The following is a 110,356-nucleotide window of genomic DNA, read 5'->3' on the forward strand; positions in this document are numbered from 1 at the left end:
TGACCTGCCTCCCTCTCAGCCCTCCTCCCCAGCCGCCCCTCTGACTGGCACCTGGGCCAGGCTCTCCCGGCTCTCCCGGCTGGCGATGGTGTGCAGACTGAGGTCCACAGCAGGCCCTGGGAGGAGCACTGGGTGCCAGGACCAGCCCGGGCTGGTGGCTCAGGCCTCCTCTTGCTGAAACCCGCCACCTCCCAGCCCCTGTGGACACACACTCATCTCCTTCCGCCGCTGCCACCAGGAAGCCGGCTCCAAACACCTTTACCTAGAAACCAACCCTCCCTACATACCCACTCCTGACCCATGAGGGCTCTGCCGACTTGTCCAAGGGTGTGGCCCGTGGTCTCTGCCGGGGCTCTGGCCCTCTCCGGGGAGTCTTTCTAGAACCTGTTCCCATTCTGAAGTGGGCTCCATGCCAAACGGTGGGTGAGGAAATGGACTGGCGATGGGCAAGCAGCATTTTTCAATGTTCTTCCTCCCGGGGCAGAGACTTGTGGGGACAGACAACATTCAACACAGCTCGCTCAAATACTTTCATCTCAGGCCTCTGCTTTACCTTAATCCGTATTATCACCAAGTTTGTTTTAGTATGAAAGGCAAGCTCAGGGGGCCTGCGCGGCTCAGTTGGTTAAGTGGCTGCCTTTGGCTCAGGTCATGATCCCAGGGAGCCGCTTCTCCCTCTCCCTCTGCCGCTCCCCCTGCTTGTGCTCTCGCTCTCTGCCAAATAAATAAATAAAACTTTTTTTAAGGAAAAAAAAAGGCAATCTCTAAAACATAGTCTTTTTTTAGAAAACGATTTATTTATTTGAGAGAGGGAGGGAGAAGGCACACGCAGGGGGAGGGGCAGAGGGAGAGGGAGAAGCAGACTCCCCGCTGAGCAGGGAGCCCACCTCCCGGCTCTATCCCAGGACCCTGAGACGATCACCTGAGCCAAATGCAGAGGCTTTACCAACAGAGCCACCCAGGCACCCCTTAATACATATTCTAGTTGAGTTCTTTTTTCCACTCCCTCCCTCCCCCGTCCGAAAACTTTTGGGTTAAATGCAGGTGTCAGAAAAACGCGCCATGGCTTTGGGTATCCCCCTGTGGCCAAGGGCACATCAGGGCCTCTGCTGTAAATGCTGGGGTGGGGGTGGGGGGAGAACGGATGGAGGCGATCTGGGATGGGGGGGATGGGAGCATGAACAGGGGGTCAGGGACTGCGGGGTGGGAAAGCTCTGTCGGACCATCACATCTTCCCTTCCCTTGCTAATCTCACTTTCTCTAAGACCACGCTCTCCAGCCCTGACTTCCAAGCATGCCGCTTGTCTCAGATTTTTTTCTGCACTAGGGTTTCCCTCACAGCTCACCAGTCCCAGTTCCAGCCAATCCAAACTCTTCGCTCCAACCTAGAGAAGAGCCTTTGGCAGGTCTAATTCTGGGGGGCACCAACACGGAGCCTGGCACAGCCCGACACGTTCCCACGCACCTGCGTTCTTTCCCTTCTGTCCCACTGCCTGTGTCCTCAGCTGCGGAGCCGTGGACTTGAACTTTGGTCTCTAGGGATGCCTCCCACAGCAAGAATCTTAACCTCCTTACAGAAACTGCAGGCCTTGCTAGAAAAATCAGTCTCTGCTTCAGAAGGAATATTCTTCCACTCATTCTGCCAACGCTTAACTGAACACCTATCCTATGCCCGGGTCTGTGCAGGGTTCTGGGGCTGCCGGTAAAGCATGGTTCCTGCCCACACAAAACTCAAATGTGGGGGCGCCTGGGTGGCTCTGTGGGTTAAGCAGCTGCCTTTCAGCTCAGCTCATGATCTCAGGGTCCTGGGATCGAGCCCAGTGTTGGGCTCCCCTCTCAGCGGGGAGTTTGCTTCTGCTTCTCCCTCTCCTTCTGCCCCTCCCCCCATGCTCTCTTTTTCTCTCTCTCTCCAATAAACAAAATCTTTAGAACAAGATTTTTTAAAACCCTCAAATGTGGGCATTAGTATTATGTTGGAAGTCTGCCTTTTTTTTCTTCACATACACTTAAATCCTAATGTACCAGAGCCTGTGGAGGCCCGGTGAGATGACCCAGCCCCACCCTGGCTCCTGGGCCAAGTGAAGACCTACATGACCGGGAGCAGTGGGGGGCAGGAGGGTGCTGTGATTAAGCACTAAGGCCTAAGTGGGGGTAGCCTGGTGTAGCCCAGTTTCTGCACTTAGTATTTCACTTCTCTATACCTCAGTTTCCCCGTGTAAAGTGGACTTAACAATACTGCCTTCCTCATAGACTCGTCTCCTACTGTTCTCCTCACCCCATCTGGCTTCCCGCTACCCATGCTCCCCTGAGCTCCCCCTACCCCCAACCTGCCACTGGCCTTCTTGCTGTGCAAACCCGCCAAAAGTCACGCAAGCACCCACCTCAGGGCTATTACACAGGCTGTTCCTCTTGCCTTGATTGCTAGACCCCCCAATATTCAAATGGCTGGCTCCCTCGTTTCACACGGGTCTCTGCTCCAAATCACCACCTCCAGGAAGCCTACCTCATCACTCACTGTCCCTTTATGCTGCTTCAGTTTTCTTCAGAGCGCCTATCGTGATGACCTGACATCATGCATCTGTTCTCTCACGTGTTTCTCTCCTCCTCCCCTCACCAGAATGTAAGCTCCAAGAGGACAGAGGTTTCGGCTGATGTGGTGGTTATTATTGCTAACGTATCCCCCGGTCCTGATACCCAGAATAATGCCTGGGGCATAGTAAATGCTCAATAAATACTGCCCTGAATTAGTCCTGAAGAGCAGGGATGTGGAAGCTAAGTGAGCCAGAGCCTGTCACATGCTTCGCACAGTTTCTGGCATGTGATAGGCAACAATAAACGGAGACTGTGATTATTGAGCACACATCAATGAGCCTGACTGAAAAAGATGGGAATTTCATGAGGAGAAGGACAAAATTCAGCCAAAATTAGGTATACTGCTTCATATAGTAAACATTTCTGTGGCCATTCCTGCCATCCATCTTGATTAGAAGATGGCGGACTGCACTGCATTTGCTCCAAAATTTGAGCCTGCGCCACCATTGCCAGTTCCTCCTCTTCAAGAGCTCTTCACGCAGCCTCCGAGTGAGTGATTTGGACCATCAGTGAGATGTCACTTCCCTGGCCACCTGGATCTGTGTGGGGACCCGTCCCTCAATCATTGAAGCCTCAGAAGCCGACCTCCTCCTCCTCTCTGCAGAAGCCTAAATGAAGAGAGGGGGATACAGGAAGCCCTCCTGAGGGGGTCTTCTGCCCCCCTTGGGGGTTGCTCCCCTCAATCTGAAGTCCTGTCCACCTAAAGGTCTGGGGAGAAGGATGCCATGTCCCCTCCCCACCCTCCATGCCAAGGGACGCCCACCCTCCAACACCGGGTCCCTGTCTTGCCTTTCTTTTTCTTGGCCAGTAAGGACAGGAGGAGAAACACATTCTTCTGGTGTCTATACGGACCTGTGAGGCAGAGAGGTCACTCCCTGTCCTCACCTCTCTCCCAACGTGACCAGCATGGGCACAAGCTGGAAGGCGACAGTCTCTGACCAGTTTGGAGGGAGAGACAAGTCCGGGCCCTTCTCAGCGACTCCATAAGATCATGGAACACTTATGGGCAAAGCTCAGCTAATACCCTAACGCGGCAGGTGCGGTTAACAGCTCTATTTACAGTCGGGCAAACAGCTCCAAGGGGTCAGGTGGCTTGGCTTGCCCAAGACCAGAGCACAGGCCCGGTCCCCCAGCAGCACGGTGAGCAGAAACGCGGGCTACCCACTGTGGCAGAAACGTGGGCTGCCTAAGAGAGGGGGTGCTGTGCTCGGGGGCAGGCTTCCCCGAGGAAGAGGAGGAGGCCCGGGGCTGAGCCACAGAGGCGGGGCGACTGGGGAGCAGAGAGGCAGGAGACCCGGAGACCCGGCTGGCACCCCTTCCTGCGTCCTGGGTATCCACGGCCAGCCGGCTGGGGAGTAGGCACTGCAGTGCCTGTGGGCGACCCCGACCCCACACCACAGCAGGAACTGGAGGCCCCAACGTGTCCCCGGCCACCCCCAAACCGGTGGCATGGGGAGAGAGTGGCGGGGACCTAACACCGAGATGGAAGGGCTGAGCTCCTCCCCCTCGAGCGGGGGGGGGGGGGGGGGGGGAGGTGGTCTAAGAAGAGGTCTGCCTGCAGTAGAAATCAGGCGGCAGAGCCAACCCAGAGGGGTCCCTTGGCCCGGCACCCAGGACCAGGACCGCAGGGTTGGGGCGGCGTCCAACAGGAGCCTACGGGAGGGGTGTGGGGAGGGCGGGTTGGAGGCCCGCAGGGCAGGGGCCCGGCTGCCTAATGGTTTTCCGAGGAGGCTCCTGGCGGATTAGAGGTCTGCCCTGAGCCTGAGCCAGGCGGGGCCAGCGGGGAAAGGCCTGGGCCGCAGCTCTGGGCTGTGCTGGACAAAGGGACCTGGGTCTTGCAACAGGCTGTGGACAGAGCTCTGCACGTGCCAAGTCCTGCAGCCCCCCGGAGTGACTGTTTTGTCCCCACCCGGCCCCCCACCCCCACCCGGCGCTGCGCCTTGCAGACAAATACAGGGGCTGAAGAGAGAGAAAGATCTGGAGCGAAGGTGCCGGTGGGGAGGGCATATCAAGAGGCTTGTCTTAATACTGCAACTAACCAGCACCTTCCATAAGACAGAAATGCCACCTGCAGAGCAATCCATGGGATAGGGGGTAGGGGACAGGCTAATGAAGGTGGGGAGGGCAGCTAAGATACCCCAGACCCGTAGCTGGAGCCCCGTAGGCGGTGGGAGAGAGTGCCTCCCTGCCCAGCCTCATCACCCGAGCAGAACTCCCTCCCTGTCACCGAGCTTCCCCCCCCCCCCCCCCCCCCGCCCCGCTCTGAGCCCTCTGTCTTCATCAGCCCCCTCCCTTCACTGTCCCCTCACTCAGCCTCCTTGGCCCAGCCCCTGCCAGCCCCTGCAGAGACAGATCTAAGGAGACTGCCACCTCCTCCAGGCAGGCCTAGGCCTGCCTCCCTCTCCCCACACAGGAGCTGGCCTCAGGCAAGAGGAGCTTTCTCCAGAGAGGACCCCAGTTCTTTTTAGGGAGGTGACCCAGAAGAGGAGCTAGGCCTTGAGTGCAGGTTGGATGACTTCAAAGGGCGGTGGGTGGGGTTGGCACCTGGTCACAGGTGCCACTCAGGGTGGGCCAACCTGCCCAACCGGGTCAGGGCCTGCCCCGCACCCCGCCCTCTGCCCAGAACATCACGACACAGGCCTGCAGCAGCCCCACCCACCAGGGACTCCCCCGGGCCTCACGAGAAAGACCTGAGACACAGGATGGAGGATTCGAGGCACAGAGGGCCTGGCAGGTCATCCAGGCTGTTCTCCCACCCCGGCGCCAAGAGGCTGCGTTTGCCCATTCTCCCTACAGGCTCGGCCCCAGAGCCCCGTGGCCAGGCCCACCCAAAGCTGGGGTCCACGGTTTCTGTAGGCTCCACCTAGCTTTGTCCCAAAGTTTTCCCTGCTAGCTTCCCCTCTTTGAATTCTTGGGAAACAAGCAGGGGGTAAGGCAGTCCTTGGTCTGGCTCTGTCTCCTCTGGGTTCTGAAATCCCCGGACCTAAGGGAGGAGACCTAGGCTCACCTCTCTTCATGGAGCCCTCTGCCACCCTAGCCAGATTTCGTGTCAAGTGAACACCTGCTTGTTCATTGCTAAGCACAGGGGCTTCAAAAAAGCGTACGTTTTGGGGGTTTTTTTCCCCTTCCCATAGGAAGCTGATAGCCTCAGTTTGCTCATCTGTAAAATGGGAATCACGATAGTACTTACCACATAAGGTTGTTGAGAGGATTAAATGGAAAATCATGTAAAGCTTTTTTTTTTAAAAGATTTTATTTATTTATTTGTCAGAGAGAGAGCAGAAGCATGGAGAGCTGCAGGCAGAACAGGCAGAGCAGGCAGAGGGAGAAGCAGACTCCCTGCTGAGCAAGGAGCCAGATGCGGGACTTGATGCCAGGACCCTGGGATCATGACCGATTGAGCCGAAGGCAGATGCTTAACCAACTGAGCCACCCAGGCATCCCCCATGTAAAGTTCTTAGCACAGAGCCTGGCAAAGGGTAGGTGCTCAATAAACCCCAGATGTCATTGCGATGGATATTAAGCCTGGAGACCACATGTAGAGAAACACATCGGCCATGGACCAGGCTGGATCTTTGCAAACCGAGTGGCTCCTGACCTCGTATGAATCAGTGCTTGCCTTTGCACCTGCTGTTCCCACTGTAGCTCACCCCAAAGTCACCAAGCCCCCAGGCAGAGGCAGGAATGGTCAGCGGGGGGGCGGCACACTTATGGTGAAGACTCGTTGGGGGAGAAAAGGGCTGCAGAGGAAGAGCCTCAGCCAGTGGAGTTTCAGGAAGACTTCATGGCAATAAACAGAGGGAAAAGGCTCTGGTATCCTGAGTCAGAAACAGCAGGGGGACAAGGCGGGTTTCAGGCGTAGTGGAGGATGCTGGACTGATGCGGAGGGAAGGGATAGGGGTAGGGGATGAATAGGAGGTAGGGGATGGAGTGTCCAGAGGTGCAATGGGGCCGTTGGGGGAGGGGTCTTCACTCTAGCTTTTTCCAGGCCCCACACTAGCAGGATCAGGTTGGGTACCGATGAGCCATGTCCACAGCGGTGAGCACTAACCCGTCCCCACCTGCTTCTGGCAGATATATTTGTCCGCACGCATTGAGTTTGCCAGGCCGGCAGGTAGATAGGCATATTTCCTAGGCACTGACTGTGCCAGGCCCTGCCAAAGTCAGGGTCCCTGAGCCTGGGGCACCTCTAGTCTGGAGGGAGAAGTGCCTTCCTCAACCCCAGAAGGGCCCCTAAAGGCAGATGTCAGGCTGGACAGAAAGGGAGAGGGAGCAGGGGGCCCTTGGCTGGAGAAGAAAATGTGGGAGGGCAGAGTAGGCCAACAGGAGGACCTCCCTTGACCAGGGGCAAGGAAAGGAGTGGTGGCCTGGCCAGGTTGGGTGGGCTCTCTGGCTGCACAGGGGAGGGGACTGGAGATGGGAGGGATGCCACTGGCCTAGGTTCCTGGGCTGAGTGGGAGGGGATGTCTCTCGCTGGCCCTGGACTCTGGCTACCTCCGACCTCTCAGTGCCAAAAGCCGGATCTGCCACATTCCGGGGAGGCCCAGGTTGCCATCCTACTGGGCTTGGAAGAGCCCCCAGGGGCAGGCTGGTCTCAGGGCTGGAAAAACTGGTCTTCCTGCCCCCCCCCCCCCACCATCCTGGAGTTCGAGGAGAGGGTGTCAGCAGGAACTGGTGGTTCCCTACATTCCACACGGGGTGGGAATGGGAGGGGGGTCCCAGAGGAGAGAAGGCAGGGTAAGCACAGGATGGGAAGGATAGGAACAAGGCAGGAGCCTCTTCGGCCAGTAAGTCTTGACTTGCTCTTGGACTTCAGAAGCAGGAGAATGGGAGTCAGGTGTCTTTATTCCTCTCAGTCTGAAAGGGAAGACAGCTTGCTTGTCAGCAGGAAAGCTTGTAGTCAGACATCAAGGAGAACTTCCCCAATGGATGAATTGGATGATTGTCAGGGAGGAGTGAGATATTCTCTAAGGAGAAAAGGAGAGAGTGGCTTTCAGCAGAGGATGAGCCCAGGAAGTAGGGTGTGACTGTCCCCTCGCCATCCCCTCCTTCCTTACCAGGGTGCAGGGGTGGGCGGCTGCATAGGATTGGGGTGCTGTCCTACTATCCTCAAAGATCCCTCCTGCTTCCTGGATCCCTAGGCTGTGTTAGACCTAAGAAAAACTCCAACCCCTAACACCACCTCTAGAAGAATATCCTTTGCAGCAAGAGAGATTTACTGTAGACCTAAAGAAGGACCCCTGGTGGCCAGAGGTAAGCTTCCCAAGTCCCAAAAGTCCCACAGCGACCTGTCAAGCCCAGCCCTCTTCTCAGAAAGGCCTCACTCTATAACCTGGGTCCCTCCCTCCTCTCTGGGCTGTCACCCCGCACCCATCTTTCCTGGGCCCGCTGTGGTCCTGGTGCTGGCACACAGTAGGTCTTAGCAAGTGTTGGAGGAGCTCTGATGACCAAGCCCAGGCCCCTGAGGCTTTCATGGCTCCACAGGTCTTGTCCCCTGGAAATAAAACTCACCCCCTCTTGGAGAGGAAAAGACCAGATTTCTGCTCAAGGTCATTTCCCAGCATTCAGGGATATAGACACTGAGCTTTTGTTTTTCAAAATGTAGGGCATGGATCAGATTCAGGGGAGTCCTTGTTCAAAATGCAGATTCTCACAGTCTCTGCACTGAAATTCACTGGACCTAGGAGCCTTTGCAGCATTTGATATGGCTCTCCCGTTAAAGTCCCCACCTCCAAGCCCATCAGAGATTCTCAGAAGTTTTAAGACATTCTACAAAGACCAACCCGATGAGCAGTTCCTAAAGGATGCTGTTTGGGGGACTCAAACCAGGTGGGGAGAAGCCTTTAAGCGTTCTGTAGCCTCAGAGAGAGTAGCGGGACTGGGGTGGGGGGGTCTTCCCTGTGACAAGTGGCCTAAATAACAAGGACCCTTTCGCAGTGTCTCCATTCTCCTCCTGTGACATCTGCTGAATGATGTTTACTGCAAACCCACTAAAGGCCAGGCCTTGTTCCAGAAGCTGGTCATTTCAAGAGAGGTCCCGCCCACCTGTCTGAGGGGCAAAGGAGGAGCACACTGACCCCTTAAGGTCCCCTGGGGACCCAGAGACACCCCTGCCCAGCCTTCCCGCCCCCAGCTATCAGGAAAAGTTAAGCTTCTCTCTGCCTCCCAATGGCACTGCTCGGGGCCAGGTAAGAATGCAGATCACGGAAGGTGCTGGACCTCATGGAGGCGAGGGGACCGCCAGCCCTGTAGTTTGGCTTCCTACAGAGATATGCCGCGTGGACCACACATGAAATAAACACTTGTGACCCAGGCCGTTCAGGTGTTCATTTGCTCATTCAATCATCCACGTACCAAGTGTCCTAGGCCTGACCCCCCCAGCCAGCTCTGTTGTCTAGGATGGGCCAGTGCAGCCAGGTCAGACAGTCCTCAGTTCAAACTCAGCCTTCCGGCTCCTGGTGAAAACCACCTAGGGCTTTGCCCCTTGTGCCTGGGACTTCCCCTGGCTGGTTAGAGTGCCAAGAGCAGGGTCAATTAGGGGTAATTGAGGTAACCACATCAGTGAGTGAGTCTCTCACCATCCATTTCTCCTGCTGCTGCTTCTCCAAGCAAAGCACTTATCACATTGTGTGGGCTTTGGCTCTTGTCTGTTCCAGGACACACACACACACACACACACACACACACACACACACACAGCAGACAGGTCACTGTGGGTCTCAGTGCCTGGGTGTGCAGTAAGTGCCTTCTGTGTGAGTACAGGGAGAGTGAAATCAGCACCAGCCTCTGGAAGGAACTGAGGGTTGTTCTGAAGGTCCTGGCTGGTCTTTGGCTGAGAACCCACAGCTCTGTGGTTCGGTCAACGCACAAAGGGTTAATGCTGACTCCTCTGACCCTCTTCATCCCAGGGACCCAGTATTCTGGGCTGCAGAGACACACATACAGGAGGCTTCCATAGTCTTCCAGGCTGACCCATGGGTGGAGGGTGGGGAGGGCACAAGTCGGGGCGGGAGCTAATATCACAGGTAACAAAAAGAGAGGGATGGCCAGGCTTCTGCCAAGCTCTGCCTCCACCTGGCTTCCCATGACGAAAGAGACAGCCCCCTGCTCCTGAGAGAAGCCTTCGTATGTATCTGGGAAGTGCTTTGAAGTGTCTAGCCTTGAGAAGACGTCCAAGTCCTTCCCAGACATGAAGAGCAGGAAGTCCGGAAGGTGCCCTCTGGGACCGTCAGTTCCGGCTCTCTGATCCACAACCAGCCACGATAATCCAGAATTTCAGAGGCCCTCCCAGGAGAACTTTGTCCTCTTTTCTGCAAGCAGCTTCCAACAAGGAAAGGAGAGGAAGGTTCTACTCCCCAGCAGGTACACACCACTATACCAGGGAGTGAACAGCCTTCCCCAGACCACCCAGCCAGCCCAACGCCACCCTGCCCAAGGATTTGAGTAAGGAACAGCCCAGCGGTTCCAAGCAAAGCTGTGGGGATTTGGGTCTGACTTGAGGAAGGACTTCCCAGATGGGCAGACACACCCACCCTAAGGCTGTATCACAGAGGGGAAAGGCAGGAAGCCCTCCTCTAGAGATGCTGGCGAACGCAGACGTCACTCAGAGGCCAGGATCCCCGCCACCCCCTGGATGTGAGGTCGGTCCTGGAGAAGCACGCTCCCATTCACAGTGAGGTACTCGGACACTCAGACACGCATCTTTGGTCAGCGTTACTGTGACGATGAAAGATTGGATTCTGTCTAGATGCCCGTCGTGAGAGAGGTTAGCCAAGTCAGACTGCGGGCACACAGGGGATCCTCCGCAACCCTCAAACACGGGATGGCTCTGCGCATGCGCGTGGGCAGGCCGACGGACCAGTTGAAGGACCATTAGTTACTGAAGTCCCATCTGTGTTGGAAAAAAAAAAAAAAGGGAGATTTAATGTTTAGAAAGGTCGGGGAGGGCTTCCTCCCCGGATGGGGGATGGGCTTGGGGAGCAGCTCTTCTAGTCTGTAGACTCCAGCATTGCTCGCATTTTAGAACAAGCATAGAGCATCTTAGTGAGGAGAGGGGAAGAGGCAGGGCAGGGAAGAGGGTCTTGCTGCCCTTAGGCAGTGGAGTAGAGGGGACAGTTTCTGGAGACACCCTTCTCACACCAGGGAGAGGCCTGCCCCTCCCACAGGGAAGACCCACGGATCACCTGCTCCAGCCCAGGCAGAAGGTTTAGAGCAGAAGGAGGCCAATCTTTGCCCCAGGGGGTCCTGCACAGTGCGGGTAGGGGGAGGCCAGGCCTCAGGGGTCCCTGTAAGGGGCAACAGGCCCCACCCTGTGGGGCCACATAGGGTCTCTGGAGGGAGACAGGACACCTGCGTCTCAGGGGAGTGTTGGGAGAGGGGATGGGGACTTCCTAGAGTAAAGAAGGCCTGGAAAGAACTCCAGCTGGGGTAGGGCGCCTAGACACACACACACACAGCCACTCAAACCTACAGCCTCTCAACTCAGCAAACTGGGGCCCACTCATGCTCTCCCCATCCAGGGGAGTGTACTCTCTGCCTCACCCTCAAGGTTGCTGTCCCCTCCTCAAGGCCTGCTCAGACGGTGCTGGGCACGCTTGGGGGGGTTGGGAGTGGGAGGTCACATGGGGGACGGAGGAGGAAGAACCTCTCCATGAAGCAATTCCCTGCAGATCAGGCCATCCCTCCGGGCTCCCCTCCTTCCATTCCCTTCCACATCTGTGAGGGCAGGGCCTCCTTCTCTGTCCCTTCCTCCCTCACACATCCCACCCCCTCCCCCTCACAGGCCCTGCACAGGACCTTCAGGGACAGAGAGAAAGCAGAGAGACCTGGCCACTGAGCTTGGGGAACAAAGGTCCCTCCCCCAAGACCATCCTTAACTGTCCAGATGGCCCCGAAGGAGACTTCCCTGGCACACCTGTGGATGGAAAGTAACTGATACATGGGAACCGTCGAGAGGCCTCACCGGCCTCTCACCACAGGACCAGGAGTGCAGCGAAGGTGCCCTGCTCAGGCTCTGTCCCGGCGGGCAGGCCCGCCTCTTGCACTGTCCTCTTGTGGCACCCAGGGAGACCGGAACAAGCCCGAGTACCTGCTTCCCACACACGGGCACCAAGGTTACCCCTGCTCCACAGGCCCATTCCCGTCCTTCCTAGACTTTGTCAGGATTCCCCCCCTTCTGTGAGGTCTGGGGCAAGCCTGGTGTCCTCGCTAGGCCTCGGCTTCCCCGTGAGGGGCTGGCGAGACTAGTAAGTGGGAGCAAACGCGGTGACGGGAGTGAAAATATTCAGTAGTGGCTGCTTCTCTTTTCTAAATGGAGGCGGCCCCTGTTTGGGGGGGCAGGAAGGTCAGGGTGAAGGTAAGTACCTGCCAGGTGCCAGGGCCCGCAGGGGAAGGACCAAGCACAGTTGTTGGGCAGCACCCAGAGGCCTGAGTGGGAACTGCACGCTTTCCCCTAACTGGCTCTGTCCCTGGAGAGAGGAGGCCAGGAGAGCTGGAGGAGAGACCAGCCCCAGCAGCCCGGGCAGGCAGCTACCTGGCCCTCTGCAGGACTCTGGAGGTGGGGTGGGTAGAGGGCCCTGCAAAGGGAGGACAGAGAGAGAGGCCTCCCGCAGGGAGCTCCCCAGCTTGAGGGACAAAGGACATTAGGACCTGGGCTGCTGCTGTCGGGGACCCCAGGGCAGGGGTGGGATGGGGAGATGGGGCTAGGATGGAGCTAGGTCCAGGCTGAGCAGTGGAGGGAGGGAGGAAGGGCTGGGCTCAAGGGCAAGGGTAGATGACAGTGTCCGCAGAGGAGGCAGGCTGAGCTGGAGACAGGATGGCTGTTCAAAGGGAGAATGGGACAGAGATATCTGGGCTAGGGGTGGGGTAGGTGAGCCATTTTGGCCAGTCCCTGGCCTCAAAGCCCCTTCTAAATGGGATAACTTATTGTTGGCTGTAGTTTTTTTTTTTTTTTCCCTGTGAAATCCACCTGAAACCAAGTTCCCAGTCTCCTTCCTCTTTCCCTTTCTTTCCCCCACCCCAAGTTAGGCTTCCCCAGGTCTAGCCTTTCTTGGGAAGTTCCTCCTAGAGCATGACCTCAGATGTCCCCCTCCCTTCTGCCCGGGCCGGGGGGGAGGGAAACCACTGCTTTAGTCACGCCAGATAATCACCTCTGGTCACTCACTGTCTGGCCTCTTCCTCCAAGTAACTCCAAGGATCTCTTAGACATTATCTCACCATGGAGGCGAGCGGGGGGAGGGGAAGAAGTGGGGAGGCGGCATTTAAGAAGGGAGAAACTGAGGCCAGAAGGGGCCATCATACCCACCTACCCTGCTCCCCACAAAGGCTGGAAAGGTGACACTTTGTTATGATCAGAGGAGAGATAGAGGCCAGACGTCAGAAAGAACTTCCAGGAGGAGAGCTGCGAAAATGAGAATTTGAAAGCGGCCTTTCGAGGACTCCCCAGAGTCCAGGGAGTGCCAGACTCCATGGGAAGGGCTTTGCAGGAATCATCTCCTCCATTCTCCCAATGAAAGAGACACTCTAATTCTTATTTTCGTGTCAAAGATGGGGAAACTGAGGCCTGCCCTGAGCGGAGTGAGCTCCCTTTTCCCAGACAGCTCAGAAAGCACATGGAGATGCTAGGAGTCAGGCCCTCCTGTAGATTTCCATTGTTTATTGGTACAAACTCACCCAGAGCTGGACTGTGCCCTGGACTGTGCTGGATGTGTCCCCATCATTGCGGAAGGATCCAGGCCTCAGCTGACCCCACTGCTGGCCTTTCTCTCCCCAGCGTTTTCTTTTCTTTTTTTTTTTTTTTTAAGATTTTTTTAATTTATTTGACACAGAGAGAGATCACAAGTAGGCAGAGAGGCAGAGAGAGAGGGGGAAGCAGGCTCCCTGCTGAACAGAGAGCCCGATGCGGGGCTTGATCCCAGGACCCTGAGAACATGACCTGAGCTGAAGGCAGAGGCTTAACCCACTGAGCTACCCAGGCGCCCTCCCCAGCGTTTTCATATGACCTGAGAATTATGCATGGAAGAGGAAAATGAGCCAGAAGAGGACCAACTATATGACCCTCTAGTGTTTATTTTCAGTGCTCACTCTCGAGCATCCTTCTTCCGTCTCCTGTCTGCTGCCCATCCCCTATCCTGTACTCCCAGAGCCACACTAGCACACTAGCCCTTCCAAACCTGGAGCAGGGACTTCTCCCCCTAACTCTGCCCCACTGCAATCTGGCACGGGTAACGTCATGCACTCCCATGACCTGGGAAGTTCCTCCTGGCATCTGACCCAAATCCTTTCTCTACCAGTTTGGCGGAGGCTCTACTCGGGGTGAGAGAGGCAACCACAGGTCCCTGCCTTCAGCTGGAGGATCGAGGCACGGTCTGAAGCCTTTCTTGGACACAGGACTTCATGGGTCCCTGGAGGTCACATGGCCACATGGCCCATCTCTGGCAAGATGGGCAGGCAAGGGCCCCACGCCCAGCCAGGCCTGGACCCACCTGTCTCTCAGCTGCGTCCCTCATCAGAATAGCAAATAGAGAGGCAGCAAGAGACTGTCTTATCTGATGGGAGCCCCACTCAGGCCCCCTCCCCCGGAAAAGCCTCATTACGAGGGCCCCAGCCCCTGGCTCTGCCCTGCCTGTTTACTCTGTCATAAGAACAACACGACTCAGCAAGACTTCAAAGGGAGTCTCCTGGTGGTGCATGTGCACAGGAGGGAGGGAGAGAGGAGGGGAGAAGGGAGAGTAGGCAGAGAGAGAACACAGAAGGCCAAGGGGGTGCAGTAGGGTGGAGTGGGGGCTCAGGGCCGAGAGGCCTGCTCAGGGCAGAGTGAGTACCCTCCACAGGCAGGAATGCAGCCCTGAGGCAGCACTGCCTCTGTTCTCAGGGGGCCCCTAGCTTATGGGGGAGATACAACGCTACCTTGGGAACTCCTAGTCTGATGAGGGAAGCAGCTCTCTCTTCTTTCACACACATACACACACACACACACACACACACACACACACACACACACCCAGGCCGTGGAGACCGGTGCTCCTGCAGACACTGGGCGGCAGGTGGAGGGAGGCCACCCAGCCATCCTGACCGGAAGCCGCCATCTTGACCTAAAGCCACAGCAGAGCCAGAAGACTCACTGCATGACTGACCAATGCCGCTATGCCCACACCCTCTGCGTCCCCAATCCGCCCCTCTACCCACTCGAGGTCCCACGGAAAGTCTTCCCTTGAATCCTCCTGAGACAGTTCCAGCTTTCCAGCCAGCAGAGGGAAGCGCGTTGGGCGCGCTGGCTGGCAGACTCTGTCTCCTCTGCCGAGACCCCACACAATCACCCCGGGGGCCTCCAAGAGAGGCCATCCCAGCCCTCACAACTTCAGGGGCTTCTCTCCACCTGCTCTCTCCATCCCCAGCCTCATTAAGGAAGGCGGTTAACCTCAAACACAGGCCAATGAGTTCTGCAGCCCATCACATGGGAGGTGCCCAGAGGGTAAACTGAAGGCAACATGCCCCGGCCTCAGAATTATCCCAGTTCCCATTACTCAGGCCCCGGCCCTCATTCCTCCCAGGTTCAGGAAAGGCAGAAGGCGAAAATGAGGTGCTCGGCTGGGGCAAAGTATGGGATCCCTGGGATTCGGATGCAGACACTCCCGGGGAAGATTCCCAGCACGGATGTGTCCCCCCTGCACCGGGGCCTCTTGGGAACAGTAAGTCCCATGGAGCAGTGTCCTTCCCAACAGCAGACTCGGGACACAAGCAGTGTCTTTCTACAGACGAGCTCGGGCAAGACCAAGGGGAAGAGGCCGATGAGGACGCTGCAGGGGGACCCACCGGAAGAGGATATGAGCCAAGGCTAGCAGGGCACTGAAACCCAGCGGACAGACCTGGACACGCACAGCCATGGACACTCCATCCAGGGCCCTTCCCCGTGGGTGGTGTGGAAGGACGTTAGCAACAGGTATAGCTAATAGTTCACTATTTTAATATGGGTGAGGACATAGAACTGGTGCGCCAAGCCACAATTTCCCAGATGTCATTGCTCAGACGTGCTTATTTACTTTGTTCAACAAACACATCGCCCTTGACCCTCATCAGGCCCTCTTCTAGCCGCTTTACAGCTACAAATGTGACCCTACCAATAACCCGATGAGGGGAGCACTCTCATTACACCCCCTCCACAGAGGAGGAAACAGAAGCGCAGAGACTTGCCCCAATCACATAGCCAGTAAACAGTAGAGGAACATGGTTTAAAAAGTGGTTGAGGGGTGCCTGCATGGCTCAGTGGGTTAAAGCCTCTGCCTTGGGCTCAGGTCATGATCTCAGGGTCCTGGGATCAAGCCCCTCGTTGGGCTCTCTGCTGAGCAGAGAGCCTGCTTCCCTTCTCTCTCTGCCTGCCCCTCTGCCTACTTGTGATCTCTGTCAAATGAATAAATAAAATTAAATTAAAAAAATAAAAATAAAAATAAAAAGTGGGTTGATGTGGGGCACCTGGATGGTTCAGGCAGTTCAGAATCCGAAACTTTTTTTTTCTTACAATTTTATTTATTAGTTTGACAGAGAGAGAGCACAAGCAGAGGGAGTGGGAGAGGGAGAAGCAGGCTTCCCGTAGAACAGGGAGCCCAATGTGGGGCTTGATCTCTTAACCACTGAGCCACCTGGGCACCCCTGAGGAGCTGAATCTTGATCTCAGCTCAGGTCTTGGATCTCAGGGTCTGAGTTAAAGCCCTGGGTCAGACTCCATGCTGGATATGGAGCCTACTTAAAAAAAAAAAAAAAAAAAAAAAAGTGGGTTGATACCAAATGTGTCAACTTTAAATGTAAAGATCCCACACAGCAGAAACTGTGATGGAGATGTTCCCACAACTACAGCGTGGGAAGCTCTGAATTCAAGGGACATAATTGGAATTTTATGTCCAATTATTTATCTGTTTTGTTTGTGGAAATTAACTAATTAATTTCACAGTCCAGTCCTTCACCCATTTCTCTTGTTTTCCTCTGCCCAATCCTGGCTGCTGAGAAAAGATAGAGACTACAGACCCATCCCCTCTGGGTCTCATCCTAGAATTCACCCCTACATCCTGTCTCAGTGCCCTCCCCTGCCTGCCACCAACCCCAGCCCCAATTCCTGCCCCGACTTTCCTCCTCACGGCCCAAGGCGCAGGATCCTGGCATTAGGTCATTAGCAGAAACCGTAGACTCCGCATCTTCTAGCTCTGTTTATTAATTCAAATAATCGCTGAATGCCTACTGCATGCCAGGCAAAGTGCTCGGCGGTAGAAAAAGAATAAAGGGAAGGAGAGAGTGGGGAGGGGAGGAAAAAACAAGTTGTTCCTCTGTTAATTCCCACTGGGAGACAGCCAGTGGGATCCTAGCTGAGATCCCATCCTTCCCCCACAGCCTACCGCCACCTGCCACCATCAGGAAAGGCCATGTGCCCAGGCACCTGGGTGGCTCAGTCATTGAGCATCTGCCTTCAGGTCCCAGGGTCCTGGGATCGAGCCCGTGTTCGGCTCCCTGCTCAGTGGGAAGTCTGCTTCTCCCTCTCCCAGTCCCCCTGCTTGTGTTCCTCTCTCTCTCTCTCTCTCTGTCAAAAAAATAAATAAAATCTTTAAAAGAGGGAAAAAAAAAAGGCCATGTGCCTCTCAGACCTTGGGGCGCCCCTCCAGCCGGGTCACCCCAGGGACCACACTGTGCTCTGGGGGCTGTATCTGCTCCTTGTCCTCAGCCCCTCTCCTGGCTGCAGCCGGGGGTAGAGGGGTGGGCTCCTGAGAGATGAGAGGGAGCAGACCTGGAGCCACAGCCTCCGGAGGAGTGAGCCAGGATTAGGGGACATAGTGTGTGGGTGGCTTGGGAGCCTTTCCAGACACTTATCTCCCCACCTGGGCGGTGGCCGCTGTCTCCACCTTTCTGTCTTGGCGGGCCTCCTCTGCCAGCAGGCCTGCCCTCAACCTCCCGCCCAGGGGTGGGTTTCAATCCCCTCCCAGCCTCCCCCATCATTCTCCGGCCCACTCCTCCCTCCCTCTCAGCCCTCCTGGCAGAAGCCCGCCCCATCTCCTCCTCACCCAGCACCCAAAGACCCTCTACCCTGACATCCCGGACCAGAAGGCATCCTCTTCGTGCCTCTTCTGCGAACTGAGCCACATCTAGTCATTAGGAAGGCTATTTCAGGTCACTCCAGACTTTTCCATTTTGCCTCCCCGCCCCCACCTGACTCAAATGCACAGGCCTTGGGCAGCCAGCAGGACACATGGGGGTCTCTGCCCACGGCAGCTCACAGGCTCAGTTCCTAACTCCAGACAGTGTCTCTCATTCCTCAAAGAGAGGATGTTGAGGGGTCTGGGGGGAGGGTGGTCAGAAAGGGAAGGGACCACTCAGAAGCCACCAATACCAATGCAATGCAAAGTGCTCAGGCTCATTAACTCACCTAACCCTCACAGCAAGCCTGGGCACTATTACCATTCACCTTGTGCAGATGAACAAAATGAGGCACAGAGAGGTTAAGTAACTTGCCCAAGTTCATACAGCAAGAATAGTCAAAGCAAGATTTGGACCCAGGCAGTCTGGCTCTCTGCTCTTGCTGTGTGATTTCTTGTTTAAAAACAGGGAAATCTCCACCCACAAAATCAAGTTGAGGCTCCTCAGTGAGGCATTCAAAGCCCTTCCCAAGCTCTGAGCTCCTTCTGTAACATTCCCTCTCCTTGGGAGCCTGACAGATGCAAGCCGGGCTCTGCCAGTTGCTGTGTGACCTTGGGTGAGTCACTCTGCCTTCCTGGGCCTCAGCGCCTCATCCGCTAAAATGGGGCATAAGGACACACCTAGTCTCCAGCAGATTCTATGAGGTCCCCTGGGTGATGTGCCTGCCAGGTGCAGCCTCCAGTGGGAGCCCACTACAGAGCAGGAAGGGGGGAGACCCAGGGTCTTGAGATGGTCAGTTGAGGTGTCTAGGTTGTTGGGGGAGGGCACGGAGGGGACACCAGGGACCAGGGTGAGGAGGAGCTGTCGCCCAGAGAAAAATATGCCCTAGAGTGACCTGGCCAGCCGCCAGCAGGGGGCCGCATTGGCTCTGGGCTCTGGGTAAGATGGCACCAGCTCAAAGGGCTCCCACTGGCGTCTCCCACACACTCATGGAGGGGCAGCCCTGTCTGGGGCCAGCCGGGGCCCCCATGCCTCCTGCCTGCCCCAGCAAGCCCCAAGGCTGCAAGATGCTAGCTGGGGCTCCCAGGCACAACCCTTGGAGAGAGGGCGCCGCTTCCCCAGAAGGGAGCCTGAGTGCCCAGACTTACCGGGGCGGGGGAGGACAGAACTTGAGAGACTATGGCTTTGTTAGGGTCGGGAGGGGTCTGGACTCAGCCTGAGGTGAGCCCAACCACTGTCCCTGGTCTGAGGCAGACACAACGCGCCCACAAGAGACCTGAGGCTTTCCTGGCTCTACGGACCAAACCGAATGATTTCCTGAATGTGGTAAATAATAAGGCAGAGTGGAAAAGACGGGCCCCTGACCCCAGCACCTGGCACTCTTCCTGAACTGCCAGGGTGCCTTCCTCCTCAGCTTCCTCATCCGCAAAGTAGGGGAAACAAGCTCACTCCCGCCTGCGTCTCAGGACCGCCCGGGCTCCGAATGAGATCAGGTGTGCTAATGTGTGAACTGTAAAGTGCTCACAAACTCAAGTGTCCGGCGAAAGGCCAGTCCACTCTCAGCCCTCCAAGAACCTTGACCTTCTAGAAAGGAAGGAATGGGCCCATCTACCATCAGGATTTAATTCTGGATCCTTCTATCCTTGGTCACACCCACCACTTCCCTCTTCCTTGAAGCTGGAAACAGTCAGATGGGGATGTGAATTCCCTACCCTCTGTGTCTCCAGGTGATGGGGGAAAACTCGCCTCAGGTCTTGGGACCCCCCCCCCACCCTGCTGCGCCTCCCCCCCCCCCCCCCCCCGTCGGATTCCCAAGACAAGGCCCCTGGGGCAGAGAGCAGGGCACAGAAAGGCAGAGCGGGTTCACAGTGCTGGAATCATCCAAGAGGGAGTGGCCTGGAGCCTGTTTCCACCCACTCACCCACTCATCTCTGGGGTTCTCTGAGCCTTGTTTTTGAGGCTGCAGCCAAGCAGGTTACCTGGGAATGGGTGGGCCCCAGATACCCCCAGGGGCTCCACTCTCCAGAGCTCCCCACAGCAGTCTCCCCATCCCACCTGCCCCCACAGAGATGACCTGGTGGCTCTTGCCACTATTGCCACCCTTTTGCACTGAGGCAGGCAGGGAGCCCCTCCACAGACATCTGGGATGCCGAAGAGACAGTCTCCCCAGAATATTAGTGGGAGATTGAGGCAGAGGGAAGAAGAGATGATGAAGGAAGGACAGTTGGAGGCCTCGGAGCCAGGGTCTTAGTGAGCCCCCCTGATGGTCCAAATATGGTAGCCACCGCAGTATGCAAAGTTCCAGGGTGAAACAGGGGTCTCTGTGTCCTTCAGGTGGACTTCAGGAAGCCACCCAGAGCCTCGCAGCTCAATTCCATCTGTCCCCCTGTCCCCTCCAGCTCTGGTGTCCTCCCTTCCTGCCTGCTTTCCTTCCTTCCTTTTTTCGTTTCGTTCATCCAAAGAACTGAGTGGCTACTCTGAGCCCAGGCCTGCTGTGGGTCTCCAGGCTCTGGCTGACGGCTCTGGATGCCAGCTCTCCAGGCATCCAGTGTGTCTTGTCTCTCTCATCAAACCAAGGGGTCCCCAGGCCAAGGCTGCTCCTCCTCCCTCACATGGGGGCTCCACAGAACACCAGCTGCCTGTCTTGGGCCTGGTGCTCTTCTGCCCTCGTGCCCAAGCCTCCCCACCCCGGGGCACGGTGGCAGAAAGACCTGTCCCTCCCTGCCGCAGAGGTGTGCTCAGACAAGTCTGTCTGGGGTGAGCACGCCAATCTTAGCCCAAATCCTCAATTTCTAAAGGCAAAAAGAAAAAAACAGAAAACCCTCCTTCACTCTTCCAGACTTCTTCCCAGCCAAGAACCTCAGACCAGAGGCCCTGCCAAGTCAGCAGAGGTGGGAGAAGAGGCCAGAGTTCTCAGGGTAGGGGAGAGGGTGAGATCCAGGGAGCCAGATGCTGGAACCAGGAGGAGAAGTATTCACAAGTGAGGAGCAGAGACCCAGAGAGGCAAGGGCAGGTGAGGCCGGGGCCGCCTCCCTGACCCCGCATGGTCCCACGGTCACACACACTCAGGACTCAGACGCTGACACAGAACAATCTCTCTTGCTCCCATTCTCACACCGGGCCTTGGGATGGTGGGGAAGAGGGAGGCCAGGAGGCCACTTTCCTCCTCGTCTCCTCTGCTCTCTGGCCTCACCGAGATAGGGGCCTCCAGGCCTGTCCTTCCTGAACTAGCCACCCCAACCTGGGCTCTGCCTCCCCTTCTTGCCAGCCAAGGGAGAAAAGAGTGTCCCCAGGGTGCTGCGGGAAGTGGGCAGTGGTCCCAGCACTTGGTCCTCAAAGGACAGCTGAGTAGGGAGGGGAGAAAGAAGGAGGAAAGGGGAGGGAGGCGGGTGGCCCCGTGCGCTAATCCCAAAGATGGGGAGAGAACCGACACATGCGCACATGGGCCCAGACTCTCACAGCTCTTTGCTCACATCTGTGGATGTCCGTGTGTCTGTGCCCGTGCTCACCATCTGAGAGCCGAGAACCACACACACGCACACACACACACACTGGGGACCCACTGGCCGACACAGTCCCTCTCCCTTATTCCCATCTAGAGACAGGCTCCCTCGACTGCACACGCTCACTCACACAAGCACACCCGCTCGCACACCTGCTTCTAGTGTCACGAGTACACCGAGCATGCACACACACCCCGTCACTCACACATGCACACACGATCACACACTCCCTCACCATCGTGCACATGAACACACACACTCACACATCTTTGGGTTGCCAGACCGAGCCCCCTCTGCCCAAGGTCCAGCCAACTCTGAGGGTGTACTCCCCCAGCCCCTGAGTCCCTGATCCCACCCCATCCCCCAGCATACTCCAGGCATGCTCTTTTCTGGGGTCTGTCCAGAAATGCCCAAAATTAGGGTTCCTGTATAGCCCCATAACTCCTGAGCTCCCATCTACCCAGTGGGCACCCATCTTGGCCTAGAACCTAGAACGGACCAGAACCACCCAGGTGCCCCGCCTGTTCCCCATGGTCTGGAGCCCGGGCTCCCATGGGGCTCTGAGTCCCCTGCCCTGCCAGCTTGCCCTCGCCTTCTAGGAGGGGCCCTGGAGGGATACCTGAGAAATCCCTGGGCCCCGGGAGTCCTCATCTGTAAAAAGGATGTGGTCATCTCATTCTCCAGCCATAGTGGAGGTCAAGAGGCTCCCACATGACCAGGGAAGGGCACTGTTAGCTGGCAAACATCATGTCCAACCTAGAGGTTAGTCACACCCCTCTCATTATCACCCCCCTCACGGTGTCCTCGGGACACAGGCCAGGGAGGACAGGGCCAGTCCGGAACTGCAGCGTCAAGGGAGGGTTCAACCCAGCTCCCTCTGCCCTGGGGGTCTATCCACATCCAGACCACTCACTGCACAAGGCTTACCCCTCAAGGCCAGTCTCTCCAAGGGGGTCTGAGTCGGGGACACCAGGTGCCCTGGGGGTTGGACAGAGGGGTGTCCTTTTCCCTGGTCGGGGCGCAAGGAAGCCCTATGCCTGATAGAGCCAGGGATGCCTGGGCCCCAGCAAGGCTCAAGGTCCAGTCGAAACCCCAGTGCTGGGGATCTGTAGGGCTCTTCATCCCCTATTTTCCAGGACTTATAAAGTCTCCCATTGAGACAGTGAATCTTCTCCCAGGAAAGAGAATGGACAAGGCATCACCTGTCGTAGGGTCACAAAGGCAGCCACTGAGATGGAGGTCAGCCTGGCCAGAAAAACCAGAGCTGGGAAGGGCCTGAAGGAAGTCCATGGAGGAGTGGGAGGCCCAAGGGCGGTGCTAAGAGCCCAGAGGGCTCCCACAAGGAGGAAGCTGACAGCCCACGGGCCTGTCCCAGGGCCAGTCTCAACCCCGGGAGGCACAGCCGAGGCCAGCCTTCAGCGTGGGAAGGGGGTGCAGATCACTTCAAAAGGAAGGAAGGAGGGAAAGGAGAGACACAGGCAGAGGTTGCAGAGATGGAAAAAAGCTACAGCAAAGGAGACAGAAAAGCCAAGTGGACAGTCAGACAGAGAGAAGAGACTGCGACAGACAGAAGGGGAGGGAGGGCAGAACAGCAGCCTGGGGAGGCCGGGGGACAAGTCTAGAACCTGAATGCCAGAGAACCAGGAGCAGAGGGAAAGAGAAAGCAGGAGAAGGGGAGAGGGAGGAGAGACAAAGACTACAGGAGAGCCAGAGCCAGATCAGAGCAGGGAAGGGAGCGACCGAGAAGCCCTAATTATGGATGGTGGTGGAAGCACAGGGCAGCCTGTTTGAAGTCTGTGGTGAGAAGCATCAAAGAGAGAGGAGGGAGGCCAAGGGGACAAGGGGAGACACAGGAGGGGCCGCCCTCTGCTCAGGCCCACCTGGACCTCCCATCTCCACCCTCCCCTGCCCCAGCCCCTAGCCCCCAGCCCTCCACCCAGCTGCTCAACTGGCCAGGGGCCTGAGCCACCTGGTCCCCAGCCCTCCCAGCATCCCCAGGGGCATGGCTGGCTTCTGGCCCCAGGGACTGTCTAGACTGGCTTCCCTCATGGTTCCTGCAGCTACCATCTCCCTGTCCATCTCCCAGGAAATAGGTCCCAGCATTCCCCCAAACCCACTTTTGGCATCCGGAGATGGGCTCCAAACCACCCAGTTTCTGTCCAGCACCAGTCTGCATGATCTGCCTTTCCTCTGATTCAGAAAACTCCCTCAAGATTCCCAAGTGCCACCCAGGCAGGGGATTCCAGCCCCTCTTGGCCCCACTGGATGGTGGTGGCGGGTGGGGGGAGGCGGGCATTCTCTAGATCGCCTCTGACCATCTCCAGTCTCAGGCCAGCAAGTCAGCTGTGCTGGGAACACCAAGGTGGCCTTCTCTAAAGAACGTGTCTTTCCGCCCTTTCTCATCTGCCTGCTTGGGAGTTCTACAACCAGTGGGCAAGAAAGTCCTTCTGGAGGCTTCTCCTGTGTCTCCTTGATGTGTCCTTCAAGCTGGGGCTCCTTGGACCCGTTCCCGCATCTGGACCTGAGACTCCAGGAGGGGAAGGGGGAAGGGGGGCGTCTCAGAAATGAGACACTGCGTGAGGCCGAGAAGCCAGGCCAACTTGAAGAGGAACCTTGATTTTATGACCTTCTAGACTGGTAATCCTGGGCACATTCTTCCGCCTTTCTGAGCCCAGTTCCTCATCTGTAAAGTGGAGAGAAGTGCTCCCTACCTTGAAAGGAAATTATGGGACTGTCTGCAAGGTGTCTGGCATCCAGCAGGCAGTCTGCATGAGGCTCCTTTAATGTCATGGAAAGCGGGGCCATCCAGACTCCCCCTTCTGCCAGGGGAGATTCCTCCCCCCAAGAGAAGGGCCAAAGAGATCCTTTCGAACTCCAGAAGAGGCCTGGTACCTGGGGTGGGACAGAGAAATGATTTCACAGCCCACCCCAGCCATCCCCTGCCAAGCACACCCTGACATCTGAGCTCTGTGTCTTTTCTTTTTCTTTTTTTTTTTTTTTTAAGATTTTATTCATTTATTTGAGAGAGAGAGAGAGAGCACGCGCACAAGCAGAAGGAGAGGGAGAGGGAGAAGCAGGTTCCCTGCTAAGCAGGGAGCCCGATGCGGAACTCGATCTCAGGACCCCGAGATCATTACCAGAGCTGAAGGCAGACGCTTAAGCGACTGAGCCACCCAGGCGCTCCTGAACTCTGTCTCTTGTTACAGCTCCTGGTAGCCTCCCCTCATTCCAGGGAACAGCTCAGGGAGCTTTCACCACTGTTCCCCTTCTGTTGTCAGGGGAGCTTTGCTGCTGTTAATTTCCTGACCCCATCACACCACTTGGCAGATGCCAGGCCAACCTCTATGATTCGGAGCCTCTCCATGCTGACTACCCTCAGGGAAACTTGAAAGAAACGCTGGACCCTCAGAGCTTTCCCTGACTCTGGGGGAGGAGGGAGCCCGCCAGAGACAGATGCGGGAGAATCATGCCAGTGCCATTGGCACTCTGTGTCCATCTGGGAGGAGAGGCTGTCCTTTCCAGCGCAGGAGCAAGGAAGGTGTTGGCCGAGCAAGAGAAGTGTCCGAGCTGGGCTCCCAAGACGAGCCACATCTGCCTGTGTGACTGACAGGTCACAAATGCACAGACCCTCAGACTTCATAGGTGAGAGTCCGTTGCCCACTCCCATCCCCAAATATGACGTAAATCAGGTTGAGTCCAATCAGCATCTTCTAGATTTTTCTATGACATGGTTTCTCTCCATCAACCCAGACCATTGAGAACTGATCAAAACCATGGAAAATTCATTCCCTGTGTATAGCCGGTCTTCTAAAGGCACCCCCAGGCTCCAAGATTCCTGCCACAAATCTACTCACACACCCATCCACCCACTGTCCCATCCATCTCCATTCAACCATCCTTCCATCCGTCCATCCTCCAACCACCTTACAATCTATCATTCAACCATTCAACCATGCACCCATTTACCTAACTACTCACCCGCCCATCCATTCAAACCCCGCCCACCTTCCCATCCACACGTCCCACCTGCTCCCTTACCCATCTACCTGCTCGCCCACAGCCCCCGTGCACCCCCCGCCCCCTCACCTGTGCAATCACTCACCCTCTTCCTTATATCACCCACCCCCTCGGCACCGTATGTCCATCTCTGTGTGTGGATCATGATTTATTTTCCAGGTGCTGTACCAGCTCCCAGCCTCCACAGCCTCTTTCAGCCATTGAGAAATCGAGCTTCCTTCTTGGCAGTCTACTCTCGCGGGTGGGAAGGCGTCCGTGCCTCGCGGCCTCCCCCGAAGACTGAACGAAAGGATACACCTGCAGCAGGAGGGGACTAAACCCACAGAATCACATTTTCGTAGAAAACATTAATAGGGAGAGGTCTTTGGGACAAGGTAGATCCCGACCCAGTCGGCAGGGAGAGGAAGGGAGTTTCCACAAATAGCCACAGCAGCCCAGGAGGGAAGGTGAGAACTGTCCGTGGAATGGAGCCCTATTGCTTAAGGGTAGGGTGTGATTCAGGGAGGGCCCAGGTCATCTCCCCCAGGTCCCACCAGCCTGTTTCCATTCCCAGGTTTCTCAAGCAGACTCCTCGGCAGTGGCAGGGACAAGGTACAGAGGAGGCAGAGGCCAGGCCATGCGAAGGCCGAAGGGGCTCTCCCGACACAGAGCAAGACCCCGGGGTCCATCCTGGCCCTGTTGCTCACCAGATATGGGACATCAGGAAAATCCTTTAGTGTCTCAGAGCCTCGGTCTAAACATCTGTGAAATGGGAAAAGAAGCAATCCCTCCCTTATCTGTTGAGAAAAATCCAGTGAGAGTTAACGTGAAAGAACTTGGAGGATCACGTCTGGTTTTGCACAATACACAGCAAAGGTTAGCCTCGAAGCCGTGGGCCGGTGACTAGCCGTGCCCTCACCCTCCCCGATGGAGAAGCCACAGGAGCTCTCCAGATCCGCAGTGAGCAGTGGAGACCTGAGGTCATTCCCCAAGTCTCCTCCATTGAGCCCATCCCTCCCAACCCAACGCTGACGCTGACATGGCAGGGCTGCTCACTCCCTTCTCCCCCCACCCACTCTGAGGCTCAACCGGCCCCATCAGGTCCTCCCCAAGGAACACAAAGGGAAAAGTCTGGAAGGTCTGAGGCATAGTCAACAGTGGGAGCAGGGTACAAGGGCCAGAAACGGTACTCAAAGACACAAAGGTGCCACAAGGACCTGGTAGGACCATGCTTGGCTGATGGGAAAGTAGAAACCAAGGGGAGACCCAGTCCCGACCCGCAGTGGGAGGTGTGAGCCCCAGGACCCGCTTCTCGACGGGCTGTGCCTCTGCTTCCACCAGGTTCTGGGGGAGGAGACACACACACACACACACACACACACACACACGCAGCTGGAGAGGTTGCGGTGAGGGCACCGCCCCCGGGCTCCGAGGTGTTGGTGCCAGCCGGGTGGGCTGGCACGAGGTGGGGAGAGGGCGGCGCGGGCAGCTAATCCCCCCAGCGTCTCCCAGACGCCCACAGAGACCAGGGTGAGCTCTTTGTCTGAGCGCAGAGACACAGAGGGGCGGCGGGCAGGCGGGCAGGCTCCTCTTTCTCTCCCCTGCCTCCCGCCCTGGGGCAGGTAGAAGCCTGCCGTCTGTGGGGACGGTCGGAGGGAGTGGGGTGAGAGGATTAGGGGAGAGACAGATGCTTACAACCCGTAGGGTTCCCTCCCTCAGGCCCAGAGGGCCTGTGGCTTTGGGGTGGGGGTCCCCGGAAGGACAATAGGGCATGACCCTCAGCGGGAACGGGCCTTGTTTGCAATAGAAAGCCGGCTGGTGGCGGCTGGCCTGGCTGCCCTCACACACCCAGTCATACACACACACACACACGCAGGCACGCAGGCACAGCCAAAGGCCCACACTGCCTCCACACATGTGTCTCCACGTCACACACACAGAGACCAACACCCTCACACAATCACACAGTCCCTCAGTCACCACCATACTAGTCGGCTGCCCCCCAGAAACAGGGTGACCAGCCGTCCCCATCCCCCACGGGGGAGCAAGGCCACGGTCACCCATGGGTCCTCTCAGCCCTGCATCGCCACCGAAACCCGGCCGCAGGCCCCGCCACGGCCCGGCATCACAGGCTGGCAGTTCGGTCACACAGTGCTCGGTGACTGCCCGCTGTCCTGGGACACGTGGCACTGAGTCAAACAGGTGTGCGCCCTCCGCACACTTGAACACACCGCATGGCGGCCCCTCCGCATGCCTCTGTCTTCTTCTCTTGCACACGTGGACCTGCTCCCCAGCCCTCCCACTGTCTCCAGACATCTCTGCCCAAACATGTCAGTCTCCTGAGAGGGAACAGAGAGTCCACCCCCCAACGCTTCCTATTCCTTGAACCCTGTCCTCTGCCTACCCCTCCTAAGAGTAGTCCCCCACCCCCAAAGAGGGCAAAGCCCTGGTAATGAGCCCCAGGCCGTGGACACGTGAGGCCTGAGCTGGGCCTGGACCAGTCTACCTTAGGTCCGCCCTCCCCTCCCATACCTCCCACACCTCTGCCAGAAGCCCTCCGGCCTACAGAAACACACCCTGAGCGCAGAAGCCAGACCTCGGCTGCCCTGGACGGCGTGGTCACTCACCCCCCAGCCTCAGGGATGTGCCCCTTCTCCTCTCTGACCCCACTCCCTGCCCCAAAGCCTGCCTGCCCCGCAGCCCATGAGCCCAGCATTGGCAGCCTGAGTCCCACTGCGGCCAGCGCCTCCAAGGATGAAAGACCTCTGGCTCCTCCAGAAACCAGGGCTAAATATACCCCTTGCCAGCTTTCTTGTGCCTAACTGGAACCAGCTGGGCCAGACCCACCCTTCCGCCTGCAGGACAGGCCACGGACTGTCGGACAGTGGACAGACCGATCATCAGCGGGAGCCATGCCGGACTGAGCACTGGGCCCCTCAGCGTGGAGTCTGCAAGGACAGGAAGAAGAGAACCATGTCTCTCGGGGTCCCTGTCTTTAAACCCCATTGAAGAGACAAGAATGCTCCCTGAAAGCAGGCCATGCAAAACCAAGCCGGGTACATGGAAAACGGGCTCCCTCTGGGCCTCAGTGTTTCTATCTGTAAAATGGGGATAAAATAGCACGGTCCTCCTAGTGTTGTTGGCCACAGTAAATGAATTAATACCGGTTAAGTGCTGAGACAGTACCGGCACACCGTGAGCCCACCATAAACACTGGTCATCGCTATGGACAACCCGGGCACCTCTCCGAGGGTGCCAATCCTCAGGGCGCTGGGTTTGCACAGTCTCTGACACACGGAGATGCTGACCCAGGGCTCACCGCCTGGAACCAGCAGGGCTGGGGGCAACAGGACAGAGGGATGGGCCAGCGCGGGGCAGAGCAGTGAGGGGACCAGGGAGGGGTCAGAGGAGCCAAGCTCCACCCCCACCCAGCCCTGCCCGGGGCCTGGCCACGTCCTGGCTCCCCTCCCCTGCCAGGACTCCGCCCCGCTGTGGTCTGCACTGTGGCTGCAGCTCCCACGCCACGGCCCAGTTTAGCGGCTCCAGCCCTCGGCCCCAGGACAGCCCACTCTCCGGCCCAGTCCAGAGGCCTGAAATAGGAAGGAAGAGGGGCCTAAAAATAGCCCTAATTACAGAGGGGCCCAAAGGGGTGGGGGGCGGTGGCTCCTTTCTGGCTCCTGGGCACTGCCACAGCCGGCTCAGGATCCTGCTCGGGCCCTGGGGAAGGGACCCCACCCTGGGCCTCCTGTCCCCAGCCCACTGCTGGCCTCCCAGCGGGACAGGGACTGAGGGGGTGGGGCAGGGCAATGGGCCAATAAAGGAGCTTGGCCAAAATTAGGGTCAACTGGTTCCCTCCCCTGCCTCCAGGACTGCAGCAGCCCACCCCAGCTGCTCCCCATACATGAGGTCCATTGAGCAACTCCTGGCCTGAGAGCGACCGTGGAAAGCATTGCCCTTACTCAGCCTACCTTCCCCTGCTCTTGGTCCCTGCCTCCTCCAGGAAGCCTGCCCTGACTGCCTTCACCTAGCTCTGGCTCAAAACCAATAGGGGCCCCAGAAGATTACCCCTTTATCTCCCCCGTTCTGTGGTTCCTGGGACAAGGCTATCTTTGCCTATCAGCCTGGGGGCTCCCCGAGAGCAGACAGGGGCTGCCTCTTCGTCAGAAGAGACAACAGGAAGGTACATAGAACAAAGTGAAAGGCAGAAACTGGTCCCAACTTGGACCAGTGACTTCATTTCTTTGGGTCTCATCTTCATGTGTAAAGCAGGGATGCTCACCAGGCCCTCCTGGCTTCCAGGTGCAAAGGCCAGGTGCTACCCTGCGGGGGACGTTAGAGCGGCTCTGGGAGCTCCAGGCCCCCACCCCTGACCCTGCCCAGAGTCAGCTGCTCTGTTTTCCTCCATGTCTAAAGTCCCAGCGGAGTGTTGGGCAGGGTGTGGGTGTTGTGAAGGGTGAGGTTGGCGGCAGGGGCAGTTTGGGTGGGACCCCCCCCACCCGCAAGGAGCCCCCAGCAAGTATGGGACCCGCGATGCACTGCTGCCATCTGGCGGCTCCCAAGAGTAATGCCGATTACTCGACTGAGAGGGGAGGTGGAGGAAAGATGGAGAAAGTGGGTCTAAAAGAAAAGGAGGAAGACAGAGAAAGGCCTGAGGGAGGGAGGGAGCGGAGGAGGACAGAAGGAGAGAGAGTGAGGTGGAGGGACAGAAGGAGCCGGGGGCCCCACAGCAACTGCAGCCTCTGAGAGGCTCCCAGAAGCCATAGGGATCCACCCCCCCACCCCGCCAACCCCAGCACATAGGTCTGAGCCATGAGTCCTGAAGGCCAGGAGGCGAAGATCCAGCAGGTCACCCCAGGTGTCACTCCGTGGGGAGCCCTAGCCTTCAGGCCCAACCTCATGAGCCAAGGACACATGGCCCCCAGGTACCTGGGAGGGGGTGGAAGGGTCCCCGTGAGCCCTGGCTGACTTGGCCCCTGGAAAAGGTGGGCCATAGCGCCACTAGGGACATGCGTGAAGGCAAACACACTTCCCCACACGTCACCCACCTGCGAGAGCCCAACACAGGGCCCCACGGACACCTGTGACATGTGTTATGCAGATGGCTGGGGCCAGGTGGAATGTTTGGGGGGCCCCCACCGCACCCTCTTTCCTGCTTCCTCTCATGGGCGGCAGGCGGAGGGCGATCTGGTTCACCGCTTATGCTCCGGGCAGTGCTGATGAGCTCAGGCTGGCCCATTGCCCTCCATGGGCAGGGCCAGGCCTGAGTCATGGGGGTTAGATGACTATGGAGGCTAAATGGGTCCCATCCTGCAGCCCCTGGCAGATGCTAGACACCCCATCCTTCCCCAGCGGCGGGCTGCCCTTCCAAAGGCCCTTACAGCCAAATGGGCCACAGGGGAGGGTCCTGTGGTGGAGGCGACCACCGGGCCCCTTTCCTGACTGGAGGACAACAGGGCCGATCCCCACCGCTCTGCTCAGGCAGGCCAGCTCCCCCGAGCACTCATCTAGGAGCATTCCCTCCCCTCTGAGGCATCCCCCGCTCAGGCCAACGCCCTCCCAGAATGCCAAGTGCGCCTCCACTCACATGCAAGGTTTCGGACACATCTTGGAAATAAATGAAATGTTGGGGGAAGAAATGGTTGTATGGACGATTATGTTACTTCTCCCTGGGCCTTGGTCTGCTCCACTGTAAAATGGGGAGGGAGATCCACATTCTCCAAGGGCCCTTCCCAAATGACCTTTGTCCTTGGCTGATGGTATGTGTTCTTGGGCCCGCAGCTGATGAAAATGAAAAGAAAGGCCTTCGCTCTGTCCCCTGACAGACTTACAGGCCTCAGGATTACCTGCAGCCCAGGATCCCCACGGCCTGATCCCCGAGGACAGCTGAGGAACCTATGTCAGATCCAGACACCCAGTAACAATCCTACCTTACAGGATGTGTTTTTGTCCTGCGAAGCGTGTGTTTGTTTGTTTTAACATTTTATTTATTTGACAGACAGAGACACACAGTGAGAGACGGAACACAGGCAAGGGGGGTGGGAAAGGGAGAAACAGGCTTCCTGCCGAGCAGGGAGCCCAATGTGGGGCTTGCGATCCCAGGACCCTGGGATCATGACCTGAGCCGAAAGGCAGATGCTTAATAACTAAGCCATCCGGGTGCCCAGCGAAGTCTTTTCTAGTACATGTAGGTCATTTGATTTCCATTGAAAATGAATTCTTAATGAGTTTAGTGCCGCCCCATTTTTTTGAATTCTCCCAAAGCTACAGCTTCCCTAGGACCCCCTCTTCCAAAGGTCCCAGCTCATTTCACCGTTGTCCCAGAATGTTGCCCCAGCAGTGCGTGTGGCCTTCCATGGCTGGCTGGATTTCGATGTGTTTGGCCTGCCGCCCCAACAAGACCACTGGCTTCCTTGGCCAAAACTGGAAACCTTCACTCAGGCAACCCCTATCCCAGTTCCCAACCCCCCACCCAGTACCCCACAGGTCTGATATAGACCTGGACACATAGGTCCCTCACTAGATGCACTTGGTGACCCTGGAAAGGCCAGCCCCCTCCCCACTGTGGGCATCACTATCGCCATCTGTGCAAAGAAGGGACTGGAAAAGACGACCCCAGAGGGCCCTGTGAACCCTGAAACTCACCAAGAGAGGTTTCAGAACTCACCAACAGAGGTTTCAGAACTCACCAACAAAGGCATTGGTGGTTTTTTTTTTTTCTATAGAATTTTTTTTTTTTATTTGACAGAGAGAGAGGTCACAAGTAGGCAGAGAGGCAGGCAGAGATAGAGGGAGAAACAGGCTCCCCACTGAGCAGAGAGCCCGATGCGGGGCTCGATCCCAGGACCCTGAGGTCATGACCCGAGCCGAAGGCAGAGGCTTAAACCACTGAGCCACCCAGGTGCCCCAAGGCATTGGTTTTTGTTGCACAACTGAATGAGAACAAGGCAAAGAGTAAGCTCTAGGGCTCCCTCCAGCCCAGCCCACCCCGCCTCCAGCCCCCAGCCCCAAGCTGGCACCGGCTCTCTACCATTGCTCCCTTGGCATTACCCACTTCCTCCTGGCCACCCCCTGGCTCCACTGATCCCCCACTCTCCGCCCTCCCCCCCCCCCCACCCTGCCCCCGGCAGCCTCCTGCTTCAAGCCCTGACAGTGCCTGGGCCCTCCCCCCTCCATTCCTCTGATCTCCAGCCCTGGCAGCCCCTCTCCCCACCTTGGCACTGCATCTTTCAGCCCGCTCTCTGCCAAGCCTGGGCAGCGCCCACTCTCCATGCCTGGGCACCGGGATTTGGCTTTTGCCTCCTCAAGCCTTCAAGCCTCAACACTGTCCTCGCCCACCCGTCCCCTGGGCGCCAGAGACTCGCTGACTCCTGCCGAAGTCAGCCTGGTCAGCCCCCTGCCTCAGGGCCAGTCTACGCCTCCAGCAGCATGGCTGGCAGGGTTGCCGTCACCCCTCACCCCCCGGGGTCCTCCAGGAGTCTCTCCCGGAGTCTTACCTGCATCTACTCTCTGGTGAGAGATGAGGATGGCTTCCCTGTAGCATCTGCAGCAACATCAAACACAGTGAGGGCTCCATCCCGTGTCCCAGAGACAATGAGGGACCCCGGGGTGACCACTGGCTGATAGTGGAGTTTCAGAACCCTCATGTCAGGGCTATTAGCAGGAACACTGAGGCAGAGCCTCTGCCTCCAGGCCAGCAACGCGGGTGGGCACCCTCTGACCCCAGTGCAACCCGGGGTCTGCCTGTAGCCCTCCGTCACTGCAGGGCTCACTGCCACATTTCATACTATTGGCCCTTCCCCTCTACTTTTCTTTCTTTTTTTTTTTAAGATTTTATTTAGGGGTGCCTGGGTGGCTCAGTTGGTTAAGCAACTGCTTAACCAGGGAAGCCTGCTTCTCCCTCTCCCTCTGCCTGCTTCTCCCCCTGCTTATCCTCTCTCTGTCAAATAAGTAAATAAATTCTTTTTTTAAAAAAAGAGTTTATTTATCTATTTATTTATTTGAGAGAGAGCGCGCACACATCAATGGGTTGAGGACCAGAGGGAGAGGGACAAGCAGATTGCGCTGAGCGTGGAGACCGACACAGGGCTGGATCTCAGGACCGTGAAATCATGACCTGAGCCAAAACCAAGAGCTGGCTGCTTTAACTGACTGAGCCACCCAAGTGCCCCCATCCTTCCCTTCTTTCCTAAAACCCTTCTCCCCCTGCCCCTGGCTTTTCCCATTACTTTTCTGGCTTTTCAAAATGTATTAATTATATCAGGCACGTAGAAATGTGCAGGTAATAGCACAACAAACCTGAATGTCCACGACCCAGCTTACTAAATGAGTCATTACAGAGAAAACTGAAACCACCTGTGTCCCCTCGCCAACCCCCCCCTCCCCCTCCCAGAGGGAAGCTCTCCCCTGCATGTACCAATTATTCCATGAGTATTTTATATGATTATGTATTGTGTGTGTGTGTCTGTGTATACACATTACATGTATATGGGTCCATTTATAATATAGATTGATATTTTTCATGTTTTTAAATTCCGCACAGATGGAATCATACCGCAGAGACCCTCCTGCGGCTTGCTTTTTTCAGCTTAACACTTGATGAGTTTTATCTGATTCATTCCAATTCATTCATTTTCACCTCTGTGTAGTGTTCCATGCCACAACTGGCTTATCCATTCTCCTGCTACTGGACAGTTCGAGTATTTCCTATCTCGTTTCAAATTGTGAAGGTAAAAAACAAAAACAAAAAAAATTGTGAAAGCAATGCATGCACAGCTCTCGTAAAATAGTCAGGTAATGTTAGGATATCGAATAGGTTATGGAAACTCGCTTTTACCTGCTGCCCATCCCGGATGGACCACCGCCCGCCACCTGCGTGGATTCTGCAGTACTTTTTCCAGGCATTAAACATACACATTTTTTCATATCCATAGTATCTTTCATAAGCATTTCTCATCTGTATGTCTGTACCTCTCCTCTCTCCCGGGCACCCATCTTTCTACTTTCCCCTTCGCAGTCTCTCTTGCCACCTCACCCGTACCCCATCCACCACCTGCCCCTTAAATAGTGAGGCTGCTCAGATGTCCAGCTTCAGCCTTTTTATTCCCGATTTCCTTGTGTTACCCTACTCTCCCTGGCTCTACTCGCCTGTACACTGACCTCCTGAAAGTTCTCTGACCTTGTCTCCTGAGCTCCGAGCCCCTCCTGGTCTACCCCATGGACAGAAACACTTTAAACTGTCAGATTGTCCAAACTGATACTCACCAGCTCCTCCCGCCCTTCCAGAACCTATTCTCCTTCCTCTTCATCATCCCAGTGCCTCCCCTCGCCTCCCCTCTCTGTCCCTCCGGAGCTCAGACCTGGGGACACCCTCCCTTCACACGCCACCCCCCCACATCCCAGCCCCTGCCTCCTGAGACTATCACCATCACCTCCTAACAGGCCTCCCGGTCTCTAGCTTCTCCCCACTTCAGCTCCTCCTTCTCATCCCCTCATTTGAGGGGAGAAGTCTTTGGGAACCCCATGAAGGGAAAAAAACCCCAAATCCCACATAAATCCTTTGCTCTGAAGCTTAGAGTGACTCCCCAGTGTCTGCGGGGTAATATTTGCACTCCCCCGCCTGGCCTCCTCTCTTTCCTCCCCAATTCCCTAGCAGCCCGCTCAGGATCCCCCTGAACTCAGCATACTTCTGAGAGCTCGGTCAGCTCAGAGGTGCGGGACAGCGGTCAGGGAGAGCGGGACCCAGATTCAGTCCTGAGCCTCTCGCCAAGCCCCAGCCAGCCACATTACCCACCCCGTGGGTGCTGTCTCCAGATGGCTGGCTCCAGAGTCCTCCTGGACTAGAGAAGCAAACTGTTCCGCAGACAGTGGGGTCTGGAGGCTCCACTGGGTAGACAAAGGACAGCGCATTATAATTATATTTTCAATTAGCTGTTCACTTTTCTCCCACACTCGCTAACCGAGATCCAGGAAGAAAAGGCCGATTTACAACATGAGCTTCTCCTCTCCCACTAATGGGGTCAGACTTCTGGGTGCCTTTAGGCACATAAAGGGTTCTGGAAGAAGCAGGCACTCGGAGAGAAACTTCTCTCTACTCGCCCTCCACAGCTGAGGCAGGCGCAGGACCTGAAGCCCCAATCCCCAGCAAGAGGGGCCTTCACATGCCTCCCTCAGCTCTCAGGCTTCTGAACCCTATCTTTTTTTTTTTAAGATTTTATTTATTCATTTGACAGGCAGAGATCACAAGTAGGCAGAGAGGCAGGCAGAGAGAGATGGAGAAGCAGGCTCCCCGCCGAGCAGAGAGCCCGATGCGGGACTCGATCCCAGGACCCTGGGATCATGACCTGAGCTGAAGGCAGAGGCTTTAACCCACTGAGCCACCCAGGCACCCTGAACCCTATCTTTAAGATCAGGCACACTGACCTTGGTCTAAGCGGCCTGGCCACAGGGAACAGACTGCTAGTCCAACAAGAGAAGCCCAGTCCCTGTCCTTACGAGATTCTCAACCTGATGGCAAAATATCAGGGAATGCGTGAAATCACTTTGCTTAATCTGGGCTGTCCCATAAAACATGGATGAGTGTTATTGCTTAATTATATTATTAATGGCAATAATAATTGCCACCATTTATTAAGGTTTACAATGTGCCAGGAGCTGCATGAAGTTGTTTTATGCATTATCTCATTTAAACATCTCAGCAGGGGCACCTGCGTGGCTCAGTTGTTAAGCTTCTGTCCTCCACTCAGGTCATGATCCCAGGGTCCTGGGATTGAGTCCTGCATCTGGCTCCCTGCTCAGCAGGGAGCCTACTTCTCCCTCTCCTGCTCCCTCTGCTTGTGTTCCCTCTCTCACTTTGTCTCTCTCTGTCAAATAAATAAATAAAATCTTAAAAAAATATCTCAGCACCTTTCAAAGTGAATATATTATGATCCCCACCTTGGGGGTAAAGGAAATGAAGCCCAGAAAGATTAAAGCCTGATGCCTGACATCACACAAAGGGTAAAATTCTGGGGTCAGAATTTGAACCCAGGATCTCATTCTTTTTTTTTTTTTTTTTTTAAGATTTTATTTATTTGAGAGACAGAGGGAGAGAGGGAGCGCTGCACTAGCGGGGTAAGGAGAGCACCGTGAGGAGCAGAGGGAGACTCAAACTCCCCACTGAGCAGGGACCCCAGGATCATGACCTTGAGCAGGAGGAAGATGCTTAACTGGCTGAGCCTCCCTGAGACCCCGCCCCCCGCCCCCCCAGAGTCTCATTCTTAGCTGCTGTGCTATGCTTTGCTTCTACTCTTGACTCGATTCTTTCTTGGGGACAAATACCTCCCACCATGTATTTCTCTTTCCTTGCTGAGCCTAACTGGAAAAAAAAAAAAAAAAAGAAAGAAAGAAAAGAAAAGAAAAAAGATGTGAGTGGGTGCCAGTTCCTACAGAGAGAGGGGCCCCAGGGCCAGGATGTGCCTTCCATGGTGGGGGAAGTGTCTGACCATAAGCGTGAGGTCAGGGCATGTTCTGAATCATTCTCCAGACTCTGAGAATTTCTTTCTGAAACTGAGCAATAACTTCAGGCCCTTTCAGAAATATTCCGGGCCTAACTGAAGGTCTAAATGTCAAAAACAGGGCAGGCTGGGGCCCAAATGTCCTCGGTGACTCTGGACAGAGGTATCTGGCCCCCACAACCTCTGGGGACTGAGGCAACTGTTCTGTCGGCTTCCTATGCGCTTTGGGTGCAGAGAACCACGTTCCCAAGCGTCTGAAGGGTGACTGCTCCATCCGTGGGAGTCAAGCGGGCCCAGGAATCTTGGTTTCTCCCCAAATGCCCCTTCCATGGCACTTTCCACGCTGGGTTAAAATTGCTATAAATGTTTGTGTGGTTCTTTCCTCTCTGCTCTGGGGCAACACCCGCGTTGCGAGGTGCTTAGTAAGTCCAGGATCCCTGACCCAATGCACCAGCGTAGCCTCAACGACTGCGGGAGTCCTTCTTCAGGGGTGACGCCGATCACGCTCTCCGGGCTACTCCGCTCCACTGCCCTCCCCTAGAAGGACCAGGCTGCCGGCCTGAGGAGCCTCGCCCACTCCGTCACCTCCTGTCTCTCGAGCCAAACAAAGGCCAGGCCGTGGGGACCAGGACCCAGCGGTTGTCCTGCCTGGACCCGCCAACTCCTAGTCGTAGGAGGCGAGACCAGACTTCAGGAGAAGCTTCCACATGGGGGCGCTGAAGGGGCGCGGGAAAGACAGCTGCAGGGCCCCCCCCCCGCGGCATCATGGGGGGGATGGGGGTCGGTGAAACAGATCGTCCGCCCCACGCCCGCCACCTCCCCACAAGCATCCCCACCGGGCGGCCGCGACCCCTCCCCAAAGCCCTCTCCCCTTGGCCTCGCCTCCCAGACCCTCTTCTTGGGCGATTGGGCCCCGCCACCCCCCCGCCCGCCGGCGTCCGCGGGCTCTGCGCAGGTGAGAGAGCGCGCGGCAGCAGCGCACCGGGTTCGAATCCCCGCCCTGCCCCTCCGCCCCTGGGCCGCCTGAGCCACGGCGCCCGGCGCCCGGGAGCCCGCCGCCCGGCGCGCCCATCCTCCCTCCTGCTGCGGACGGAGTGGGCGCTCGGGAAACGTCAGCTTCCTGCCCGCCGCCCGCCCTCCTCTCGTGTTTCCCTCCTTGCTGTTCGCCCTCAGCTTTAAAAAACTCCCTCCCTCCTGCGCCCTTGCTCTTCTCGGCTCCGCGGTCTTCGCCAAACCGCAGCCTTTAGCAATCCTGCGCGCCCACCCGGCGCCCCAGCAGCCTCGCCGCGGCCGCGACCCGCCTCGCGGGCCACACGGCCGCCCGCACCCGCCCCCTGTCCCTCGCGTCCCGCTCGCACCCGCCTCCATGCAGCCCTCCGGGGTCGCGCCCGGCCCGGCGCCGTCGGCCTCGTCCGGGCTCTGGCTACCGCGCCCCAGCCCTCCCGCCGAGGCCGCAAGCACGGGGCCGTGCCCGGGTGGCCGAGGGCACCGGGCGGGGCGGCCGGGGCAGCGAGCGCCAGCCGGGAGACCGCAGCCCGAAGGCAGCGCTGCAAATAGCCGCGGTTTCCAGCCGGTGCCCTGCCTTCCTCCCGGCCTTCCGGACCTCTGGGATTTTCTCTCCCATCTTCCCGCCGCCCTCTCCTCTGCCCCGTGGCTCCTGCCTCCTCCCTGCTGTGCACCAGCCACATCCTGTCCCACGACGGGCGGCTTCTGCGCGGGCGGGGCCGGGAGTCCACGCGGAGGTCCAGGGTTCCAGAGGTCGAATAATCACAGAAAACCAGTGAGGATTATTTGAGCGCCTACTATGTGCTGGTCACTGTGCTGAGCTCTTTAAAACTGGGGAATTCATGAAATCTTTACCACCATCCAATGAGCAGCAGTTCCAATTTTCAGATGGAGAAACTGAGGCCCAGTGATATTTCTTAAGTCCTAAGGTCACTCTGTTTGGACCTGCAAAACAGGAAGCCATCTCCCCCCCCCCCACACACACACACACATCCAGAGGTCCATGCTGTCACTCTGCCTCCAGACTTGGGCTGCTTGCCCTTAGAGGCTGAGGCCCTAGTGTGAGGCGGGAAGCAGCTGACTGAGGTCTGGGATGCTAGTCTGCCACCAGTTAGTACAGGCATCTAGAGCAAGCCCAACTCTCCTCAGTTTCCACATCTGTAAAATGAAGATGAAAAGCGAAACTGTTCCCTGGAAGGAAGAGCTTGTCAACATCACTGGAAAACCCAAAGTGGAATGCCCCGCTTTGGGAGGCCCAGTGACCGTCACCTGGAGTGTTGAGACAGACCCAGAAACCAGGGCTGGTGGGGCCAGAAGAGGGCTGAGCTGGGGGGAATCTGCATGTTAGCCCGTGCAGGTTTGGGATCAGGCTTGGGATCCACCAAAGAGATTGCTGGGCGGGGTGGGAGTGGAGGGGATGTGTGGGGGGTGTCCTCCCCCAAACCTCGGTGCTTGCCCCTATCCCTCTCTGCCTTCACTAGCCTGGACTCTGAGTGACTGCACATTTCTTAAGGACCCACTGTGCGCCAAGCACACATATCACAGCGCCACTCTCACATAGCTGGGGTGTAACCCAGCAGAACAGGTGGGGCTGTTCTCAGTCCAGCGGTCCCCTCTGGGAGAAATGGAGCAAAGCACCTTCCTCCAGGGGATCAAAGCCTCACACCAGGCTGTGAAGCTCAGTGAATAGAGCAAGGGCTGGGTTTCCCATCCACTCTCCCTCTCAGCTGCCACTCCCACCCCTCCCCTGCGCTCAGCTACAAGAGATGTAAGTGGGATACTGGGAAAACTGAGGAAGAGGAATCAATTCTTGCTGGAGTGAGGAAATAGGTGCAGAAAAACCTACTGTGGAGGTGACCATGAAGTGGGCCCTTTAAGGAGGGTGGAGTCGTACCAGATGGAAAAGGAGGTCTAGGCAGAGGCAACAAGCCAAGGTCAAGGCACGGGGCAGGGAGTCTGAGCCTGTCCTGGGAGCAGGCAGTGCAGCATGTCTGGGACCAAGGAATGGCTTTGGGGCCGATGGGGATGGGGGGTTTGTCCTTCTCTTGTTCCCGTCCCTCCCTATGCAGGCACACACCAAATTGAACAGAGCTTCCCTGCCAGCCAGGGGTCTCTCCTGGACTGGGAGATGTTGGAGAGCAGAGTTGGCATCTTATTCATCCTCTATGGCCCAGGGCCTCAAAGGGCAATAACAGTTACAGTAATAACAGTTAACGGTGTCAAATATTTACTGCCTGCCTCTGTGCTAAGTGTGGCACACGCGTGATCTCATTTCACCGCCAGCAACTTTGGAAATAAGTGCTATTGTTAATCTCATGTACAGATGAGGGCTCTAAGGTTTAGAGGAGCTAAGAAATGTGTCAAGGTGACACAGCTATGTAATGGCGGAGCTAGGATTGGAATTCAGGTCTCTGACCACAGGGCCCTTGTTCTACACTGACAGATGGGCCGATGGATGGATGGAAGGATGGATAGATGGAAGGTTGATTGAATGATGATGGATGGGAGACAGGGAGGACCTAAGCGGAGAAGGGCCTTGAATGCCATGCTTTGGAGCCCGAACATTATGCCAAGGGCCATGGGGAGACACCGGAAGGCTGTAAGCCAGGAGAGTCTTGCCAGGGTAGGGCTCTAGAAAGATCACTTTGACAGCAGTGGGAAAGAGTTTAGAGCGGATGACACTTGAGCAGAAGGCCATTTTTCTGGCAAATCCCAATTCTTCCCTCTGCGGAGCTTTCCTCCTTTAAGCACTATGTTATTTCTCTCAGGGCAAGATGTGCGTTTCTATGTACATGTGGAGGTCCCTAGATGGAGGGGAACCTTCGGGGGGGTGCCGTGATAGGGAGACAAGTGGTCAAACACTGAGTTCTGGAGGAGAGGCCTCTCTTACAGGGGAGCAGAGCAGCGGGAGGGGAGGAGCCACACACTCCCCTTCCCCATGTCCAGGATGACCAGGCCCCCTTGGGCTTCCCGCCAGGCCCCCACACAGTGCCCCATTGTGCACCTGCCACCAAGGGAACGCAGCCAAAAGGTGAGGCCAGTGTTGCATCAGAGTGCTAAGCCCTGGGATCCAGTGCTGGGCCAGCAGTGGAAGAGGTCTGGTCCCTCCTCTGGTATCATTGGTCTTTCCAGCCAGCAGGAGGGAGGGAGGGGAGTCATAGGAAGTGGCCCCAGGGGCCAGATAAGCTGAAGAAAGGAAAGCAGGGTAACTGGAAGGACAAACAGTAGGTGGAGCTTCGCCCACCCCCACCCCCCAAACACACACGAAAGGAGCCAGCGAGAGGCCCCAGGCGTGCTGGAGACAGCATCTTCAAGCTGCAAGGAGCTCCTGGAGGGTCCCAGGACAGAGGAGTACCCACAATGCTGCCCTGCCTCCCCCTGCTTCTCCTGATGGGGCTGTCTGCAGGCACTGTGACAGCTGACGAGGACCTGGCACTCGGAGCAGAAGCAGGGTCCTGGATAACCTTGACCCTGGAGGTACTGGGGGGTGAGGCACGTGCTGGTCTGAGGCGGAGGGGGTGGGAGATCCCTTCCACAGCTCCCCAGAGAGCAGGTTGTACGTTGTTAGCCATTTTGTCGGACTCCCCTCTGCAGGTAGGTTCAAGGCCATGGGCCCTGGCTGGGCAGACATCCAAAGGGGCACGCGTACATGGGAGCAACGGTGTGTGAGTGTGTATGTGTACGTGTGTGTTTGTGTTTTATTTCACGTATGTTACGTTCCTGGCACTGTCCTAAGTGCTTCATAAATATTGACCAGTTTCATCCTCCTATCAGCCTTGTGGGGAAGGTACCATTACTATCCCCATTGCACAGATAAGAAAACCGAGGCACAGAAAGGTCAGTTTGTCCAATGTTATGCAACTTTAAAAGCACATTTGTCCGAGATCAGATTTGGTTTGTCTGTGCATCAGAGGGCATATTCCAGAATTTCCTTTCAAGGGGGTCAACTTAGGGCAGGATCACTGTTAACATCTCCCACGTTTCTCTTATTTCATGATAAGTACTTGCTCCGATGGCCACTGTCTTCTACTAAACGGACCTGAATGTGGTCACTGGGGAGAAATCCAAAAATGAGGCACACAGCATCTGGTCAGGACCCTGGGGCCACTGGAAGAGCCATCGAAGGAGCAGTCATTGGTGGCGATTTTCCCTCCTGCTTTGTCTGATGTGGAAGCGTGTGGAGTGGAGAATACTGCAGGGTGCACGGACCCAGGTTCAAGTCCCAGCTTCTCCATGGACTCCGCGCGACCTTGGGGAGGTCACTGCTGCTTTCTGACCACCTGTGACATGGAAGAAGAGGGAAAATGATCCCCAAGGGTCTTTGCAGAGTCTGTGCCTAACAGCATGGGACCTGGCCCAGGCCCAGCAAAGCCAAGTGGTGTGACGGGGAGCTCTCTACACAGCCACAAGAGAAGCATCCGCTTCCCCAGGTGCTGCTGGGCCTTCCACCTGCGAGCACCTCCCCCTGCAGCTGGGTCTCATGGCTGTTCTGTTCCCTGAGACACACAGGGCTGGGAGTAGAGGAACCATTCACACAGGAGGAGTGAGGTGACAGAAGGAAGGAACAAGTCAGGATGAGCGGATCACTGCCTCAGCCCTGGGGGCTCCCCCACCTGCCGTCATCCCTGGAGCTAGGCATTTGGGTTAAATGCATTAAGGCAGGCTTCAGGTGGAGGAGGGGTCTTTCCTGAGTCAAAGGAAACCAGGGTCCAGGAAACCCCAGGGAGGGCGGGAGAGAGTTAAGACTTCATTTATAAGTAGCCATTCTCTCCAGCTTGCATTAGCAGGCTGCCTTTTACCCCAGCAAAGTGGTTTTCATGAGCTTTTCAGCAGTGGGTCCAAATCTCCGAAGAGACTTTTCTGGTTCCTAGCCAGGCTAGGTGACTCCAGCCTGAGACAGCTGTCCCAGCCCTTAACATCCTGCGCGGGAGACAGACTGGAAGTGACTGAATCGGCCCAGGGCTCAGAAAGGGCCCCTCTTCAGCTTTTAGTATCCTGCACACACTGTGTTCTAAGCTCTGTGCCAGGTGCTGGGCACAGAGAGACGCGAGGATGGTCTAATGACTGTCACCCACCGTCACCCTCTCCACTAGCAAGCATCACTCCCTCTCAACAGGGCTGAGAAGCCCTTTGAGGGCTCATGTTAAGGCCAGAAAGTGAGGCCACACTTTTTGGCCAATATCACAACGCCTGATGGAAAAACGAGAACTTCAGTTCGGCACCATTGGCCTAGACTTTTCGCCCCATCAGCTCAAGGACGACAATGTCTTTGTCCAGAGGAGTGGCCTCCACCCCAGGCCACATGCCATGTTCCATGTGGGAGGCCCAGGCTGTGGGGTAGGGTAGATCCGGGACCATGTGGGGAGTTTGGGAGGAAGAGAGGACAGCAGCAGTGAGAGCGGGGATGCTGGGGAAGCCCTCCTGCCTTGCCTATGGGGCGCCCACCGTGAGTTCCCCGGCTGCCGCTCCTGTCTATGTCGGAGACATTTTCTAAGATGGAGCAGAACCATGTTCCGGAGTCAGACTCTTTGTGTTCAAATTCTGCCTCCGCCGCTTCCTGCGTGACTTGGACAAGTCATTTACCTTCCGTGAGTCTCAGTGTCCCCATCGGTAGGTGGGGGATAATCAGTCACTTCATACAGCACGTGCAAAGAGGAAGTGAGATTGTGTCTGCAGTGTTTGAGACTTTGAGCCGGGTGACCTGGGTTCAAGTTCTGGCTCCATCTCTCACATCCTAGCTGGTGAGCTTGAGAGGACTAATGTCTCTCTGTCTTGGTGTCTTCATCTGTAAAATGGTGACCGTACAGGTTCTAGCTGGTGTGGCTTCAGCGAGGATTAAATGAGTTAATACAAGAAAGTGCTGGGCCCCAAGCCAGGAACGCAGGCAGTGGAACACTGGCTATAAATGATTGTGTCTAAGCTCCATGTTGGCTAAGGTAGACACCAGAGCCACCTGCTGGCACAGAGCCGGGGGCATGATACTGCTGTCACTCAGGCTGCCCACCCTGTCCCGTGTCCAGCCCCAGCCTCTGCCGCAGCTCTAACAATGACCTCTCCGCTCCCCCCAGGACGGTGGCATTCACCTCCAGCTCCAGCAGGTGAAGAGGGGCAAAGCCAGCCAGTTCTTTGGGCTGATGGGGAAGCGGGTGAAAGGTGAGTGACAAAGGTGGGTGCTGTCCGGCGAGGAGTGGTTCTGAGCGGGTTTGGTGACACCAAGCAGAGGCCCAGCTTCAAGCTCAGGCCTCTAGGGGCTGGTAGGGGTCACCCATGCCATAGGAATGATCGTCAAACCCGACACTTTGGAGAATTCATTATGCCGGGCTACAGGTGTTAAACCCAGGGCTGGCTCAGGCATGTGGGGGGTGCAGTCACCCTAAGAGTGAGGGAACGCCTCCCGGCCTGCTGGTGCCTTTGCCATCCGGCCGAGGGATGACTCCAGAGACAGCTGGTGAAGCTGGGAATCAGTGTCTAGATGTGAGCCAAGCCACTGGCCAAGCTTTCCAGTAGATTCTGTTTGTCTCAGAAAGAATTCTTAAAATGAACCCGTGTTCCTTGAAGATACTCTTAATGCAGAAGTCATGTCCCAGGGGATCTGGACAGAGGGTAGTTCCTCCTTTTTCACTGTCTATATTATCTCTCTCTCTATCTCTATCTCTATACACGCATTTAAGTGTTGTCAGTGAGGGTCTGAGGAAACTGGCACTTTTATACCCTGCCAAGGACACGTTGGCAATCTCCATCAAAGCTGGAAGTACACATACCTTTTACCAATAGTCTCACTTCAGAACATGGACAAAATAGAAATGCCATTGACGCATGAATCTTAAGGTATTTACATCAGAGTGTTTACTGCCACCTTGTTTGTAATAGCAAGAATTTGGAAATGACATAAAAACCATCAATGGAGGGCACCTGTGTGGCACAGTCACTGAGTGTCTGACTCAGTTTCGGCTCAGGTCGTGATCTCAGGGTCCGGAGGTGGAGGCCCACATCAGGATCCAAGGTCAGCGCAGGAGTGAGAGTCTCCCTCTCTCTCACCCCCCAACCCACAGCTTGCGCTTTCTCCCTCTCTCTCTAAAACAAATAAATACTTCTTTGAAAAAAGTTTTTTTTTCAAAACTGCTTACTTACACACTTGTATAAGCAAATACATAGGGAAATTTCTAGAAGAATAAATATGAAACTGTCAACAGTGGTTACGTCTAGGCTGGGAAGGGGAAGTGAGGGAGAGAGAGTGAAAGGGACTTTAACTTTTACTGTACAAACCTCTCATGGCTTGATGCTTTTTATAGTGGGCATGCACTCAAAGGCTGCTTTTGTAATTAAAAAAATAGGCACATAAAAACAGAGAAAGCTGACTTATGACCAAACACTTCTGACCTTTGTTTTCTTCTCCACAAAATGTGTTCTTGACTGGGCCATTTCAGAGTTCGCTTCCAAATCCAACACCCCATGAGGAACAGGGGATGGGGAGAGCAGAGAAAGATTTATTGAGCACCTAGAATGCTCACATATGACATCTCGTCATATGACAACAACGTCCCCTTTATCACCAGCAGGAAAACTAAGGTGCAGACCCGTTACAAACTTTTCCAAGGATGTCCAAGCAGTGCCAGGCACCAGAGACTCCAAAGTCTGTGCCCTTCCCAGGGTTCCACACTATCTCCCCCCATGAGCAGCCAAGCAGCCCAGTCATACGAGGACGATGGGAAGGAACTGGAATTCTGCCAACTACCCACCAAAGGCACTGAACCCCAAAGAACCATGAGCCCTTCCCACTTCACCAAGCCTCTGGGGAAGCAGTGCGGCCCTCATTCCTTCTTTCTCTTTCCCCCAGGAATACCTCCCATCCAGCCAGACAGAAGAACAGGTAAGTGTTGTCCAGATCTTCCCCCTCACCCTCAGCCTGCTCCCCGGGCAGGGCTGAGCTGGCTGGGCCGCTAACAAGTCAGCGAGGTGAGGGAGACCCTCTGGCCAGGGGCACCCCACGCTGGCCTTGGAGGGGACAGGGCCAGCACGGTTTGGCCACACGCTGGGCTTGCTGGCTATCTCCTCAGAGGGGGGGTCTGGGCATGTGGGGGGAGTAGCTGCAGGGATAAGGAGGAGACAGGATGAATCCAGTTCTGCCAAAGGTTCAAAATTACTTTGGGTCTAAAGCCTGGGATTGGAAAAAGCTAACCAATCCATTCTGCACCGTGCACCTAGAAGGATCTGGAAAGTGCAAATCTGAGCAGCTAGTACCCTGACCAAAATCCTTGGTGAAAAGGGGGAAAAAAATTGAAAGAAAACCAACCAACTCTTACCCACCACACCCTCAGTACTCTCTCAGGATCAAGTTCAGTGCTCTGACGACTCACCACATCCTCCTCTGGGGACGCTCTCTCACTGACTTGACTCTGGGCCCCACCTCTCCTCCCCTGACTGCCTGCCCTACCCGGATGGAGCTGGTCTCCGGGGCCTGGGCACCAGGCTGTCCTTGGCGTCCGGCTGTCCTTGGCGTCCTGCCCTGCCCTGACTTGCCAGGTCACGTGGGTGCTGTCCCCAGAGCAGACCCCCCCTCCCACCACGGACAGTGAAGGTGGGCCGCCTGTTCTGTACCCACAACATGAGCAGTTTCTGTCTATGAGTGTTGCCCATAGGTGTCTGCGGAGGGAAGGGCAAAGGGAGGGAGAATGCCAGAGAAAGGGGTGGGAATCGATGAATGACTCAGTGAATGAATGAACCAATCCACAGTTCTTCCCTCAACTCCCACAATGCTTGAGGAATGACTGCGTTCCAGCTCTGGTCCTGGTCCTGCTCTGCCCTTCTTGGGTCCCAGCACAGCCTTATTCTGCTGCCCTCTTTCTCCTCTATCTCTTCTAGCTCCACCACCAGAGCATCCGCAAGGACAAATGGTGCAGGGCCTTGTGGACAGGGCGCGACTATCTACAGAAGGTAAATGAGCTCTGGTGGATTTGCAGGGGCATCGGGGGAAAGTGACTGATGCCTCTCTGCCTGTCTCCATGGTGGGGGCAGACGGACAGACGGAACAAGTTCCCCACAAGCCACTGGGCAGATGTCCCATAGAAGAGAGCGGTTGAAGCACAGGGAGGTGGTCCCTTCAATGATCCAGGCTTGAGACAGCCAGAGTCCAGAAGCTGCACCCTCTCCACACCCAGCACCCAGGCACACACTGCCCCCGCCTCTCTCAGGACCAGCTGAAGCCACAAAAAATCATGTGTGTTTTTCAGGCCCAGGAACATCCCCCTTATTCCCACAATCAATGATTGTTAAAAGTCATGCCTTTAGCCTTGAGGTATTTCGTGTCCTCAGCAATCATAAGTGTGAATCACTCCAGGAGGGATCACACCCTAAGCAGTTACCAGCTTAACACCTTCTGCCAGGGGCCACAACCCCAAAGGGGCCCAAGGGTACACTCAAGAAATGAATGAGCAGGTATGAAGGTAGATAAGAGACACAGGCGGGAGTGGGGGTGGGGGGAAGATCAGAAGTTCAAGCCAGCCGGCACCCGCGGGCGGTCAGAGACACTGAGCTCCAGTCCGCCTTCAGTAAAGCCTGACCTCTTCCCCCAGAGCGCATCCTTCAGCAGAATGCCCTTCCAGCTTCCCTGGCCAACACCCGCTCCTTCCAGCATAGGCTCTTGGGAGTAAAGATGGCAAGTCCTCCCCTTCCCCCCCACAAAGAGTCTTTTCTAAATGTCTCAGCCATTCCATTCTAAGGGCCATGGAAGTCATCTCAGTAGCTAAATGGAAGTGAATGTCCCTGCACACAGAGTGTGGGCAGGAATCCCATTTTTCAGGGATGGAAAGCTTGCCCGGAGTCACACAGTGAGCCGAGGACAGCCAGAGCTAAAGCTGGGTCTCCCATGACCTAGTCCACAGCACCTTCCGCATCTCTCGGAAGGCCTGCGGGCTTGCAAATACTGGATCACCACTTCCCTCCTCTTAGAGAGAATAGCTAAGGGGTGGCTCATCCAAGCTCCAGACATGCTTCCGGCTGAGAACTGGAAGATGTGGCAGATGGACTTGTACTTTGATCGCCCCACATATCTACAGGCCGAGTTAGGGAAATGGAGAGCCCAGGGAGGAGTGACTACGGAGGCCCCCCCCAAGGGTGGAGGCGACAGACAAGAGTCCTGAAACCACTGTCATGTACAGAACCCTTCCCAGGCAGAGAGGACGAGGACCGCGGGTCAGAGTGAGCGCCCCCACTGCACCCTTCCTGGAGGACGAAACACCCATCTCCTTCCCTGGACAATACAGCTGGCAGCCGGCCAGGCCAACTCTCTTCTCGTGTGTCTCCTACGCCTGACACTGGTGTGTCCCACCTGGCCTCCCTGAACTCACTGCGGTTCCTTCTAGAACTCTCAGTTCTAAGCCATGGTGATGCACACATGCACCGTTGTTCCAGTTGTGAGCTGCAGTGACCCTGCTCTCCCCCTGCGCTCAGCTCCCAACTCACTGCTGAGCAGGGCCAAGTGCCACGCACTTCCATGTCTCCTGTGCCTGGAACACAGGAGGGGCTCAATAAATGGACAAACAGTGAAGTTTCTTCTCTGGTACAGAGCAGAGGGCAGGGATGGTCTGGATGCTACACCCTGCCGTGGACTGCAGAGCAGAAGGCCGGGGCAGGGGTGGTGGTGCTTTTCCAGAACTGCAAAGGGAAATAGTAAACAGCCCTGGTCCCCACCTTCAGGCGGGAAAACAGGCTTGGGATACAGGTAAGGGCATCCCCCACCGGAAAGCAGACACCCTCTCCCTACTCAGAGTCATCATTTCAATGACCCAAATCCCTGTCTTCTGACCTGGAGATTTGGGTCCTGGGTCCTTCATCAATTCTCATGCGTAAAGTGGCTCTTCAACTGCTTTGCTTCTGGGACACAGGCAGGCATGCTCTGAGCACTGGGAAGAGCTCCAGGGGCACCAAACACTTCCTGCTCTCAGGGAACCCCCCATCTGACGGGGACAGCACTGTCACTGCCCCCATGGTTCATGGGGCAGGATGCAGAGGACCCCGGGATGCTTGGAGAGAGGCACATGAGCTGGAATGAAATCGTGGAGGGCAGAGCTGGTCATCGGCACGGAGGGCTACGTCAAGGAATGAGCTGGGAGTGGGGTGGGTTCAGCAGTGGAGGACAATTCGTGAATTCACTAGGCTGCGTAACATTTAGCCTCTAGGTCCCTCTCCCCACAGAGAGGAAATGGGTTAGACGTTTTTTACAGGGATGTCTGATCCTTTGGGAGTGGGGTGGCCAGGCTGTTTTGGGAGGGCAAGGTGGCCCTGGAGGAGAGGGCCGGCCCTTCACCTGGGCACCAGGGAAGGTTTTAGCGACGTCAGAGACCACTGAGGAGTGGCCAGGTGTCAGCACAACCAGCAAGAGTCCTCTGTTTGCTTGTAATGAAAAAGCCTCTATATTAAGACTGGCAGTTTGCATGAGCCCTGACTCAAAACTCAGGCCTCCCTGGTCTTTTTCTCCCACCTTACCCATGCCCAGCGAGCAATCCAGGGGTAGGAGCAGTGCAAGCCCTCTCCAGGGCAGAATACCCCAGTGGACGCACTTATTCCGTCCACTCCCGACCCCCTCACTCCCGGGGCACCCCCAGTGCCTTCCCCACCTCACCCCACTCAGTGTTGTGGGACCAAGAGGTGTTTCAGTCATTACCAAACTTGAAGGATGCACGAAGACGGAAGATTTTCCTTTTGTGTTTGAAGACTGGGACATTTAAAAGAAACTGGAGTCACCAAATGTTTGATAAGTTTCCTCTCTGTGCTGGCACTTGGCTGGGAACTCAGACGGCACCAGGAGGATGGAAGAAGTCGGGGACACATTGGTCCTTGAAGACCTAATGCCCTTAACAGGGAGTTGAGATGTGCAAAGCCCACGCCTTGCTCTCCACCGATCTTTCTCCAACTCACCACGTCCCTCAAGCTTCTGGTTCCTGCACATGGCGTTCTGGGCAATTCTTACTCTGAGGTCAATGTCTCTGTAAAGTCCTCCCAAGCTGGGAACTACCCCTTCTCTCCCTCCTATGAGTTCCCCAAGCCCACTGAACATTCCTCCGTGACACTTAACACACGATGTTCCAATTCCGTTTCTCTCAAGTACACAGACCACATCCCATTCATCTTTATCTCTGTGCCACTGCCGGCGCTTGGCCGGTGAGAGGTCCTTGGAGAGTGTTTTGACTCACACTTCCTGTCCTCCGGGAGTCTCTGTCTCTAGAAAGCAAATAAATAATAGCAGCTACTGCTTCTGGAACGCCTATCCTGTAGTTCTCGAACTCTGCGTGTCCCAACGCTGAACTCTTCACCTACTGCTCCAAGGCCACTCCTCACCGTGGTGGGCACCCCCACAAATGGTGCCTCCCTGTACCCTGCTGCTCCAACTAGAAACCTGGGAATTACCCCCGCTCCCCACATGGAATATATAGGCCCTGGTTCTTGGTTTCTCCAAATCCATCTCCAATTCCTTCCCCTACCACCCTTAATACAAATCAGTCTGGCTTTGCCCGGGAGGCAGCCCCGGGAGACTTCCTTGCTTCCCATCTTACTGCCAGACCGGCCCATCCATTCTTCACTGGGAGCCTGAGCTTTTAAAATGAGAAATTGGGTCATGCCATCCCCTGCTGGCTACGGTTCAGCTTCTTGGGATAAACCTGACGGTCTCAAAACAAACAAACAAACAAACAACAACAACAAAAAAAAAACCTGACGGTCTCATGAAGGCCTCCAAGGCCCTGTGTTCTCAGGTCTTCCCCCTCCAGGGAGGCTTTCTCGAAGGCCCTCACACACACAAAGGACCCCTTATACTGGGGTCTGCACCTAGGTGTCCCCACTGTCTGAACACTGCCGCCATCCCTTCACTTCTCCTTGGACTAATTCCTCATTGTTCAGGCCCTCAAATACAGGCCCGTCCTCAGGCAGGGTCCCCTCTAGTTCTGCTCACACACCTTGTCCTTTTCCCTTCGTGGCACTGATCACAATTAGAAATCACATGTATTGTTATCTGTCTCCTCCAGAATGCAAGGTCCACATCTTTTTGTACAAATAAGCACTGGGTGTACAAATCGGGCATTCTGCAAGGCAGATTTCCTTCCACAATTATTGTCCTCCCCCTGCGATGAGGATAAGCCATGTGCTCGAAGTTATTCAGGAAATGGCAGAGTCAGTATCTGAGCCCAGGTACCTTCATGCCAACACCCAACCTCTCCCTGCTTTACTTGGTCTACACCATAATTACACAGTCAAGTCTCAGGCCGAATTAAGACTTCACAAGGAATTCCAAGGGGCGCCTGGGTGGCTCAGTCGGTTAAGCCTCTTGCCTTCCACTGAGGTTATGATCCCAGTGTCCTTGGATGGAGCCCTACATCAGGCTCCCTACTCAATGGGAAGCCCACTTCTCCCTCCGCCTGCCGCTCAGCCTACTTGTGCTATCTCTTTGTCAAGTAAATAAAATCGTAAAAAAAAAAAACAAAAAAAAAAAAAACAACTTCATGAGGAATTCCTTTTTAGTGGGGCTAAATGAGTTGGTAGGAAGGAAATTTTCGAGAACCTGCCTCCATTGTACCAGTCATCTGGGAGGCTCCTTCCAGAGATCATTTTAGGAAATGTTACTGTGTCTTCCTCTAGGAAAACTCCCACAGGGAGGAGGTTTTGAGAAGCTCTGATGTCAAGAGACATACTGATACTTTTTAACTGAGTGTCTTCCAAGTTTCTAGGACTACAGTATCCTTTTTGCCCATACTATTGTGTTCCATGCGACACACTTGGGGATGGGGGTGCTGTTGGAAGTGTTGGATTTCCCAGCAAAAACAGGAAAGGGGATAGATTAAGGCAGCTGCACTGAGACGAGGTATTGTGGAACGATGAAAGCTAGGTAGGCTGAGTCCGCTTATGGACAGACTTGAAAGCCAGGATCTGGGACCTTAAGGTAAGAAGCACTGCGGGGGGGCGGGGGGGGGGGGCTGCCGGGACGCCTTGGTGGCTCAATGCATTAAGCTTCTGCCTTCAGCTCGGGCACTGATCTCAGGGTCCTGGGATGGAGCCCCACATTGGGCTCTCTGCTCAGCGGGGAGCCTGCTTACCCACTCTCTCTCTGCCTATTTGTGATCTGTCAAATAAATAAAATCTTTAAAAAAAAAAAAAAGCACTGGGAAGCCGTGTGGATGAGCAGGGGTGACAAGCCAGGTCTATAGGGCAGTATATCCTTCACTTTTCCTGATCCACTTCTGTAAGGAGGTAGCTAAGATTCGCAGGCCAGGCAGGGACTTTAGAAGCAATCTGAGTGACAGCAAGACAAGCTGAATGGCCAAACAGGGATGGAAGGGGTTCCCAGGCTCCCATTGTATGGAGTAGGAAGAGCGCCACCTGGAGTTACACAGGGTGGTGGCCCTCGCCCGCCCATCTGGTTCCCAGTAACAGGCAATCAGCTGACGGAACCTCTGGGGCCAAACTGAATTCCAGCTCTTTCGTTTCAAAAGTTCTCCTCCTGCCTTTCCCATTGCTGTGTATGGATCCATCCCCAAACAATGAACGGCTTACAACAGTCTTTCTCACAATTGCGGGGTTGGCAGGACTCAGCTGCATTTCTTTAGCTAACTGTGGGGTCAGCAGGGGTCACCGCTGAGGCCGCACTGGGTGGGGAGAGGTCTGGGATTGGGGAGCTATCGGCTGCAGCTTCTTGGTCCTCTCCCTCGTGGTCTCTCTTACATAGCCCTCACTGTTCACAATGGCTCACTCTGCTTTGGAAACATTTCCGCTGATTTCCAACAGCCAAAGCGGAAGCTGCCAGAGTATCACGCCACATTCGATTAATCAAAACAAGTTAAAAGTCCAGCCCACTCAAGAAGGAAAAAAATCTTACTGGGAGGAGCAGAGACACATACCCAGAAATGGGAGAAATTGCTAGTTGCCCTGCTCTGGAGAGGACCTACTACACCAGGCTTGTGTGAGTGTTAGGACTGGAGTGTAGCTTTCTAATAACTCTGGGATACACACATGGTGAGCTGTTCCCAGAAACCAGCACCCGGTTAAGGAAAGAGTAGCTTCTTGGAATGAACCGGGACTTGTAGAGGATAAGGTGTTTACATCTCTTGGAGAGGATCTGGGAGGAGCCCCTGAGCTCATGTTGCGCAATAGGCACGTTATTTTCTCCACTTCTGGGCACAAATAAACAAACCCCCCAACCCCCAAATGGTCGCAGCAGGACCTGCATGGACAGGGATTGCACAAGACTGGAGAGACAACCAGCACCTGGGACATTTGTCACCACCGGGGAGTCCTGTTTCCTTCTCAGTGACATTCATTGGCATTTTGTTGGAAGATGCCACAAAGGAAGTGGGCAATTAAACTGCCCCCAGCAGCAGGAAAGAGTCTGGAAGAGGCGGTCAGAAAAAAGTTTGTAGCAGAAAGTTCTGGGGCAAAACCCGTGGGTCTAGTACTAGCATTCCAGGATCCCCGTAAAGAGCAGATAGTTTCTAGAATTCCTAGCACACGCCGTACATTTAGCAAAGGAGGTTTCACTTTAATAACGTGCAGAACCCTGGGCTGCATTTTGTATATATGCACACTTGTGAGGCCCTGGGAGGAAGTGGAGAGCCACAGTGAGTCAGGCCTGCTCCCCTGGTGGTCACTCAGCTTCACCCGAGCAGACCTGTTATTTCAGCCTGCACATACAAGCCCATTCAGGGCCTTGGGGTGAGCCAAGGCAGGGTTCATACCTGCTCATGTACACTTTGTTTCAAACCAAAGTTTGGTGTTTTTTTTTTTTAAGATTTTATGTATTCATTTGAGAGCGAGCAGAGAGCAGACTCCCCACTGAGCAGGGACCCTGACATCATGACCTGAGCCAAAGGGAGCCACTTAACCGAGCCACCCAGGTACTCTAAAACAAGGTTTCTTATTTCACCCCAGTGTAGGAATGAACTTCAAAGGCTCAATTTTCTGAACTGTAAACAAATGTGGCCTATTTGCCTCATATGCGTTCAAGAGGATCCAATGCTAGGACTCTTCTCAAAAGGTCAGAAGAGAAAAAAAGATAGAAAGGATCACTGCTGATCACTTGACCTGGGCACCGCTCACACAAACCCTGCTTCTGGAATGCCTTTCGGCTTATCGATTGCTCTTCAAACGCAGCCAGGTTTAGAACTTCCCTTGAAGTTACTAATATACTTCTAAGATGCGCTCCACTCCACTCCGCCTTCCAGAAGGAATGTGTACTAGAAGCAAGCTGTGGTCTTTTCTACTGGAGCCCCAACCTTGACCTGAACCAACTGCCTTCACATCAATGCCATTCGAGGCCATTCCTAACAGGAGGCAGGCAATCTGCCCAGAAGTGCAGGGACAAAACAAAGCCAAGTCAAAAGCGTCCCCCTGCTTCATAGAGGGCAAACCATCTTGTTAACAATTCCTTGCCTCCCTATTTAGCCTGGAGAGACATGGAACACACAGCAGCGTCAGAGGCCTCGTGACAGCACCATGAATGGGTTTGGAATCTGAGTTAGGGCTGGCTTTCCATAACCCAGAGGCAAGACCTCTGAGCCTCCAGCTTTCCCACGAGGAAGAGGCAGAGGCAGAGAATACCCACCTTACAGGAGTGGTGAGGAGAAGAACCAGTCAAGCCACAGCGCCTACGGGACTGCTTACTCCTAAGTCAGCAGCTGTGTCAGAATGGGGACTCTCTGTTCCCATACCTGGGTCTCTGGTCCCCCCAGTGCTACTTACAGGATGGACTAAAATCTTTCATTTGAAAGCTTCCACCGGTTTCATCATTTCCCTGGTAATGGAAGCCTCCAGAAGCACAGGGGCCTGTGGCTGAAGCCAGGAAATCTAACTAAAAAGGAAAGGATGACTAATCACTACAGAACTAAAGAAGTAGAGAAAGCAAAGAGCAGAGGGGACAGTGAAGTGCTCAGGGGGACAGACTAAAGGGAGTTCTCAGCTCTCACTGCTGTCACCTTAGGCTCCCGGCCTCCCCGCGCCACTCCAGTGCGTTTCCACCGCGCCGAGGCTGACATGAGGGACAGAGGCAGTGGGAAGGCACCCAGCATGCCAGCATACAGGAAGCAACCAGCACATGCCAGGGGTTCCCTTCTTCCTCCAGATACGGAGTAGGCATTTCTACTTCAAGGGTTTCAGAAGCTCCACCAGGAATAGCTCTGGACTTGCTCGAAGGAAGGAGTCTAACAGCAGGGCTGCTCTCCTGCAGGTAGAGCCAGAGGGGGCAGTCTTACACAACACTGCTAAGTAAACACTCTGTTCCCATACCTGAGGGATTTAAACCAGAGAAACCTTCCTTTTACTTTTCAGTAAGGAAAGTCGGGTGGCAACAGAGAGTCTTGGGGGCCCAACGCTGCACAAAACTTCAGGTGCCCTGACCTCTCGGCACCCAGTCGCATGGTTCAGATCACCTAGCCCGATGTTTCTGAAACGTGAGGCAGAACCTCCCTTTGATACAAGTATGTAGAAGAGGGAGCTCTGGGCATACATCAACCTAACAGTGTAAAAGGGTCTTTTTGTAACCTCAAGCTTCTCTTCAACGTAGTCTCTGCCCCCAGTACGTGGCATACAGGACTCTAACCTTACAAAAAAGAACCTTCAGTTTATTCACCGGGATGGGTTCTCAACCCTTCCATGGTAAGCAAAACCACCCCAGCAAACACAACTTCCAGCGTCCAGATAAGTGCTGGCCCCGACTGCCTGCCCTGGGTAAGTGCTATAAGACAAGGGGGCTTTCAGAAATCCTCTCAAGCAGACAATCCATAACTGGAGGCAACAACGCTCACTAATGGCAAATGAACTCGGAGACAGGGATAAACCAGCCCGTACCCCATCCCAAGTATCCGCTGTACCCTGTCTATCCTAACTTCCTGCCGTGCCTTTGCCCTTGAAATCACAGGAAAATGAGTTTAAGATTGAGTAACAAACACAGAGGCGCGAGGCTGGCTCAGTCGGAGGCGCATGCGACTCCTGATCTTGGGGTTGTGAGTTCAAGTCCCATGTTGGGCATATAGCTAAAAAAAAAAAAGGAATATGGTCTTGTCAATATTATGCGTACCTCTTAGCTGCAACCAAGTGAGGCAGAGAGAACTCATCCCACCAACTAGACAAGTTAAGAGTAATCGCTCTCTCTATAGCCTGCATCAGAGCAAAATTCCACAGCCACAAACCACATCCGTCAACAGCCAGCTCGCCATCAGTAGCAGGTCGGCTGCCCCATTTCCAGACTTAAGGAAGAGCTCCTGAGTGCAAAAGGCTTGAGCAGAGAACATGCTTTATTGAGGAGTAGATAGAGAACAGCACATTCTACCACATGTGGGGAAGGGTTAGCTTCGGTCAAAGACCTTTACCCCTTAAGAAAACCCGCAGTGAAGTTGCTTTTGGATAAACGTTAACAGTGACACTGAAACTGGCGGGGAGCTGCCACCGAACATGCTTAAAAGGAGCTCCCCCCAACCCACAGTGAGGATAAGTAGTGTACAGAGAGGACGAGAGAAAAGGCACAAATGACCAGAGTCGGGACCGTGGGGAGGGCTCCACACGCGGACAGCAGCGTTGGAGGAGACCAAGTCAGGAAGGGGAGCACATGTCCTACATCCAGAGCTGCCCCAAGATAGCGGGTTATAATGAGCTGGAGAAATTAGAGGGAGCGGCTCTTCCTTTGCTTGAGACCAAAAATAGGAGAGCAGAGACCCGGGCGGGGAACGGTGTCAAATCCCAAAAAGGAAATGGAGTTGTTCTTGGAAGGGCAGGAGCACTTCGGTTCAAGGGAGGGTGAGGCGCAGTGGGAGAAGCAAATGCTGGGTGGGGGTGCGGGGTGGCCGTGGCACTCTGCCTTGCTGAGTCAAGGGCTGAGAGGAGAGCCGGAAGTCAGGTGCAATCATTTCCTACTTCTCTGAGGAGGTGTGGGCAAAAATCAATGCAACTGAGGCAGAAGTACAGGTGTGCCAGATCCAAGCGACAGGTATGGGGGGGGGGGGCGCAGGGAGGGGGAGGTTTCTGCAGTCTAATGAACCGGTTAGCATGCAGCATGAGAGGGAGAACTGGACACTGTTTGGCCCCTGCAAATGACAAAAGGGGCAGGGGATCACAAGAAAGGAAAACATTTAGGGCTGGGCACTTTCTGGTGAGGCAAAAAAGGACTTGTTCCCTTCCACCAACACGCGGCCCACCGGTGAACTCAAATCAAAGTAGAGAATCACCACCTGTCAATTCTTCTCTCCATTTCATTTGGATAAATTGTGTGCAGTTGCCAACACGAGTCCCTGGGAGAGGCTAAACAAATACTGGTCTCTTGTCAGCTTGACACTGATCAAAACCCGGCCTCGTTCAATAAAAATGGTGGAAAAAACTTAAAGTGAGCTAAAATCCGAAGGGAATGGACCCCTCCCAGTACACAGTCAGAAATGTTACCTCTTCCCTGCTCTCCCCCCACCCCCCCAAGAAAACCACATGTAAGGAGGAACTGGAAAGGTCCTGGTGGCGGCAAACCATGGTCTGGAAGTCTGGTGACCCGGCAGCAAGCAGCACTAGTACAAAGTTTAGAAGACACAACACAACCTCGTGGGGCTAGAGGACATGAGGAGAACCAGTGACTGGACAGGTACAGTACCAAACAGAACACCTTGGGTCAGTGCTACGAGGGATCTGCTCTCAAGTCTAACAGAGATCCCATCCAGGCAACCTCACTGAGGCCGAAACAGCAGTTCCTCAGAACCAGCGTCTGCAGTGAACACGAGGGTCGGAGCCAGGACAGTCCTGAGGGGGATGGCCTTCCCAAAGGATACTGTACTTGCCAATCACAAGAGCAACAGAAATGACAGACAGATCCCTAGGGTACGGATTCCTACTGCTGGGGTTCGCTGGCTCAGAGTAACAGGTCACTTTAAGTGCCCTTGGGAGGGGTCCATTTTAAGCAGCTTGGATCCATGGTTTTATTGGAGTTGGATCTTTTGGCCTCTTTGGCTATCCACTCGTCGATCAGGTCCTGCGGGAGAACAACAGGAAAAATGACTTTACACATTCAACGAAAATGTCTTTATATATGGATTCCAAAATGCCTGTTAGTGAAGGAAGAATCTCCAAAAGTTTAACGATACACTATGGAAGGAAACGGGTATAAAAAAATTATCTTTTGATTTAGAAAATGCTTTCCTACAAAAACCCATTGCTGCTGACACTGTCCTCAGAAAGAACTTATTCACCTTCCCTTATAGGTCTGTCAACTAAAACAAATTAAAAGCACTTACATGAGGGACACCGGGGAGGCTCAGCAGGCTGGGCAGCCGACTCTTAGTTTCGGCTCAGGTGGTGACCTCAGGGCTGTGAGATCAAGCCCAGCATCAGGCTTCATGCTCAGATATATATATATATATATATATATATATATCTTTTAAGTGCACTTCCACAAAGATATTTTTTAATATTTTTAAAAGAGAAAAAAGTGCACAAGCCCTGGAATTTGTGAGGTTTCCCCTCAAAACAGGTGGGGAATTTGCTCCAATCTAAGAAAATCGTTAGAAGCGCTGTATGACACAAAGCTACTTAACTGAGCTCCTTTGCTTGTGTCATCCAAATCGGAGACAGGAGCTTACTCAAAGCTTCAGAGAAAGGATAAGATAAGAAGTAAGCCCAACAGGCATCACTGCATGCTCAAAAAAAAGAGAGAGAGAGACCCAATAAAAGGTACATGTAGGCAAATTCCATTAAGAAGAGAAGGCTAGGGACACCTGGGTGGCTCAGTTGGTAAAGTGTCTGCCTTTGGCTCAGGTCATGGTCCCAGGGTCCTGGGATCGAGCCCCACTTCGGGCTCCCTGCTCAGCGGGAAGCCTGCTTCTCCCTTTGCCTGCTGCTCCCCTTGCTTATTCTCTCTCTGACAAATAAATAAATAAAATCTTAAAAACAAAAAAAAAGAGAGAGAGAGAGAGAGAAGGCTACTTTTAGGGTATTAAGGCCCCATTTTGCTCTGCTAGGTCTCAAGAGACATTCAGCACTGAGCCAGCAGCTGACAAAAAAACTTTACCTGTCTCTTTAAAACTAGGTGTTTTCCTTTCCAGTACTTGAGCATCTGAAGCGCTTGCAGAGTGCTGACAATGTCCACAGGATTCACAGCTGTCTCCTGGCTAATTTCTGAAACAGAAGCGCTGCTGAGAACCCGGCCAAAGTACAGTCCCACACCTTCACTGACCCCTACCAACCCAAGCCCCGCACCCCACTTAGAGGAAACCCAGATGACTGGAGCCGGGTACTGCACCCAACCTGCTCAGAAAAAGCTTACAAAACACTTATTTGATGGGTCCTTAATAACTATGAAAGAGAAATACAACAGCAAGAAATCACTCTGACCCGTACAGAAATCAAGGTCAAAAACAGACCTACTTTCTTCCACCCTTACATAAATATACAGGCATTATCTTATCAGGTCTTACATTTCCCAAAGAATTGGGAAAAAAAAAACCAATCATTCTTCCTTCTGGACTTTCGTTTAAGAACTAGTGTTAACCACTCCAGGTTTGTGAAACCAAAATCATATAGCCATTCCCAAAGGGCCAAATGCTCTGGAATCCTTCAGCACTTTTGGGAGGGTCTCTGCAGTGGCCCACATCCGGGGGCATCCGTTCTCCTGTTCAGATGAAGCACTGAGGGGGGCCTTCTCTTTGCAGGTGACCAAGCCGAGCAGGGCCAAGGAGAAAAGCTGGAATGTCCAGTGCCATTAATATCCTGGGTACCAACTATCCTCAAGAGCCAAAAACTAACCTTTGATAGAAATCTCTTTGCCTTGGAAATTATGCAGGTAACGGAGAAGCACTTCTTTCCAGTAACTGCGATAGCTTATGAGCCCCAGGTCGGAGAGGGGACGTTCCGGGGAGCCGACTTTTTCTTCCACTTTGGAAAGCAAGTAACCTACCAAGGAACAAAATGCAGTCGCTCTATTTCATCCTAATCGCAAACACTGCTATGCCAACACAGAAAACTCAAGGACAGGCTGCTTCATGGTACCAACTAGGGGTCAGACATTCAAGCTGGGGCGGTTGACTGTACAGAGTGCTGCCTTGGGCTAAGCCAAAAGGGAAGAATGGTGTGTTCGCATTTAGCTGTAATAGACATTAAGAAAACTCTGGAAGGTTTCACAAGATAAAAATGTTAATAACAACAGTAATCGGTAGGTGTGTGCTGGAACAGAGATGGGGAGCCATTTCATTATGTCATTTTTTATGTATTTTGAAATTTTTCAATTTTAAGAACAGATTTTCTCAGTACTGAGTATCCTGTAGCCTCTGGTTCTAACATCTGAACATCTAATGTTAAATATTATGGAGATGCAGTTCACAAAATGCACGCTCTGCAAAATGCTGGTGGAAAACTAATGGGCTTTCAATAAATAAATAGGAAAGAAATACAAGAGCTGGGAGTGGGAACTTTTCAGACTAAAAGGGATTTACAAGCCACATCTATCAATCCCCATGTATCAATTCTATTTGGAGCTAAGTAAAAATAACTACATGTGCGTTTTCTTTAAAAGGAAGAAAAAAATCACAAAATCGGGGTAATTTGAACACTGTAACTTAGAGTATTAAGTAACTTGGGGAGGTTTGGACTTTTTTGGGGGGGGGATTTTTTAACATGAAATAGAACTTATCTTTTAGAGATGTGAAAGTAACAGGTTGAGAATAGAGGTAAAACAAGACTGACCATGAAACGTTAATCATACATTACAAGGGCTTTTATTATCTAACTATTCCACATTTTTATATACGTTTGAAAATCTACATAGAATCAAGTTTATAAAATAGGAGTCACCTGTTCCAAGATATAGGGCCCCTACTCTGTGGGCTGTGCCACTTCCTGAGTTCATCACTTCCCACAGCTGGAAGGCAATGGACTGGAAGGCTAACTCTAAGAATTATAATTCTGACTAGAGTGTTGTAGGACAGGAAACACTGAATAAAATACAGTTGACTCGCATCATTTATATAGGTGTTATGTTCTGTAAAATCACAGCAAGCACTTAGTTAGTGAACACTTAACCACTGCTCCTAGGGGAACCTGGGTTAGGTTTCTGTAAGCCTCTGGTCATATTTTCATCAACCCGTCATTATGGTTACCTTGTCTTAGGTGTTTCTGTTTAACAATACCTTTCTAAATATACAAGGTTGATTCATTAGCATCGAACTCCGGCCCACAGCACAACAACCTGGCGTTCTGGCACTACACCTAGGGGCCATTTAAAATTAGCAACAAGGGACTCCTGGGTGGCTCAGTCGGTTAAGCATCTGCCTTCAGCTCAGGTCATGATCCCAGGGTCCTGGGATGGAGTCCCACTTCAGACTCCCTGCTCGGCACGGGGTCTGTTTCTCCCTCTCTGCCTGATGTTTCCCCCTGCTTTGTGCTCTCTCTCTGACAAATAAATAAAATCTTTAAAAAATTAAGTAAGTAAGTAAATAAATAAATACATAAAATCAGCAACAAGGGCACCTGGGTGGCTCAGTCTGTTAAGTGTCTGCCCTCAGCTCAGATCATGGTCCCAGGGTTGTGGGATCAAGTCCCACACTGGGCTCCCTGCTCAGTGGGGTGCCTGCTTCTCCCTCTCCCTCCCCCACGCTCTGTTTCTGTCTCAAATAAATAAAATCCTTTAAAAAATTAAAGTAAGGGGGGGGCGCCTGGGTGGCTCAGTGGATTAAGCCGCTGCCTTCGGCTCAGGTCATGATCTCAGGGTCCTGGGATCGGGCCCCGCATCGGGCTCTCTGCTCCGCGGGGAGCCTGCTTCCTCCTCTCTCTCTGCCTACCTCTCTGCCTACTTGTGATCTCTCTGTCAAATAAAATCTTTAAAAAAAAAAAAAAATTAAAGTAAGGGGCACCTCCGCAGCTCAGTGGGTTAAGCCTCTGCCTTTGGCTCAGGTCATGATCTCAGGGTCCTGGGATCGAGTCCCGCATCGAGCTCTCTGCTCAGCGGCGAGCCTGCTTCCCTCTCTCTCTCTCTCTGCCTGCCTCTCCGCCTACTTGTGATCTCTCTGTGACAAATAAATAAAAATCTTTTTAAAAAAATTAAAATAGAATCAGCAAAAAAATGCACAAAAATATGAAAAGCATGGCACTAACAGACTGAAAAAAACATGTGTTTACATGGAGAGCCAAAACAAGGCACCTGCTTGTTTAACCGAAGCAGAGAAAACGTGGTGACTTCCTTTTTGCAGCTGTGTGCACATCCACAAGTGACTGCAGACGTGCCAAGAGTACAGATTTGGGGATTAAAAATAAATTCGAGTAGGCAAATTCCCAAATACAGAATACACTACTAAAGAGGCCCAAGGCCTTTATCAGGTACACAGATTGCCACTGGACAAGTCCTTACAAAACTGAAATCCCTAATCCAGGAACAGATTTGAAGCCTTCATCATACATGTGCTGTTCCTTCTCTCAAATGGGGATAATCAGGAACCTTCTGTCCTATCCCTTACTTCCCCCACCATCAGGTAGTGACTGAGGCCTGCATTCACCGAACGTTCCAGGTACACCGGCTGACCCGGGACCTTCAGATTCTGTCTACACATCCATCCTCTTGCTGCATGCCAGGAACCAGAAACTCAATTGGTCTCGTCAGCCCCGCAGCTTCCAGAGCTCAGGCCAGAGCAGTCCCACTTACTGAAATCGATGAGCATCTTGCCATAGCCCTGTCTCATGTACTGAGGCATGGTGAGGATACACGACACGTTGTAGTTGAGGAATGAATTCTTTTCCTACAGTCACAAGCAAAACAGATGAGAGCATGTCAGGAGAGCTTAGAACCCAAGGTGTCAGGAGTCCCACAAACACAAAATAAGGCTGCTGGCAAACTGTCTGGTCAGGGAGTCCCGGGGAGTGGCTGTCACACTCACAGCTGTTCCACCCACACTGTTTACAACAATGGCCAAAGCCAGCCATGCCAGGTGCCCCCTTGCTCGGAGACGAGTATCAATTTAAGGCAGGGGTGGACGGAGTTCTTCCTAGTCAGAGCAAGGCCAGGAGGGGTTGACTGTGGAGTCGGTCAGGGCAACCCTCTGTAAATGTAATTTTTCAAAAGGGGGCTGGCTAGCGGAAAAGAGATCATCCCCACCAGGTAGCCTCCAGTTTGCAAGGGACTGAACAAACACTCCCATCACATACTGTCCGGTTCCATTTATGGAAAATGTTCGTGACAGGCAAACTCCTAGAGCCAGGGGGCTGGCGGGGGCTGGCGGGGGCTGGCAGCGGCTGAGGGGCAACGGGCAGGACTGCTTGCTCGGGTAACAAAAACACAGGAGGGCCTGTGTGGTTGCTGCGCTCTTCTGGCAAAACAAAAGCCACTGAGGTACAGGCTTTAAACGAGTGAAGTGTGTGGCATGTGAATCAGATTTCAAGGAAGTTTCTCTTAAAAAGTCAAAAGCAAAACCTGGCCTTCAGCTTTCAAAAGCACAGTGGCGTTATCACAGAATAAGCCCAGCTAGAAAAGGAATATATTCCTGGTTTTAGGCTAATAACAGAGAGCAAAGCCAGGAGCATTGGCCTGACTACAAAATGTGGGCTTCGGGGTTAGTAGGCAGGGCTTTGGCCGGTAATTAATAGGCAGCTCTAAGCCACAAGTCCAGAAAGGAATAAACCAGAAGCTTTTAATAAAGAATCGCATACTTTCATTAAACAATCTGTGATACATGGATTTCTGCGACACCTTCCCACCCAACCCTTAAGGGAAGGGCTGTCATCATTGCCCAGGGTCCGGCCTCTTCCTGTCAGTGATCTGGGTCCCCAAATGCCAACATCAATCACCCTGCTGGGACCAGTAGCTTCTTAATCTCTAGATCCTGCTGACCTTGGAAAAATATCCAATCAGGTGACAGCCAGTGTTGTCCGCTTCTGTCATAACATAAAACAGGAAGGGCTCCACATCATAATATAACGTCTTGTGGTCCAGAAAAAGCTTGGCCAACAGGCACAGGTTTTGGCAGTAGATCTGGAAGCAGAGAAAGAGAATTCGTACATGGGCCAGTGATTCAACTTATCAGATAAAGGCCTAAACCTGAAGATCCTATCGTCAGTGTTGATGAGGCAGAAAGTGTGCTTTGGTCAACAGCAGAGTCCTATCACCTCTACAAGGGGGAGATGGGAGGCGGAACAAACTGCTGCCGGGACCTGTGAATATACACCCTCCACCACCGCACCTGCTTACCTTGTTTTTCTTGCCGTCCACTTCAAACACGGAGATGGAGCCTTTCCGATAGATCTCATCGCCAGGTGGGTGTTTCCACACACATTTAGCCTACAAGAGAATGGAATTCGTATCAGGGAAACAAGCCTTCCCCAACAAGACTGCTGCTCAAATGGGAAAATGAATCACAGGTCAAATTTAGTTAGCGGAGATGACAGACAACTGGACACACTTGAGAACGTACTGCAAGTTTTTTTTTTCTTTTTTTTTTGGAAAACAATTAACAGCTTCTAAAGTCATAGGAATGTGTTTATGGTATTTTTATAGCAGTTTAGAACAAGTTTTCTAGATCATACTCTGGCCCTGTTTCAACCCAGGAGATTAAAATCATCTACTAAGTAAAAGCCAGATAAATAAAAAAATACCCTCGATTCTAAAACGCCCTGCGCCAAGAGGAAATTCTTGAGCAGCTTATTTCCAGCAGCTTAAGAGTTGCTAAGGAAAGGCAGGAACACTTCATGTTCGCCTTTACCAGTAAACTTTGCGACCGCCTCACTGTCAGTCTTTTCTTCCGATTAGGAAAGACACCCACGACAACAAAGACTAACCCCCACACCAAAGTTTTCCCTTTGTTATATAAGGAAGATGAGGACGCCCTTCCGTGGCTTAAAAACCAGGCAAGGTAGCCTGGTTCTGGAGGAAGAAACTGCGGAGGTGGGTGGACAGCTGGCCACAAGGGGGCACAAAGTCCCCCTTTCTTCCCCCTCAACTGCGAAAGGATTTAATGCAGCCAGTCAGCCCTTGCTGTAAATATGTGAATTCTTATAAGGTTTTATGCAAACACATTAAAAACCATCATTTAAGAAGCATATGTATATGGAACATTTTCTATTAAATTGTATTTTGACTTCTGGCCAACTCAAGACAGGCCCCACTGCCACGTGTAAATCCAAACGCTAACTGGAATCGCTTCAAGAAAGCTCTGTGGCTAGATCCACCTGCTTACTCATGCTGGCTCTTTCCAACAACCCAACTAATGCAACAATTGTTTAGAAACAGAAGCCAAAAATGGCCAAAGGTGGCCCATTTCAGCGATTATTCATGAAGCAATGGGAATCAGAAGTGTAGATGAAAAAACGGGTTTCCATTACCTGAAAATCGATTTTTGTACCTCCCCATAATACAGATCCACCAATATTCAAAAATGTTTCTTGACCCTCAGATTTATCCAAACCCTGTTTTCCCCACCTACTATTATGTCTTGCCCTTTTAGGCTATTACATTGGTTAGCGCCACTAAGTAACCAGAAACAAAAAGAAGTAAAACCTAAATGGTCAGCAGTTCACATCAGTAAAAATACCAGCCTTACTTTGACATAGGAGAACCAGATTTTAGTTTATCTCCATGGTCTACCATCACGGAGACCAGTCCTCTGCTACCCTCATCCCTGTGGCCCAGTGTCCCTACCAGTCCTCCATCTGTTAGAGCCCCCTGCCCCCAGTCAAGTGTGCAGGAGTCTGGAAATCTGAACTCAACGGGGCGGTTCTAGGCTGCAACACTACAGTGTGTCTGTTCCAGAGAACACAAAATGCAGTTATCCCCCAAACCAACTGGGGACAAGAGAAGGACACGGGGCGCCTGGGTGGCTCAGTCATTAGGCATCTGCCTTCGGCTCAGGTCATGATCAAGCCCATACTGAGCTCCTTGCTCGGTGGGAAGTCTGCTTTTCCCTCTCCTACTCCCCCTGCTTGTGCTCCCTCTCTCACTGGCTCTGTCAAATAAATAAAATCTTTAAGAAAAAAAAAAAGAGGGGAAGAATGGGAACTCTGGGAAAGCCTGGGCCACAGAAGCTCAGCACACAGAAAACCTGGGAAATAAAAGTGGAAGGGGATGGAAGGAGGTACACCCTCAAAGGTCTTAGAGCCAAATTGCACTGGGACGACAGAAACAGGAAAACGAAGGTGCCCGCCTGAAACACTCCTTCCTCTCTTCCCCATCCCTGCTCCCAGAAATTCCCTTATTTAAGACGAGATTTTTCACTCTACAGCTAGGCAACAAAAAATGGCTTAAAGCTACAAAATACCTAGTGAGTATATATATGAATAAAACGAGTCTTCCTATCTGAATAGGAGGACAATATTCAGGAACCAGAAAGCACTAAACTCGGGAGAAGGCACCAAAGGAGCCATTTTGTTATTTCCATAATTTGTCTCCTTTAAATACGCATTCATTCAGCAGTTACAGGGCACTTCCTGCCTCCACTGGTTGCTAGGGATATGAAGTGAGTCACGTCGTCCTTGCTCTGTCTAATGAAGTCCACTTGTTTTTATCTAGTTTGGGACACATAAAAACTGTGGGCAGAGGTAATTCGTATCCCAGGGAGAAATGGAACCAGGCAGCAAGAAAAAAGACAAGGCAGTGTGTGTGACAGATGTGGTTCCAGGACATCAGCTGGTTCGGGTGCCACCTGCCCCCGGCCAGGCCCCATCCTGAAATATGGCTTGCCCTTTCCTATGCCTCTGTGCCATTCCTATGGGCCACTGAGAGAGGCTTAGAGGCGGAGGTCATCCAAGTAGAGGTCAACATCCAGAGCTCCACCGTGACAATCACAGAACCCCAAGATGGCGTACCATGTGTCGGCGGAGTATCGTTTGACTCTTCATGTACTTCAAACAGAATTCGCACATGTAGAGCCGTCCCAGGCGTGCGTATTCTTCAGGATAGGGAGAGTGGTACCACGTATCAAGCTCATAACGACCAAAAGCAATTGTTTTAATCATGTTGCTCCCCTCTGTGATTTGGCCTTGCAGCCTTAGCTTCTCCTATTGTAGAGAAGAAATCAGAAAGTCAGAGAATTACGACTGATCACCTTTGCTTTCAAAAAGTCTCTAGTATGCCTGTTCGCATGCCACCATGCTAGGCCAGGAGAAAAAACAGAACTGACTTCTAGGGGCGCCTGGGTGGCTCAGTGGGTTAAGGCCTCTGCCTTTGGCTCAGGTCATGATCTCAGGGTCCTGGGATTGAGCCCCACATCCAGCTCTCTGCTCAGCAAGGAGCCTGCTTCTCCCTCTCTCTCTCTGCCTGCCTCTCTGCCTACTTGTGATCTCTGCCAAATAAATAAATAAAATCTTAAAAAAAAAAACAAACTGACTTCTAATGCATGAGAAATTTGCACTAAAGAGGGCTGCCCACCTGGACACAGATAGTCAGGATGGCTTCTAGGAAACTCACAATCTACACTGCCTGGAAGCGTAGGTCTCAAAAGACCGCAGCTTTCCTCTGCTCCCTACCATGCTGTGGGTGGGCCTCACCTCCAGAACCTCAGTACCAAGTCCTTGGTAAAATTTTGTTTCTCATCAGCTCGCACCAAACCACTTGATAAAGGAAATCTACCACAAAGACAAACGCCCCGCCCTTACCAAACACTGTAAAACCAACCAGGAAAGATTATCTAGAATGTGCTTTACTATCTGCCTCTAAAGCTGTATGGATCTGTGTGACATAAATCCACAGGTATACAGGGCCATCCTCTCAAAGTAGGTCCCTGAAAACATATTTTTGAAACATGGACAGTGCTTTAGCACTGGACTCTACTCCAGATGAGGTAGAAAATATTTCTGGATATCACTCCCCACTCAGTGGTTAGGACGTGACTATAGGACGAATTTTCAAGTCTAACCAGGTGGAGAGCTGTGATAGGAAATACTCTGCTCCAGAACAGGAAGGAGAAAAGCAACTACCAAACTCTGCCCCCTCCAAGGTTCCCACAAGTCTCTGAGGATTTGTGAATCAAGTATTTGACACAATTAAAAAAAAAAAAAAAAAAAAGGAAAGAGGATATTCACTCTACAAGCTAAGTTTCCCTCAACACATTTCACCTGTTAAATCACAGGTACCAATTTTTTTTAAGCAATCTTGTTAAAAATTCTGCCTAGGGTATGAAAACCAAGTGAAACTAACTGTAAACAAAAATCAGAATAGTAGGGGCGCCTGGGTGGCTCAGTGGGTTGAGCCCCTCTGCCTTGGGATCAGGTCATGATCCCGGGGTCCTGGGATGGAGCCTCGCATCGGGCTCTCTGCTCAGCGGGGAGCCTGCTTCCCCCTCTCTGCCTGCCTCTCTGCCTACTTGTGATCTTTCTCTCTGTCAAATAAATAAATAAATAAATCTTTAAAAATAAATCAGAACAGTAAACCAGCTTCATAGATAAAACGTGGCTAGGTCAAAGATTAATTTCCATTATAAAACATATGACCACAGGGGCGCCTGGATGGCTCAGTGGGTTAAAGCCTCTGCCTTCGGCTCAGGTCATGATCCCAGCGTCCTGGGATCAAGCCCCGCATCGGGCTCTCTGCTCAGCAGGGAGCCTGCTTCCCCCTCTCTCTCTGCCTGCCTCTCTGCCTACTTGGGATCTCTGTCTGTCAGATAAATAAATAAAATCTTTAAAAAAAAAATGTATGGTTGTAAATTATCTACCCCTTCGAGAAGTATGTAAACCTTTTTAAAAAAAAAAAAAAAAAAACATATGACCACAGCCTTTTCCATTACTCCTCTATGCTGTTCTCTTAATTCTTTTGGAGCTAGAACGGAGAGCCTAGCAAAAGCCTGCAAAGGCTAGCTCCTGGGGGGGAGGGGGTTGTTAAGAGAACAAGAGAGGCTTAGCCACCAATAAGAGGCTCTCAGAATTGCAAATTGCCCGACTGAGACCGAGGGGCACCTATTGTCTAACGCTATTGCCTCTACACTCCCACCAAACAGGTCCTTCTGGGAGGTGAGATGGAGAGGGAAAAGTGGTCAGGGAAAAGAAAGGGAGGAGGGGAAATAAAGTTTAAATATGAATGGGAAGGAGGATCATTCTGATAAAGGATAGCTGAGGGAAGGGAAAAAGATTTTCATTATTTCCCATCAACTGATCAATTACTATCACTTTTCTGGGCAGTTTACAAGACTTTCACAAGCAGTCCATAAGCTTGAAGGTTTTAATACTCACTAAATCCTCTGAAGCTCGGGCTTGTGCTCTTCGGAAAAGATCTAAGTCATACTCGCTAGTCAGGTTTTCCAAGAGAGGTTCCCGAGTATTCCCATAGGTCTGTCTGTGTTCCTAGGAAAATAATCAGAGTGTGAGTCTTACTGCTTCTAAGAACTTAATCTATTTCATTTCAGTCAATGCCAAACAGAGGGCCAAGCACAACTATAAGCTATTTATTTAGTGCCTACTATATGCCAGGCATTATACTAGGCACTGGGGACTGAGCGTAAGACACACTATTACCAGGCTAATGCCAAAAACAACCATTATCCACTCTAGTGAATCTGGAAAGAAAATGCTCCTACACCTTCAAAAGGGAGTTTCATTCTTCTCTTTCTAAATGAGCACCTCGAGGGTCAGAATTCTATGCCTCCATTTCTTCATCTGAAAATGTGCATGACAATACAAATAAATAAAATGTAACAAAGCCAAAGGCACTACAAATTCCTAGAATCTTGAGATCTGGAAGGAACCTTGGTGGATACTCCCGTGTTTAAAAGCAAAACAAAGCAGAACAAAACAAAATACACAAAATCTCTTGAGACTTAAAGAGTCTCACATTTTAGACCGAAAGGAAAAGCCTCAACGAGGAAGGGGCTACAACACTAAGTGGTCCTTGCTAAGTCCCTTCCCCGCAGTTGCTGCGCCCATGACGCTGTTCGCCCAAGGCCTGAAGCTGCCACCTGAGTTCTCCAGCCCCGACGCATGGGAAACACAGGGCGCATGGGAAACACAGGCTGGCCCCTTTAAAAAACACTATGCTAAATATTAAGCGAGGAGGAGGAGACAATACTCATAGAAAATCAGAAGCATAAAAGTAAGCCAGTTCTCAGTAAGTATCAAATCTCACCATGGCAGTCATGACAAATATCCTGGCACCGGAAAGAAAGGCCACAAGGGAAACTTCCCTTTTAAAACCTCTGATTCTAGCCCTTCCCACTCCATCCCAGACTCCACCTCCCACCCAGAGAATAGAAGATAATGGTTGTTAAGTGGAGTGGATGGCTCATCCCGGGAGAACAGTACAGTATCCGCATGTGTATTATCATATGAAAAAACTATTCCCCAGGACCTCAACCCCTTTTACAATTTCTTCTGGTTCCTCTGGGCCCATCTGACCTGTATCTTTTGCATCTAATATTCAGATTCTTAAATATGAAGTTTGTTTTTCCTTCTAGTTTCATAAACATTTTTTTAAGCTTAAAAAAAAATATCCTAGCCAGCATTTTTAACAGGAAGGTTGGATCCAAATAACCTAGCTCAAATTTTGGAAAGCAGATGTTTGTAAACTCAATTTCAGGAGTTTTTACTTCAGACATTCTTTCTACCCCCCCCATATGATTTCTGGGCAAGTTACTACTCCAAATCTCTGTCTTCTTATCTATGAAATAGTTAAGACACCGCCCATCACAAAGAGTTGTCATAAAGATGATGGGAACACAACCATGCTTAGTGCCTACACACATAAGCATTCAGTAAATGCTATTATCATGTTTACTCCTTCCACATCTACCCAATTTGTGGACAGAAACACTGAACAAGGCAGAGGGAGGCATACAACTTTACACCTGGCAGCCCACTCCTAGAACCCTCCCCTCTACAAACCCAACAGTCTGGTGCAGGCAATTAGCTACAGATCCGCCCACCACCTGTTTCCTGCTGCACCATATCCATCTCATTCATAATATTATCATTTTCAAGGCAGTGAGGATGACCAAAAAAGTAAATACATGGTTTGGCATATTCTTGCCTTAGTGAAGTTGTGCTAAGTATCCACAAGCCATACATTAAATAACTTAATGCCTAAATAAGCCAATATTCCAATTCCATGAAAAGATAAAAATATGCACCAGGAAAAGCCCGAGAGATCTCATAGCAAAACACGGGGAAGGGGAAGGGGCTTCTTATCTCAGAGGGTGATTTTTATTGGAATTTTTCTTCTCTAATATTTTTGGTATTTTCATTAGGAAGCATTTAACACATTTATAAATATCAGTCAAACATATTTATAAATCATGTTTATAATAAATCTTTACTTAACAGTTAAATTTTATGCAAAAAATTTCTTGAAAAATTTTTATGAAATGAGGAAATTACAGTTCAAGTTATTTAAGTGAAAACACAGAATCCAAAGCTGTGCTTACAGTAAAATCCAAATTACATAAATTGGGCATTATGTAAAAGGCTAAGAAGAAATATCTCCAAATGCTAACATGGCTACTTTTTAGGTAGTAGGACTGATGTTTATTTCTGTATACTTCTCTTTGTGTTCTGTATTTCCTACTATAAATGTGTATTACTTTGGGGACACCTGGGTGGCTCAGTCAGTTAAGCATCTGACTTTGGCTCAGGTCCTGGGATCAAGCCCACCCTGCTTGGGGGTGGGAATGGGGGGATTCTGCTTCTCCCTCTCCTCTCCCCTAGCTCATGAGCTCTCTCTCTCAAATAAATATAATCTTAAAAAAAAAAATCATTATTTTTAAAACTAGAAAAAAAGGTTAAAATACTACCCAAAAAATCTTCTTATAGAATATATCACCCAATACTTTTTACTATGCAGGAATTTTGTTTTCCCATTAAAATATACAGACCATCACTTAGTTTGAATACCTTCCCTTACACAGACATCTCCAACATCCTGCTATTTGTTCGAGTGGCTAAATTTAACCCTTTACAACTAAAGTGAGCTTTACAAACAAGTATAGAACAGAATTTTTTTTTTTTTTCATCTAAATTCTAATGGCATTTTGTCTTTTGAAGCCTCCTGTTTCCACTCTTAACAACCCAGTCTGGGGGTGGAGGGCAATTATGGCAAACTCTAAGGGCTAGAGGTGGGCCCTTCCAGGGTATTCTCAAAGGCAGGACTTAGAAACCAAAAGCAATCAAATGCGAATGCAAGAATTCGTCTTAATCATTTAACTTTTTCTCACCATATATTTCTCTTTCTGCTCTTTGCTCAGCCCAGAATTCCTTTTCTTCCTGAGTTCAGCCACCTTTTCCTTGTATCGCAGCTGCCTCTCTGTTGGTGCCTGAAAGGCAAGAAGAGGACACTGAAAAGCTAGCTAGAAAATGCATTATGGCAGTGAGTTTCAAGATGAAAAGTAACAACACAAGACAAACCACAAGCTGGGCAGGGAAAGAAAACATGCCCAATGTGTGACAGCCACCCCACGAGTACTATGGCGATTTTAAAATCCCAAACTGGGTTCCCAGACCACCATGGTTACTGTCAGTTAATATGGGTTCAGGAATGTACTTATTTTAGTATTAAATCAAACAGAACATGAATTAAGGAGGGATGTCTCCGCCAAAGCAGCAGGAATAAAATAAAGGTATGTCAATTCAATAAGCATTTCTTGAATGTTTACTGTTTTCCAAGCACTGATACAAGAATGAATAAGACTTTTAAACTGAGTCAGACTAGAAGCCCAGATGGACCATGAAAACAAGAGCAGCTACAACTTATGGCATGCTTATTACCTACCAAGCACCAGGGAAGGGGATTTTGTCGGACAACTACCCTACTACGTAGTTATTATTCAGTCCTTGTTATGAACAAGGAAATAAAGTGTAAGGAGGGTAGCTGACCTGCCCTAGACCACACAGCTAGTATCACAGAATCACAGTATTCAAATCCAGATCTGTTTCGCTCCAAATCCCAACCTCTCCCTCCTCACCAGGCTTCCTCAGCTAGCTACCTATAATCTAATCACAGAAACAGACAACCGCATGATGAGCTACGTATATATAAGATGTGACAAGGGCTAAACCAGCATCCTGAGAACATTACAACAGAACACCCACGGAAGAACTGCCTCAATGGTAGGAGGTCTGGGAAGAATTTCTACAACAGTTGAGAAGTGTTCAAGGTCTTGAAGGATAAACACAATCCCTTCTTGGCACAGAGTTAGGCAGAAAAACGGCAAGAGCAAAGACCCAAGGCAGTCACGAAGGAACAAGGAATTAAGTGTCATCAATAAGCAGGAATGTTCAGAGAAGCAGAAAGATTAGGGCCAAGTAGCATCTTGGAATCCAAGGCAAGAGAGAAGTAGAAGAAAAACGACACCATCCTCAAGTGTCAAATGCTATTAAGCGCAAGTCACTGGCGACCTTGGAACCATGCCAGCACAGCGAGGGGGTTTGAAAGTAACAAAAGGTTGAAAAGGAGATGCGACATGGAGCAGCAAATACCATCTCGGAAATAATCAAGATTACGTGTGATAACCATTATTTTCATAAGCACTACAATTCCCTCATTTATGAGGCAGAAGCACTCATTTCATGAAATTTTACTATCTGGAAAGCAAATATGCTCCTGAGTGTACAACTGAAGGCGAGTTAAGATGAGTTACTCAGAAATACCACGGGGAACAAGAGACTTGGAGAGACCTAATGCCCGCTCCCGGGCCGAGGAGAGCCAAGACTTGGCTCCCAGGCTGCGAGCGGCCGGAGCTTGAGCGAGGCCCGTACCTGGTGCCTGGTTGCGTGCCTGTTGTCATCTTGCCTGTGGGACAGCGTTCTCTCTTCTATCTGTTTATCCCGGCTCTGTGCTCTCACCTGCAACCATCAACAACGTCAATAAATCCACCTGCTTCTAAGACTAGGTTTACGTAAAAGCATAAGAATACCATGGAAATCCCCTGAATTCACGCTGCGGTTTTACTTTCAAAGAGTCTTCACATTTATTATCACCATCTCTCCAAGAACAGGAAGGCAGGCTTCACCGTCTGCTTTCTCGGCCACTAACTGAGGATCAGAGAAGCACAATCCTCGGGGCTACATGGTGGCAAGGCGAAGATTTTAATGAAGTCTGAGGACTCAGAGCCTGGACCCTTCCCGCCGCACGATGGGTAAGAAACAAGAAGCCGTGGGCAAGTGCAAGAACAGGGGGAAGACATGCACAGGCAAGCCCAGATAGCCAGGGGGGTCAAGTCTCCGGGGAAACTGAACTCTGCAGTTATGTGATCTTAAGGCAAATCTCATCAGCTCTCCAACAGTTTCCACTTCACCTTCTGGAAGTGAGGGCTCACATCCAACCGCCTGCTCCGCTTCACACCAAACTCAGCACGGCCAAAACACGACAACTGGTATTCTCCCACAGATCTGCAACTCCCAAACATTCCCTCTGTCGACAGACAGCAACACTTTCTAAACAACTCATCCGGTCAAAAACTTGAAGGTCGTCCTTGCTGCTTCTCTTTCTCTCTCCTCATGACATCCATCAGTAAGTCTATCAGGATGCTCACGTCCGAGCTACACCCTGAATCCGATCAGCTCCTACTATCTCCACGGATACGGCGCCTAGTCCGGGCCATCAGCCACTGCCTGAGCTTTGGAGCACCCTTCCAACGAGTTGGCCTGCATCAAACTCTTGCCTCCGACCAGTCCGTTCTCCACACACGACAGTTGTGATTTTTAAAAAGCATTTAGGAAATTATATTACACCTCTGCTAAAAGCCCTCCAAATGCTTCCCACCGTCGTCACAGTAAAGGCACACTCCTTGTGCCAAGGCCTACAGGTCTTTTGGGATCTGGATCCTCCTTCCTCATTTCCCATTATGCGCTAGTCACGCTGGCCTACTTCTGGCCCCTCCAACCCAACAGCTGATCTCTACCTCACAGCCTTTGTGCCTGCCCATCCTTCCACCTACATCTCTTCTCCTAGATCCGGACGCAACAGTCTCTTTGCCCTCAGCCACGACTCAAGTCAAATGCCAACTCCTCTGGAAGGTCTTCCTTAACGACCTGCGCAAAAGCAGTGCCGTACCCGTCACCCTCCCCAAAACAGCCATCACCCCCAAAACAGCCATTCTGTATTTTTTTGTTGTTGTCTCTCACAGCATTTATTACTGCATGAAATTCTTCTCTACTTATTCATCTGTATGTGCTTTGCCTCCCCCCGTGAGAAAGTTAGCTCACTGAACGCAGTCTTTTTATCTCATTCAGAGAATCCTCAGATACCTGTCACGGTATGTAGTCATGACAATCTGTAACGGAATGAAAATGGCAATATCCTTGACTGCAAACATTTACCAAGAAACTCAAGGGTAATCACATATATGCAAGTACATTAAAAATTACAGAGCTTTCAGTAAATGCAGGAATTAGTCTAATTTTTCTATTTGGGATTCTAAATGTTAATAAAAATATACATCTTTCAGAAATTCCCCAGAGCCATCAGGTTCCAGCAGTAGAGATGGATTATATGTGGAGCCTCACTGCTCTCGTGAAGAAGAAAGCATAACAAAGGAAAGACTGAGGAAATGCTTTCCTTTTTTTTCAGAATTTTCTTCCCCAAACTGAACTTTTTCTTCCTCTTTTTTAAAAATAAATTGCTTAACTTGTTCACATTGCCACAAGCCAACAATTTACAAGTTGTACTTCAGGAATACTTCTATGTGAGACCATCCACAGTATCCCATCATATTTAAAGACAAGAGGCAGAGGACAACTCTCAAAAAGAGATCATGGTTCATTTCAGAGAAAGAAAGACGTAGTGCCTTGTCAGCATCTGATGCAGATGTTGGCCGAGCTGTTCCTGTTTTGATCAGGTTTCAGGCAAATGGCAAGATAATGGGAAGACCTACCACTCGCTCTTACACGGAGCAGAAGAAATGACCTTCCTTACACAAGAGATTTGGAATGAAGAAAAATAAGAATGTTTGCATCAACCTTAAAATCCATATAAGCATTCAAAGTACGCTACTTTGCTGAAAGAGTAAACACATCAAGAAATGTCCCATGGTGTGGTCTAGTTGTGAATAAGAAACAAATTCCTGACTCAGAAAGAACTAATGTTGGCTAGGGATTCTAATTTTTCATAGGATGAAACCGGCTCGGCAGGAATAATCTGTAACCTTGGCATTGTCAGAAAATAACAGCCACAAGAATGGCAGTTAATACTTTGATCCAATGAGCTTGGATAACCTATCCAATACTACCCACGCAATCCATTTAATTAAGAATGTTTCGACTCTTGCTTCCCTATTATTAGTTCCATCCTTGGTAGCAGCAACCCATACAGGAACATGTAAAAGAGGATCTTGGGCTCTCCCCAAGCCATTACCCCAAATCCCAAAGGTTATTTAGGACTACAGTCCTCAAGAATTTAAAACAAGAATTAGCCAAGAGTAGGCATGACTGAGAATAACAAAAAGGAAAAATATTCCATGGAAACAGAGAAATAGGAAAATAATTCTGAAAAACTTTAAAGAGCAAAATGTCTTCACAGATTCATGAGAAGAGAACCTAATGCATAAATATTGAGATCACATATTTATGCAAATTAGTTCCTAATGGAAAAGGTGCCTGGCAGTCGCTGAAGTCAATTTTCAAAGCGGAGTATCAAGGCACTAGAAGATGATACTCCAAATATTCCATATGTAATCTCCCTATTAATTCCCTTCAAAGCATTCATTACCTCCTAGAGTTCTTTTATATTTAACTATTTTTTTTTTTAAACTGTATTTTTATTATGTTTCCTCCACCAGAATATAAGAAAAAGGACCTGGTCTATTTTGTTCACACTGGATCCCCAGGGTTTAGCCAAGTGCCTGGCAAACCTCATGGCAGCACTCACTGGGTACTACACGTCAAGTAATGACTACAATTACCTTGCATTCATCAGCTGAGAGGTTATGATAGAGCGGGCATCCTGAGATGGAGAAATGTCTCTCGTGTTTTCCTGTAAGATGTCCTGTTAAAAGAGGGAAAAACTCAATCTCAAGATAAAAGATTTAAGTTCATCAAACGATAGCTTTCTGTATATCAACTGTGTTATTTTGCTGTATCTTTTTTATCCAATATATACCTGATCACAGACTGAATCCACCAAAGGTAAGTGACGGGCCATAACTTGCACCCACGATAAACTTTTTTCTTCCACAGGATGGATCTGGAAATCTTTGAACATACTTGTGTATGTTCAGTATCAACTGTAGTTCCTTTTGTGCTTCTGATAATGTATTTTTCAAATTCCAAAAAAGCCATAAATTCATATATTTATAATAAAGGACAAAAAAAATGAACATTTCCTTTCAGTGAAATTTAACTTTCTTATGCTAAATTTTCAAGTTATATGTATACTAAGTGTTCCTTCTTTTCTATTATGCAATGCTATCCAATCTGAACTGAGTTCTCAATAATCAAAAAAAACTTATGGAAAATAAAGAAAATGGACTCTTCTAATCTACAAATAAGCATTATTTTGATCATTCTGAACCAGATTAAATATATTTATTTTCTTGGAGGGGGGCTGATTTTGTTCAAAGATTCAGGTTTCTTCTGTAATCAGACTTTTAAATAGGCAGTTAGTATTTTCAATAGCCAAGATATAAAAGCAACTCAGGTGTCTACTCATAGACAAATGGATAAAGAAAAAGGTATTCTATACACACACACACACACACACACACACACGAATATTACTTGGCCACAAAAAAGAATGAGATCTTGCCATTTGTAATATGGATGGACCTAGAGGGATTTATGCTAAGTGAAGTAAGTCAGTCAGAGAAAGACAAATATGGTATGATGTCACTCATATGTGGAATGTAAGAAACAAAACAAAGGAAAAAGCAAAGGAAAAAACAAAACCCGACTCTTAAATACAAGGAACTGGTGGCTGCCAAAGCAGGGAGGGGAGAAAGGGGTGAAACAGACAAAGGGGATCAAGAGTACACCTATCTTGATAGCACTGGTTCGTACATGAAATGCCGAATCTACTACTATATATCTGCAACTAATCTAACACTGTAATAAATAAATGGGAAGTTAGCACAAGGCACTCTTATGAGGGGACAATGTAACAATACAGAAACAATACAGAATACAGAATACAGAAAGCTCATTTTATCTAAAGGGTCATCTCTCCACTTTTCTATTTTTCATGTGGTTTTGGGAAACACACAGAGAACTGAATGTCACTTCCTTTTTACACATCTCTTTAACCAAGAGGTTTAAAAAACCTTTGGGCAATGGAGACACTGGCATTTAAAAAATCATACATGATTTATGGAGTAAGCTTTAAAGGATGAAATTAATCCAAGTATTAGGGGAGAGGGGAATTAACATATGATATGCAGGCTGCCATTTCTCTAGGACTGCATTATAAAAAAATATGATTTTAGAGATCCATTCAATTTATCTTGCACAGAAAAAACTATCCTCAGTGATCAAACACCATGTATAAAACGTAAAGCATCGTACTACAGAAAGCCTTCTTTCTATAGATATTTCTTTAAAAAAATACTTCTATAAGTATTTCTTTCTAAGATATTATACATCTATAACTTCTGGGTAAATTATTCAAGTCATGTCTTATTCTGGAATATATAAACTGAAACCGATCTAATGTGTCCATATCAAAAATGTTAAAAAGGATAACTAGTCTATTGATCTAGCAGTTCTACTGCTATAAATTTATTCCTACAGGTTTTCTTAGGAAGATACCAAAATACACACACATAAGGCTATACACTACAGTATTATTCAAAATAAAATGAGAAATAATCTCAAGATCAATCCATACAGGACAATGTAAAAAATTCATATAAACTATCAATATAATACAATTCTCTGTATTCTTTGAACAGATGAAACTCTGAGAAATGTAAAATATCCAAGATGCCAAACCATTGTACTTTCCCTTTTGTGGGTAACAAAACAGAAATATATGTATATTTACACGTGTGTGTGCGTGCATGTACACACAAACTTACTAGAAACATTCATAAAAAGCTACAAGAGAGGCTGGGTGGCTCAGTGGGTTAAGCCTCTGCCTTTGGCTCAGGTCATGATCTCAGGGTCCTGGGATCGAGCCCCGCATTGGGTTCTGTGCTCAGCAGGGAGCCTTGCTTCCCCCTCTATCTCTCTGCCTGCCTCTCTGCCTACTTGTGATCCCTCTCTCTCTGTCATAAATAAAATCTTAAAAAAAAAAAAAGCTACCAAGAATAGTTTTATATCCAGGGATATGAGTGAAGGAAAACTTCATGCATTTCAAGGCTCTTGCAGGGTTTTAAGTTTTCACAAGCACAGAATACTTTTATACCAAAATTATTTTAAAAAATTTATGATGTTATTTTGCTGAACATAAAGAGTGGAACAGGATCAAAAATAATTTCAGCAATTTTTTTTTAAACTAATCTCTATGTCCAACATGGGACTTGAACTCACAATGCCAAGATGAAGAGTCACGGGCTCCACTGAGCCAGCCAGGCACCCCCTTATCAAAAATAATTTTGGAAGCTCAGGTTTGTATTTTTCAAACTTTGCCAGTACGTTAACACCAAAAGTCAAAGTTAACTTTCCTCTGATGCAACAGATTTACATTTATCCTCTCATCTACCCCACTAAGGGGGGTTAAGTACTGAGCATAAATAACATACAGTTAGGCCCGACTCTGACTTCATCTCCTTCTGCCCATTCTGGTTGCTCTACCCTAGGCATACTGGCCCGTAAGTGTGTCTCAAGCTGCTTAAGCATTCTCTTGCCCCACAGCCCACTTGGCTGTGTGAGAGAGTGTGTGCGTGTGTGTGAGTGGTTGTATATACACACAATACCTTACCCTCTCAGCACTCCCTAATTTTCCTTCAAGGAACTATCTCTAGTTGGTGTATTATGTATCCACCTGATTTGCCTTCCCCAGTTAAGACTTTAAGCTCCAGAGGGTAGAAACCTGGACATGTTCCCAGCTACACCCCCAGAACCTAAAACAGTGTCTGGCATGTGGCAAACAGAGCACATGAAAGTGACAATTTAGGGAAGCAGGGAGAGTGACAAGCAGGGCCCGAGTCTCTTTGCCATCTGGCGAGTAGATCCCATCACCCTCTTGAAGCACTAGCTAGCGCTCAAATACCAGTGTTTACATGATGATGTCTATGCTTAGTTTTTCCAACATTTACCCAAGGAAACTCATTTAGGCCTAAAACGATTAGCTTCTTTGAGTGATGACTGGTGTGATGTTCAGGGGAACTCATGCTCTAGGCATTCTGAGGAGTTGAGATTATCAGAGATATTGGTGCTAAGACCAGGAAAAGATCCAAATACATTAAATGCTAGGGAAAACATACTGTGGGCCTGTAAAGCAACAGCTTACTCTGTTCTACTTGATAGCCCTGCTGAAAAGTTCACAAATTTGAGAAGTAGACCCAGTGGAGAAAAGTCTGTAATCTCCATCAGCGCCTTCCAGCTCTAAACCAAAGCTTAATCCCAACGTCTGCACTGAAGCTCGCCTTAAGGACCATAGGTTTAAACCATTATAAGAATCTGCCAGTAAGAGGTAAAGGTCGTAAGAAAACACTGAGACAGTCCTTCATCTGAGAAGAGATACTTGTCCGGCTTATACTTATCAAGTATACAAAGCCTAAAACCACTGAAGTAACAAAAGTCCAGCATCTCATCTGCGCCCTTTTACATTCACGGCCACGCAGTAAGAACTCTGTTTTTCTCATTTTCTTAGCAGCTCTGGCCACACAAGCAGTACTCTGCATTAGTTACACTCCTCATGAAGCATGAACTGTGCACCACACAATGAGCCATTTGGAGATAACTGGTCTTCTGTTTTGTATCTGCAGGAAAAAGGAGGAACCTTTTTGCAGGGAGAAGCTCTCAGGAAACTGATCAGTGCGTCGCACTTCTTGTCCTTGCAACCAAGAAGCAAAAATACTCGCTACTTGAGTGGGAAACTCAGTGATGCTCTCAGTGCCACCAAAGAACTCAAGAAGCTAGATCACAGGAGAATACAGAACATCTCCTCATGATCCTAATTCCAGAGGGCGAGAACCATGGAACACAGGTGTTAAGAAGCCAGTCACACTCACCTAGAGAGTTACAGCCTGGAGTAGGACACTTCATATTGAAATTGTAGCTTTCGTGGAAGCGACGGCGCTTGGGGCGATGAGAGAGATCGCTGCCTGAGTCCTTCAGGGACATGTCCTTGGCAATGCTCTCATCGTGAGACACGTTGGGGCTGGAGATGTCTATATCAGACTCAGAAGAAGGGGCATTTCCAGTTGGAGTTCGAGGTGGAGACTCATCATGATCAGCTGTATTTTTAGTTTCTAAAGCAAAAGCAATTGGTAGAAGCTCATGAGTGGGGCTCTTTTATTTAGAGGTTTACTATTCGGAAGAGTTCATGGGCTTCCCAGATCCTCTATAATTTAACCAGTGACTTTTAGCCACTTATCTGCTGTAAAGCTACAAGGAAAATGAAAAGAAACTAACATCATTCCTTTGTGCGATTTTACATTCTGAGTAAAATTCAGTTTGGGATTTATCCTAGGACATTCCATTTATCTGTGTTTCTCATAAGCCCCCCATCATGGGTAATCAAAACTGGGCAGAAGAAATCTTTCTTTAAAGTGACCATCTGGGGCGCCTGGGTGGCTCAGTGGGTTAAGCTGCTGCCTTCGGCTCAGGTCATGATCTCGGGGTCCTGGGATCGAGTCCCGCATCGGGCTCTCTGCTCAGCAGGGAGCCTGCTTCCCTCTCTCTCTCTCTCTCTGCCTGCCTCTCTATCTACTTGTGATCTCTCTGTGTCAAATAAATAAATAAAATCTTTTAAATAAATAAATAAATAAAGTGACCATCCATGGGGTGCCTGGGTGGCTCAGTGGGTTAAAGCCTCTGCCTTCGGCTCAAGTCATGAGCCCAGGGTCCTGGGATTGAGCCCCACATGGGGCTCTCTGCTCAGCGGGGAGCCCGCTTCCCCTCCTTCTCTGCCTGCCTCTCTGCCTGCTTGTGATCTCTGTCAAATAAATAAATAAAAATCTTTAAAAAAATAAAATAAAATAAAATGACCATCCAGGGGTGCCTGGGTGGCTCAGTGGGTTAAGCCTCTGCCTTTGGCTCAGGTCATGATCTCAGGGTCCTGGGATCGAGCCCCACATCGGGCTCTCTGCTCAGCAGGGAGCCTGCTTTCTCCTCTCTCTCTGCCTGCTTCTCTGCCTACTTGTAATCTCTGTCAAATAAATAAACAAAATCTTTAAAAAATAATAATAATAATAAAATAAAATGACCATCCAGGGGTGCCTGGGTGGCTCAGTGGGTTAAGCCTCTGCCTTTGGCTCAGGTCATGATCTCAGGGTCCTGGGATCGAGCCCCGCATCTGGCTCTCTGCTCAACCGGGAGCCTGCTTCCCTTCCTCTCTCTCTGCCTGGCTCTCTGCCAACTTCTGATTTCTGTGTGTCCAATAAATAAAATCTTTAAAAAATAATAATAATAGAATAAAATAAAATAACCATTCATGGGGTGCCTGGGTGGCTCAGTTGGTTAAGTGTCTGCCTTTGGCTCAGGTCATGATCCCAGGGGCTTGGGGTTAAGCCCCGCTTCGGGCTCCCTGCTCAGGGGTGAGTCCGCTTCCCCCTCTCCCTTTGTCCCTCACTCCCACTTGTGCGGTCTCTCCCTCCCCCTCTCAAATAAATGAATAAAATCTTCAAAATAAAATGACCATCTAACTTTCCTTCCAGGAAACACACAGGATGGAAGATAAATAAAAATGGGTATCCTTCTGGATGACATATTTGGTGTGAGCATGTGAATGAATTTGACTCCCAAGCTAGCCTGTTAGTAATCTAACAATTGAGATTATAAATCATGGGTTGTATGCCAAATGCCTACAAGGGCTAAGCAAGACCAAATTGAGAGCGGACTGTCCACCTCAGGAAGACAATTACTGGGGCACCTGGGTGGCTCAGTCATTAAGCGTCTGCCTTTGGCTCAGGTCATGATCCCAGGGTCCTGAGATCGAGCCCCACATCAGGCTCCCTGCTCAGTGGGAAGCCTGCTTCTCTCTCTCCCACTCCCCTCACTTGTGTTCCCTCTCTCGCTGTGTCTCTGTCAAATAAATAAAGAAAATCTTAAAAAAAAAAAAAAAAAAGGAAGAAGAAGAAAACAACTACTCTTCCAATTCAGTCAATACTGTGAGTGAATGACCACCTCATGTTCTCAGAGCTTTCCAGGTTTTTTTTGTTTTGTTTTGTTTTGTTTAAGATTTTATTTATTTATTTGACAGAGATATCAAGTAGGCATAGAGAGAGAAGGAAGCAGGCTTCCCTGCTGAGCGGAGAGCCCAATGTGGGGCTCGATCCCAGGACCCTGGGATCATGACCTGAGCTGAAGGCAGAGGCTTTAACCCACTGCCACCCAGGTGCCCCAGAGCTTTCCAGTTTTTAAAAGAAACTAGTAACCCAGGTTTTCTTTGTTTTTTATGAAATTCTGTATTTTCAAATGCTGGCAACAAACTTTTAAACATGCAAACACTGGGGCACCTGAGTGGCACAGTTGGTTAAGTGTCTCTTAGTTTCAACTCAGGTTGTAATCTCGGGAATCCTGAGATCAAGCCTGGCAAGTCTGCTTGTCGCTCTCCCTCCCCTTCTGCTTCTCCGCTCTCTCTCTATAAAATAAATAAATGAATCTTTAAAAATAAAAATGAACTGATATGAGGACATGGAGAAGCAACATGGGGGGTTAGGGGGATAGGAGAAGAATAAATGAAACAAGATGGGATTGGGAGGGAGACAACCCATAAATGACTCTTAATCTCACAAAACAAACTGGGGGTTGCTGGGAGGAGGTGGGATTGGGAGAGGGGGAGGGGGTTATGGACATTGGGTAGGGTATGTGCTATCGTGAGTGCTGTGAAGTGTGTAAACCTGGCGATTCACAGACCTGTACCCCTGGGGATAAAAATACATTATATGTTTATAAAAAAAAAAATTGGAAGGGGAGGCAAACCATAAGAGACTATGGACTCTGAAAAACAACCTGAGGGTTTTGAAGGGTCAGGGGTGGGAGTTTGGGGGAACAGGTGGTGGGTAATAGGGAGGGCACGTTTTGCATGGAGCACTGGGTGTTGTGCAAAAACAATGAATACTGTTATGCTGAAAAAATAAATAAATTTAAAAAAAATAATAAAAAAATAAAAATAAAAAAAGGTAAACACTGTGCAAGCAAACCACCAGAGCATGTTGGCAGGCTGGGTGCCCCAGTCTGTAACCCATGCTCTAAGGCATCTGATTTGCACTGGTGAATCACAATCTCAACAGCTCACAACTCCCATTTCCAAGGTCATTCCTCCTCAGAAATTCAGAGGTAAGTGGACTGACAAGCATGACTATAGGAAAATCTGGTGCAAGCTTTCTTCATCTATGGGTAAAAGGGCTCCAGTCCCTTTTGCCTATTATGGGTTCTATCTAATATACTTGTTACTCTAGGCTTTAAGAGTACTCTAGTACAAAACTGCCCTCAGCGACACATTCAAGAAAGGAATCAGGCAAACAGCATTTACCTAGCTGAATATTGTCAATCTTGGGCATCTATCTGCAATAGCCTCAAGCCTTCCTTAAGAGGGGAATTGATGAGATCCTCTCTGTAATTGACCAAATGATCCCATAATCACTCACCTCTATCTGAAAAGTCAACCACTTGCTCAGTTTCTGAGCCAGACGAACGAGTCTGCCGAAGGGGGTATTTTTTCGGAGTCACCGGGGTAGGCTGCTGCTGACTACGGGTCACTCTTCTGGTAGAATAAGCAGGCTCCTCAGTGCCAAAAGATTGCAAATTTCGAACAGGACTGGAATCTGATCCCCAATATTAAAGATAGTAATTTAAAGAAAAAAGAAGGAAATATGTTTTATTTCTTATCCATATGATTTATTAGCATGCCTGCCCTCCTCTTCATACTTCACAAAATCCAACAAATAGTTAACATATCTATTCTATTAAATAAAATATAAGCTAAAGAACCTAGATCAGATGTAGAGGTGCAATACAGTATAGAATTAACAGTTTAGCTTCTGGAATCAAGACTGACTCCCATTCCATGCCACTCCATACCACCTAGCTATAGCATCTTGGGCAAGTTCACCTCTTCAAGCTTTTTCCCTGATCTATAAAAAAGGTAAAACACTATTCCTCATGTTTACTGTAAGAAGTGATATACTTCATATAAATTTCACTGAATATGATCCCTGGTACCTAGTCTAGTGCTTTCTGAATATTAGCTCCATCTTCTCTTTCTTCCCTTAGACCAACCCACCATAAAACACATATTTTACTACTACAGGTGTAACAATATACAAATATTTCCTTTCTTTACGGATCTCTTGTGTTCTTCCTGATTATGCTGATACTCTGAAGCAAAGTCATAATAGATTAATGAAAAGTGAGGCCAAGAACACAGTTTTGGAATTTTTTTAGATACCAAAACCTATTCTGAAGCATCTGGCAGCCTCGTTACATCTCTAATTTGATGACACTTTAAAAAGAACTAGAGAGGGGTGCCTGGGTGGCTCAGTTGTTAAATGTCTGCCTTCAGCTCAGGTCATGATCCCAGGGTCCTGGGATCAAGCACCGCGTCAGGCTCCCTGCTCAGTGGAGAGCCTGCTTCTCACTCTACCGCTCCCACTGCTTGTGTTCCCTCTCTCGCTGTGTCTCTCTCTGTCAGATAAATAAATAAAATCTTAAAAAAAAAAACTAGAGAAAGATTCAAAGCTGAGATTAAACCATATTTTAGATGACAAAAGATCTTTAAGATGATATGTAAATCTCACAGGTTCTCCTAAGAACAAAACTAAACTTCTCAAGCTTTTCAGTAAAAGAAGTCAACACACAGCTAGACTATCAGCTTGCATACCTCGAGAAAGCGCAATTCATAACAGAGCCTACATTTTGCTTTTGAGCAAAATGTCTTACATAGTCTTACATAGACTACACTGTGAACGATGCCCCTGGGAGTTGTGCCAGTTATGACATATAACAACTAGGAAGGGACCCAGGGCCCAGGTATTTCCTAGCTGTTTTGAATATTTACAACTTTTAGGTGTCCAGGGCAATGACCAATTACACTCTGTAAGAATATTTTAACACTTCCTTTGCATATACTGTTCCCTCTGCCAGGAATAACATTTTCCCATCTTTCAACTTGTAAAGTCCTACTAGATCCTTTAGGATCCACCTTGGAGACCTGCCCCAAATTGCTGGCTCCATCTCTGAGCTTCCAAAATATGCTATGCCAACCTCTCAGAGCCCTTACCACAATGCACGACCATGATCGACTGACATTTCTGTATCTTGCACTCAACTGTGAGCACCTTACGGGCAGGAACTCTGATTTTTCTATGACGGCATTCCAGTACACAGCATAGTATCTGAATTACAGCAGTCATTTATCGCTATTCCCACTGTGCTCAAAAAATAAACACAAACTGAGACTCAAGAAACAACAGCGTGACTTCAACTGAAACGTTAAATTCAAAAATAAAATAAAGAACAGCTGTGAAGAATGTTCCCATTTTCTTGCTTGAAAAATAGGTTTTTCTCTCATTTTGCAATATGCTCATGAAGCAGTGACCAAATGGGCACTATTTAAGTGCTCGAAGCCTATTATAGCTTCCCCTCTACCCCTTAATCTGTTATCACCTATTGATTACCAGCTTTGTGCATTAACTGCAACCTTCTTTCCTCCCCAGGGAATCCCAGAGCAGAACCAGGAGGGATTCAGGGGTACCCTCCAAATCTAAGCCGAGACAACTCAATTACACAAGAGAGCCTTCAAACTACCTTCCAACACAGAGATTCTCCATTCTGTACAACCAAAGCGAAATTCTAGGATTTAACAACTGACAGTTGGGTGGGTTTAACTATTTATATCTAATAATTGCATCTGACTACATTACAGAATTAAATATAAGTTTTGGAAGTATTGAGAAGTACTGAACCTCCTCCAAAAACAAGTTCAAGAGCCTATTCTAAGACCCTAAGTCTAAACCATTCCAACAGGAAGTGAAGAGATGGCATTCCCATTTTATTGATGGAAAAGCTGTAGTCCAAAAAAAAAGTGAAGCTACTTAAGACATCCATGGGTCACACAGCCATTACATCAGACATAGTTCCTTTGGGTCTACACATTAGACAACAACCCCAACAGAACCATTTTTTAAAGACCTGATACTTCTGCAGTCATTCACTCTGCATTTTACCAGATTCTGTCACCTACACCAAGCCAAGGGACCAGTTTCCATATTAACACAATAATATGATGACCAGAGCAGGCTGTGAGGTATGGTCAGGAAGAATGAATTCTTATACCTTGGGAACTCTGGCTCAGCCGGGCTGAAGAGCGAGTAACTCGGGCAGATCGCCGGGATGTGCCATCACTCTCTGAACTGTCTGTGTGCTCGAGATCTGTAGAAAAATCGGAATCTTCGGTTCCATCTGAACTACTGCCTGCATTCCTCTGTAACACCATAGATCCAGACATTAGCACAGAAGCATTTATTCTGTGGGTTTGTGTTAACACTGGAAATAAAATGAACCATGACCCCAAAAACACGAAGGAAGGATTCCATCACCAAATTCCCTTTACTTAAGGCATTTAAACGGAACAACCTACAAATAATGCACTTTTCTTAAATGAATGAAAGAGAGCATTCTTACTTCATTAACACTAACTCTGACATAAGTCCATTTATCGGTCAGCACTACAAACTGGAAATAAAAGTACCAATTCAAAACGGTCTGGCTGACAGTACTAGGCACTTGGAAGTCCATGGTGGTAGGAAAAATATCAGTGCTAGTCTCCTTTTAACTTTAGAGTAGCTTTTGTTCAAAGTCTCCACGAAAGGCTATCATGTTTTTTTAAACCATATACTATTTCAAAATATCAAGAGCCACAACTCTGATCCCAAGAGAACTTAAAGAAAAAGACTAAAATTCTTCTTTCTTATGTTATCTACCTATGAAGTTTCTCCACATGTACCAAAAGTGCTTTAAAGAAAAAAGTAGCTTGCACATGAAGACTTGTAGATATTCAAGAATGGAGATTTTTATCATCTCTTCAATTAATAATTATTTGTCAATTATTAGCTTCCTGAAGCATGATTAGTCATACAGACAACTTTTAACAACTGAACATTAACACTATACCCTTCACTAAGCCAGAAAGGGGAAGAGTATTTGCTTAGAAAACCCTGCAAAACTTCAAGCTAGAAGCCCCCTGGTTTTTTTCTACTCAAAACCCTTAGGGCCAGTTGTGTCTGAAATTCGTAACTTTTTGGCTTTTTGGAAAGGGAACATTTTGCATATACCCCGCAAGAAACACCCATCATCAAACACATTAATATTTCTACAGTAGAATATATAAACAATCACCCAATGAGACACACAGAAACTGTAAGTAGGCTCAGGATAGTTGAAGACAGGTTTTGCCAACCAAGTAAGTTACTAAAAACACGTACATTTTCAAAAGCTCTTCGTATTTGGGAATTGCAGAAAAGGGACTATGGACCTATTCCAAGGCACCAATACTATTCCAGCATTTGGTGAGCCTTAACATAAATACTGCCTATGAGTGTAGGCCATTTTAGGAGAAAATAAAAGGTACCAATGTTTGAAAACCTCTGTGAAAAGAAAGATTTCTGCAGAAATGAGCAAGAATACCACACAGCTTTCCAAATATTCCAAGGGTAATCTGCCCAGAAATGAGCAGAGGCTCCAGAATCACAGAAAATCCACAGGATGAAGAGGGAGTCTTAAAGGTCGTCTAGTTCATTACCCAGATACTTGAGTCCCTGACCATCCTCTCCTGGTCTGACTCTGGAATTCAGCTCTTCTCTCTAGCTTTCACGATCTACTTCCCATCTTACTCCACAGCGGACTTAATTGCTCCCTCACTTCCCTCCCACAGTACTTAGTATATTCTCTTGCCTAGAGAATTTACTAGCTCCTTCTGTTATTTATGTGTTTTCCCCATCTGACTGTGATCTCCTTAAGCCAGGGATCATGTCTAATTAATTCGTGAATCTCCAGCAACTAGCACAGTAGCGAGTAGTTAATAAACATGTGTTGAATTGAATTAGATTTGTTCTGTAGTCCTGGCTCCATTATTGCCTAATGGAAATGGCTTGGGGCACTTCATTACGTCTTTGTTTGTTCAGCTGCAAAGAAAAGGAATGGGGGGTGTCCCTAGGTGACCCTACAAATCCTAACTCTGGAAAGTTTTAGCCTTTTGGAACGCATTTTCTGTTCGCTGTCCAACTGGGCAAATAAGGAAAAATTACAGCTTAGATGCAACAGGCCTGAGTGGGATCCCTAGGGAGTGGGCGCTGGTTCCCAACCACCCAGTCCTCTGCTTTGTTGTGCCCCCCGCCTGGAAAGGAAGGATGCTCCAAAACCCCGCCTATGCACCTATCAGCATCACCGGCCGGAAGGGCGGGGATTCGTGCCACCCAATGGCGCTACTGCTACACCGCGCCCCCACGGGACAGACTGCCAAGCCTAGCCAATCAAGAGAGGAGGGATCGTTCTCCACAACCAGTCGCAGAGCCGTAGGGCCCGGCCCCGACACCGCCCCCACACGCGGGGAGGTGACCGTTGGACCCAAATAGGCGGTGCCACCAGCCAATCAATACGCTTCTAGGCGTTCCAGCGACCAATTAACGAGAAGAACGCCTCCGAGCCAGGCAAGCAGAGGGCGGGAATAGTTGCAAGCACAGGCCGAGGCCAGGATTGGGCCCACATTTTTCTGTTGGGTATGGACAGAAGAGAGGGCTGCTGAGCTAGGTTCGGGGGAGCGGGAAGTTGGAACCCAACCACTGTGAGGCGTGACCAACTGCGTCACGTTGCTCAATCGACTGTCCTTAGACACCCGCCATCCCTTCTGTCCCGTTCCTCTCACCTTCCTTCGCGGCATTGCCGGCGGCTGCGGCCCGACAGTTCCGACTCGGGCAGCGGCAGCAGCAGCAGCAGGAACGGTGGCTCCGGCGGGCTCCGTGGCGGCCTCTGTAGCAGTCCCAATCCTGCGGACGATCCCAAGTGCCTCCTGCTTCACAGCGTCTAGACCCTTCTGCGCAGGCGCCGCGGGCTGAGGCGCTTTTTCCTTCACTTCCGGCTGGGGCTCGCGTCACCTGACGTTCAGGGCCAGAGAGGATGCTGGGAGGTTCGCTCCTCCTGGTGAGGCTAGTAAGCGCCATTTTGGAATTGGGCAGAGAGTAGCACAGTAGTAGAAATCCGGGCCAGCCATTTTTAGTTAGGGTATTGGCACCTTTTGTGGACACGGGCAGCCATTCTTGTTTGGGGCTGAAGCCTGACAATTGAAGTTAGCCGTTCTCATTTTTACCTTGGGCAAATTCCCTTCCCGGTCGTTTTAATTTCTGAAGTCGAGGAAGGAAACCCCCAGAATCCATCAGGTGGCTGAGGTTTAACCCCTTCATTGCCTAATTGGCTAAAGGACATTTCTGTTTATCGTATAAACTCAAAGTTGGGAAGGGATATTTTGCACAAGAAATTGTATCTTGAAAGCCATTCTGTATCTCAAAGTGGTGGGAATGGGGCTTGTAAAAGGAACTAAAGGGTAGCGTCCATCATCAGGAAGTTCGTTGTCTGGTAGAGGAGACATTGTCCTTGCCCTTAGCGAACTGCAAGTAAGTTAGTCGTTCACGTCGCGGAAAGAGGTAAAACCATTCTCCAGAAGCTGTAGCTCCAAAGAATCCCCAGTTTCTCTCAACGGTGAGCGCCCACCTCCTTGCCCCGTTCTGTCTGGGTTTGAGAGCCCTGGGTGGCCCGCGGGAGTGGGGGTGGGGACCGGCGCGGTACCAGAGTCGGAGAAGCAGTGAACTCCATGTAGCCCAAGTGACCTCTGGAAATCAAAATGCTTGAGCCAGGAGTTGGGGGAGGGAAGAAGAGGAAGGAATATCTTTAGTGAAGCTGGCGCTTTAAAAAGGCATGGGTATTTAAATAATAACAATAACAATAAAAAATAATGGGGTCGGTTGTGAGAGGAAGGAAAAGTTTGGTCAAGGAGGTCAGGCTAAAAAAGCCATTTTTTAAAAGCTGGGAAGTGGAGAGCAGGCGTTGAGGATTTAACCTCGCTGGAGGAAATGCTTTCAGAGTCATTAAGTTAGAATCCTGAATCCCAGTTTCACCTGAGTTTCCCCCCACCAGCCGAGCTAAAGAACAGAGCAGCAGAAAGTAAACATCTGATTGATGAGAAAAATAGAGGACTCTGAAGAGTTCAAGTTCCAGACCCTTAGCACTGCATATGGATATTCTGGGTTGGTGGTAAGACAGGCAGCTTTCAGTATTTAGTATTTAGCTTTCAGTATTTAGTATTTAGCTTCAATGTTGCATATAAATACCTCTGAATAACCTACCTAAGGTTGAACTGCACATAAGAACTTGTTGGAAAAGGGCTCACGTTTCTTCCTCTTGTAGCTCTTCAGCATTTAATTTCCCACTAGTACTGTTATTTTTTACTTCCTGGTGTGTTCCTGAGGTCAGCTGTGGATGCTCTGGCTCCCAAACTAGGGTAAGAAGATCTTGTGTTAAAAGCATGTCTCAGGGGCGCCTGGGTGGCTCAGTGGGTTAAGCCGCTGCCTTCGGCTCAGGTCATGATCTCAGGGTCCTGGGATCGAGTCCCACATCAGGCTCTCTGCTCAACAGGGGGCCTGCTTCCCTCTCTCTCTCTCTGCCTGCCTCTCTGTCTACTTGTGATCTCTCTCTGTCAAATAAATAAATAAAATCTTTAAAAAAAAAGAAAGAAAAAAAAAAAGCATGTCTCAGTTTTGTGTGTCATCCTTAATAGTGTGCCCAGCCCATGCTACACCCACACTAAATGCTTGCCAGTCAATCAGAACATGTTTACCGTTCCACAGTCTCTGAATGGATAGCTCTCAAAGATGATGAAATATCCCTCCCTGGAAATTAGTATTTTAGAATAAGATCTTACTGGGGCACCTGGGTGGCTCAGTGGATTGAGCCTCTGCCTTCGGCTCAGGTCATGATCTCAGGGTCTTGGGATCAAGCCCTGAATTGGGCTCTCTCCTCACCAGGGAGCCTGCTTCCCCCCACCGCCTCTGCCGCCTGCTGCTCTGCCTACTTGTGATCTCTCTCTCTCTCTGTGTCAAATAAATAAATAAATATCTTAAAAAAAAATCCTATCCTAACTTAACCATTCATCATACAAATACCAGCATTACAGATGTTCAGCATGAATCGCTTACACTGAATTCTCAAACACCGCAGCTGATGCTGAAGAATTTACAGTTTCATTTAGACATGGTTCTTGTGCTTGGAAAGTGTGCACTCTGGAAGAAAAATGAAAAAACACTAACATCAATAGGATAGAGAGATGATCAAAAGGAAAATGTGTACTTAAAAGGAAAGTAGAAGAGCTAGGTATATTTAGAATGGGGAAGAGGGAACCCTAAAAGCTTTTTTTTTTTCCCTTCCTCTCTTTTTCTGAATCAAATATAATCTTTACTTTGAGGATCATTTTCATTGTGGCGTAATTAGCTCCTGAAGCAGGAACTGATGTTGGTTTCACAGTTTCTTGGATAGTTGCCTCGGCCCAGCCTCATCCACCAGACTTTACAGGCCGCTCAGCTCCACTGTTTCTCCAGCCTTTACACTTCCACACAGGCTTATTCTCCTGCCTGGATACGTCTTTCTTGAACATTTACTTTCTTCAGAAAGTTTTTCCTGATTGGGGCGCCTTGGCATCTTAGAAGGCTAAGTGTCCAACTCTTAGTTTCAGCTCAGGTCACGATCTCATGGATCCCAGGATAGAGCCTACCACCTCAAACTCTGAGCTCAGCAGGGAGTCTGCATGAAGATTTTCTCCTTCTGCCCCCCCCCACTTGCCCCCGCCACTCGCTCTCTTGAGCTCTCTCTGTTTCTCTGAAATGAATAGGTAAATCTTAATTTTAAAAAAAGTCTTTCCTGATGTATTCATTCTAAGGTAGTAGGACATAGTGATACATTATTTTACATTTACTGCTTTATTTATACTTTTCTGTATACAGTTTGGTTGATATTCTGTTCCCCTTTCTCCTTTCCAAACAAATAATAGGAATTCCTATTTATTTTAGTCATAGCTCTACTAGTACCCAGTCCAGGGCTCTAATGTCAGATCGGGAACTGACTCTCAACTCTGCCACTTCCCGTCTGCATTGCTCTCCTACAGGTTTTTTAATTCGTGCCTCAGTTTTCCGATCTGTGAAATGGAGACACTGGCAGCTTCTTCCCAGGTTATTGTAAGGATTCAAGGAGACGGCTGTCATACAGCATTTAGCACAGTTCCTGCCGCTGTAAATACTCTGTACATGGCTGCCGTTAGTGATATTTATAGTTCAGTCACCGTAGCCATGGCTAACACCCTACAGTTAATGAATATATCTTTACCGGGTCTAGCGATTGTTTGCTTTTTTCCATTCAGCCTCACCTCAGCTCAAGAAACATGGAGTGATAAGCCCGGGAATTCTTTCTCAGGTTTTGGGCCACACCCAATAGGGGCAAAACACCATGTCTCCCCAAGCCAGTAATCTCATGGTCCCCAAATACTGTGGAAAAATAGAAGAATGAGCAAGGGTCAAAAGTGGTACAGAGGAGGAAGTAGAGTGTTTTGTCTGGAGGGTGAAGGAAAGGGTTTCTAGAATAGGTGAAAGAAGAATGGGCTTTCATAGGACAGACACGTTTGCCAGCAGGCGAGGAGAAGAGGGGATTTCCGTGCAAAGGGAGCCAGCAGTGTGCACGAAAGCGCAGAGGGACAGAGCAGCCCAGTTTGCGGTGGTGACTGCCGGTGACTGCTGGTGACTGCTGTCAGGGTGGAGTTGGGGGGTTTGCCAGAGAAGAGGCAGGAATGGTTTTGGCAAAGCCCTGCTGAGGAGCCTGGACTGGAGGTGATGGGACATCTCTGAAGGCCTTTAAGCAGAGTAGTCCCACGATCACACTAGCACTTAGAGATCTCTTTCTAGAAGCCGTGAGGGGGACTCATCAGAGGGACAGGGAGACCAGTGAGAATCCCTCTGTAACAAATAATAACCTTATCCAGAGTTGAAGAGGAACTGAACCGGGCAGGGGACGTGGGGCTGATCTTTTGTGTGCATTCTTGCTGTCTTGTCTTTCTTGTATCTGTATCTTGTCTCTTCAGTCCCATTTGTAAGCTCCCTAAACGATCCCTCAGTTTCCTTTAAAATGCTCCCCTTGGGGTGCCCTGGTGGCTCAGTCATTAAGCGTCTGCCTTGGGCTCAGGTCATGATCCCAGGGTGTTGGGATCGAGCCCCAAATCAGGCTCCCTGCTCAGCGGAGAGCCTGCTTCTCCCTCTCCCACTCTCCCTGCTGCTATGTTCCCTCTCTCGCTGTGTCTCTCTGTCAAATAAATAAAATCTTTAAAAAATGAAATAAAATAAAATAAGATGCTCCCTTTGCTAGTAAAATGATACATTTGGTATTTCAAATGAAATGAAACCATTTCAAATGAAATGGTATTTCAAATGCAAAGTGGAGTTGTTTGTTGTTTGCTTCAAAGGTCTGGGAGCTCCTGGAGGTTGGGAGCCTTGCCTGGCTGAGTTCCCCCCCACCCCCCAACCCCATCTCCAGCTGCGCCCTGGCTGCCTGACCTCTTCAAGGGCTCAGTAAATACAGCGGCCACTGGCCACTGCCAAGTGTTGGCTGGTTAGGTAAGACTTGCCCAGAACCAGCCACCCTCTCTCCTTGAAGCCTGTTTTTGACCAGGGATGTGCCCAGGAGGGCTTAGAGACGATAGTTTCCTTGTGTGCAGACCACTGTCCTGTAAGGTAGAGAAGCCTGCCTTGCCCTTGGGAGGGGCTAGTGTAGCCAGGCCAGTCTCGTGACTTCTGAGTAGAAGCGTTGGCCTTGTCTCTGGCCCTTGGGGAGACCCTCAGAGGTTGCTGGTGGGACCGTAATTCCTATTCAAATCTTTTCATTCACAGCTGCCTTCAACATGGAGTCAGCACAGTCACTAAGGGTCACTTCCGTCTCACTCTTCTTGGAGGTGGCCTGGAACTTCTCTTACCTTGGCCCCTTGTGAATTTGGTTTCTCCATCACCCTTATCTACCACCCGCCCCCAACCCCACCCCCGGGGAAGGCATGGGACAGATCCCAGCAGGCTCAGGCACAACTCCCCGCCTCTGCAGCTGGGGTTATAAATAACCACCAAAACTAAACAGTCAAATAACTACATTTTGAGAATTGCTTAAAAAAAAAACCCTAATCCTGATTCAATAGCAATTCTCCCTCTCCTGCCCTTCACCTCCCCCTTTCCTCCACTTATCTACCTCCCTTCCCTGATCTAAGCTCCCCAGGGAAGTCAGTCTGCGCACAAAGGCTGCGTGTGATAAAGACATCCTTTTCCATATTTGACAAGGCCAAAGCCCTCCAGGGCTGTAGTTATAGTTACACAGTGTTGTTATGGCAGCAAAGGCCTCAGGGCGACATATGTTCCTGGGTGGTAATTGGGTTTGCTTTTACAGACTGTCTCTCCCTGGGTTCTCCAAGCCCAAATTCACTTATCAAAAAGACAGGGGAATTGTCTTTATGGATGGGCCTTCATTTTTTAAAATTTATTTTAAGTAAGCTCTAAGCCTGATGTGGGGCTTGAACTCATGACCCCGAGATCAAGAGCTACTTACTGTACTGACTGAGCCAGCCAGTGCTTTCCTTTTTTCCTTTGAGCAAAACCAAATTCTTCATTCCCCAGGATGGACCATGCCCAGTGATCCCGGGTTGAGACTTTCTGGACCGCAGGCACTTTCATTTATTCATTCAACAAATATTTACTGAGCCTCTGATAAGGCTAGGATTGGGCTGGGAGCTGAGTGCAACTGTGGATAAGCAGATGTGGTCCTTCCCCTCCTGGAGCAGAAGATGTAGGACGTGTGTATAGAGGGGGCTGGGAGAGCATGACTTTCACCTGCATTAACCCCTCCACCTTTTCGAACATTAACACAACAGAATAACAGTAAATAAGGTGCTTGGGTAATTTTTTTTTTAAGATTTTATTTATTTTTGAGGGAGCAAGAGAGAGCATGAGCAAGGGGGAGGGGCAGAGGGAGAGGGAGGGGAGGAAGCAGACTTGCCGCTGAGCTGGGAGCCGGACATGGGGCTCAATCCCAGGATGCTGGGATCACGAACTAAGCTGAAGACAGAGGCCCAACTGACTGAGCCAACACTAAATAAGCTGTGAGAGAATAAGACCTCCTTAATCTCGCTGCTGTCACCCAGCTACTTTTCTTTTCCACAGATTACCTTTCCAGTTTTTCACCACACAGACACATTTTGTTATTGTGCATATTTTTGTAGAGATGCTCCCATTGTTTACATGAAATTTCATGTTCACGTATTCTCCACATGCGCCATGTTTCTCTATGGTCTTCATAATTGTAATTATGATCACTGTGTGACGTCATCTTGCGGTATGTGACGTATGTGCTCAGTCCCCTGTGTGGGATTACTGAGGATCTTTTACATCAGATAATGCCGCCTCGAGCGTCTGCACACATCTGTAGTTCTCTTCTGTGTTTATGTCTCCCCCTTATGTATGTATCACTTTTTCTCTTTCCCCAAAGACTTGCCCAAATGTAAAGTGTCACCATCGTCATGTGAGGTGCCAATTTAAGACATTATTCCCAGAAGTGAGTGTTACCACTTCGTAAGATCTTGCAGTTTGGGGCGCCTGACCGGCTCAGTCTAGAGCGTGCAACTCTTGATCGTGTGGTTGTGAGTTTGAGCCCCACCTTGGGTGTAGAGATTACTTAAAAATAAAAATCTTTTTTTTTTAAGATTTATTTATTTATTTGACAGACAGAAATCACAAGTAGGCAGAGAGGCAGCCAGAGACAGAGGGGTGGGGAAGCAGGCTCCCCGCGGAGCAGAGAACCTGACGCGGGGCTCGATCCCAGGACCCCGGGATCATGACCTGAGCTGAAGGCAGAAGCTTTAACCCACTGAGCCACCCAGGTGCCCCTAAAAATAAAAATCTTAAAAAAAAAAAAAAGATCTTGGGTGCCTGGGTGGCTCAGTGGGTTAAAGCTTCTGCCTTCAGCTCAGGTCATGATTCCAGGGTCCTGGGATTGAGCCGCGCATTGGGCTCCCTGCCCAGCAGAGAGCCTCCTTCTCCCTCTCCCTCTGCCTGCTGCTCTGCCTACTTGTGCTCTCTATCTCTGTCAAGTAAATAAATAAAATCTTAAAAAAAAAAAAGATCTTGCAATTTTAGTCAAAATGAAAACTGCACCTCCCTCTGATGTACTTTGGATTTGATTCCTGGTAAGGACTTACTTCCATCTCTCCCATGTGTTCCTTTACTAGTTCTGTTTCCTCTTCCATGGAATCCTACTCATTACCCACTTCTCTGCTGGGGTCTTGAGGATTTTCTTTTTGAGTCTGAACGAGGATCAGATGGATGGATGGATGGATAAATGGATAGGTGCTTTGTGTGAGCCCCAGTCAGTTACGAGTCAGTGTTACTAAGAATGCAGAACCTTTGCTCTGTAATTCTTGCCCTAGTGTTTTCTCCTCACTGTTTCAGTCCGGCTTGCCTGTGACCTCTAGGGGTAAGTTCCTAGTCAAGTGTGCAGGCTCCTGAGAGAGAATGGCCCCGTGAACAGAGTGTGGAGGTGACAGGCATGAAAGCCGTGAGGAGGCAGTCTCCCTTTTTACCTCAGCAAGAGGCAAGGGGCCACTTTAAAAGTACTCTTGCCTTGGGGCATCTGGGTGGCTCAGTGGGTTAAGCCTCTGCCTTCGGCTCAGGTCGTGATCTCAAGGTCCTGGGATCAAGTCCTGCATCGGGCTCTCTGCTTGGCAGGGAGCCTGCTTCCCCCTCTCTCTCTGCCTGCCTCTCTGCCTGCTTGTGATGTCTCTCTGTCAAATAAATAAATAAAATCTTTAAAGTAAATAAATAAATAAAAGTACTCTTGTCCATTACAGGAACCTTGAAGATGGTTCTGTAGACAGTATTTTCCCAGTGACCTAGGAGAAACCGAGTCCCAGGAAGGGAAAAAAAAATTCCCAAACCAATCAAGCTTCGGGAGGATGAAAAATGACCCCAAATTTTGCCATTTGTAAACTGTGGGTCTTTTTATTTTGTTGGGAGATGCTTTCCCAGGAATGGGGGCTAGGAATGGGTCCCTCTGAGTCATATACACATGCTTACCCAGTCTCCCTTGTGACTAACTGTAGCCAAACATGAACCAACTGGCCAAAGTTAGGGAGGCAAGCTGCAACTAGGAAAAACATTTCTCTGTTTAAGGCAAACCCACACATATACGGTCCAAACCCACAACTGTGGGCTTCTTAGCCTTGCTCTAACCAATATCAGGGGCTTCAGATATATATATATATATATATATATATATATATTTTTTTTTTTTTTTTTTTTTTTGCTAGTCTAGAAATTACTTGAGGATAAGTGGACACCTATCTGGTCATCGGCTTACCTGCCTTGCTTTGCCAGTAGATGTCACTACATCAAACCACATTCTCCAAAAATAGGATGAGAAAGAAGGAGAGGCCTTCCGAAAGGCTAACCATCCAACCATCATGACCCTTTTCTCCCAGGACTTCCAGTAATACTAGTGCAAAGCTATCAAGGGTATGTAAATATACATGGTTCTAGACAGTGCTGAGGTCTGAACTCAGCAGTTCAGAACCTCAGGTTCTGGGTAATCAAGAGTTCTTATCCAGGGGCCTTCCCCAGATTGGGTGGGAAGAACAGCTGTACAAGAAGGGTGGCAGGGTGAGCAGACCTTTAAAAGGGGGGCATACATGATAGGGTTATCTAGGAACAAGAGTGAAAAGTCTTGGGGCTGTTCCAGATGTCACTGCAGAGCTGATACCTCAGTCAAAGCACTCCACCCACCCTCCACCCCTGCTCCTCTGTCCACGTGAGCAGGGGCCATCCCTGGCCTGGAGGGCTGCAGGGCTGGGGCTGGCTGGTGAGTCCTGGGCCTCCCCAGTGCAAAGAGAGCCACACCATGCCAGGACACTGGGAAGGTTCCTAGCACTTCAGGCCATTATTACTCTTCTCCTTCAAGACAAGTATAAACAGCTTTAGTAATCTGGGGGAAAGAGCCATTCTTAGCTCCTTTTTTTTTAAATTAAATAGTTCTGTTTTTTAAGATTTTATTTATCATTTGAGAGATCACAAGTAGGCAGAGAGGCAGGCAGAGGGAGAGGGGGAAGCAGGCCCTCCGCTGAGCAGAATGTGGGGCTCGATCCCAAGACTTAAACCGAAGGCAGAGGCTTAACCCACTGAGCCACCAAGGTATCCCTCTTAGCTTTTTTGTAGATTTTTGTTTAATGTTCTTCTGGAGAATAAAGACTAGAATCCTTATCTGGCAGCTGGGGTCCTCATCTCACACAACCTCATTCTCTGGGCTGTAGCCTCATTGGCCTCCCCGCAATTCTTCTGGAGGGCACTGGTTCCTTCTACCTCAGGACCTTTGCACTTTACTCTGCCTGGAATGTTCTTCCTCATACTCTTCTTCACTTATTTCCACTAATCATTCAGATCTCAGGCCAAATGTCACTTCCTGAGGGAACTGTTTCCTAAAGCTTCCAGACTAGCTTCAGGCCTCCATTTCTATACCCTTAGGCACCCTGTACATTTCTTCGTAACTCTCGTCTCGGTTTATAGGCACACATTGACTTGTGTGACTTCTGGATTCTTTATCTTCCATCCCCTAACATACACCTCAGACTACAGTATCCTCAGTACTGAGCACCAAGCTTGCTAGGCACTCAGTTCACTATTGGGTGTTTGAAAGCATGGCCAACAGTTAAATGAAGGAACTTAGAAAACGTTGTGTTACCCGTGTATACACATGCATATCACATTCGTATACAAAATATAGTGCCTAATTCCTGTCACTTGCCTCCCAAGGAAGACCCATCAGAGTCCACAGAAAGGTCATGTCTATGACATGACATGCTAAGGGAAAAGTGGGAAAGTCACCCTATGAAGCAAACTTTAAAAGATTCCGGAAGGAGAGAGGCTGAGGAGCTGAGCCCCACATGTGAAATGGAAAGCAGTTACCTGCCCGCTGGATTACCAAATCCCAAAGCACAAAGGAAAATCCATTGAAAACTAGACCGTGGACTCAGCAAAGAAGTGAACCATGTGTATTGTTCACCTAGCACCGAGTGTGATGCCTGGCACATAGTAGGAATTCAAGAAACATGGGTGAACTCTCTTGTTGTTAAAGCTTAAAGGCGGTAGACTCGGGTCTCGGGACAAGGTAGCGTAGAGTTATTCACTTGGGAAACCCCAGGGGCAAGAAAAAGAGAAAAGTACAGAATAGGGTCAAGAAGGGTTCCTTTACATGTAGAGACAATAGCTGTACAATAGACTGTTTCAGGGACATTAGGGCTATTCAAGGCCCATCCCTTGACCTTTTGAGATCACACTTATGAAGGGCAATTACAGGTCGCTCTCACGGAAGGCATCTTCTTCCCACCAGCCAGGACCAAGCTGTAAACTATATAAAGCACCAGTCCCATCATACCCCACATCATTATCTCCTTCAGTGCCCTCCAGACTGTGGGTCCCGGGGGCATATTGTGCTCTGCTTTTTCACCAGAGAAGGGAAAGTCCCAGAAGGTGGTGCCCTTCAGTCGGGAGTAAAAATGGCTGCATCTCTCAGGGCAACCAAAGCCTGGGCCTGGCATTCCCAAGCCCGCAGCAGGGAGGCCATTAGCCCCGATCCCAAGAATCCCTGCAACCAGCATCTCTGGCTTTTAGCCTTCCATCCCTGGCACTTAACCCCCTGGCCCCTGAAGCAGGGACGTTTCAAATAGTTTTTCTTGGAGCCATGGAGGGTTCAAAAGAATTCTTGTACATGAAAAAAGGGAATCCTCCAAAAACAGCTATTGAGCTGCTCGACCTCACTGATCTCTTCCTTCCCCCGGCAGTGCAAGGCTTACAGAAGAGCCTGCAGATTTGGATGTAGGTCCATTAGTTTCATTCTAGCCAGTTCCATGGATCTCAGCCTAGATGGTACCCAAGCCTTGGGCCCCAGGAAGGGTGTGGGCTGTCTCTGGAAACTGAAGGCACAGGCATCAAGAAAATACTTTGACTCTTGTCCGTGGTGTACTGATGCGTCATGGAAACTAGTCCCAGGGGCTTCCCCTCACAGCTCCCCCACCCCTCCCCTTCCAGCAGCCTATAAATCACGGAGTATTAAATACTGTCTGGAGGACCCTTTTTACCCCACCCCTTTCTGGAGCTCCCTGCCAGGCAGAAGTTTGCAGCAAACTAAGCAGAGAGAAAAGAGAATGGGCAACAGGCAGGGGTGCTCATTATTTATCTGCCAAACACCGCAAGTCGGGTACTGGTCCCCAACACGCTCGGACAGGCTGGGCCGTCAGTGCGGCGGGTGTTTTCTGGCCTTGGAGAGCACCTTATTTGGCTGCCCCGCCCCAGAAGTGGGGGAGATAGAGTCAAGGGGTAAGGCCCTTCCTTTTGTAATCACGGTGGTTTCAGAATTAAAACACACTTTCGGTCCTGAATCAGTTCTTGCCTTCTTGCCACCCTCCTCTGCCTAGTGTTCCCTAGGCCTCCTCTTGTTGCCTCTCTTTTGACCCCACAAAGAGCTTTCACACTTTACCTGCCATGCTGCAGAAATTTCTTGCGTCTTGGTTCCAGAGCTCTGGCTCTAAGCTCTGCTTAGAGAGCAGCACTAACTAACCCTTCCACCTCCTTTCATTTTCTCTCCTTTCTCCCAATGGAAATCCCCCAGCTTCCCCATCTCTCTTTCCTCCCCCAAGCTAGGAAGCTTGGAGGAAGCAAATGGATTTGATCCTAAGCTAGTCCACTGAAGGAAAGACATGCTTTTGCCAAGGAAAAGTTCCAAAAAGTGTTCAACTCCCACACCAGGAACAGCTGGAACCTGCTAGACTTACCTCCATAATTTCTGAACACTGCTTCCTGCAGTATAAACAAAGGCAGAATTATAGAGAGTTTAGGGCTGGGGAAGTGGAAGGGAGGCAGGGGAGTGGGTGGTCTGATGGGTGGCATGACTGGTCTGGCCTGTATTCCTAATTCCAACCTTCGACCTCTGGGTAAGGGGTGGTGACCCCCCCGCCCCATAGTGGTTATACACACAGCCTTTGAAAGCAGGTGGACCTGTCACTTCTAGCCATATAACCTTCAACCCATTTCCTAACCTCTCTGAGCCTCAATTTTCTCACCCGTGAAATGGGGTAATTATACCTTCTGTATAAGGTATAATAACTATGAGTATTAAATGAGACTATGTGTGCAAATTGCATAGCCTATAGTAAGCACCCAGTAACTGGTTGTTTTCTTCTAATGCTTTGTAGCAGGGACACATGGCCTTTGGCGTCCTGATTACATTACTTCCTTCCTGGGGGGCTGATGTTAATGTCTGCACAGGTGGTGCAGACTTCTGGGGCATTTTGAGGAATGCAGGCCCATTGCTGGTTCAGGGATCCCAGAATTTCCAATCTGTCTTGGAAAGAATTCAGAGTTGAGTGTATAGGGCCAAGAAGTTGACAAGGCAGTTTCTAAACCCTCGCTTGATATTCTGGGCAAACACCCAGGAGGTCAAAGAATTGGATAGAGCTTCTGGGTGGGACTTCCAAGGAAAGTGCCAACTCGTGTGATATGATCAGAGTGGCATGGAAGAAGCAGGGCCCAACTGCTTCCTACCCCAGAAGAATACAGGCTACTTTGTAGACTACCAGGCCTTCGCCCAAGCTGATTGGAAGCAGGGGTCACAAAGGCCACTGGTGGAATGTATTGGAACATTCCAAGCCCTTCCATTGTACAAGATCACAATTCCTCAAGTCTTTGAGCTGCTCGGGGCTTCTAGGATTGAGCACAAGCTCATATCCTCCATAATGCAAGCAGGAGAAACCACCTGCTCTGAAAGGAGAATGGTTCTAAGCATCATGAAATTACTAAATGGGAAGAGCATCAACCCAGCCCTTTGGGACTTTCTCATGAGATAGACAGACTCGGCTGCCAAAGCCATTTTGTTGAACCAGAGCCATCTTGTGGAATACATGTGTTGGGTACAGGATATCCACAGGAAAACCAGAAATAGGCACCTCGTTTTAGTTAGGGCTCAAGAATTGGATGGAATATAACCAGACTTCATTCTTCCAATCAGAAACAAAGCTTACCATGAAGCTTAATGAAACTTTAAGAGTCTGATCCCCTCCCTTGCACAAAACCCTTCTAGGGCCTTGTATCTAATTCTATAACTTCTTTACTCCTTAACTTAAAGAGGAACCCCCAGATGATAAACATGAGTCCCCACAAAACCTGGAGCCTTCCTTCCCTCCTTTCTTTCTTTTTTTTTTAAGATTTTATTTATTTATTTGACAGACAGAGATCACAAGTAGGCAGAGAAGCAGGCAGAGAAAGAGGAGGAAGCAGGCTCCTTGCTGAGCAGAGAGCCCGATGCGGGGCTCGATCCCAGGACCTGGGCATCATGACCTGAGCTGAAGGCAGAGACTTTAACCCACTGAGCCGCCCAGGTGCCCCAACTTCCAAGAGTGATCAGGAACATTCAAGAGTGATAAGTTGGAGAAACAGTCTTAAATAACCAACACTGACTCACCACTGCCCAGAGCAGTGCTCACATTAGGGGCTGACACGAAATACAAGAGCAGGGGGCGCCTGGCTGGCTCAGTCAGTTAAGCATCCAACTCTTGGTTTTGGCTCAAGTTATATGATCTCCCAGTTGGTTGTGGATCAAGCCCTGTGTCGGGCTCTCTGCTCAAGTCTGCTTCAGGTTCTCTCCTTCTCCCCCTCCCCCACCTCAAATGAATAAATTTACAAAAAATATGACAGCAAATGGTTCCCCTCCCTCCGAACTGGGGAGAAGGGACAAACATATATGAAATGACTTAGGAGATGTAAGAAAGCTACCCATAAGCTAGGACAAAATAATAGGCAGCAAGTTGAATGCCTAAGCCAATTACAGAAGTGCTGAGGGAATCATTAGTGCCTGACCAGGCTGGCTGAGGAATGTTTGGAGGAAGTGAGGTCTACCTGGAGGTTAAAGCAGATGGTGAAGAAGACAGTATTGCCATCAGGCGGGCAGGGTCAGGGGCAAACCTCATATACCAGAGAATAAAAGTGAAAAAGACCCTCTGGTGATAGTTCGCAGTTATCTATTACAAAAACCCTTTAGAGATAATATTCTAAGTTCTGGAGCCTCTGCCCTGGATCTAAAGGAAATCATGCTGCAAACCAACTTCCCAATCCTCCTTCCTTCTGTTACATTTACAGTCTTTTTTAGTTGGATCTCGTGATACTTGATGCCTGATTCGGTGCATGGTGGGAGGCGAAGGGAGAGGGATTGGATGTGGAATCAGACAGAGAACGTTTATGGTGGTGTAGTTTATTTGCTCCCAGATGATTGTATTTTTGAGGCCAATTTAAGGTAAATGGGAAGGGAAGAGAGAAGTCAAGGGGGCTGAGGGGCGCCTGGCCGGCTCGGTAGGTGGAGTGTGTAACTTTTGATCTCTGAGTTGTGAGTTTGAGCCTCACGGTGGGTATAGAGATGACTTAAAAAAACACAAATCTTTAAAGATTTATTTATTTTAGAGAAAGGGAGGAGCAGAGGGAGAGGGAGAATCTTCAGCAGACTCCATGCTGAGCATGGAGCCTGATGTAGGGCTTCATCTCACAACCCTGAGATGACGACCTGAGCCAAAACTGAAGGTCGGATGCTCAACCGACTGAGCCACCCAGGTGCCCCCCAAAAATACAAATCCTTAAAAAAGTAAAGGGAGCCGAGACTCTGCAGTCTCCTGGGGGTGTGCATAACCCAACCTGTCTTTTTTTTTTTTAAGATTTTATTTATTTATTTGACAGACAGTGATCACAGGTAGGCAGAGAGGCAGGCAGAGAGAGAGGAAGGGAAGCAGGCTCCCAGCTGATCCTACCCTGGGATCATGACCTGAGCCAAAGGCAGAGGCTTTTACCCACTGAGCCACCCAGCGTCCCCCCAACCTGTCTTCTTCAAAGACTCTGATCTCTGAGAAGGCCTGGGTGTGGGGGTGGGGGTGGTGGCGCAAACTGTTTCCAGCAAGGAACTGCTCTAGATACCAAATGGTTCTCCAAGGCACCTGTGATCAGATGACCTGGCAGAAGCCAAGTTCATTTTCATGAGACCCTGCGTGCATGTCAGGCCCAGCACTTGCTGAGTAACGAGAGTGATGACCAAGACACACCTGTTCTCCTTAGGAAACTTCTCTAGTTTAGAGAGGAGGACATGTGTAACAAATGAAAAATGCCAGCCTGAGTGTTTCATAGGCCAAAAAGCCAAATCTTCTGTCTTTCACAGTGACCTTTTATTTATTTCTCATTTTTTAAAAAAGATTTTATTTATTTATTTGACAGAGACATAACAAGAGAGGGAACACAGTAGGGGGAGTGGGAGAGGGAGAAGCAGGCTTCCCCCCGAGCAGGGAGCCCAATGTGGGGCTTGATGTGGGGCTTGATCCCATGACCCTGGTCTGAGCTGAAGGCAGATACTTAATGACTGAACCACCCGGGTACCCCTCACAGTGACCTTTTAAAAGGGAAACCATGAGAGTAGCTCTGTTTGTTTCCTGAGGCATTCCCTTAAAAGATGAGCAGGGCTTGCCACACATCCGAGATCCCTCATTCATACACATATCTAACTCCTCTTTTTTAGGAAACAGCTTGATTGAGGTATAAATTACATACCACAAAATTGACTTATTATATATTTATAACCATGTGATTTCCTCTAGTAAATTTCTGGATTTGTGCAACCTTCACCACATTCCAGTTGTGGGTCCTTTCTGTCCTCCCCAAATGTTTCACTGTGCCTGTTTTCAGGTAATCCTTGCTCCCCATCCCAGCCCTAGGCAAGCATTGATCTCCTTTCTGTCTCTATAAATTTGCCTTTCCTGGACATTTCACATAAACGGAATCCTATAATGCGTGGTCTCTTGCGTCTGGCTTCTTTCACTTACCATCAGGTGTCTGAGGTCTATGTATGCTACCGCACATAGCAATAGATGTTCCTTTTTGTTGCTGAATAGTATTCCATCTAAATTCTGTTTTGAGACAACACTTAACAGCATGCGGGAGCCCTGGTCTCTAACCCTGTCTCTGATATCCTGAGTGCCCTCTGACCAGCCCTTCTCTTGTTTGGGCATCCATTTCTCCATCTCTAAAATCAGAGGGCTGATCAGGAAGAGTCTCTAACATCTCCCTCAATTCTTCCTTTTTTTTTTTTTTTTTAAGATTTTATTCATTTATTTGAGAGAGAGAGAGCATGAGTAGGTGGAGGGGCAGAGGGAGAGAGAGAAGCAGACTCTCCATGGAGCAGAGAGCCTGATGCAAAGCTCAATCCCAGGATCCCAAGATCATGACCCAAGCCGAAGGCAGACGCTTCAATGACTGAGCCACACAGGCGCCCCCTCAATTCTTGAAAAAAAAAAAAAAATCTACTTTGTATTTTTCATGGAGTGTCACTAGGACCAGTATTCCAAAATTTTGATGTCTCTGATCCCGCATTTACCCTTTACCTGTTTTAGAACTTCCACTATATCCTATATGGTTAAGGATAACGAATCTTTGTTTTAAATAGCTTGCCGTTTAGCAGGAAAGTTTGATTCCCACTGAGAGGAAGAGTGAAGGAGTGAATGTCATCCGGTCTGAAAGACAGAAAATGAGCACTTGAGATAAGTAAGCCAGAAGACAGGAAGTGGTGGGCCACAGCAGGGGATGAAATGTGTCAGAGGCAGCCCCCAAGGTCGAAATCCAGGCCATCTAGTTACCTTGGGAGTAAGAGGGAAGGGAGAGAGGGAGAGAGAGGCCACCACAGTGGGAGAAGTGTTGAGGGCTGGGACCCCTCCCTACTCTGTTCCCATAACCTCATTCATTCCCTCAACCCTCCTTCCCCATCCCTCTCCGGCTGCTCTGCTCCTTCAGTTCTGACCCCATTTCCTCAGGATCTCATTCCCTGAGGAGCCGAGCCTGACATTTCAGACAGAGGCTGAGGAAAGGAGGTAGGTCGGAAAGAGACACAGTGTGTCTGCGTCATCTTATGTTCTGTTTTATTATTTGGGAACCTGAGGCCCAAAGACGTAAGCACTTGGACATTTACCTGAAAGTGCAGAGACAGTCCGCCAGGTACCCAGGAATATCAAGAGCTCTCTATTCTCTGAACAATTCTATGAAATATCAGGTTTTAGAGGGTAAAAATGGTGATCTGGAATTCCCATGCTTGTTGGTAATTGTGGCACAGAGGCACAGGGTGAGGGTCAAGGTGCCCTGGAAATAGGACCAGACAGCACCATCAGAACTGGAAACCTTCTCTTGGTTATGAGGACCCCAGCCTTCTCTTAATTCAATAGACAGCAGGAGAAGACCTCCTTGTTGGTCCTCTGATCTGCTAGAATTCCCTCCAGCCTTTGGTCGTGGTACTCCGAGGCTCCTGCAAAGTATGGCCATACTTCGTGTATGTAGTCCTCCACTTTCGCTGTTTTCAAATGCCTGCCTCTGACCCAAACTCTCTGAAGGCGGGAACCATGTCAGGTCTCAATCAGAATAGCATCTGGCCGGGTACCATTTCTGCATACAGGCTTCAAGTCCTGCTGGGTTGAGACTTCCAGCATAGGGACCATGTCTCTGAACATTATTGTCATTCCTTAGTGCCCAGCTCTGTGTCCAGTACCTATTGATCATCTGAATAAATTTGTGCTGAGTGAATTAATAACTATCATGTTGATAAGGATGACAGGGGGAACAGTAACAAAGGGTTGTTTTGTTTGTTTGTTTGTTTTGCAAGCTACAAGATGCTTTGTAAGGCAAGGCATCTCCGTTAGCAGCACACAGCCTCCTCAAAGCCGTGGTTTTCCTTCAGTGGAGGAAAAAGACAAGGGTTTATCTTCAGATGAGGTCTTTATCCCCACCATCAAGCCCATGCCAGTAGAAGCTATTGGTGATAGAGAAGGGAATAAGAGACAGCTGCTTGGGCATGATACTTGTGTAAGGAGGAGACGGGGATCTCCTATGCAGGCTTGCCTTCTTACTCCGGCTAGGTCAACTCGAGTGTCTCCTGCCAACAACTTATCTGGAAGGACCATGACTCTCTGGACTCAGATGATCCAATTCTTCAGCTGTGCCATCTCCACTGGTTCTTCTTCCACTGTCCTGGTCCTCAATTCCTGGTGCTTTGGCTTTAGAACAAAATTTAAACACCGTGTCCTTGAGACTATCCAAGTTAGCCTTCCCTGCAACAGAAGAATGCATCTGCCTACTCTATGCCATATCATCTTTAGAACCACTCTGTGAGGTTAATGGAGGTGATTTTTGCAGAGAGAAAGGACGCCACCTGCCCAAAGCATTTTAAGATTCGTCATTCAGGGCTTTGCCCTCTAACACACACTGTATGGCTTAACCAATAAAGATTACACATCATCTCCTAAGAATGCCTGAGAATTTACATGTTGAGGGGTCCTAAAATGGATCTCAGGAAAGGACAGATTTCAAGAGATCAACTAGCCATCCTTTGGCTCTTAGGTAGGCCAATGGTCTAGAAGTTGAGCGTTGGTTGGGAAAATACTTCAATTTGGAGTCAAAAGACCTTGGATATAAATCCTGGGTCTACCATTTACTGAGTGGATGATTTGGAGCAAGTCACCTAACATCTGTGAGTTAGCCTTCTATAAAACAGGGATAATAATGTCTGCGTTTTTGTTTTTTGTTTTGTTTTGTTTTGTTTTTACTTTACATACCCATTGTGAAAATTAAATGAGATGATGTATATGAAAGTTGTAAAGTACTAGGCAAGTGTTCATTTTAACGTCTCAGGCCAATTTGCATCTTTGGAGACTCTTTATGTAAAATACAAGTAGTAATCCATCTGTGTTCATAACAAAGTTACAAGAATAGGAGTTCAGGTCTGGTGTCTGACTGCCTGAATAACCTTGGGCATGTTATTTCTTTCTGAAACCTCATTGAAGAGGAGATAATACCCATCACATAGGTGTGGTCATGAGCATTAAATGAGGGAACATACACACAGTACTTAATATGAACTGGTGTAAAGAAAGAAACGGGTGAATGTTATAGCTGCTACCATTGCTTATTTTATTAATGGAGAGATGGGGCAGGGTAGTCCAATAAGATCTGATAGAGATCTTTTGATCCTTTTAAGCTAGAAATCAAAAGGACTCACTTTTTGGGGTCTCGGTTTTCCTACTTGCTCTGTAATAAAAATCTACGGTTTTCTTCTTCCAGATTGTCATAAGAGTTAAAAAAAAAGAAAAAAGTATACGAAAGTATACTTTTGTATATGAAGTACATGAAGACTTTGAACTGATTGGACTTGAAGAACATTATAAATTAAAAAAAAAAGAACATTATAAATTGCCAGATTTTAAAAAAATGCTCTATTATTTATTATTATTATTATTAAAGATTTTATTTATTTATTTGATAGACAGAGATCACAAGTAGGCAGAGAGGCAGGCAGAGAGAGAGGGAGGAAGCAGGCTCCCTGCTGAGCAGAGAGCCTTATGCAGGGCTAGATCCCAGGACCCTGGGATCATGACCTGAGCTGAAGGCAGAGGCTTTAACACACTGAGCCACCCAGGCACCCCTATTTATTATTTTTTAAATTAACATATAATGTTTTATTAGCCCCAGGGGTACAGGTCTGTGAATCGCCAGGTTTACACACTTCACAGCACTCACCATAGCACATACCCTCCCCAATGTCCATAGCAAGATTTTTTTTTTAAAAAAGGAATTAAGTTTATAAAGACTCTTACTCTTTATCATCCATCAGTTTTTGTTGATCCCTATCTGCCAGCATTAAAGTCATCCTCTTCATGGAAAAGGAATACAGCATTTTCCAGACAATAAAAAAGATTTCAAATGTCAGATCTTTTTTTTAAAGATTTTATTTATTTATTTGACAGAGAGAGAGATCACCAGCAGGCGGAGAGGCAGGCGGAGGGGGGGGGGGAGCAGGCGCCCCTGCTGAACAGAGAGCCCAACACCTGGCTTAATCCCAGGACCCTAAGACCAGGACCAGAGCTGAAGGTGGAGGCTTAACCCACTGAGCCACCCAGGCGCCCCTCAAATGTCACATCTTGACGTAAACCCTTCGAATCTGCTAGAGCACATACACTCTTTGTTCGCAAAGAAAACCATACTTCAGGATGTTCCATTGCCTCACATTTGTCGTGCGTATGTAGGGTGCTTTTAATATTCATACAATGCTTGAATTTCTACTTTGGATATTAAGTGCTTTCACTAAGTAATCACAGAATGACCTCTCCTTGCCTTGCAGGATGCTCCCAGATTACCTCCTTTTCTCTGATTAGCTAGGATGGCTTCAGGGAATACCTTCATTTTAACATTAAAGTGGGCAAAAACCGAAATAGAAAGATAAATCTGTAGCAAGATCAAAAATAGAATTCATAGCTAAATATAAATCTGGAGGGAATTATCCAATTATTTGTATGGTCCCTTATGGCAGAGGATCCAGGGTTGATTGCCTTCTGCTTTTTCCTTATATAGAACAAAATGGTTAATAAATACCGAGAATAATACCTTTTTTTCTTTTGAAGAGTAATAGTTTTTAATAGTAACTAAAATGCTGTTTTCCTTCCCAAATGTCCTCATATATATTACAGCATGTGATTTTTACAAC

At 50.1% G+C, this 110,356-nt stretch overlaps 2 protein-coding genes across 3 annotated transcripts; one reads left to right on the forward strand and one right to left on the reverse strand.

Moving 5' to 3' along the window:
• Positions 1–41,038: 41,038 nt before the first annotated feature.
• On the forward strand, positions 41,039–48,239 carry TAC4 (tachykinin precursor 4). Its single transcript, XM_045985979.1, has 5 exons — positions 41,039–41,182; positions 43,774–43,858; positions 45,543–45,575; positions 46,568–46,639; positions 47,863–48,239. Exons 1-5 carry the CDS (start codon positions 41,066–41,068, stop codon positions 47,904–47,906), a joined length of 351 nt encoding a protein of 116 aa, XP_045841935.1. The 5' UTR covers positions 41,039–41,065; the 3' UTR covers positions 47,907–48,239.
• A 7,720-nt stretch (positions 48,240–55,959) lies between these two features.
• Positions 55,960–89,756, reverse strand: KAT7 (lysine acetyltransferase 7). 2 transcript variants are annotated; one of them, XM_045986196.1, is made up of 15 exons: positions 89,565–89,756; positions 86,978–87,125; positions 84,292–84,468; positions 80,710–80,949; positions 76,504–76,586; positions 73,361–73,447; positions 71,821–71,919; positions 68,852–68,962; positions 66,494–66,685; positions 63,885–63,974; positions 63,528–63,668; positions 62,346–62,439; positions 59,459–59,605; positions 58,725–58,831; positions 55,960–57,689 (listed from the first exon to the last, which is right to left on the reverse strand). In XM_045986196.1, exons 1-15 carry the CDS (start codon positions 89,577–89,579, stop codon positions 57,588–57,590), a joined length of 1,833 nt encoding a protein of 610 aa, XP_045842152.1. In that variant the 5' UTR covers positions 89,580–89,756; the 3' UTR covers positions 55,960–57,587. The 2 variants fall into 2 exon arrangements, with proteins under 2 accessions (XP_045842152.1, XP_045842153.1); XM_045986197.1 differs by lacking the exon at positions 73,361–73,447 and having other exon boundaries at positions 89,565–89,755.
• Positions 89,757–110,356: the final 20,600 nt, after the last annotated feature.

Source organism: Meles meles, chromosome 18 (genome assembly GCF_922984935.1).
Source record: "Meles meles chromosome 18, mMelMel3.1 paternal haplotype, whole genome shotgun sequence".
Lineage (NCBI taxonomy): Eukaryota > Metazoa > Chordata > Mammalia > Carnivora > Mustelidae > Meles > Meles meles.

Excerpts from the sequence above, each read along its gene's own strand:
- TAC4 (XM_045985979.1), top strand. The coding sequence starts at position 41,066 with ATGCTGCCCTGCCTCCCCCTGCTTCTCCTGATGGGGCTGTCTGCAGGC. Across the intron at positions 41,183-43,773 it reads GGATAACCTTGACCCTGGAG|GACGGTGGCATTCACCTCCA; the intron begins GTACTGGGGGGT and ends CGCTCCCCCCAG. Across the intron at positions 45,576-46,567 it reads CCAGCCAGACAGAAGAACAG|CTCCACCACCAGAGCATCCG; the intron begins GTAAGTGTTGTC and ends TATCTCTTCTAG.
- KAT7 (XM_045986196.1), bottom strand. Across the intron at positions 71,920-73,360 it reads GGCACGCAACCAGGCACCAG|GCACCAACAGAGAGGCAGCT; the intron begins GTACGGGCCTCG and ends CTTGCCTTTCAG. Across the intron at positions 62,440-63,527 it reads TGATTGGATATTTTTCCAAG|GAAAAGAATTCATTCCTCAA; the intron begins GTCAGCAGGATC and ends TTGTGACTGTAG.